This window comes from Protomyctophum parallelum, assembly GCF_964188405.1.
Source record: "Protomyctophum parallelum genome assembly, chromosome: 1".
NCBI lineage: Eukaryota > Metazoa > Chordata > Actinopteri > Myctophiformes > Myctophidae > Protomyctophum > Protomyctophum parallelum.
In genome coordinates this window covers 5,048,547-5,174,757 of record NC_139697.1, presented here as the reverse complement: position 1 = coordinate 5,174,757, position 126,211 = coordinate 5,048,547, and the positions used below count along the sequence as shown (strand labels likewise).

The following is a 126,211-nucleotide window of genomic DNA, read 5'->3' as shown; positions in this document are numbered from 1 at the left end:
GAAGGGGGAGACCTGGATGGAGAAACATTAGGGGGCCATTTTCACTCCACACACAAAACCATCAGACTTGATTGACAGTCTTTCACACATAAGAAATGTTTTTGCCCTTGCCTCAATAGCAGCCAAATGGTGCAGACCCACCCAGACAGGGGACAGCAGAACAATGCAGGAAACTTGGGGGAGAAGTGGTGGAAAGTAACCAAGTACATTTACTCAAGTATTGTCAAGTACTCAAGTACAATCACCCACACACTTTTGGATCTGATGCGTATAAGTAAGCTAATGTACCTGTCTGAGACAATAATGTGTATTATTATTATTACCCTTACTGAAAACGCACTTTTATTCTTTGGCTTTTAACACAGCATGAGACCTCTGTTCCTGAACTTGCTTCCCCCCCCTCCTTTTCTTGTTTTGTGTTGTCTTTGTATTCTGTGTTTTTAGTCTATGTGTTTACTTACTGTTTTACCTATGTACTGTACAGCACTTTGTGGCAGCTATGGTTGTTTTAAATGTGCTATATAAATAAAGTTGAGTTGAGTTGAGTTGAGTTATTATTATTATTATTATTATTATTACCCTTATTATTATTATGTATTCGCTTACTTGCATGTCAAACATGAGATACTTTTACTTTACTGTCCTTTTAATTTTATTTTTGAACTACTTTATTACATCTCATATAGGCAAATATTGTACTTTTCACTGCACTATAATTATTTATAAACTGCAGGGAAAAGTTACTTTGTAGATTTTTATTATTATTACAAATACATACCGGAACCAATTAAGCCCTATTTTATACCTTTGTCCATTCAGAAATAGCAGATCTACGAGCTTATAGATCTGCAATTTTTCTAAAGAGTTTGACACGTTTCGAAAACTTTAGGAAGAAAGAATTGTGAAATTAGATATTCTGCTGCATAATGAGCGCTCTTATTTCTGATACTTTAAGTATTATGTTTCGATACCAATTAACTCTTAAGTTACAGGACTTTCACTTCCACAGCAGTTACTCTGTATCGTGGCATTGCTACAGCATTTTAGATATACAAGCTCATAGTCACTCCGTGCCATGCTATGAGCTTGTAGATATGCTATTTTAAGTATGTAAATCTCTGAATATATATAAGCAAACATTTCTAAGTCAAATCTTTGCTTCTGGGGCGTCCCTGGAAGATCCATGGGGGGAGGGGGGTTGTCCGCGGCCAAACAACATATCATATCCACATAACATCAACGTATCCAATAAAAAAAAATTCAGAACCGCTAACATATAGCAACATACGTTTTTTCTGTTGGGATTTAGAAGACATTTTAATTTAAAGAATTCCGTCCTCCACTGGTGAGAACAATGCAGGACCTGGGGGTGGATGGGTGGTCATGCAGGGTTTTTCCTCACCGGGGTCAAGTGAGGAGAGCCTGCTATTGAACCAGCTGCAAATAACGCACAACAATAGCTTTGCGATGATGCTTAATTCTAACCCCCACAAACCTCTATAAAAAAAAAACTCCCATCAGCCATCGTGCAGCCGCCCGCTAATACCGCCATCTGCCCCTTGTTATGCATCCCCTCCGACCCCTCCCGCTCCCCTGTCCCCTTTCACCCATCCTCCTGAGGTGACTTTCCCATGACACCCAGTCGCTCGGTCCCCTTCTCTCGCCTTGACCTTGGGGGACAATCGCCTTCTCCTCGTTTTCTTTGGTTGTGTTTTATATTTTGGGGGTTGTTGACCGTGAGCAATGCATGTTCCCCAAATTCGAAGCGCCCCCGCACAGAGTGACCCGGCCATGGTACGTAAGTCGCCGCTGTCTCCCTCCCAGCTGTTGTTGAAAGGTGATGATGATGATGATGATATAGGGACTATAGCGGGCTGGTCTTGAACTTGTGTGACGTGAGATCAAGTTCAAACGAGGAGCTTTTGCAGCAGCATCTGCTGTTTAGCAGCAGCGCCACCTCTGTTCTCTGTCACTTTGTGCGACGCAAACCCACAGCTTCGATATAGTTTTGGCCACTAGTGGGGTTCTGGTTCCAGAGGTTCCAGAGGGTCCAAAGGAGAATCAGTTGATATACTTATCAGTTTAACCAGTTTGACCACATTTTTGGATATTCAACATATAGCAGATCCACAAGCTCACAAGGTGCCGCAACGATACACCCTGTGAGCTATATTTTTAAAAACTTTTTGACAATTCTTGAAAACATATATTTGGGGATTATTTCAAACTCTTTAAACACAAATCTTCTATTCTGGGGGCTGGCTGGCACAACATACAGTATTTTCAAATGGGGGTCCGTGGAGCAGCCAAATACATAATACATAATTTGGCGGTCCTGTAGTTTCTATTAGCTTGGAATCCCCTTCGACAATGTAAATGCAGGTTTCTGGACTGTCCATAGCCCCCCAATGAGACACAGAGTGAGTAGACAGAAATGGTGCCATCTTACAATGAGCGGGTGTTTGTGTGTGTGTGTGTGTGTGTGTGTGTGTGTGGGGGGGGGGGAACTTAAAAGAGTTAAAAAACCTTTTTGTTCCAATACCAATACCTGCGTGGTAAAAACCTAAAATCGGTATCACCGAGTATGCCAGTGAGTCAGCGCTATATGCCATTCCAATACCATGTAATTTCATCCTCATGATGATGTATGATGATAAGACTGCCCCTCACTTCACACAGGTGTGATGTTTAAATTACACATCGGATCAGTATCGGGAAGGAAAATGGTATTGGTCATCTCTATTTTTGAGGTCCAGCTTTTGGTGTGTGTAACCCAAATCTTGTCCTAACACAAACATTAAATGCCATTGACAATGAATGGACAATTGTGAGTGTTTGTGCAGGGATGTTGCTGACCCTACTCGTAATATATTTCTGCTTCCCCCCCCTCCCGACGAGAGCGCTGCATGGGTTTCCTCATGCAGATCGGATTAAAACGAGAAAATTGTTGTTATGAGGGTCGGCTTGGCACTTTTTGGCACATTTAGTTTCCCCCCTCGGCGTGTTGCCTTACGTGCAGTGCGTATAGAGCACCGAAGTCTGACGTCACTTTCAGTAGAGGGCGTCAGTCCCCAGGTTCATGTATTTGTTTAGTTGCATTGAAATCCCCATTGAGGCGATTTGAGATCGCCTCATATAAGAACTGTGTTTGAAAAATAAACATGTCACCCCGGCCGCTTCACTCATATGGATATGAAGAATCAACTGACTGAGAGAAAACGCTAATGTTACTGCTGCTGAATTAGTTAGATTTTCGCTAGAAGCAGACTGTATCATATATGAGTGACTGACTGTTGCAAACGATACAGAGACACCTCCCTGACAATAACGCCGAGACAGCTTGTTTATTTTTGGACCACAACGCTTATAGTAGACGATATTAAGATCACCCCATGTTATTCTCTATAGAGACATTACTTCCGCGAACCAGGGGAATCGTCGGGATGAGCGAGTTACGTCAGGACTTCGGTGCTCTATTGTGCGCATACAAGCGACATCGCTGTGTTTGTGTAAACACAAACATTGCGTAACACGAACATTGAAGACGAAGGTGAGGATGCAAATTCTGATTGGCCGGAATGAGATGATGTATGATGATGTACGATGATAAGAGCGCCCCTCACTTCACACAGGTGTGTTTTTATTTGTTCTATACTGCCCTCCTCCATGTAGGCCATATCCATAGCAAGCAGGTAAATCAATGCACGCATGCATAAAACATATAGCCCTCAACAGCATAGCAGCTGTTTCTATATGCTGTCAGAATCATGCTATATTATGCACCTTCCATGATAGAACACTTTCAAGGTATTACACAACTGAATTGTTCGTGGTTTTAAAGCGATAGTTCACCCAAAAAAAACAATTATTTTTCCTATTGATTACTCACACATGGAGACTTGAATTTGTGGATATTCTTTCGGTTTTCGTCGCATGCTAATAATTTGATGACCAGTAGTGGTTCCCTATGGAGACACAAGGAGTCTCTTTTGTGTCTCCATAAAGGTAGCTGCGTCCTTTAACTTCCGCCAATAGAGGCTATGCGTGTGTCATCATCTTAAACCGGAAGTTGTGCGGGAACACATGTATGGGCTCGATAGCCCATACATCCAAACACAAAAGTCTAATTGTATTAAACAACGTTAACTCACCACAACACAGCATGGAAAGCTTGAATTATCATTATCCTCTTTCTATAGGCAAAGCTTTTTCCATCTCACAATGCATTGTGAGAGTGTAGGTCTGAGTTAGATGTGAGTGAGCTTGTAGAACATGTAATTTGCTCGTAGATCAGCCATTATACAACAGGTAATTTCGAGGAAGCAATCTGATTAGTTGAAACGGCCTTCTATAGCCGTGCTTAAACGAGCATGATCGAACGAGAGTGCAGCCGACTGGGTTTAGGCTAGCGATTCTCTTGAGACATTTGTGGGACAAGGGTGTGCTTTAACTTTCATTAATGCACTTCTGCGCTGCCTGTATATGGAACTCGCCCTGAGAGCTGATCGTTCCTGCAACAACGCAGGCGTGTATTAATGATGATAAAGCACACCCTCTCGTGTAATATTGCTTAATTGTAACATAAACACACACACACACACACACACACACACACACAATGACAGCAATACCCTAGATTGAGGCAATTTTCACTCTGATGGCGGACATTGGCGGTTATTTGCAGTTATTTGCATGCAGAACATAAAAAAGGTGAAATATGGAGATTACAAGGTTTCTGCCCAACCACAATGACATCGTCCATTTTTAGGGGTGGGGATCCCACAAATGACTCAGCACCAGGGAGGGAGCCCCCTCAAAACCACCATATCCCCCCCTCCCCTATATGGGACCCTGGGTCCTGGATGAACTGATATAACCCCCCCCCCCCCCCCCCCCCCCCTCCTCACCACCACTCTGACCAGCCTGCTGTCCCTTGTCTCTGCTGGCTGCATGGCCAGTGATGAGATCCAGAGACCCCTGGGGGGAGGGAGATGGGGGGACATGGAATGGGGATGGGGATGGGGGGGCTTGCATCCCAGGTTAGAGCAATGCTTATCGAACGCCTGGCACCAAGACCTTCAGGGACCCAACAGTGTCAATCTCCTATGAAGCAGGCAGGCAGGCGTATGTGCGCGTGTGTGTGTGTGTGTGTGTGTGTGTGTGTGTGTGTGTGTGTGTGTGTGTGTGTGTGTGTGTGTGTTTTCTAATATGCGGCGTGGACATAAGCAGGGTTATGTCACACAAGGACACTTTATGGTTTGGTTTATGCAATGATTCTCAACCTTATTTTGTTGATATGCATTAACACCACGGACCCCCATTTGATACAGGATCCGCCGAGCCACACTGTAAATGTAAAAGCCTCAGCGTTCATTTAACTCTGAAATTTAACCAAATGGACCCATGAAGCTGCTTGATAAAGGACATAACGGGAGCTACAATCATTACATTGGAGAGGCTAACTCCATGGTATCATTTGTACACTCTTTGGAGTTAGGAACTATAGGAGTGAGATGTTTACGGTGTAGTAATAAGCTGATGTTTAAATATGTTTTTCACAGGTTTCAGAGGAATTAGGAGGACCCTCAATGCTTACGAAGTTGCTTTTCAATTTTCCCCAAAAAATCTCAAAGCCAAAGCCCGTTTTTGCATTTCAATCAGTTATTATCATATTCATAGCATGACTTCCGTCCGTTTGAGTTCCCTTTTTTGGGCTGGTGTTAAGATTTTTTTAAAGAAAGCCTCTCTGAATGGCGATACCGAAATATACATCTCAATAGCGCACTCTGAATTCGCTTGCTGAAATGTGCACCGGCCTTGACACACTATGGCATTGACAAAGAGATCGATGGAGGGCTCCCTCCTTTTGTGGTTGGACTGCGTTCAGACCTTAAGACTCCTAATCAGTCCGTATGCACGCCTCCGAGGCAGCGGCAACACGCATGACGGATGAAAAGCCAGGGCCAAGCGGCAGGAAAGAACCTCCATAGAAGGGATATAGTTCACCCACAAATTCCTCACCCGCATGAAGCCTCGAATTCATGCAGATGTTCTTGTTTATTGTTTTTGTTTTGTCGCTTTCTTGTTCCAATATTCCAATGTTTGATTAATTTAAGTAAATCAAGTTTTGCAAATGCAAAGTTATACTGTATATAAAAATAATCATAATAACTCCAAAATAACTCTCACAGTGTAATCACTGGGAGGACTAGACTACTACTGTCCATGTTTATAAGATAAATGCTTTAAATTTAGTACTGCTCTTGTTAAGCTTAGCCAACATTGCACAAATGTACTGTTGAACATTACCACTGCTGCTGTAATACAAAGAATACAACTGTTGTTATAAGACATGTATAGTATCTTGCACATTTGTCATGTTGATGTGAATACTCCAGTGCTATTACGATTGCTGCTATAGTACAGTGATTCTCAACCTGTCCCCACATGACAACAGTGAAGTGACAATTTTAGTGACTTTTAAGACCTTTGTAATGCCTAAAAAAAGGGGGGGGGGCATCACTGCATTAAAAGTAATCAACAAACTATACTATAAAAACTGGTCAAACAAAGCCAAATTGTCAAATAAGAAGAAAAGATAGCAGATCTACAAGCTCACAACACCTTGTGTTGTGAAATTGCATTTTACTTCTCATACTCGCATGAGCCATCTTGCTTCTTACTACGTCTATACACCGATGACAACTCACCCTATACAACAACACTGGGTCTGTGCAGCATTGGGGATGAACAAAATGTTGATGAGGGTGGCGGAGGGTGCGATAAATTTAGATTTAGTTTAGGAGAGGAAGGGAGGGGGGCTGGCTGTCCAGCGAGCGACCCGACCGACCCCCACTAGTACCGCAGGGCTGCATGGTGGTAACCCCTAGCCCCTTGAGGGTCATGAGAGAGGTGGCGGAGGCAGAATGGATGCATGGGGGGGGGGGGAGGACAGAGGGAGATGGATGGAAGGACAGCTTGTGTGTCCCACCCCTCCCCAATCCCTTTCGTTGGCCTGCTCAGCCCATTGTTTACTAGAGAGCTGCATGTGAACTTCACACATTGTGCACCATGGCCTTGACACCCAGGAGCCAGAGAGAGAGAGAGAGATGGGGAGGAGAGTGTTTCTGAGGGATAGGGACAGCATGCATGTATGATGTGGTCACTGACTGGGCTATTGGCATGTACTTAACTCTGAGTGTTCAAATGCAACCAAATGGACCCATCTATCTGTCTATCTATCTATCTATCTATCTATAAATGGTAAATGGTGCATTTATATAGCGCCTTTATCCAAAGCGCTTTACATGGATTGTGCATTACATTCACCCATTCACACACACATTCATACACCGATTGCGGCGGAAGCCATGCAAGGTACCAACCAGCACATCGGGAGCAATTTGGGGTTCAGTGTCTTGCCCAAGGACACTTCGACATGTAGACAGGAGGAGCCGGGATTCGAACCGCCGACCCATGGATCATTGGACGACCTGCTCTACCTCTTGAGCCACAGTCGCCACTATCTATCTATCTATCTATCTGTCTGTGATCAGACGGATGGAGACTCTTAACTGTGCTGTCTGATGGTTAACAGAAATCACCAGGTTGTGACCATTATCAAGTCATTACTGTTTTGCATGAAGAAAGACTGGAAGTAAAGTCAAGGTCAGATATTATTTTGTAACAGAGGTTTGAACGCTGTTCCGAATGTCGAATTAACATCCGTGGCTAAGTGACTATAGGGAGGTATATACCAAGACTATCATAGATACGAAAGCAAATGTCAGACTCGATACAATCTATGATAGTCTTGATCCAAAGGCTGCCGTAAGCCCCATCATACTTTGATTATTATTATTATTATTATTTTACATTTAATTTGAGGCTCTACTTTTACTTTGCTACACTAAAGTAGCCTATATTTAGATGCCAATACTTTTGTAGCCTACTTTTATTCGAGTAACTCGAGTATCTATCTAAATGGTTGGCATTGCTACTCCTTCCTACTACTTAACCCATTCTGAACGGGCACCCATTTTGGTGTTGGCATCATGTTATGCTTTAGCTATTGAAAAATAGCAGATCTACAAGCTCATATCGAGTGGCGCGATACGAGCTTGTAGGTCTGCTATTTTTTGAAAAATCGAAGAGCGACTGACATTTTTAGAATCTGATCTCAGGTCAGAATGGGTTCATCAGACCAGTGTGTGTCCGGCGGAAACCTCGTATGAATCTGATCTCATAAGTACGTCAAATCAGTGTTTCCTCCGTGGAGTATTCCTTCCACCACTGTGCACACACACACTTCCAGAAAAGCCACTTGGTAGCGCATGAGCAGCTAGCGGGTCCCTCCTCCTCCTGCCATGTATCCATTACGCAGGGAGGGGGCGAGTTTAAACAAAGCTGTGAATACACGGACCAGGAGGAGAGGCTAGTGGCATGGAACATGGCTGTGTGGAGGGTGTGTGTGTAGCCCCCCAAAAACTCTGCCTGGGGGTTGACTCCTTTGTCCGGCTAATAGGAGTTAAACTCAAACCAAGTTCCTTTCGCCACGCTACGCAAACATACTATTGTATCCTGGCTGCTAGGTGCACTGCCCGGGCCCTTTTGTTTAAAGCCATTGATTGCTATTGTCAGTCATATGGCAAGTTCAAAGTCAAGCTAAACAGCCTCTGCACTCCAAGAGAGAGGAGAGCGGAGGTGAAACAGGCCCACCTCAATGTTGGCATGGTGGGATATACTGGTATGTTTTCCTTCTTCTAATCACTGTAAAATCTGTGATGTTAATTTGAGATTGTACAGACCCATTCGGTTCCACCTGCACTCTGAGGGTCCATTTAGTGTACACACTCAGAGTTGCAGACCTGTAAGGGTCCATGCAGGGGTCCATTTGGTTAATTTCAATCAATCATTTATAGCTGGGGACCCCCTGGAGCCCTGTCGAAGACTCCTGAAGGGGTTTCCTGTTGCCACAGCATCTGGATACTGACCACAACATCTCTATTCTGGGCCTGTCGCCATAACAGGTGAAAATACAATAACATTAATGTCATGCATTCAGCAAAGAAATAGATTGCACCGTGGAAATAAACTTCTGCTAAAACAGCAGATCTACAACCTTACAACGCAAGCTTTTCTGTTGATGGCTCTGTGGAAACCACGGCTTCGTGGGGCTAACAATCGACACAAATTGCAAATCTACAAGCTTGGCTATTTTCACGGAAGTGATTTAGCGTATATACGGTGTAGGTCAAAAGTAGGACGAGGCCTTATATTGAGTCCTTGAGAATCTGATCAACTAAGTATGGGGTTTAAGTGGTTAAATGCGAGCTTATTGTTTGGGGAGAAAAAAATAATCACTTTTTCAGAAGCCAATCCTCAATTTTTTAACCTATCGACAGCAGGGCTGTGGCCATTGATTGATGGTGGGTGGCATGCAGCCATGCACCCATGGGACTGCCTGCTAAGATGTTCCCCATCTGCATTGGGAGATTGGCTGCTCTCTGATTTGTGTTAGCGCCCCCCCACCACCATGGATGTAGAGTACATTTACTGTACTTAAGTAGACTTTTTTACTTACACTTTACATGATTATTTAAATTGTGTATATATAGGCCTACTTTGTACTTGTACTCCACTATCTCAGAGGAAAATATATTGTACTTTTTACGATACAGGTATACAACTTTAGTTACAAGTTACTTTGGATTTTGATCATTTATACAGAAACATGCACTAACCACTTAAACCCTACTTTATAATTTTCGAAGAAGATCGAGAAATATTGAAAAATGCAGCACTTTTATATACTTTCGCTCAAGTCAAATACGGAATGCAGGCCATTTACTTAATGTAACAGAGTCTTTCTGTATTGTGGTAATGATACTTTTACTCAAGTAACAAAAGAGAAATAGTATTTCTCTTCCACCACCGCCCAACCTACCCCCCCCCACCCCCCACCCCAGTCCCTCTGCCGATCGATAAGCAATAATGTCCAATGTGATGGGAAAAGCCCACCTCCCTGTGTGTGTGTGTGTGTGTGTGTGTGTGTGTGTGTGTGTGTCCAGCTTCCAAGTTCCAATCACAGAGGCACAGGGGCCAAACAGAAGGGGCCCACACTGACTTTGTATTAGGGAAATGTCATTAAAATCAGAAAGCCTTGTGGGGGCCACTGGGGCCCCTGGAAGACTTAACCCAGTTAAAACCGGGAAAGCAATTTTACTGTTATAGTATACTATAGGAGAAAACTTTCGCACACCTAGAAATTAGGCGTATGCACAGGTGCGTAGGCCGGTGGACATCAATGAAAGCAATAAGGTACACCCGCACACTGTGTATTTGCTCGGTACATGAGTGTTGTCTTATTTAATGAAGCAACGTTTGGGTCCCTCCGGACCTTCCTCAGGCTGTTATAGTATACACATACAGTATACATATTACAGGGTTGTTGTTGGTGTATACTATCATCGCTCACACAGACACCTTCCAGTTCAAATCTGCTGCTGAGCTAATCAAATTAAACTACATGGGAAAATGAACTGGAACAGGAAATAGGTATACTTTCTGAAAACCATGGACTATAGTTATTCACAGACAGAGCTATACTAGGACAACTTCAGCCATTTTCAACTTATCTTTGTATAATGCTCATGATAATATTGTACCATTTCTGTCTACTCTCAGAGGAGGCCCAGGAAGCCGCCTATACCGGGCAGTGACATCATCAACATTAGGCTAATTGAAACAGCAGGCTTTCTATTTCTGGAAAGTTAGCATGCTATAAGGGAAGCCATATTGTTCTGGCATGAATAAAAATAAAAATCTAACAATTTGTTTGGGGGGGGGAAAAAAGAAGAAAAAACAGAGAAGAAAAACTTCCAAATGATGCCACTGGTAGGCGGGTTTCTGAACTGTCCACAGCTGCAGCTAATCAAATTAATAATGGGTGTGTTCGATTTAGATTCTGTTCAGAGCCATGCACATGCAAGCATACAGTAGTCAGTATATTGTCAATGCACACATTGACACCATCTTCATATAACTGGTCCTCACTCATGATGCTCATTTGGAGATGGCAGCATTTCTGTCTACAAAATGTCTGCGTCTCTCCCTGGAAAGTTTGCGTTTGACTGAGTGAACCAACTGTACCTGTAAGTGAACTAAACCCTATAGCCTATACTGAGATCAGAAGAAACTAGAAAAAGTGCCCTTCCGGGCACAGGTCTCCACCAGGTTATCCACAGATCCGTGCAGTTAGAGGTAAAAACACTTTTCGGCCAGTTATAGCGCCACCTTGAGGCTGAGTTGAAATTGTTCATGTGGCATTTCGTCCTCGGCCTAGTGGGAATGTGGGTGCACAATTTCAGGGAAATCACGCGATGTGTTCATGATTTGCAGCATTTTGTTTGAAACTGAGCACTCCTGTGAACTTTGGAAGCCAATCTTAACCAATCAGGATGGAGTCTGATAAATCTGAAAGACCCGTTTCGTTGAATGGCTCTAGAGAGACTGTGTACCAATTTGCGTGATGTTTGGACAAAATCTGTAGGTGTACTGTGCAAAAACTTGTTTTGCACAAAGCGGCCTCCTGGTGGCGCTATAACAGGCCGTTCTGGAAAGTTTGGGGCAGAGGTTCATGGTTGGCATCCAGGGAGTGTGTGTGCAAAATATGGCATCGACCGGGTTAACGGTGGCCGAGATTAGCTGTTCACGGACACACGGACGGACGGACGGACGGACGGACGGACACGCGGACGGACGGAGTGCAAAACATACTCTCCCCACATGCCTTCGGCCTGGTGGAGACAATTAAACATCATGAGTCATGACTCGTTTCAGGCAGAAACCTCATATCTCTATGTTTCAGCTTTCTGAGGGAGTTGGGGGTTTAATGTCCTATTTCGTTCTACAACAGTGTTGCTCAAGAGCAGCAAAGAACAACAGATCTGCTATATGTCCTTTGTGGTCAGGTCAGTGTTGTGGACAAACAGCAGCAAACCCCATTAGGTCAGACGGATTTGGATTGGAACCGTCAGACTGTGACATGGGCTGTCACAAAGTCCCCTCGTCATTAGCATATTAAAGCCACCTCTGTCTCCGCGAATAGAGAATAGAGATGTTAGCCATGAGCTCTAGTCCCGCCAGTGTGTGTGTGTGTGTGTGTGTGTGTGTGTGTGTGTGTGTGTGTGTGTATGTGCGTGCGCATGTGTCCAGGGTAATCCCCCCCTACAGCTGCCCGTGACCGTGTCCACTCCACACACCCACCCACACACACACACACGTACGTCTTTAATAAGGTCTCAATCCGGGGGTGTCGGCCAGTGTTATGGAGATGAGGGGGTGCAGGGGTCAGGTCAGGGAAGGGGTCGGGTTGGGTTGGGTTGGGGGGGGGGGGTCACCCTATTGTCTCTCTGACTTTTTTCTGGTCCCTTCTGCTCAGACCCCAAAGGTTACCCCCCCACCCACCGATCCCCACCACACCTCCTTAATAGTCACAGCCAAAAAACCCCGGAAGGTCATAGGTCACTGGTCCTAACCCCCCCCCCCCCCCCCCCCCCCGGCTGGGTGATGGTGGGAACACAAATAAACAAAAGGCTGCTGCTCTGCTATACCGGTGAATCTCTTATTGATATTATTTATTCATTTTTATAAATAAATGGACCGCTTGCATGGTTTGATCATGCATTATTAGACCACAGGACAGGACCCCCATTTGATACCATTTTATTCATCAATGGGACCCCCAATATATACACTGTAAAATGCATTGTGTTTATTTATTTATGTCTGACTGTGTGCAAATGGCACCAATTCCATTTGTGCACTGAGTTACAGACCTCTAAGGGACCATTTGGTTCCATTTGTGCACAGCAGAGTTACAGACCTGCAGTGTAAAGGTTTATCCATTTGATTACAGGTACACTGTCAGAGTTACAGACCCATATGGGTCCATTTGGTTCCATTTGTGCACTGTCAGAGTTAAGGACCCATAATGGTTCATCATTGGTCCCCTTGGAGGTCCCCAGACCCCATGTTGGGAAACAGTGATCTATACCCCCTATAAATAACACACAAAGGAAACCACACAAGCCTAAATAATAAAACAAATGCAACATTCTGAACAGAACAATCTTAGTCCTTTTTAAAAGCCTGCATGCATGGTCACATTTCCTAAAATCAATCAATATAAAGATTGAAGTCCTGTGCCATGTCCAAATTGTCACATGCATGCAATACTTGACCTTGAAACTTTTCAAACTTGATCTTTTCCTAAATCATGTCGATTGTCATGAGAAAATATGTTGCTTTTGTGAGTGGTTTAGTTGTAGGACTCTGAACTGACATATAGAGCCTGCCTGCACAAATCTGAAATGATTCAAAATGAGATAAAACAGCAGGCCTATATGTATATACTTTAGTTGAATGTGTCTCCTCAAATGAATCCACTGTTCAAGTATAGCCTGTCCTTTAGAATGAAAACCGCTCTGAGGCTACCTGTCCTTATAGCCCTATAGCTGTGCAGACTGAGAAAGCATCACAGAACAGAAGCAGGTGGATTTGCATGCATAAGGATCACTTATGCAAGGGGCCAAGGGCAGCTGATATAACAACACAAAGCAACTGCAGCTTTTAAAAATTGAACAATTGTATCATGACTGCCTGGCTTTATGAATATCCTAATAGAATATCTTTCCAAAAACTGTTCCAATTACTGGACTTTACTCTTATGGGGGTCTCTATATGGCTCAAAATCATTTCAGATGGGGGTCCTCACCCAGACAAATACATCCTTGATCCTTAATTGACATTCTTGAAAACCAATGGTCTGTAATCTACAACTCAATCGAAACACGTGACTTTAAATAACACATTTCCACAATATATAATAAATAAATAATGCCCCAAATCCTCCTTTAATACCATCAGATAAAGGAACGCACGGCACACAATGATCTCTTTCGGTAATTAGCTCAATCACAGCTCATTACATTGTCAGATATGCATTTAAGTGCCAATTCACAATTTACAGCCTATAATATGCCAAAGAAAGGTTTCCTTTACAACCCAATAAATAGCAACAGGGACAGTCGAACGCAGGTGCGATCCGTGTCATCACATATAGGCTAACATCAGCAGCGACACTTGTCTCTGGCTTGAAGCCAAGAAAAGAACTTTAAACGTATACTCACTCAAACAGACACACGTCGCCAAACAAGCGAGTAAAAACCTCGGTATCATTTTTTGTTTTTTTTTGGATCTGGCTTTCTTTGGTGTCAAGCGTCGTCTTGTCTCCCCCTCGAACCTCCCAAGATCAAAAAGCTTTGAAAAAAGTATTCCAGCGAAATATTGTGTTTGTCTTTGGTAATAAAAAGCTGTAATGAGAGATTCTAGTTAATCAAATCATGATGTCTATTGTTTTGTTTTTTGGTTTTGTTTTTTAATCCCGGCTGGCTGGTCCCCTAGTGTGCTGGTCATCACGTCCAAAGCTACTTTGACCATACTATCTGTACGCGCACCTCACGGTCAACCAGGCTCATTAGCTATGCAGCGTTATTGCGGGGTGGGAGTGTCGCGGCTCATTAGTTATGCAGCGTTGTCGCGGGAGCGTGAATGGACACGATATACACTGCTTCCTGGTAGGTTGGGCCCCGTTCAACCAATCACAGAGTCCGAGCTGTGACTGTGAGAGAGGGGGGTCCGCCGGTGGTAGGGTCATTCATTTGAACGGAGTGGTCTCTAGGGACAGCCGTGTGGTCAAACATGGACACGCGCGCGCACACTTACACCCTGGCCTGACTCTCTCTCTCTCTCTCTCTCTCTCTCTCTCTCATTGATTGATTGAGGTAACAGTTTGCAGAATTACAGTACATTTCAAGAATAACTCAATACAAAAACTGTTAACAATGAGTGGACGACCGCCGGCCCAATTAACTACACTTGTTTACAAGAGGGTCCACCTTGTTCAATTCATCATAACATAGAGACGTATACAAACATACACTTCTATAGCCAAAGAACAGGAAATCATCATAAAGGAGGTAAAAGGGGGAAATAATTAAAACATATACAGTGATGGGAAAAAGGGGTGGATGGGGGATTCAGTTATGGGGGCAAGCTTTGAATTGCAGCCGTCAGATAGGGCTCTCTCTGATCTCTCTCTCTCTCTCTCTCTCTCTTGCGCACGCGCGCACACACACACACACACACACACACACACACACACACACACACACACACACACACACACACACACACAGAGTGTTACATGTGATGTTTTCATGAGGCTGCTCCTGATCCACCATATGACAGTTTAAATATAGTCTATGGTGGTATATGGTGGTCTATGCCCTACCACTGGGTGGGATATGATTTATGATATGATATGACATGGATATGGTATGATATATAGGCTATGATATGAATATGTGATATATGATATGGATATGATATGATATATGATATCACCTAATTTTTCAGTTTTTGTATTTTTTATTTCATAAATAAATGCTATTTACGTTTGTGTGTAGGTTAAAAAAAAATCAAAATTGAACCAATGAAAAGTAGGCTATTTAAAAGCACTTCGGACAAAACATCTTAACTCAAACTGTCTGCTAAAGCAGCTAACTCCATGCACCACCTCTCCCCCTCTCAAACTGTCTGCTAAAGCAGCTAACTCCATGCACCACCTCTCCCCCTCTCAAACTGTCTGCTAAAGCAGCTAACTCCATGCACCACCTCTCCCCCTCTCAAACTGTCTGCTAAAGCAGCTAACTCCATGCACCACCTCTCCCCCTCTCATGCAAGATAAGTCACAATACCAAGTTTGATGAGGCAGTATTGCATTGTTAAAAAATATATATATCCTGAAAGATGAAAATGTTGGAGTTCTCCATGACAGCAGCTATACAAGCTGGAACATCTTGAAAGTGTGTGCATGCATATAAAGTGAGTAGTGGCAAAGTAACTTCGGGGTACGTTATTGATTACTTGGATTCAGACATCAGGGAAAGGGGTAAGTTTGATGAGGTCAACATATGGAATGTCAGAACAGGTCAGCTCCATATATAGAGATCTAAGGGTGGCAGCGAGGCAGCTAGGGTTTGATGAGGTCAGATGAACATAATTAATTCTGTATTGGCCATATATGGAGCGCTTCACGAGGCGTGACGTTCTGACTGACAGGTTTGGCGTGATGGACTGATTGACAGGTTTCGCAGGTTTATCCCATTCTGACACACTGGTCTGATTGACCCATTCTGACCTGAGATCAGATTCTAAAAAATGTCAGTCGTTCTTCGATTTTTCAAAAATAGCAGACCTACAAGCTCGTATCGCGCCACTCGGTGGCGCGATATGAGCTTGTAGATCTGCTATTTAGATCTGCTATTTAGATCTGCTATATTAACATGATGCTGACACCAAAATGGGTGCCCGGTCAGAATGGGTTATATCATCATTATTATCACAAGCCCAGTTAGAGCCCAGGTAGGGCCGGGCCTACATTTTTGGGCAGCCTGTGCTAATAACTTTGGGGCGTGCCTGTATCAGTCAAAAGGGAGACATCGAAGACGAAGGACGTGTGGGGGAGGATGTGTGGGGATGGATCAATATTCGGAATGTCAGCTCCATATATGGAGATCTAAGGGTTTGAGGTTTGAGGTCCGATGTAGAGTTTCTGGCCGGCTCCACATATGGAGATCTAGGTGATGATGATCCAGTCTTCTCCATGTATGGATATCCAGAGTTTGATGAGGTCAATGTCGCGATCTTCATATAGGTGTGACAGACCGACGGCCATATATGGCGGCGTGACGGACGGACTGACAGGTTTTGCAGGATTTCAGAGTAATCTGCGACCTATGGTCGCAATGACTGCCCCACTGTTCTGAGCAGCCAATCAAATGCACTGCAGGAAGCTGGTGAGCCAATCAGATGCATGTTAGAGCTGATATGAATTCAGAATGGCAATGCCTTTGCCATACCTGCAGTCAAATTAAAGTGCACACAAGCACAAAATAAATACTCAACCTCTGAACAGGACAAGGATGGAATACTTTGTACTTTTCCTCCTAATTAACACATGTGAGTATATAGCACATTTACAGTATTAACAGATTTAATACCGTATAGCGTATATATATAAAAGTAGAAAATTATAATAAGGATTATCATAATTAATGTTGAAGCTCATACATACTGTTTGGAAATGTAATGATTACATCTGATGATCTTCATCAGATCAAATGCTATGTTTATAATCAAACTGTGTTTAGGTTAAACATGCATAGGCTACATGTTTTTAAATAAATTCCATTGTATTATTTATATTCTTTATGTTCCAGGTGTGGCCCAACTGAACATCTCTCAGCCGATTCCATTTCAAGCAGTGCAGCTGGGTGACGATGTTACACTTGAGTGTTACACATCCTACAGTGTACAAAGGGTTGTATGGTACAAATTGACAGCAGTGAAGGGTTTCCACTGTGTGATAAGAAACCTTTATGGAGACATGTACTATTGTGACAGATACAATGACAGTCATGTTTCTCTAGAGAAAGACACAGTTAGACACCACCTTAACATAAGAAATGCAAGATCAGAGGACACTGGAACATACTTTTGTGGAGTAAGTCATTCAGACATTACTGAATTTGGACCAGGAACCTTCCTAATGATACACGGTATGTATTTCACCTATATGTTGAATTTCCAGGGCTAATAGGTACCAGTAAATTCATTGCCGTTAATTCATCAGATTAGAGCAGTCGGTAATCATGATGTATAATATGATATATAACTTTCAAAGGTGTGGAGCTGGGCAACAAGAATTCTGTCGTCCAACTGCGGGTGTCTGAGTCAGCGCAGCCTGGAGACTCTGTGGCTCTGACCTGTACCGTCTACACCCAGACCTGTGGTGGACAACACCGCGTCTACTGGTTCAGATTCAGAAGCTCTGGAGAGTCTCAGCCTGGTCTTATTTACACACAGGGGAGTATGCCTGAAGCCTGCCAGAAAGCTCCTAGAACTGGACAGTATAGTTGCGCCTACAAACTCACTGTGAGGAACGTGACTGTTGCCGATGCTGGACATTATGTGTGTGGTTTGACCCTCTGTGGGGAGGTGTTCTTTGGAAATGGAAGCAGGCTGGATGTTGGGGACTATCGTAACCAGGTGGAGACCCTGGTGCTTCTCTCCATCAGCAGAACAGGAGTTCTGCTCGTATGTCTCCTCATTTTAACCGTCGTGTATGTGACCAGAAAATTGGCATAACTTAACCATGATCCACAGCAGTGGTTTCTCAAACTTGTTTGTGCCCAAGGCACGCCAATGGGCAAGTCGAAATGTCAACACGCACCATGCAGTATTCACGCCGAAAATAGCCGATCTACAACACGTTTTACATAGTGATGTGTTCGGCTGGTAGATTACAAAATAATAAATAATAAAACATTTAAAATGTTCGCCTATAATGGTAGGATACCCAAAATAGTGACATCAGGTTCAAAGTGCATGGTTCAAATACATTATTTTAGGTTATATATAATTTGCTTCTGCACTGGTAAAATGAGTGTGCACAAAATGAATGACTGATACAGTAAATAAAATAATCATTTGTGTAGGCCTATAGTTATAGGCCTACACAATACAGTACTGCAATAATAATGTGTGGTTGTAACAAAACTCCCTCCTGGGGGTCCCGACCAGGACTACATGACCAGAAAATACAGCCACACTTAACATCATAAAGACTTACCGGTAATTTCCACTGTTTCATCATGCTTTATAATGCCAGTATTATAACAATAGCATAAACAAAGATTACTGTTGTACTCTATATTATCTTTCTTTGCCATCTTTATTATTATGATGATATTTCTTATATTATTGTCAAGTTGCAATTAAATGACACATTACATGAGGTTAAATTCATTGTTCAAAATGTACTTATGTTTCTTTAGTTTGAAGTACACTGTGTGCAGCATTGCATGAGAAGGGAAACGTGAGGTGTGATAGCAGACCACATTTCCTGTGTAACAACTAACAAGCCTATTCTCGGTATTAAGGCAGTGTGGTAAACTTATAAAGTATCACAAAGGAAATGAGGCCCTGAGCTCAAAAACATATTTACCCAAATGTTCATGTGTATGCATTTTAATGAATAAAAAAGTGTCCGCTTCATCTGTGAGGGTCATTCCGGCTAGTTCTTCTCACACTCACACTCACACTCACACACATTGATTGATTGATTGATTGATTGAAATATTTATTAACAGTTTGTAGAATTGACAGTACATTTTAAGCACAAACTCAATACAAAGACTGTTAACTGTGAGTGGACGACCCAATTAAGCATTACACTTGTTTACAACAGGGTCCACATTGTTCAATTCATCAAAACATTTAGAGACATACAAATAGACACTTCTATGTAGTTAAAGAACAGAACATGAATTAATCACACACACACACACACACACACACACACACACACACACACACACACACACACACACACACACACACACACACACACACACACACGTACAAAATAATAAAATGAATAAATCATTTCACGTGTTCACATAGGCCTACAAAAGATGTGTTCTGTGTGTAAAAGAAAAAGAGAATATCATTGTTATTGCACAAGTCTAATAGTCTATAGATACTTTCTTCCGATCTGCACCTTTCAAGCTCAACTGATGCGGCTCAGCTGAAAGTTTCAGCTCGCCTCTCACTCCTGTGTTTAGTTTCCTTTGGTGCACAGACTAACATGCAGTGAGGACAGGAAGACCGCAGCCACAAACTCAGAGACTCAGCCAGCTTCAATCATCACCCACATAATAAAACCTTTCCATCAACAGGGAGGGACACATCCCTCAAGATTTCAAACTTGCCAGTTGCCAAAGTAAACCCCTGCACAAGGAAGGGAGCAAATTAGACCCCGGCAACCTCCGCCCTATTTCTATTCTTAGCTCCATCTCGATAGTATGATGGAAAAGATAGTCTATGAACAGGTTGAAAAGTATCTTGCCACTAAAAAACTAATGTCGAATTCCAATCTGGCTTCCGAACATCCTCCTCATCATCATCATTATTCGACCGTGGTCGAGATCGTGGATTTCACAATATCACGCCAGACTTCCCGGTCCATTCAACCGTTTCTCTAGTTTCTTTGAAAGTGTCCATGTCTCGGAGCCATAGGGCTGTATTTTGCGTGTCTTAAGTAACAGGTCTTATTCCCTAACTTGAGTAAACTAAAGACCTGGAGGCGTGATCAATGCTCTTTGGCCACTCAGAATAGCCAAATGGCATTGATCACGCCTCCAGGTCTTTAGTTTACTCAAGTTAGGGAATAAGACCTGGTACTTAAGACACGCAAAATACAGCCCATAGAGTAGAATCGGCTCAACGGTCGTCCTAAATATTTTTACTATTAACATCTTACTAAGCTGGGATGACCAGATCTTATGCATGTCATTGCAGGCTGACCAGGCAATACCCTTCCTAGTTTGAAAGTCCTTTGGGAAGAAGATATATATGAACCCAAATACTTGTAGTCATCAACCTGTTTCAGAGGAGTGTTAAGTGTTTTTATAATGTGGTTATTGTTGGATTTGCATATATTTACGTATTCAGTTTTTGTCTCGTTGAGATAAAGACCAACACAGTTGGAGGCCTGCTCAAGAGACTGAAGGAGAGCCTGAGTGTATTCCAATGATTGACTGATAAGCGCGATGTCATCAGCGAAGTCAGTGTCGGTTAGGTATTTAGGGCCGATTCATACTCCTATTTTAGAGCCGAATAAAAGTCCGTCGGCTCTGTAGTGCCTACAATGTGACATCATTTGAGGTTCGGGGGGGGGGGGGGGGGTACCATCCTAAAGTCAGCTCTTCGGTGCTACTGAAATTTTCTGACGAGCCGAAAACATTTTGGCACTACAGCGCCGAAACAGCGGTAAAATAGGAGTATGAATCGGCCCTTAGCAGGATGACGAGAGCTTCTCCTAGGGTTCAGTTGGTAGCCCTTATCATTGATAGTATCAACTGAACATAATCAGAACATCCTACTCCACTGACACATGCCTCCTCTATCTGAGTGACCACATCAAACACAAGGTGGATGCTGGCAAATATACTGCAGCATGGTCATGGTCATGCTGCACCTTCCAAAGGATTTCAGGCTGGAATGGCTTAGGGTTGACAACAGAGAACAGCATCTTGCAATGAGTCTGGTCCACAAGATTCGCTACACCACCAAGATACCCATGTACCTAAATACTTCTTTAATGTCATTGAAGTCCACACCCACAACACCAGAGGGAGTTCAAGAAAGCATGTGCAACCCAGAAAAACAAGGAACTAAATTAATTTCGCTCCTATGCCACCAAAATGTGGAACGCCCTACCAACAGCCTTTAAGACATGTGAATCCCTTGACTCGTTCCAAACCGCTTTCAAAGGACACCTACGGATGGCTGCAATTCAAAACTGGCCCCAGTAAAGTCTGAGTCCCCCCACCGCCTTCTCCCCTTACCTTACTGTACTTATTTTCCCTTTTTACCTCCTTACATGATTTCCTGTTTTTTATATAAGTCTATATTTATACATCTCTAAATGTTATGATGAATTGAAAATGGTGGACCCTTTATCTTGGTGTCGTCCACAGTAACAGTTTGTGTATTGAGTTGTGCTTTTGTTTGAAATGTACCCATGGTCTTGGTGGCACTGGTTTCTGGTTATACAGAACATCCAAAGCACTTTCATAGGCAAAATACATTTCTAAACATTACAGAAACATCCATAACAATTGTCTGTCTAAACATCCATATAGTGTCACAAAGTTATCAAACAAACAATAGTAACAGCAAACTTAGGTTGACCATCAAACTGTTACATGTAAGCCTATATGTACTGTGATAACATGGACAAAATACACTTACATATCGTCATTGACGCACAGTCAAAAGGAGGTGTTGCTCTGTCAAACACAAACTGAAACTGAACTCTCTCTGCAGAGCAAGGTGAACCTACTAAATTATAAATTAACAGCACAGGTGCCTGTAATGCAGTCTCAATCAGTCCAATCAAAGGCCCTCTGCACATGCCTGCATGTTGGCAAGGCAGCCTAATAATATATGGTTTGGCCTTTCCAACACACAGTATCTTACAGCTTCTAGCTTGCCTCAGGATGGTTTACATTGTCTGTCCTTGCTTGAGTAAAAGCAAAGCACTGAAAGCAGTAGCCTACTTTATTGTTGCAGCTCGTAAATGTGAGGCAGATTTTAATGACTGTATGTGCTGTCGGGTAGATTAGCCTATAATACATCATTAATTTATTTATCACTTAATGTTATGAATAATCTGCTATTTCACAATTTAAAAAAGAGTGTTTGATTGATTCATTCATAATGCATTTTTCTCGTGGGGAGACACTACATTCCTGTTTTGGGTGTGGAGCTGAAGAGATTAATTAATAAAGTAAATAAACCCTGATGCAGTGTTATGACAACTTCACGAATGAACTATGAAAACTAAATATAGCATTCAATACGGAGACAACACCTCCCTCTGCTGGTGATGGTGATAATGAATAATAAAGCTGTGGTACCATGTCCATGAGGTGCATGAATCGAAGAAACCTTGTATGAGGGGCGGCCGGGCGGGCTCCTGTTATGGTCTTGAGTCTTCAAGGTGTTTTTCTTGACCAGTGAGGAAATCCTGTATACACAGGAATCTTGTTCTTTGGTTGACTTTTTTGATTACATTGGTGGCCATTTTATCACAGGAAATATTTGCCTCCAGGATGGAACCTAGGTAATCTCATTTTTCCAAGTGATAGCCTAATATTGTCACCCACTTTAACTGAGAAACCGTCATGCAGCCTTGCTGAGATTACTATTTAATCCTTGGTGTAAACAAGTTTTATAGTGCCTTTTCTGGTTTTATCAATCAGCAAGGCAGATGGCTTCTTGGTTAGTGGGTGACAATATTATCACACGAAAAGATGAAATTACCTACCTAGGTTCCATCCTGGAGGCCAATCTTTCCAGTGATAAAATGGCCACCAACGTAATCAAAAAAGTCAATCAAAGAACAAGGTTCCTTTACAGGATCTCCTCACTGGTCAACAAAAACACCTTGAAGACCTTAACAGGAGCCCTCGTACAAGGTTTCTTTGACTAGTATGCATGCACCTCTTGGTACCACAGCACCTCAAAGGCCCTTAAAAAAGGCTCCAGACCTCCCAAAACAAACTGGTCAGGCTCCTACTTGGCCTCACCCCCCGAACCCACCTCATCCCTGCCCACTTTGACAGGCTGGGATGGCTAGGGTCGACGACAGAGTACAGCATCTTGCAATGGGTCTGGTCCACAAGATTCGATACACCACCAAGATACCCATGTACCTGTCTAAATACTTCCTTAATGTAAACGAAGTCCACACCCACAACACCAGAGGGAGTACAACAAACCATGTACAACCCAGATTCGGCACAAACAAGGGACTAAATTATTTTCGCTCCTATGCCACCAAAATGTGGAACGCCCTACCAACAGTCATTAAGACATGTGAATCCCTTGACTCCTTCAAAACCGCTCTCAAAGGGCATCTACGGATGGCTGCAATTCGAAACTGGCCCCCGTAAAATCTGAACCCCCGCCCCCCCCCCCCCCCCCCCCCCCCATAAGTCTCTAAATGTTTTGATGAATTGAACTCAGGTGGACCCTGTTGTAAACAAGTGTAATGCTTAATCGTCCACTCAGAGTTAACAGTCTTTGTATTGAGTTTGTGCTTGAAATGTACTGTAATTCTGCAAACTGTTAATAAATATTTCAATCAATCAATCAACCAACCAACCAACCAACCAACCAACCAACCAACCAACCAACCAATCAATCAACCAACCAACCAACCAACCAACCAACCAACCAACCAACCAACCAATCAATCAATCAATCAGTCAATCAAATAGCTTGTAGATCAGCTCTTTTCAAATACCCTACATTAAAACGCTTGTCCGGTTTTAGAGCCCGCCCACTGTATCCGGTCCTTTAAATAGCCGGTTCCGTATCCGCTCTAGACCGGTTGTGAAACCCCGGGTGAAGCGGAAGCGATCCCAGTCTACTCGTCATCAAAGCACGAACTCACGCCTTGTGCGCTTGCGCAGCCTCGCTTCAGTCCTTCTACATTTGGAGTAAGAGAGCAGCAGAGCAGCGGTGAGAACCTTCTCCTCCCTTTTCCCTTTATTTCACCTCAAATAGACATTAAATACACACGTTTCAACGCTCTGCCTACATTCCTAAACACGTTTAATAGATTTATGGATAGGCGGCGGATAATGTTTGAATGTAGAAAAACTATGGACGATTTTATAGCGTAGTAGTAGTAGCCCTACCGTTAGTTTGAATGGTCGAGTCAAGTACACGTAAGCGTCCGAGTCTTTGTTTACGCTTTATTTACCATAAGATAAACATTACGTGTCCACGTTTTAACGCTCTGCCTGGATCCATACACGTTTAATGACATATTTATCGGTGTGGATGTTGTTGTAATGTATAAAATGTTACAATTTGTAGCACTGTAGCAGTTTGAATGGTCGAGTCAAGTACACGTAAGCGTAAAGGGCAAGGCGTATCATGATTATCCGCCCATTCACTGTAGCGCGTTCAAATTTAACTCATGACATTGTTTACTAATGTGGATTTATTTAGTACGTTTCACGCTTTATTTGATTTTTTCTTAGTTTTTTTCCCTAGCCGATGTACACATTTCAGTGTACTAGTACAAGTCCAGTGATTTATAAGCGCAGTGAGCTTGCAGATCAGCGTCCCGAAATGTTATTTCTTTTTTTATGTCTTTAATATTTTTTTCTACTCTAATTAATATGTGAGTGCATTGAGATAAGGCTTATTATCAATGTATGCGATGTAGACATGCTCGTGTTAGCTAGGCTGCTTAATTGTAGACGTAGGCTAGGTAGATTAGCTACCTCTACTACTGTAACGTAAAAAAAGCACTTTATTTTGGCCAAACCCTTTAAACTGGAGCATTCTTTTTTGCAACCACTGCAAATGTGATCTATACTGTAGAATCCTCAGTCTTAACCCATTCTGACCTGAGATCAGATTCATACGAGGTTTCCACTGGACAACACACTGGTCTGATTAACCCATTCTGACCTGAGATCAGATTCTAAAAATGTCAGTCGTTCTTTGATTTTTCAAAAAATAGCAGACCTACAAGCTCGTAGCGCGCCACTCGGTGGCGCGCTATGAGCTTGTAGATCTGCTATTTTTCAATAGCTAAAGCATAACATGATAACTACAGAGTTACAGACCTGTAAGGGTCCATTTGGTTCCATTTTTGTATTTTGTACAGAGTTACAGACCTGTAAGGGTCCATTTGGTTCCATTTGTTACAGAGGAACCATAAAGGTACATCTAAGTTAACTAATCAATAATGTAGCTGAAACCCAGACCCCACATGAGACCCACTTTGTCTTAGATAAACCTAATCTATGCATGTCTCGTCTCTTAGGCCTGTCTCAATTATTACATCATCTCCATTATTTGAGATAATCACAATTATCTTTGCTCAATCATTTCCATGTTGGAAAAACGTCCATACATTTTCAAACATTTGTCAAAAATAGCATTTACATATAGCTTACATTTAACAACTTAAGCGTTATATTTCGCTGCACAGCGGTGAAATAGGAGTACAAACTCACAGCACGATGCATAGCGACACGGTGTGAGCTTGTAGATTTTCATCATTGTCGCCTATAATGATATGCCCTAAAATAGGGTTTTCTACTCTATAATTAACCCATTCTGAACGGGCACCCATTTTGGTGTCAGCATCATGTTATGCTTTAGCTATTGAAAAATAGCAGATCTACAAGCTCATATCGCGCCACCGAGTGGCGCGATACGAGCTTGTAGGTCTATTTTTGAAAAATCGAAGAGCGACTGACATTTTTTAAATCTGATCTCAGGTCAGAATGGGTTCATCAGGACCAGTGTGTGTCCGGCGGAAACCTCGTATGAATCTGATCTCAGGTCAGAATGGGTTAAATGATTGATTATGGATATTTCTTCAGCCCTAACTCAACTGTGTGCGGTTGTGTGTGTGTGTGTTTTCAGATGAGGACTGTGCTTGTGATCGTGCTGTTGGCGGTGCTGGGAGTGGGAACGGGAGAGGAGGGGGCTCGCCTGCTGGCTTCTAAGGCCTTGTTGAACCGCTACGCTGTGGAGGGCAGAGACCTCACCCTGCAGTACAACATCTACAACGTTGGCACCAGGTACAGAGTGTGTCCATTTACTATGATGTGCCCAAAGCATTGTGGCTCAGGGGAGGGGTAGAGCAGCCGGATGGGTTCCCAGTTCGATCCCTGGCTCCCCCACAGTTGGACCCCTTTTCCACCGGTTGGTTCCCAATGGGAACCGGTTCAGTTCTTTTTGGTTTTTAGTCCATGAGCCAGAGCTCCATAATTGGTGGGCAAACTATACCCTATATTAAATTGTTTATAGGATCAATACAAGTAAATTAATACATGATAACCCTTCCACAGTAGTAGCTTTTTCATATTTTTGAGTATTGCATATTTTTCCTACATAATGCCTCATTTGCCTATTTAAAAATGTAAAATCTGTAATACAATAAATCATTGTCTTCGTGTAAGTACTCAATTGGTGAAGTTTAATGGTGATAACAATCTAATATAGGTATGGTTTTGCCCACTCAATTCATAATTAATGTTTCAATTTTGGAGCTCTGGCTCATGGACTAAGAACCAAAAAGAACTGAACCGGTTCACATTGGGAACCAACCGGTGGAAAAGGGGCCTTGGTGTCGAAGTGTCCTTGAGCAAGACGCTGAACACCTTTTTGCTCCCGATGAGCAGGTTGGTGCCTTTGCGCTATATACATTTACCATAAAGCAGGGGTCCTGATTCCAACATTTTTCAGCCCAAGTACCCCTTATCTGAGAGATAAGCCGAGACCCCCTACTGTATATTGTATAATACAATATTAAACTGTTTTCATAGATGGTTTAATAGACTTGTTTGACAGCGCTATTTCATCTAGTGCTTTAATCGAAAAAAGATCGAGATTCAGATCTATGCAATCTAATTTTGTGAAGAATTGTGCAGCAAAAAGTGAGAACCGTGATCTAAATTCTTGTGGAGGAAAATCGAGCAGGATTGAGTAAGAATCGTGCAGTGTATGTTGGCTTGATGTTAATGTGTATATTCCTGATGAAGGTCTGATGTTAATGTGTATATTCCTGATGAAGGTCTGAACGACCGAAACATTGCTCAATAAATCTAACTCAAGTGAAGTGCGGGATCCTTTTTTCTCTACTTCTCAGTTCCAGTTATCCGACGCACCTGTCCACCGTAGGTGTGCAGACGGACTTCTTTCTTATAATGTGTATCTTCAGACATTTAACCACTTGTCTTAACCCATTCTGACCTGAGATCAGATTCATATGAGGTGTCCGCTGGACACACACTGGTCTGATCAACCCATTCTGACCTGAGATCAGATTCTAGAAATGTCAGTCGCTCTTCGATTTTTCAAAAATAGCAGACCTACAAGCTCGTATCGCGCCACTCGGTGGCGCGATATGAGCTTGTAGATCTGCTATTTTTAAATAGCTAAAGCATAACATGATGCTGACACCAAAATGGGTGCCCGGTCAGAATGGGTTAAACCGTCAATACTTGGTAAACCCCAGATCGATCTGGGAACTTTGCCTTTCCCATCCAGCTGCTCTACTGGCTACTCTACCCCTGAGACACTAGTGACTAGTGTGTAGCCTACTTGGTTGACATGGATAAAATGGAATTTTATGTTAAAATGGGTTTGCCTAGGAAGAGGGGTCGTGTGATGACCGTAGACATAGAAAGGTAGACTCCTCCTTCAGCTCTGGGGCATCTGTACTCAAGTGAGGGCAAGCATCCGCGTTGGTGCCTCACCAGTCTCGTAGCCAGACAACTAACAGTCTGGCAACGCAAGACTAGTGAGACACTAGTGAGACTAGAGCAGATAGTCGGGTCTGACAATTCCTGGAAAAGACTCTCTATGATTGTGATTGGCCAGTAGTCACTTGAGTGGCAGCGTGGCGCAGTGTGCCTTCCGCACGCCCGGCGCACTTCTGCCCTCGTGTCAATAGAGGTCGCTCCAATGAACGGAAATTATTTTACATTTTTACATACATCTATGACTATACTCAGTGGCATACTCACTGCTCCTGGTAGTTGGGTGGGTAGGATGCGTTAACCCATTCTGACCTGAGATCAGATTCATACGAGGTTTCCGCCGGACACACACTGGTCTGATGAACCCATTCTGACCTGAGATCAGATTCTAAAAATGTCAGTCGTTCTTCGTTTTTTTCAAAAATAGCAGACCTACAAGCTCGTATCGCGCCACTCGGTGGCGCGATATGAGCTTGTAGATCTGCTATTTTTCAATAGCTAAAGCATAACATGATGCCGACACCAAAATGGGTGCCCGTTCAGAATGGGTTAAAAAATATATGTACAGTAGGCCTATATATACACAGTACACACGCACACAAATCAATCTTATTGTTATTATTATTTTCCTCCACAGCGCTGCCCTGGAGGTGGAGCTGTCCGATGACTCTTTCCCCCCGGAGGACTTTGGGATCGTCTCAGGAATGCTGAACGTCAAATGGGACAGAATCGCACCGTATCCTTTTAATGACCAACAGACTCTTAACACAACTCAGTATGTCTCCCTCTTGTGGGTGTCATTACGTAGTAGATCTGCAAGCTCACAATGTGCCACGATGGTGAGTTTGCAGATCGTCTTTTAAGTAGTATACAACTATACATTATTAAATACGTGGCCTGGCCTTGTGCATTTAGTTTAGAAAAGGCTAAAAACTCAAACATCAATATATATATGAGACAAAAAAGGGACTCCTGACATCCAAAAAGACCCGTAGGAGGTGCAAGTTTAGTTAGCAGGCATAGACATCAAAAAAGAGAAAAACCTTCCAAGGAAGGGACTGCACATTTATTAGCACGGCGCGTTTCGCCGTGAGCTTCGTCAGGTGCACCTGACGAAGCTCATGTGTTTCGCCGTGAGCTTCGTCAGGTGCACCTGACGAAGCTCATGTGTTTCGCCGTGAGCTTCGTCAGGTGCACCTGACGAAGCTCATGTGTTTCGCCGTGAGCTTCGTCAGGTGCACCTGACGAAGCTCATGTGTTTCGCCGTGAGCTTCGTCAGGTGCACCTGACGAAGCTCATGTGTTTCGCCGTGAGCTTCGTCAGGTGCACCTGACGAAGCTCATGGGCGAAACGCGTCGTGCTAATAAATAAGTTTGATGCAGTAAGTTGTCCGTCTCTGTTCCCTGGAGTGTGCAGTCCCTTCCTTGGAAGGTTTTCTCTTTTTTGATATCAATATATCTATCTTTGTATTGCTCTATTACCGTGTTCACTGCCAAAAACACTGAATTAATTAATTTGTATGACAATCGTCATAAACTAAAATGTATTGACATATCGTGTGTGTGTGTATTGTGCTCCAGGGGGGCAGTCAGCCAGATATTTCGTGAAGCCTCATTTGAAATCGGTAGTTCATATAATGGCCTGTTGTGGCGCTGGACTGGACCCAAAAAGCCCCATAGCTCCATAGAGGCCCATGTATTTTGGCCCAACTTCACCTAGACTGTATTACCTTAATAAACATGGTCATGAATACTTTCTTCTTCCAGTCACTAGTTTAAAGTCTCATTTCTAATGTCATAATATTCTTTTTGGAAAATTATGGTCCCATTAATTAAAAAAATGACCATAAAGAAAAAAAAACATTGCGTATGTTCTGAGGGGCCTGGCTACCGTTACAGTCTATGATCGGGATTCCCCTCCCACTCGAGTCAAAATAAAAACCAACGGAGAAGAAGGGGGGAAGTCCCGCCTCGTTGTCTGGGCAGCCAATGGCCAGCTGGTCCAAAACGGAGCCAGCCAATGGCCAGCTGGTACCATAGGATCTAGAAAGATGGCGACTTACATCAGGAATTACCATATTATTACAGGCTTCATTTTACGTTCATGTTAGACCCGGCGAACGCTTTGTCCATATTTTTTACAGTCTATGATGTGAACCTTAACCCTCACCCTCCCAGTGCCAGCAATGTGTCTCACACTGTGGTGTTGCGCCCCCTCAAGGCCGGATACTTCAACTTCACCTCAGCCTCTGTCAGTTACCTGGCCCAGGAGGGAGGTAAAGTGGTGGTGAGTATTCTAACCCATTCTGACCTGAGATCAGATTCATACGAGGTTTCCGCCGGACACACACTGGTCTGATGAACCCATTCTGACCTGAGATCAGATTCTAAAAATGTCAGTCGCTCTTCGATTTTTCAAAAATAGCAGACCTACAAGCTCGTATCGCGCCACTCGGTGGCGCGATATGAGCTTGTAGATCTGCTATTTTTCAATAGCTAAAGCATAACACCAAAATGGGTGCCCAGTCAGAATGGGCTAATGCAGTGGTTTTCAACTTTTCTCATATTAAGATCCATTATTTATTTGGACCACCATTTGATGAGATTTAGCCCCGCAGACCCAAATTATATAATACTATTTTGTTGTTGTTGGATAAGATTTTGTCCGCAATTCCATGCTGTGTTGATGTGGTACCATAGGAGAGACAACAGGCAAATGTTGATCAAAATAACAATTATTTTACATTCTCTAATATTGTGTAGACTTAATGCTGATATTAACAATAATTTAACTCTTGAGAGCAGCACGAAGTGCTATGAGCTTGCATATCTGCTATCTTTTGAATAGCAGATAGTATAAAAAAATGACAGAGGTCAGTTTTAATGGTTTAATAAAAACACATGTAAAGCGCAAACTACACCGGTAGGGACCCCTTGGGACAAACCGTTATAACCCATTCCGACCTGAGATCAGATTCATGCGAGGTTTCCACTGGACACACACTGGTCTGTTGAACCCATTCTGACCTGAGATCAGATTCTAAAAATGTCAGTCGTTCATTATTTTCAAAAAATAGCAGACCTACAAGCTCGTATCGCGCCACTCGGTGGCGCGATATGAGCTTGTAGGTCTGCTATTTTTCAATAGCTAAAGCACGACATGATGCCGACACCAAAATGGGTGCCCGGTCAGACTGGGTTAAGGTCAACCACACCAATGCATTAAAAACCGTCTCGTCCTGACCCGACCATTTTGGTGTCGTTTGGGCTTTAGGGCTGCATCTATTGATTATTTTATTACGTATATGATTAATCGAATAACCAAGAACACAAGTTTGTTTTATATATCGGCTAATCAATGTGAGAAATGTCAAATACATTTCTTAAAATCGATTCAAATCAATTTTCCTGATCAAATGAAAGGCCTAGTTTATACTTTGCCGTACAATTGATGGATTGAATACTTTATTAGGCAGAAATGTCAACAGTACAGAGTACAGTCAAACACTAAGTCCAAAAGGATATCACCGAAACAAAGTCTTTGACGTCTCGTTTCAATTCAGTTCCTGGGTATTCATGGAACATGAAAAATTGTGTCACAACTCACAGTGTGAAAATAGATCGCCTCGCATCCCGAGCTTGCAAGTCGGCTATTTTCACTACTTTAACCCATTAAGACCTGAGATCAGATTGTACAAATGTCTTCTAAATGGTGGTGCTCAAACCTTTTCATGTCAAGGACATCATCTGTAAAAGCAAAGATTTGAGTTAAATTTAAAAAGGTTTCGGGCCACATTTTCACAATGTTTCTAAATGAGATCTACAAGGTCATAGCGCGTTGCTATTTTTCAACAGCTAATGTGATGGGTATGTTGTTGTCATACAGGTTGGCTACACCAGCGCTCCAGGACAGGGTGGGATCTTGGCTCAGAGAGAGTTTGACAGACGCTTCTCTCCTCACTATGTAAGTCTTCTGCAAACTGTGCCTCTCACACTTTCAGGGAGACAAACGTCAGTTTTACATTTTTACTCGGGTCGTGACCTACAAAGATTGTTCCGTGACCCACGAATGGGTCCCGAGTCTCGCGACCCACTGTTTGGGACCAGTGCTTTAGGAGAACTGCTGACTACATTCCCTGTCACAAATAGTCCATGGTTTGACTTCAAATGTGTGTTCATTTGACTAATCTAACTTCTCCTGTGTGTGTGTTTGTGTGTGCGTGCTCGTGTTCTACAGCTGGACTGGGCAGCGTTCGGCGTGATGACCCTTCCGTCCATCGGGATCCCCCTGCTCCTGTGGTACTCCAGCAAGAGAAAGTACGACTCGCCCAAGGCCAAGAAGAACTAGAAAACAAAAACGTTGTTGTAATTGAAAATTATCAGCCGAAATAGCCGACCTACAGTATATGCTCACAACGTGCTGTGAAACTTGTAGATCGGCTATTTCGGCCATTCAATACCGTCGTAGGACAGGAGTATAAAATAGGGCGTATGTGGATAACAGTTGGGGTGTGTTTGGGTCTTGGGGAGGGGAGGGGAGGAGGGCTCGGGGATATTTGAGTATCTTATTTACCCATATTGGGGGTAAAAGACTCGACGAACACGGCAGCGATCAAGGGCCTTCCTTGACAGTGATTTTCGTTCTTTGTTTTTGTTTTGTTGTGTTTTTTGGATGCGGATGGTAGCCCTACAATGCCGGGCACATTTATTTAGTGGGTATTTCACCCCAAAAAAAGGCTTCATTTCTATCCTCCTATCACCCCGTGATCATGGCTTGAATACAAATTGAATTTTAATTTGTGTTAACGATCCTTTGCGGCAACCGAAGAATCCAACAAAATAAGAAAACCACGTCATGAATTGAAGTAAAACAGAGGCAGAGATTTAACAGCAAAACTATCAACAGTATATTTTTAATAAGCTTTGTATGAACTCCAGAACAACGCTCCCAGTGAATGGTTTTGAGGAATTGATGCATTTTTGGAGAGTGAACTACTTACACACCAGGAGCACAATGAATAAACCATTTGAAAACATTTCACATCAAACTATCCATGCAGTTCATGTCTTTCATACAGGTTGATGCTTTGATTTGAAACATTAACCTCAATTTGCAAAAAAGAGCATTGCTTTATCGCCACATGATATTTGTGTTCCGTGTGGATGAATTCATGACAGTTTAAATTGATGGGAACACCAAAATAAACTTCCAGTGTGTAAGGACCAGTCTAGAATGAACAGGTGTTTATTTTTTTTCATTTATTTTATACAAACTGCGGCCTGGACGCACCAGCTATGCTGTTTGGATAGTTTCTTATGTTGTAATTAATTTGTTATTTCTTAATGAAATTGTGGAATTTGAAGTCTTGTCTGGAATGGAAATGTCTGTCTTTTGTTAGACAATAAAACAAGACAAACTTTACGTAGCTGTTATTCTTTATTTTGTGGAACAATGTGAGGCAGTTTGTTTCAGCATCAAGTGCGATTTTAGTAAAGTTTTAGTTAAAGACAATTTCTATTGTTCTCTCACCCCATGATGGCTTGAATACAGAATTCTTATACTACAAATTATATAATAGCTTATGTAATAATACGAGAAATACATATCCAGTCTTTCTATAATCTAGACCTAAGTAATAGGCAATAATATACCAGTGGTTATCAAACTTGTTTTTAATTCAACTGTCCCCATGAGTTAGTATATAGGGTTAAAGTGGTTATTGAATTCTTATGCTATACATCAGTGGTTCCCAAACTTTTTAGTTTGGGACCCAAAAGAGAGATTAAGGGCTACTAAATTTAAGATGGCTCAGGGGCCACTGGCTCCACGGGCTGCAAGCTAAAAATGTCAGTATTATTTTGAAATGTAATACAAATGTACTTTGTAACCGACTACACGACTAGTCTAAAAACACTAAAAAGCCACATTTCCATCTACCAGTAAGTCTTACTAGTTAAAATCAAGTCCAAGCTGACTTGATTTTAACTTGTTACATGTACTGTTTTATTGGTTTGAATAATAATATCTTTTACTTGTTTTTTTTAATGTAAAGCATGTCAAGCTTATTTGAGTACCTATGAAAAGCGCTATAAGTCCCAGATATTATTATTATCATCATTATTACCAGTAAGACGCCTGAGGGCGAGAAGCGAGGTCGCATGCACGCATCCACCTGGGTGACAGCAGACTGCTGGGCGAGCGCTGGCGCTTTGGAATGGGGCGTCAGTTCAATATATCCGCCTGGATGACAGCAGACTGCTGGGCGAGTGCTGGCGCTTTGGAATGGGGCGTCAGTTCAATATATCCGCCTGGATGACAGCAGACTGCTGGGCGAGTGCTGGTGCTTTGGCATGGGGGGTAAGATATACATTTTCGGGCCTGTTGAGAACTAGTTTTTGCCAGCTGCCGGGCACTAATAACTTTGGGGCGGGCCCGTCTAGAGTTTCAAAAGGGAGACATCGAAAACGATGGATGGGGAAGGATCAACATATGGAATGTCAGAACAGGTCAGCTCCATATAGGGTTTGAGGTCAGATGTAGAGTTGTTGGCCAATATTGATGGCACAAAGTCGTCCTTTAAAGATGGAGTGCCACAATTTTTGTATTTTTCCAGTTTTCCCTCGTTTTTCATGTGTCTATGAGGTGACAGTACTTCATTAGACACTGGAGTCGTTTTTATGTGAAATGGTGTATTAACTTTGTATTTAGGGTTTCTTCCTGGAGGCTGAACCCTTGACAGTCAAACGGGCCAATGAAATAAACAGTAAGAGAGATTAGACGTTTGCCCAGGAGCCAGGACCCAAACTAGAGAAAATAGCAGATGTGCACAATGCGTCACCTATATCCAGCTTTTGGTGGGTGCACAAACTTTGTCCTACACAAACATTAAATTCCCATTGACAATGAATGGACAGTTTTACATTATAGTGTCTGAGCAAATAGATATACAGCAATAGTGTCTATTTCACGTCATGATGCTGTACGATAATAAGAGCGCCCCTCACTTCACACAGGTTGTGATTTCTTTCTAAGTTATGGAATTTTGTTTTTCTTTCATTTCTTCATGAAATTACTGAAAAAGAAATCATCATGAAAAGGTTTTGAAATTAAAAACAAAATAATAAAAAAATTCGCAACCCACTGTTTAGGAACCACTGCTTCTAGACGATGCGTCTGGGGTTGGGGGGGGGCAGGGGGGGTCCAGACAGCCTCCGTGGAATGCTTTCGTAGATGCTGCTTCCTGGGTCCGAGGTCAAAGGTCGATGTGGCAGCACAGGATGCAGACCTTGGTGCTGCTGCTGCTGGGATGGTGATGAAGATATATCATCTGATGCCTAAAAAAAATAAAACATATAGTTAGGGGATATTAACACCCATGTGTTTGTAAAGGTGCCAATAACACATCTCAGTTTCATTAGGTCTATAGGTCGGAGAATATGTGACAGCTGCTGAAAGTTGGGGTACCATTAACAACCTGTATAAAGGCAAACATTTCAAATTGTCATTTAGCTTTAAGTAGCATGTGACGGGTCAAACTAGGGGTTTCTAGATGTGCGTGTCCTTTTTGACTGTTTGTTCAGCCTCATCTCTAGGGGTTTCTCTTGATTCTGAATCCATTCCAAGCATTTGTTTTCCACGTAGAAAACACTCCATGGGCTAAAAACAGCCATAGCCACTTGCCCTCATCACATTTGTGATGACCTAATCACATTTGTGAACACAAACATTGAAGAGAAAAGCATGTATTGAAGACAAATGTGAGGACACAAATTGTGATTGGCTGGAATGAGAAGATGTGACGTATGATGATAAGATTGAGCACTTTACACGGGTGTGATTTTTAGTTGATAGTTATTACTCATCAGATATGCCCCCCTTCCTTTATAAGTCTGTTATAAACTCCATTTTAGCCACTAAAATCAATTAAAAACACACATTCCTGCTTCTGGTGACTGACTTAGAGGACAATGTCTCAAGTGAAAACTTGGCAACAAAAGTCATCAGAAAAGTCAACCAAAGAACAGGTTTTCTATTCAGGATCTCATCAGTGGTCAGTATGAACACACTGAGGACACTAGCAGAAGCCCTTATTATCCAATGTCATTTAGACCAGGGCCACTAAGGGGGCAGGTGCCCAAACCCCAGAAAAGGGCACATGTGCACAGCGCGTTTTTGTGGGGGTCCCTCGTGCGGTCGTGCCATTTCACACCAAAATTGTCTTCTGCTAATGGAGCAAGATGTTCCACAATAACTTGGCCAATGTCATCGGACAGAACAATAAGCAATACATTTCATTAGCATACACGTAAACATTCAAATATATATTATTGATAAGGGCCAAAGATGTTGGGCAGGCCATCATTTTTCTTTTTGGGGGCCAAAGCGCCAAAAGCCCAAATTCGTTCTACTGCTATGCCACCAGAATGTGCATAATGGGCGAGCTGTTTATAAAGTTGTATAAACCACTTTTTCTAAAGAGTGGTATAGCTAATACCACATAACACTTTTGGAGCTCGCCCTCCCTCAGAATGCGGAATGCCCTACCAACAGTAATGAAAGTATGACTTGAGTCCTTGCCCTCCTTCAAACCCGCTCTAAGAGAGACTATTGCAATTTGTAACTGGCTCAATACCCAGTGGAAAAGTGACGTGTGATGCTGATGCATATACTCTATAGTCGCCTTTATTGTTTTCATTAGCCTGAAAGTACCCAAGCTTGTCTTGGCATTGGCGGATCAAACTAGCACTGGAAACGGACGCAGGCTCACTTAGGGCCGATTCATACTCCTATTTTACCGCTGTTTCAGCGCTGTAGTGCCGAAATGATTTTGGTTCGTCAGAAATTTGCAGTAGCACTGAAGAGCTGACTTTATGGCGGTACCCGCCCCCCCCCGAACCTCAAATGATGTCACATTGTAGGCTCTACAGAGCCGAACCGACTTTTATTCGGTGAATCGGCCCTAACACTGACGTCACAAAATTTGGAGCGACGCCCCCCTCTGCACTTATTGGTTTAGTGCTCCTATTCCACATTTCCTGGTGCGTTCACCCAGGCTATTTGTTTTTACAAAACGCCTGCGGTCTCCGAGGCTAGTTTTCATAGACCTGGTTGCTTATTTGTTTCTCTTGCAACAGTGTACCTCAGCAGCGCTTGCATGCGGTGCAGGAGGACAGTTGCTGCCTCTGGCAGATGGAGGTCTGGAGGGCAGAGTGGCTGGAGGTCTGGAGGGCAGACTGGGCCGAGGAGCCACTCTGCCTGGTGAGGGCAGAATGGAAGGAGCCACTCTGCCTGGTGAGGGCATAATGGAAGGAGCCACTCGGCCTGGTGATGATGTAAGCACTGGAAGGCCTCTGATGTTCACCTCTGAGTACACGTGATGCTGGAGGGAGGCTGCTGGAGGAGAGAGAAACAGAGATATATTGGTCAGGTGAGGGAACTCTCTGGATTGCAGCATGGCAGGGGGTCGTCAATGTTTTTTGTCCTTAGATGAGAGAGAGAGAGAGAGAGAGAGAGAGATGGAGCAGGGATCCCCATATTCATTGTATGCAATTGTGTTGCAGATTAAACCCGTTCATAGATTTCATAGATAGTTTATAATGCTGCGTTCACACTGGCAGATGCAAAAGATTCAAAGATGCATTCTCCAGATGACAGTAAAGTAACAATGTAAGGACTTTAACCCATTCTGACCTGAGATCAGATTCATACGAGGTTTCCACTAGACACACACTGGTCTGATGAACCCATTCTGACCTGAGATCAGATTCTAAAAAAATGTCAGTCGTTCTTCGATTTTTCAAAAATAGCAGACCTACAAGCTCGTATCGCGCCACTCGGTGGCGCGATATGAGCTTGTAGATCTGCTATTTTTCAATAGCTAAAGCATAACATGATGCCAACACCAAAATGGGTGCCCGGTCAGAATGGGTTTTTAATACCTAATCCTAATACCTAACAAAAATACGAAAATAAATGAAGGGTATTACTGCATCAAAAGTAATCAACACACAAAATAAATAAATAAAACGGGTCAAAATTGCCAAATTGTCAACACCTTGCGTTGCTTGTAGATCGTAGCCCGTAGCACTTGCCCTAGCCTAATTGACGACCTTACAGGCGTACGCAAATGCTCAATTTATGTAACCTAGATAGCATTTTGTGTGGCCATATACTGTAGCACTCTAGTGTACATGCATTGTTTCATTATATATAGATATTCCACTTAGTCTTGATGACTATTGTTATGTATTTGATGTATTAAAATATCATTCTGGGGGGTTGCGCCCTGAAAAGGTTGAGAACCACTGCTCTACATCAAAACACTTTTATCAAATCTGTCTTTGTTTTTGTTTTATTGTTATGTTTGTTTGTTTTCTTGTTTTTTTCTCCTTTCCGTTTGCTTTGTTGTATTATCTTACCTATGCAAGCCATTTATTTTTTAGAAGGGGTAGATTGATTGATTGATTTGTTATAATGACCAAAATAAATAAACTCTACTAACTCTACTAAATATAGCCCATACAAGCTCACAATGGCTCAGAGTGAGCTTGTAGATCTGCTATTTTTGGCTAAAGTATTCCTCAGAATAGTTATTACACACACACGCACGCACACGCACGCACGCATATTGATGTGCAGGAATATTTTGTTACAATATATATCCCTATCAATGTTTTCTTTAGTTTTTAAATGTATTTCTATTTAAAATTGCATGACATGACATCCTGTTATGAAAAGGATTTAGAACGACGTGTTATTAATATTATGGCATATCATTTCTGAACTAAGTTTGTCAACATCTGGTTCAGAGCCAAAAGGGGGCAAATGGACCCTTACAGGTCTGTAGTACATTTGGACCCATAAGGTTCCATTTGGTTCCATCTGTAGGCCTATATACACTATATCACGAGTTATGGTCATGCTGGACCTCCAAAAGGCTTTTGACACCGTGAACCACTCCATACTGGTTAACAAGCTTAAAGCTATTGGTTTTGATAGCACATCAGTGAGCTGGATGCAATCCTACCTGGAGGGGAGAGAACAGATGGTGGAGGTGAACGGAACACTGTCCCCTCCCCTCCCAGTGAGCTGTGGCGTCCCACAAGGAAGCATACTAGGGCCTTTACTGTTCCTAATATATGTTAACGACATGACTTCAGCTTGTGACTGCAACTTGTTCCTGTTCGCAGATGACTCAGCACTGCTGGTCTCGGACAGGAACAAACTGCAGGTTGAAAAGACCCTCAGCTCTGAACTCGGTAGAATCTGCACCTGGCTCGCTGATAACAAACTATCCTTACACCTGGGAAAAACTGAATCCATCCTCTTCGGATCAAATAGTAATCTCAGCAAGGCAGATGGCTTCTTGGTTAGAGTGGGTGACAATATTATCACACGTAAAGATCAAATTACCTACCTAGGTTCCATCCTGGAGGCCAATCTTTCCGGTGATAAGATGGCCACCAACGTAATCAAAAAAGTCAATCAAAGAACAAGATTCCTTTACAGGATCTCCTCACTGGTCAGCAAAAACACCTTGAAGACCTTAACAGGAGCCCTCGTACAAGGTTTCTTTGACTATGCATCCACCTCTTGGTACCACAGCACCTCAAAGGCCCTTAAAACAAGGCTCCAGACCTCCCAAAACAAACTGGTCAGGCTCCTACTTGGCCTCACCCCCCGAACCCACCTCACCCCTGCCCACTTTGACAGGCTGGGATGGCTTAGGGTCGACGACAGAGTACAGCATCTTGCAATGGGTCTGGTCCACAAGATTCGATACACCACCAAGATACCCATGTACCTGTCTAAATACTTCCTTAGTGTAAACGAAGTCCACACCCACAACACCAGAGGGAGTACAACAAACCATGTACAACCCAGATTCGGCACAAACAAGGGACTAAATTCTTTTCGCTCCTATGCCACCAAAATGTGGAACGCCCTACCAACAGTCATTAAGACATGTGAATCCCTTGACTCCTTCAAAACCGCTCTCAAAGGGCACCTACGGATGGCTGCAATTCGAAACTGGCCTCTGTAAAATCTGAATCCCCCCCCACCCCCCCCACCCCATTTTCCCTCACTGTATATTGTATCTTTTCCCTTTTTTGCTTCCCATATGATGAATTTAGCTACATAGAAATGTCTATTTGTATGTCTCTAAATGTTTGTATGTCTTTAAATGTTTTGATGAATTGAACAATGTGGACCCTGTTGTAAACAAGTGTAATGCTTAATTGGGTCGTCCACTCACAGTTGACAGTCTTTGTATTGAGTTTGTGCTTAAAATGTACTGTAAATTCTACAAACTGTTAATAAATATTTCAATCAATCAATCAATCAATGGGGGACCCAGAAATCACAATGTTTGAGAATCACTCTATTATGGTAGCAGATTGTATTTATTTAGCTATGGACCAAATGGGGAGAAAATGCCTTTGTTATTATCCATTTAATTGGCTTTACTCTGTACTTTTTAAACTGTCAATAGAATATAATAGAATAATTAATAATAGAGTAGAAAGGAGAGCTAATGCGCCTCCCGGCCTCGGGGTGTCACTGCTGCATCGGAAAACTGCGCCTGATATTTTCTTTTTTCCTCCAACCCCGTTGTTTACCTTTGACCCTGTCGCTGACGCTTCGTGTCGTGTCGCTATCGTCACATTAACGTGTCGCCACTCGCCAGCCCACTCAGCGTACATAGAGAAGATCGGCGATACACACAACGACAACATGAACATGGAGGAGAAGCTGATCTCCACGGTGTGCGACTTCCCGGAGCTGTACAACATCAACCTCAAGTCCTACAACGACCTCCGAGCCAAGAGCAACGCGTGGTGCAGCGTGGCCAAGGCGACGGGCATGCCGGGTACGGTAGGGCTACCACAGCGTTCACACGCAAGCGACGCCCTGGTGGTGTCGCTTGCCGAAAACAGGGGGAAGAAAAACAAATAGAAAGAAGCGATCGTCTTCAAAGCGACGCGTCGTCGCATCGCGGCCCGTTCCGTCCATTCGCCCCGCTCCATTTGAATCGCTATGCTTCTTCGTCCGTGACTAGTCCGTGCGACGTGCTCGCTCGCAGGGGGGAAACAAAATTGACGATCTTCAAGCTCACAACGTGTAGATCGGCTTCACCCCCCCCCCCCCCCATCTTCTTTCGGCGAGCGACACACCGTTGATCCTTTTTTTTTTCTTTTTTTTTAAGAAAACCTATAGTTTGAGTGATTATATTAGCCTACCGGTACTACTACCATCTTAAATTAAGTGATTGTTTTCACTGTGTGTAAAACTAATTATAGGTTATTACACGTTCACAGCAATGATGCAGTGATTGTGATTTTCGGCGAGCGATACAACAACGTTAAAGACAAGTGAACCCAGCTATGTAGCCTTATTTTGTATAGGCCTGTTTTTTATGCTCCAGTGTGAATGATTGTTATTATTTTAAAGAGATTGCAGATTTTTGATGAATTGAACAATGTGGACCCTGTTGTAAACAAGTGTAATGCTTAATTGGGTCGTCCACTCACAGTTAACAGTCTTTGTATTGAGTTTGTGCTTAAAATGTACTGTCAATTCTACAAACTGTTAATAAATATTTCAATCAATCAATCAAAGATCAGTTGTACAACTAGGCCTATATACTGTAGGATACCTGAAATATGGCAAAGTGGGGAACGGGGACCACCCTGTAACTTTGCTTCCAGCTAAATCAGTTATTAGACAGACTATAATCAAAATCAGCTGTTTGAAAAAGATGTTCTGAGCTTGCAGACCTGCTATTTAAAATGGAAGAATTTAAAGACACAAATCTTGTATGGGGGTCCCTGGTCACAAAAAACAAACAAAAAAAACACTAGTCTCATTCCTGTTCATTTGCACAATTTTTCAAAAATAGCTCATCGCGTGATGAGCTTGTATATATGCTATTTTTGAATAGCCAAATTTAAGTAATAGTTACAGTGGTTACAATCCTGGTCCTGGTCTTAATGGGGTGTTTGTCTTTGCAGAAGACAAGTGCAAGAAAAAGTGGAAGAACTTGCGGGACACATACAGGAGAGAGGTCAAGCGCACCGGGGCCAACGGAGGCCCCAACAAATGGAAACACAGCTCCTTGCTGAGCTTCCTGGACCCTTTCATGAAGGCAAGCATTAATAGACCAATTATTTGTTTACAAACGTTGAGGCTGGACACTCATGTAATCAATTCCCAACAGATCCCCAAATCTGTTGTTTTGGGGAGCACTTGTTTCAGTCCATTAAACCCTTCTCTTCAGTGTTGTCTGAGGACTATATTGGCACCTCTGCGTCTTTCTTGACTATACCTCCACATATATTAATGTGGGACGTCCTCGTGACCGATGTCTGGGTGTTGTTTGGTTCCCACAGCACTAGTTTGCTGGCACCCAGGATGCTGCTATTTTCTGGCTCACCCGTGGCATTCCATCATACAGATTATTGTTGGTAACATGTGTACTCTTGCTGATGTCAAGTACTGCACGCAGCATTCTGGTGTAGCACCCATCTAGAGACTTCTGCAGGGTTGGCTTCAGGGTCCAGCATTCACCATATACTGTATACTTCATCGCATAACTGTATTGCGTCACGGCAGAGCACAGCTGATATACAAGCTCACGTTGCATTGCGGATGAGACCGTTGTGATCTCAGAGGTCTGCACTGATCTCGGCTGTACTCTGTGCACAAGACACCTTCGCGGGATGTTGCACAAAAGGCTTGATGGGCTGCAGCTGCGTGTAAATAGACTTACACGCAAAGCTACACGTTAAAGATGTTAAAGATGGAGTGCTGTGATCTTATCTTTGAACTTTGACACCAGGTGTGGTTAGAATATTGAAATATGTCTTCCCCGTGTATTTTTTTGGCTTCTTCCTGAAAGCTGAAAGCCTCGTCAGCGTTGTGTATCATATACAACGCTGATGAAGGCGCTCCTTCCTCAAGGCCCTGAGAACCACCATCCTAGTATCGGATCGTCAAGGCCTATTCATAGTCTGGATTTTCGGTGATGAGGTGACCACCGCTCCGGTGATGAGCTGACCACCGGAGCTGAAATAACGTTGAGCGGTGGTGAGTAAAAACAGAGAGAAGGGCTGGAGCGGTGGCGGTGGTTTGCTCTTCACCGCGGCTCGTGACGTCATGTTGTAGTTCGGTGGTCACCCCACCACCGTAAATCCAGACTATGTATGAGCCTTACCTCGGTATCGACCTATACACAAGTTATGGGTATCAGAATCGGGTATCGGGAAGGGAAAACTGTCATCAGTACATCTCTATACTTTAGGATAATATATACTTTATGCACCACTGGTGGTGAGATGTGTGTTTGCTGTTCCTCCCTGTGAAGGAGCTGGCCGCCGGGGGAACCATGGAGGACGGCTTCCCCCCCCACTGCTCCCCCGTCTCCCCGCAGTCAGGCTCCGACCAGGAGCAGACCCCACCACTGCTGCAGGCCGCTCCCAATGCCGCCCCCCGCAGGACACTCAGGAAGTACGTCCCATTTAACCCATTCTGACCTGAGATCAGATTCATACGAGGTTTCCGCCGGACACACACTGGTCTGATCATGAACCCATTCTGACCTGAGATCAGATTCTAGAAATGTCAGTCGCTCTTCGATTTTTCAAAAAATAGCAGACCTACAAGCTCGTATCGCGCCACTCGGTGGCGCGATATGAGCTTGTAGATCTGCTATTTTTCAATAGCTAAAGCATAACATGATGCCAACACCAAAATGGGTGCCCGGTCAGAATGGGTTTTAAATGGGCAATCTACAACAAATGGCTGATCTACAAGATCACCACTACATGTTGCAGTGCAACGCGTTGTGAGCTTAAAGGACAACTTTAGTTTTTTTCAACCAAGGTTCATGTTTTAGGTTGTTATTAGAGAAACTAAAAGGTGAGTGTTCATTTTCTTTCATTTGCTGCTTTCTTTCGTTTTAGGGATTTTAGCTCTTTTTGACAGGGGGGCGGGGGCATTCGAGCATGGGGCTAAATATGTATTCTTTTACCAAATTTGATGGTGATTTATTTATTTATTATTTACTATAGTCCTAATAAACCCCAGGAAATTACATCTGGCCACAGAAGATCACAGGATCTACTGAATGTGAAGGTAGCCTACTGGGGGAAGGCTTATACTGTGTGTATAGGCTCAATATGTCAGTTTGTCACATTCAATAGATCCTGTGATCTTTTCTGGCCAGATGTAATTTCTTGGGGTTTATTAGGACTATAGTAAATAATAAAATAATAAATCGCCATAATATTTTGTAAAAAAAATACACATTTAGCCCCATGCTCGAATGCCCCCGCCCCCCTGTCAAAAACCGCTAAAATCCCCAAAACGAAAGAAAGCAGCAAATGAAAGAAAATTAACACTCACCTTTTAGTTTCTCTAATAACCTAAAACATGAACCTTGGTTGAAAAAAACTAAAGTTGTCCTTTAATGATCTGCTATTTCTGCAAATAATTTGTTTTTGAAAGTATAAAATTATTAAATATATTGGTAATACTACATTATTAAAAAAAAAAGTCAATCATTAATGTTTAAGGGTGGTAAAAGTGTGTTTGAAAATGTATTTTCTGTTTACTATATAGCTGGAGAAACAGGGAGACCCAGGGCCCATTTAGACTGCAGTCACATCCAGTCAAATCGGATTTATATCTCAAATCTGATATTTTGATAGACCACCCCCCTTTCCCCTCTTTCCTTTTTCTTTCATGTCCGTTGACTGAACTACTCGATCAGATGTTGTCTTTCATGTTTACATTTCTTCACTTTATTATTATTGTTATTATTTATGATTACTATTTTTTTCTCTCCAAATGTGTAACCTCGCATCACCAGGCTTTCCACCGCCTCGGAGGAAAGCCTGGTCTCTGTTTCAAAAGTCTGTATGATCCGGGCTGGGGCCGGATGATGTGGTTACGTCATTTTGTAGTCGCCAGACAGGATGAACAGGCGGCGGAAACTTCCTTTTCCCTCTCAATAAAAGCTCTCTTAAGCGAGAGCTTTTATTGAGAGGGAAAAGGAAGTTGTCGCCGCCTGTTCATCCTGTTTGTTGTAGGCAAACCATTGCCTACAACATGACGTAAGCATATCATCCGGCTCCAGCCCGGATCATATACCGAAATGAAATGGTGCCCAGGCTACCAAATGTGTTACCTTTAATGTCGTTGCTGTCTCTTTGGGGAGACAATGTGAATTTTGTACTGAGAACCTAATGATGCTATGCTGTGTTTGTGTATCAAATGTATTGTTTACCCCGACAATGTTTGGCCCGACCGTTCACACTGCATTTGCAAGTGACCAGATCGGATCTGTCACAGATCTGTGTTCAGACTGGCAGCCAAATGCAACCTGAATCAGATCTGTGCCACATCCAGATTGGAATCCGATGTGTTTAAATAAGTCTAAACAGTTAGTTAATTTAAGCTAGTGTGTACTATTTGTCATATTCAACCAGGAATATAATTACATTTGATATAAAAAAAAAACACTTTAATCGTTATTTGTATGACAATTAATCGTCAACTACAATGTCCAAATGGCTCCACCCACCCAGGAAGGCGGAGCGAGGAGGAGGAGGCGGGTCCAACTCGGACGAGTGGTTTGAGGAGTACGCCATGTCGGTGTTGAACAAGCAGCCGGACGCTGAGGAGTCCTTCCTGCTCAGCCTGGCGCCCATGCTGAAGGCGCTGCCCCCCGAAAAGAGAAGCCTGGCCAAGATAGAACTATTGACCGTGCTGCACAAGCTACAGTTCACCCCTGAACCCACCACTTGAGGGCTACAGTTCACCCTTGAACCCACTGCTTGAGGGCTACAGTTCACCCCTGAACACACAGCTTTACACCTCATCTACACTGCCAGCGATGCCAGCGAGCGAACGATGAAATCTCAATAGAGATACACGTTTTTCAATAAGATTGTCCAGATGTACTGCGAGCGACAACGTGCCGTGCAGCGTCGTCGTCCACCCCTCCTATATTCGCTCGCAGAGACGAGGTTTCACGGCCCCCAAACACTGGTTGAGATCTATACGCTACTATTTATTGGTTATTTGATTGGTTCAGGCTATGTCTCAACGCAATGACCGACGCTCCATATCCGGACCTTCGCGTGATATTGCCGTCGGAATGCTCGCTCCTTGCCTGTATAGATGAGTTGTGAGGGCTACAGTTCACCCCTGAACCCAGCGCTTGAGGGCATTAGATCACCCCTGAACCCAGCGCTTGAGGGCATTAGATCACCCCTGAACCCAGCGCTTGAGGGCATTAGATCACCCCTGAACCCAGCGCTCGAGGGCATTAGATCACCCCTGAACCCAGCGCTCGAGGAGCTGTTGAGGGCGTGGTCACACCACACTGTAAGGGGCGGATGCTGCCAATGCATTTAGATGAGAATGGATAGGGTTGGCACAATTATTACGTAGTCGTCTAATCGCAATTATTTGAGATAAAAAATAAGTAAAAGACGCTCCTTTCTAATTGAGAAGCCTTGGCAGAATAAAAGTTGAGTGTGACTAAAAGGAGTATTTTACCCCTAAAAAGAATCTGTGAATTCATGGGGAATTGTGATTGTCGTATGCCTTTACGGCGATGGTTTTCCACCTATTTTAATTTCAACGATCCCCTATAACTCTGAGAGAGTACAAATGGAACCAAATTAACCCTCACAGGTTAATTTGGTTCCATTTGTACACTTTCAGAGTTACAGCAGACCTGTAAAGGTTTAAGATGTTGCACCAGTTTGTTGTGAAGCCAGATATATCGGTTGGATTGTTACATCTGGGCGATTATTTTACTGTATTTTTTACGACATCGGTATCGTTAATTTGGCAGTTGATGTGTCCTGATTTTCAGCCACTTTAAACCTGACATTCCAGTTTTGATCAACTGGATATATGTGAAAATCTTCACAAAAAAAAAGAGGAAAAAGGAAAATGCTAATTGTTGTGACGCTAGCTATTTTGGAATTTTCTAGCTTTAATCAAATGCAAGTTAAAGGAGAATTGCACCCCTAAAATCACTTTTAGGGGTGCAAGCTTTGAAGTGAAGCTTTGAATTCACAGGGTTATTTTTGTTGCATTCTCTTATGGCAGTGGTTCTCAGGGACTCCCCATAACTCTGGAGAGTGTACCGTTCCTTTACGGTGAATGAACAATCCACAAAGAAAATACCTGAGATCAGATTCATACGAGGTTTCCGCCGGACACACACTGGTCTGATTAACCCATTCTGACCTGAGATCAGATTCTAAAAATGTCAGTCGTTCTTCGATTTTTCAAAAAATAGCAGACCTACAAGCTCGTATCGCGCCACTCGGTGGCGCGATATGAGCTTGTAGATCTGCTATTTTTCAATAGCTAAAGCATAACATGATGCTGACACCAAAATGGGTGCCCGTTCAGAATGGGTTAATTGAAGTCAATTAAGCCAGGATTACACAAAAGCTAAACTATCAAAAATAAGTTTTAAGCTCCAGAGTGTAATCAAAGTGTCTGTCTGGTATCCAGTCGTTATCCCCAAATGTTGCATTTTCACAGATTTCTTTATTGTATAGAACTGAGCTCGTGTTCATGCAGGTTTTGGTGCGAAGTGAATAAAAAAGTTACTTTTGCATATCATTTTATTTTATTCTTTAAGAAATTAGGATACGACTCCATAGAAGTCACTTGGATTATACTCTGAGAGCTGTGTTTGGGTTTATAAAGTGATTTGTAAATGGATTTGCTGTTATTGTTTTGCACAACGAGATCTTCATGTCAGGGTTTCACAGGATGATGTGGACCTCTGACCCCAGAGTTTGACCTCTGACCCCAGAGTTTGACCTCTGACCCCAGAGTTTGAGGTGTCACACATATTTCCTGTGTCTGTAATTTACAGAGTCCGGCTCCGATGACGATTTTATTTATTTATTTGAGATTTTTATTTATTTTTATTCTTCTCTGGGGCTGTAAACTAAACCTAGACCAGTGGTTCTCAACCTTTTCAGGCTTATTGAACCCCCAAAATAATCATATTTGAACTGGGGAACCTCAACCCGACAAGTATTGTAGGAGTTGAGCCATTACATTTAGTTTCAGTTCCAAATATGGTGAAAATATAGCCAAGCTGGTAGAGAGGCTATTTGCTAAATGTTTATATTATTTGACAATTCAGACCTTTTTCATTTAGTATTAAAAAACGTTCTTAAATATTCACTTTACTGTTATCTGGGAACCCCGCAAAATATTGTCCCGGGTTTAGAACCACTGTCTGTCCTAGACCATCGATTATTAATGTTTTGTCACGTAATTATAAAAGAAATGGCACCATTTTGAATTCAATTTGAACAATAATTGATATCAAAGGTTAAAAATGAGAACACATCAGCTGCATAATTGCAGATACAGAAGAAAAATGTAACAATGACTGATATAATTCATATCGGTCGGCTACAGCTGAATTACAAGTCAGATGTTTAGTGTTTACGATACCAGTGAGCTGTGTTATGGACAATGAACACAGGAATGGACTCATACCAAAGCTCACTGCAAACAGAAAAGAAGACAGTTCTTTCCAATTTGTACATTTGAGTTGTTTTCTGTCTTTATGTGGATTATTTTCTTGTGTATATTTTCAATTTGTACAAGGTGCAGACTAACTTCCTTCCAGGTTCATACAATGACAATGGGAAGTGAAATAGCTAGTGTAATGGTTTAAAGTGTGTTTACATTTTTTGGGGGGGAAAGAAATACTAAACCGGTATCTTTCCAAATAAAAACTTTGACTGCCATGTTTGAAACAATGCTCACACAACTCTTCTACTTTACTTGAGTTAAGTACCCCGATTTGTATTAGTTGTATTAGCATTAATTTGACTCTTTTGGGGCAGCGTTGGACTAAACTAAGGTTAGAGGACATTGTGCACATTGTTGTGCTTGTACATCAGTTATTTATATTATAATATAACCCCTAAAATGACTTTTCCCTGTCTATGAAGCTTTGAATTCACAGGGAGTGTACAAATAGAACCAAATGGACACTTAAAATGAATAAAAAGCCTGCAGTTTCTATTAGATGGATGATGTCACTGGTAGACAGGTTTCTGAAATGTCCAACAGCCATCCTCTGAGATACGGACCAAGTAGACAAAAATGGTACCATATTATTATAATGAGCATAAGTGAGGACCAATTATATGAAGATACATTGAAAAATAAATCTTCAAAGTACTGGAAAATGTTGCTATTGGTTTGGGGTATCTAGTACGACAGTACGATGCATCCCGAGCGCCTCCCTACGAACTACGGTCCTCGCTGCACGTCCAACTGGGAGGACACCCTGTGGCAGACCAGATGGGAGGATTACATCTCCACACTGGCCTGGGAACGCCTCGGGATGCCCCAGGAGGAAGGGTGCCGTGTCATTAGTCAGAAGGTTCATTGTTCCGAAATTACTATCCCTATCTCTAACCCTAACCTAAACCTAACCGCAAGCACGGGAGCAAACCTAAACCTAACCGCAAGCACGGGAGCAGTGCATGTTCGGACTAACGGGACTTCGGATCTATGGGTAGTTCCCGGAGGAAGTTGCTAATGTTACTCTGGGAAAGGGATGTCTGGAAATCTCTGTTGGAACTGTTACCCACCCCGACCCGACTCTGGATAAGCGGTTATGGATGGATGGATGGATGGATGGATGGATGGATCAGTACTTACAGGTTTTTGCGTGTATGTCCGTCCACCTGCCCATAGCGTAGAAGTCAATCTGCTCAGTGCTGCTCTGGTCTCTGACCGCCAGAAGAGGGGTTTCCTCATAGGTATGATCTCTGACAGCCAGACGAGGGGTTTCCTCATAGGTATGCTCCATGGGGGGCTCCACGCTCCAGTAGGAGCCGGGCTCTCCCCTGGCTCCCTGGCCTCCTGGTCTCTGCAGGAGCTCTGACAACACGTCCTGTCGGCAGTGAAGGGAAAAAAGGTACAAAATACTCAACTATATTGATCTAAGGATCATTTTTAGGTACTTTTTCTTTACTTGTGCATGTCCATTTTTCAATGCCACGGCATCTCATTACAATTATTTAAAAAACACACGTTATGGTTATACTAAATAGCAGATCTACAATCAACATCTCGCATCCAACGCATTGTGAAGCTTGTAGAATGTAGATTTTATTTTGTGAAATGGTCTGGAACATTCTGCACAAGTACATTTACTTTAGCTAATTTAAGTATATTTGATGCAATGACAGTATACGCTTGTACTGTCTTTGACTCAAATAAAATGATTCAGTGTATCTCTACATGGTGGTATTGCGACTATTTATTTAATTATTATAAGTAAAAACAAATGTCAGTACGTGTTGGGGTGCTGGCTGGCGGGCCAGTGCTGTTGGCACGTTGACATAGGGGGAGGAGTCAACGTGAGCCCGGGTGCGAGGACGTTTGTTGACCCGGGCATATTCAGCACCTGCTGGCCCATGGTGGACTGGAAACACCTCCTGGGAACAACAACAACAACAACAATAATAAGAAAGAAAAGAAAATGTAATAGGACAATTAACAATATCAGTCACCAGAAGCAGGGACGTGTGTTTTCAATTAGACTAACTTAGGAGCTTGAAGTTAAATCATGTCTGATAATTCATATCGAACATCTTGTCACGTACAGTGCGCTCCGATCGCTCCGTCCTTATTTACGTTTTGGACTATAATGGCCGCCCCAATGCATTTTCCAAGTCACATGGTTTGACACAACATTTTTGTTGTACGGCTTTCGGCTGTGTTCCGACTGCCCCCACCCTTAGAGTATATATTTATAGAGAAGGCACCCAGAGGAAATCTTGAGGCGAAATGGACATAGTGGCCGAATGAAGGTATTGCAGCCTGGCCCCAAACACATGAACGCGCTGTCCGTTGACTATCATTGTACACGTTCACGACGGACGACGCTCGTGCGCGTTCAACGGCAGCGCGTTCATGTGTTTGGGGCCACTCACCATTGCAATCCGTCCCAGAATGCACTCTGTTCCTACCAGGAAGGAGGAGTGAAATCGCCTCATGCGCTTTTGAGCAACTCAATGCAAGTGGATGGAAGGAGAACTCGGGTGTCTTCTCTATAGATATATATACTCTATGCCCCCACCCCCTCATACAACACAAATGTTGTGTCAAACCATGTGACTCCCATTGGAAATGCATTGTGAGCTTGCATCAGTCAATAAGTCTCATGCATCAGCTATACATCAATCTGTTGCGAAGGTGTGAGTCAGGCCTTAAGGGCAGTCCATACTGTCTCCAACCACTGAACTTTTCGTCGGAAAGACCAGACTTAAATTAAGTGAAGTAGAGTTTGGCGAGTCACAACATCTGGGAGTGCAGCTTTCAGAACAGAAATTCGGAGGAATGCGTTTCAGAAGTTGCGAGTGACGTCATGTTGTAGTTGTACCGGAGCTTTCCGACGAAAAGGTCGGAGACAGTATGAACTGCCCTTTAGGCTTCACTCACACCTTTTTACCATTTATTTATTTGTCTTTTGAAAATGGTATGTTGTTTTTTTTGTTTTTAAGGAATTGTTCTGAAAAGTTTGTAGGAATGTGTCATTTGTTTATTTATTTATTTGTGGGTTTTCTTTTTTTTCTATTTCAGTCTTGCCTCTGGATTGTCCGGCGGTGCTGTAGCATCTCCCACATGGTTTTCAGGTAGTGAGCAGGATTTCCTCAGCAGCTTCTTGACCACAGCATACTCTGGGACTGGGTTGGAGTCTGGGAGGACGGACTGGGCAAGGTTACTATCATAGTGAACTAAAACAATGGTTCCCAATAACTCTCAAGCCCCCTTTTCCACCGGGGTTGAACCAGTTCGGTTCAAGTTGAGTGTTACTTTCCCCTTAAAATAAATCGGTCCAGAACCCTAAAAGTTAAAGGACCACTTCACCACTTTTCAACCTATCTTCATATAATAGGTCCTCACTAATAATCATGATAAAATGGTACGATTTTTTTCTACTCAGCCTGTCTCATAAGAGGGCAGTTTAGAAACCGTCTTCCAGTGACATCATCATTTGGCAGATTTTTTTTTAAACAAGATTTTTTTTACAAACATTTTTAGATTTTCATTATCGTGAGAACGATGGCTTCCATTTTCGCATTGCAACTTTTCAGGACTAGAAAGCCTGCAGTTTTTATTAGCTTGTATTCCCCATCGATGATGTCACTGGAAGACGGTTTCTGAACTGCCCACAGCCCTCCTATGAGACACAGACAGAGTAGAAAAAAATCGCGCCATTTTTTCATGATTATTAGTGAGGACCTATTATATGAAGATAGGTTGAAAAGTGGTGAAGTGGTCCTTTAATTTAGGAACTGGAACCAAACTGGAACAAAAAAAATGGACGCCGGTTCCGTGAAGCATGAAAGCACCAAGGTTCCAAGAATCTAGAACGGAACCAGTTCTAGAACCAAAGTTATTTTGGTGGAAAAGGGGCCTCAGAGTATACAAATGGAACCACCTGAAACCCGCCTCCCCCCCCCCCATAAGCTAAGACCTATACTGACCGTGGACTGCAGTGGCAGGGGGCGGGGCTTCAAGTTCCAGCACTGTATCGGGAACGACATGTGTGTCACTGTCTGGCGACGCCGACGGCGTCCGTTGGTTCTGTTCACACGGATGTGTCACGCTGACACTAAGCGCGTCGTCTAGTTCCTCGTCGACAATACCTCCAGACTGAGGGAGAGATTGCAAAGACGTGTGTTGTTGGTAAAACATATTAACCCATGCATTCTGACCTGAGATCAGATTCATACGAGGTTTCCACTGGACACACACTGGTCTGATTAAACCCATTCTGACCTGAGATCAGATTCTAAAAAAATGTCAGTCGTTCTTCGAATTTTCAAAAATAGCAGACCTACAAGCTCGTATCGCGCCACTCGGTGGCGCGATATGAGCTTGTAGATCTGCTATTTTTCAATAGATAAAGCATAACATGATGCTAACACCAAAATGGGTGCCCGGTCAGAATGGGTTAATGAATGTTCAATCAAATTAAATTATCATTGATTCTTGGTAAACACATGGTAAATTCACCCATTTGCACACACGCGTGCATGCACCCACCCACGAACGCACACACACACGCACACATTCCCTCAGTAAGGTCAATGCACATGCACTTTCAAGGTGAGAGTTTATGACATAGTAATCTCCAGAAAAGAGATTACATATTTGGGCTGTATTCTTGACAAACCACCTCCTGGTCCAACATCCCAATGTAATTATTTTAGACTATAAAGCTTCATTCAAACCTGCCTAAACAAATACATTTGACTACTTCTCAGCCTGGGGCCCATAACCCACCTTTTGTCAACCCATTTTGCTAGCCCTGACTCCTTCCCTCAAAAAATTGCACATCACTGGCATCCTTTAAAACAGGCCTGAGAATCCACCTGTCAACAGGCCTAAGGGAAAGGAAAATTAATCACTTCTCCCTTAGACGGAGATCTCCATCAACAGCGATAAAGTGCTGGATTAGACTTGACAGAGATCTCCGTCATGGGCAGGGACTGTTTGATCTGAGACAGATTCAAAAAATGTCACCTGGTGAGAGTAGGGCTCAGTGAGCATCTCGTCGAACGGACCCACAGGATGTTGGCGATAGTGAGTGATGAGCGCCTCCAGGTCGCTGTGGCGACTGTCCTCCCCAGCGATGAGATAGTTTCCCGTGGCGACCTCCTCCTCGATGATGAAATGACGACACCTGTCCCTCCCTCTGTGGTGAAAATAATAGCCAGAAGTATTACTTGTTCAATCAATACATCATATCTCTGCTGTCTGGCAGAAACCACCTACTGTAACTGTGAAGTTGGCCGACCGACCAAGGCTCCAAAAGGACAGCAGAGTCCTTTTAGGGTTTTTTATTCACCTTTCCAGTCCCGTGCAGATTATGGTACAGTGCGGCCTCGGCAAAGACAATGATGAAAAACAAGATTTGGCCAAAATAACAGATGTACAAACATAAACACACTTGAAGACAACACTGAACAACACCTAAAACAAGGAGAAGCTGTAACAGGCCATAATACCCTTACTTTCCAAAGGGCCCTGGCAGCTCTCACTTAGGCTGTTACCTGTGTGTCAACCAAGGTCTAACTAACACACATCAGCTGCGGTCTCCCCTTTATAGGAGAGAGACATACCAAACTGTATCACAGCAAATTGGCAATTCAATTAACTCACCATAAGCATACAAAGGCCAATGAGTTAACACACCATTACTGAAGGTTTTAACCTGAACTTAAACATGACATTCCGGACGTCCATTCATACACAAACTATAGTTTGGTTTTAAATGAGATTGCTCTCGAATCAAACACCCCTCCTCCTCTGCAGCACTTGGCACCTTCCCAGTCAACAGGAATGCCACTGCAGAGGGAGAGGTGACCCACAATCAATTCAACTTCACATCAATAAATACATTTAAAACAATTAGTATCCTTCAGCAATGCATTTCAGTTACAGTATCAATAAATAGAACATACACTCTACAACTTGAACCGCCACTTCCAAGCCGGCTAATTGATGATAATGAATTGGAAGCAGGTGTAGTAAAGTTTATGCCATGTCCCCAATCATTGTCTGTGTATAGGGCACGGGCTGCCCCGTGACAGTAAAGACAGTAAAACGTTTTCAGGAAATACAAGTAAAAACATCATGTGGAGTTCTAACCAACTGTGTTCAGTGAAGGGTGTTCAATAGCACTAATGTATGAAGAAAACAAAATCAAAAACCTGAAAAATGGAGTTAGCTTGTTTCTGCCGGCCGCGACAATAATGCAGTTTTGTAGGCTATACCGGTATGTATTTGTTTATCAGGGACAATGGACAGGTAAATGACAAGCAGTCTTATTGGAAATAAATTGGGCCTCTTCTTTACTTCCTTCACATGTGTTACCATTACCAATGATACCTAATAGAGCCCCGAAGTCTGACGTCACTTTCAGTAGAGGGCGTCAGTCCCCAGGTTCATGTATTTGTTTATTTGCATTGAAATCGCCATAGGAGGATTTTTAGATCGCTTCATATAAGAACTGTGTTTGAAAAATGAACATGTCACCCCGGCCGCTTCACTCATATGGATATGAAGAATCAACTGACTGAGAGAAAACGCTAATGTTACTGCTGCTGAATTAGTTAGATTTTCGCTAGAAGCAGACTGTATCATATATGAGTGACTGACTGTTGCAAACGATACAGAGACCCCTCCCTGACAATAACGCCGAGACAGCTTGTTTATTTTTGGACCACAACGCTTATAGTAGACGATATTAAGATCATGTTATTCTCCATAGAGAAATTATTTCCGCGAACCAGGGGAATCGAAGGGATGAGCGAGTTACATCAGGACTTCGGTGCTCTATGATGGCTGTGTTCAGTGTGGTCGGCCCAGGGTGGTCCAGTGTGGTCCACATGGTTCCTTAGGGGGTTCCAAATGGCCCCTTACGGGTGTGTAACTCTGAGAGTGTACAAATGGAACCAAATGGCGCCTGATTAACAGAGCCAGATGCAGCCCCTGCTGCCAACTATTGCCCGTTAATTGCTCCAGCAGCCAAGCTGTGTTGTACAGCATAGACAGGTACTGTATATCTATGGTCTACAGTATACCTGCTATGATTTCTGAAATTATTTAAATTCATGATGTGAGTACAGTAGCCTATCAATGCTTGTAAGGCACGCAACATGATGTGGGCATGTTAATTATGTTTAAGTGAACTGTACATTTTAGCTCCCAAATGCACACAAATATAATGTAAAGAGTGCTTAAAACCCATTCTGACCGGGCACCCATTTTGGTGTCGGCATCATGTTATGCTTTAGCTATTGAAAAATAGCAGATCTACAAGCTCATATCGCGCCACCGAGTGGCGCGATACGAGCTTGTAGGTCTGCTATTTTTGAAAAATCGAAGAACGACTGACATTTTTAGAATCTGATCTCAGGTCAGAATGGGTTAATCAGACCAGTGTGTTGTCCAGTGGAACCCTCGTATGAATCTGATCTCAGGTCAGAATGGGTTTAAAGAATGTGTGCGCGTCACTGCGTGTATACCTGTATGACAGAACAAAGCCGATCTTGGATTCGCTGAGTCTGAGCAGGAAGCAGCCTTGTGGTTTCCCCTTTAGCATGTCCTCCGCCTCCCTGTGAGAGGAACACAACACGCGTGACCTTCAATCTACAATGTGTCACAATGTGTCACAATGTTGAAATACAGAGATATGAGGTTGTTTATTTTTGGTGGTTATTTAGGAACACACACACACACGCACACACACACACACACACGCACACGCACACGCACACGCACACGCACACACACACACACACACACACACACACACACACACACACACACACACACACACACACACACACACACACTATAGCAGTTCCCTGATTTATTTGTGAGAGGTGGTTGTGTGTGGTGACGAGTTAGTTCCTCTGTGGTTATGACTCATGAGTCATGTATGAGCCTCATTTATTTTCAAGAACCCCCAGCTTGACAGGCATTATAGCTCACAGACCCATTTATTAATGTATTAATTTATCTCTGGACAGATATGACAGATATGACCCTGCAAATAATCGGAGATCGGATATCGGTCAGAATTTCATAATCGTGCACCCTTAGTACAAGTTCTCAAAAATCTTCGTGTTTGGTTACAGACCCCCCCCATCCGATATTGATAACACAAAAATAATGTGACCGTCAATGGCTTTGTACTCGCAGAAAAAAACCCCCAAAACAAAACATTCAGTAGATTTTCTGTGGTCTGAACGTTCAAAGTTCAGGTTGTTTGGGTTTAATTTAAGTCATAAAACCTAAAAGAAAAAGAAAAAATGAATGAAAATGGGATAATAACGGCGCTATATAGTGACCTGCGTGTAGCGAAGCCGTGCAGCCAGCAGGGCAGGGGCTGTCCGGGCTGACGCAGGCGGGGCAGCTGACTCCTCTGGAACCACAGCAGAGTCTGGGCCCTCAGCACGGCAGAGCCCGGCTCCAGGGGCCTCGGGGGCCCCAGGATGAGAGACAGACACATCCTCTTTATTATCACACTCTTTGAGACACAGAGAGAGAGGGAGGGAGGCGGGGGGGGGGGTAGAGAGAGAGAGAGAGAGAGAGAGAGAGGGAGGGAGGGAGGAAGGGAGGAAGGAAGGAGAGAGGGAGACAAAGATAATTAATGTAAATTCTTGACACAAGAAAAGTAGCCTCGTGATCAGGGGGGGGGGTTGGGAGGCGCCCACCTAAGTTGCTGAACCAATAGGAAGTTGGCATCGGTTTCCAGCGCTAGTTTGATCCTCCCTTCGCTAAGTCCCTCCCCAAACCGTCCTTGTCCAATTGTCACGTTAGCAGCGAGGAGACAGGGCAAGCTGTCCTTCTGCCCCATAGACATGCATGCTTTGATTGATTGATTGAAATATTTATTAACAGTTTGTAGAATTTACAGTACATTTTAAGCACAAACTCAATACAAAGACTGTTAACTGTGAGTGGACGACCCAATTAAGCATTACACTTGTTTACAACAGGGTCCACATTGTTCAATTCATCAAAACATTTAGAGACATACAAATAGACATTTCTATGTAGCTAAAGAACAGAACAGGAATTCATCATATAGGAAGCAAAAAGGGAAAAGATACATATACAGTGAGGGGAAAAGGGGGTGGGGGGATTCAGATTTTACGGGGGCCAGTTTCGAATTGCAGCCGTCCGTAGGTGCCCTTTGAGAGCGGTTTTGAAGGAGTCAAGGGATTCACATGTCTTAATGACTGTTGGTAGGGCGTTCCACATTTTGGTGGCATAGGAGCGAAAATAATTGCTAAATGATGGGATTCCAAACTGGTCAGGCTCCTACTTGGCCTCACCCCCCGAACCCACCTCACCCCTGCCCACTTTGACAGGCTGGGATGGCTTAGGGTCGTCGACAGAGTACAGCATCTTGCAATGGGTCTGGTCCACAAGATTCGATACACCACCAAGATACCCATGTACCTGTCTAAATACTTCCTTAATGTAAACGAAGTCCACACCCACAACACCAGAGGGAGTGCAACAAACCATGTACAACCCAGATTCGGCACAAACAAGGGACTAAATTCTTTTCGCTCCTATGCCACCAAAATGTGGAACGCCCTACCAACAGTCATTAAGACATGTGAATCCCTTGACTCCTTCAAAACCGCTCTCAAAGTGCACCTACGGACGGCTGCAATTCGAAACTGGCCTCTGTAAAATCTGAATCCCCCCCACCCCCCCACCCCATTCCCTCACTGTATATTGTATATTGTATATTTTCCCAGTGCTTGTATATTTTCCCTTTTTTGCTTCCCATATGATGAATTCCTGTTCTGTTCTTTAGCTACATAGAAATGTCTATTTGTATGTCTCTAAATGGGTGTATGTCTTTAAATGTTTTGATGAATTGAACAATGTGGACCCTGTTGTAAACAAGTGTAATGCTTAATTGGGTCGTCCACTCACAGTTGACAGTCTTTGTATTGAGTTTGTGCTTGAAATGTACTGTAAATTCTACAAACTGTTAATAAATATTTCAATCAATCAATCAATCAATTTCACCATATAAATTTCAGTAGCAAGAGCATCAAAATGTCTTCTAAATCTAGTCTACCAGGCCTGCAGTATAGGCCATGCACTGGACAAATTTGCATGACATAAACTAGAAATATGAGGAAATGACAGAGGGAGAAATCACACTTTTAACGACTACCCGAGTTTTAACAATAATAGGCACACTTTCAGCAATAATAGCCGATCTACAAGCTCGTATATCGTCTGTTTTTGTTATTCTGCTATTTTACATGGAGTGCTTGTATAGTGTTTTAGTGGTTAGGGTTTTAGATATCTGTGTCCTTGTAGCTCAGTAGAGATCTCGCCTTTGGACCACAAGTGCATGGGTTCGATCCCGGGCACCGCAAACTCAGTGTATGGGTTTGATCCCGGGCACCGCAAACTCAGTGTATGGGTTCGATCCCGGGCACCGCAAACTCAGTGTATGGGTTTGATCCCGGGCACCGCAAACTCAGTGTATGGGTTCGATCCCGGGCACCGCAAACTCAGTGTATGGGTAGCACGGCTTGGAGCAGCAAGCTCTTGTGGTAAGTATTGGGAACTGATGGTAGGTGTGGAGGTCCACCTCAGCAATCCATTGTGACAGTGACAGACTCCTGCGTTTTGGCTGATACCGACAATAAGCCGGCCTCTCCCGACCTACTTTACTTAGATATCAGAAGATTTTGACCAAAAGCAAGTTAATTCAGATTTTTGGACTTATTGCTGTAGGAAATACATTAATATAGTGGTTGCAAAAAATTGACTACCGGGAGTTTTGTGGTGGGAGTTCTGGTCTGGTTTTGGTGAATATTACCACCGGTATAGTTCCAATCAGTTGGTGGGGGTCTGGGTGCCACTCATTGGATTAGGTTATCAGTCACAATATTAAGTTATCACAATAGTGTAAAGGTGAGTCATGGTTGTGACATTGATAAAGTCACCTCATGTGCATGGTGATGCAGGGACACGTGCATGACCATGCTCAGGCACGCACGTCGCACGCATGCACGCATGCACACACACACACACACACACACACACACACACACACACACACACACACACACACACACACACACACACACACACACACACACACACACACACACACACACACACACACACACACAGACACAGTATATAGTAGAGTGCTTACAGTATGAGGTCAGTGATCAGGCAGCTGTCTTACATAACACAACTGAGAGGAGAGGAGAGGAGAGGAGAGGAGAGGAGAGGAGAGGGGAGGGGAGGGGAGAGGAGAGGAGAGGAGAGGAGAGGAGAGGAGAGGAGAGGAGAGGAGAGGAGAGGAGAGGAGAGGAGAGGAGAGGAGAGGAGCTTTATTCAATGAATACCTAGCTAATAACACAACACAGCACCTGTCGATCAGATCTGCTAGTGACAAACTACAGCTATTACAGCTAACAACAACACAGGCTAACAACAGATACATACAATAGCCGTAACAGCATGAGTCATTATTTTGATCTCAGCTTTGGGGAAGTTCCACTGTTGTCAGCACTTTGCCAGAACATTTCACAACATCTCTGACAGTTCACTAAACTGTGTTTTAGGATTCTGACATCATGCCAGAAAAAAACCTTCATGGCGTTTATGGATTTTTGCAATGCAACTTTTCAGGAATATAAAGCCTGCTAATTCTATTAGCTTGGATTCCCCATCGATGATGTCACTGGTGGATGGGTTTCTGAACTGCCCACAGCCCTCCCATGAGACACAGACTGAGTAGGATAACAAAGTGCTATTTTATCACCATCATTAGTGAGGACCAATTGTTTGAAGAGTGGTGAAGTGGTGAAGTGGTCCTTTAAGTCTCTTCATCAAAAATAACACGGTCACAAAATCTACAAGGTTACATCGTGTTGCGTTGCGACACGTTGTGAGCTTATAGATCGTCTGGTTAAACTCCAGGTACAAAAGTTATTTTCGATCTGTCCGAATGGAAACAGATATTCTTTTGTGTTTTCCTCGTGCCATTGTATATCTAAGGGGGGAAAGAGTTATATATTTGACACCAAATGAAGGTGGTGCAAAACAATGTAATTCAGGATGAAAAGGTTATTTACAGGCCCTGAGCCAAAAAAAAGGTTTGAGAACCACTGATCTAAAGAATGAACCGTTGATACATCAGCCCCGGGCTACACATTCCTCCTTCCCACTTTCAACCCCCCCCGTTACGGTAAGCGTTTACGCAACGCAGCACGTACTGTACTGTACGCACCCCAAGCGGGGGAAATGACGAACAGCCTCACTCACACACGCAGACGAACGTTGTGATCCCTGGTTATATAAGGAGGTGTGTCAGAGGGTTTGGGAGTTGTCAGACCCTCTTCTCTGTGGATAGGAGAAGGTTGTATAGCTATAGAATTGGAAAGTACGTGTACTCTGACAAGTAACTGTACTTAAGCAACTTTATTTTTTGCTTGAGTATTTTCCTACTATTGATACTTTTGCTTCTACTCCACTACGCTTCACAGAGGTAAATATTGTCCTTTTTGTTATTTGATAGTTAGTATAGGTTTTTTAGATAGGCCTATATATTATTTTTTTATTTATTTATTATTATTATTATTATTATTATTATTATTATACATTAACCATCCATATTTTATACAGTAGTTCGGGTATTTGAAAATAGCCCCCGTCACATTGCGATGCATACTACATTGTGAGCTTTTATATCAGCTATTTTCTGCAAATTCCCAAGCTTGTAGATCAGTTATTTTACTACACATGTTAGTCATTTTACTTTGATACTGGTATATTTTGATGCCAATACTTCCATTTGTACTCTCAGGGTTAACCCATTCTGAACGGGCACCCATTTTGGTGTCAGCATCATGTTATGCTTTAGCTATTGAAAAAATAGCAGATCTACAAGCTCATATCGCGCCACCGAGTGGCGCGATACGAGCTTGTAGGTCTGCTATTTTTGAAAAAATCGAAGAGCGACTGACATTTTTAGAATCTGATCTCAGGTCAGAATGGGTTCATCAGACCAGTGTGTGTCCGGCGGAAACCTCGTATGAATCTGATCTCAGGTCAGAATGGGCTAGTACTAGTTGGACTCCTAATGTGCCATATGTGTCGTAGTAAATGTGTGTCCTACATATTCTGAAGGAAACCTGGAGACTTGACATTCAGTAATTACTAATTAGCTCTTATAAATATCTTGTAAAAAAAGAAAATCAAGACCAAGTAAAGCCACATTTGTCCGTGTGTACACTGGACATGTAGGTGACCCCTGACCCTGACCTCTTCCCCCTCAGGTGTGAGCTACAGTAGCAGCATGGATCACGGAGCGGTCGCTACCGTCCTGATCATGATGGCGTCTTCCTGGCTTTGCGACGGCGCTCCGACGGAACCGCCGACTGTGAATCAAGGTTATTACAGTTTAGCATTTTGTTTTTGTATTTTGTTTTGACCTTTTTAGTTCTCCATTTCAGCTTAGTTTTGATGAGCTTTTAAAGCGTATTTGCTACCTTAGTTTTTCATGTTTTTGAAAGGGCTTAATTAAGTTTCAGTTTTAGCATTTTCTTTTCTTATGCATGCGTCAGGGGTTTGAGATTGACTTAGTTTTTTTATGTTTTTGAAAGGGCTTAAGTTTCAGTTTAGCATCTTTTTTCTTATGCATGCATCAGGGGTTCGAGATTGAACGACGCCCGACAAGTAGCAAGAATAGCATAATGAAGATCAGATTTTGTCACCGTCTTTCTTTTCAACATTTTCAACAAAGACTAAAAGGACAACAAAACAAAAAAACCCACAATATAGTTTCAGTTAGTTATAGTTTCCTGCAAAGCCCTTGTTTTTATTGTTTATTTCAGTGTACTATGTTTGTTGTTGTTTACATTGTAGTGTCCAGCGACAGAGAGCGGGCGGAGGACTACCTCTCACAGTTTTACTACAACGCTCAGCCACCCAGTTTCAACTCCAGCACCAGGCAAGTAGAGCTGCAACTCACTTATTCTTTAAGGGTAATTCGCAGCTTAATTGGCCGAATCCGCCATTTCTTCGCCGGGTAAACACAACACAGCTTTCACTATTGGAATTGCATTAGAGAACAATAACATACACATTGTTACATTTCATGGGTTTGTTGTTTCCCTCATTTCACACCGTGGTGGGTCAGTGGTTCGAATCCCGGCTCCTCCTAGTGTCCACATGTCGAAGTGTCCCTGGGCAAGGCACTGAACACATTGCCTCCAATGAGTCGGTCGGTGCATGTTAGCTTGCCACCATTGCTGTGTGAATGTGGGAAGTGAGGACGCTGGCTTCGCCTGTTCGCCGCTTCACCTCCCAATGTATGAATGAATTGTAAAGCACTTAATTTGAGCACTTGGAAAAGCACTATACAAATTATATATATATTATATATATGGTATGTGTGTGTGTGTGTGTGTGTGTGTGTGTGTGTGCGTGCGTGCGTGTGTGTTCATAATCGATCGTAATCGATTAAGTAGATTAACCATTGCACCCCCGCACGCAGGCAGGCCACCATGCATTCCTTCGAGGAGACGCTGGAGAGCATGCAGCGCTTCTTCGGGCTGGAGGTGACGGGCAGGCCGGACGCCAGGACTCTGGAGGTCATGTCGCAGCCCCGCTGCGGCGTGCCCGACGTGGACGACTACCAGCACTTCCCCGGGCGCCCCCGCTGGCGGCAGAGCGTGGTGACCTACAGGATCACCCTGTACACCAACCAGCTGAGCAGGAGGGAGGTGGACGCCACCATCGCCCACGCCTTCAAACTCTACAGCGACGTCATCCCGCTGGACTTCAAGCAGGTACAGTATACGTCATGGACACAGTGTTCAATTTGAGGGCACGTTTAGATTTGGGGTTTTTTTCTACTCATAGTTTTTTGAAAAGTTTTAAATAAATCAATTTATTATTAATATTCTATCTATCTATCTATCTATCTATCTATCTATCTATCTATCTATCTATCTATCTATCTATCTATCTATCTATCTATCTATCTATCTATCTATCTATCTATCTATCTATCTATCTATCTATCTATCTATCTATCTATGTATGTATGTATGTAGATCTCCAGTGGTACAGCAGACATCATGCTGCTGTTCAAAGCCAGGCACCATGGGGACTTCTACCCATTCGACGGGCCGGGCGGGGTGCTGGCCCACGCCAACGCGCCGGGCCCGGGCGAAGGAGGCGACACCCACTTCGACGACGACGAGAAGTGGGTGCTGGGCCAGAGGGGCATCAACCTGCTCCTGGTGGCCGCCCACGAGCTAGGCCACGCCCTAGGTGAGGTTATTGATTGATTGATTGATTGATTGATTGATTGATTGATTGAATACTTTATTAGTCAGATTTGTGTCCGGTTTTGCTCAGTCGGTAGAGCACTCTCCTTTCCATGGGTTTGATCCATAGAGTATAAATAACTATAGAGAAGACACCCGAGTTCTCCTCCCATCCACTTGCATTGAGTTGCTCAAAAGCGCATGAGGCGGATTCACTCCTCCTTCCTGGTAGGAACAGAGTGCATTCTGGGACGGATTGCAATGGTGAGTGGCCCCAAACACATGAACGCGCTGCCGTTGAACGCGCACGAGCGTCGTCCGTCGTGAACGTGTACAATGATAGTCAACGGACAGCGCGTTCATGTGTTTGGGGCCAGGCTGCAATACCTTCATTCGGCCACTATGTCCATTTCGCCTCAATATTTCCTCTGGGTGCCTTCTCTATAAATATATATACTCTAAGGTTTGATCCCAGGCACTGCCAACTCAGCGTATATGAGTAGCGCGGCTTGATGTTGTGTGGTCAGTACTGGGAGCTGATGGTAGGTGTGGCGCTCCACCTCAGCATTCCATCTCCCAGAGGTCTAGCGCATTGAAACGGAGATAGACTCCCACACCCTGGCGGATACTGACAATAAGCCTCTCTGACTTACTTAATAGTCTAAAAGGATATCACCGAAAAAAGTCCTTGCTCCTCCTTGTTTCCATTCAGGTCCAGGATATTCAATTCATAATCATAACATGAAAAATAACAACAACAACATTCAAATCATGGAAAAAGGAAGGGGGTTTACTGTAAGACAAGATAATTGTCTTCCGATATATTTTGGCTGCATGTCAGTTCTAAGACCCCAGGAATTGTCAAAAATCTTCGACAATAGGGAGAATAGACAATCTACAAACTCACAACATGCATACATCATTTAGCAAGGTTAGTCAGTTCTCGCCCCTGACTACCCTATAGTGCAATGATATACTGTACACTTACACTGTATGGGGCGGCGGTGGCTCAGGGGTAGAGTGCCTGGATGGCAACTGTAAGGTTGCCAGTTCGAACCCGGGCTCCCCCAGAGTTACTGTCGAAGTGTCCTTGAGCAAGACACTGAACCCCTAATTGCTCCCGATGTGCTAGTTGGTGCCTTGCATGGTTTCCGCTGCCATCGGTGTATGAATGTGTGTGTGAATGGGTGAATGTAATGCACAATCTCTGTAAAGCGCCTTGGATAAAGGCGCTATATAAATGCACCATTTACCATTTACTGTATGTTGGTTTGTTTAGTGTTGAGCGAGAAAACAATGTTGCACACCCTCCTCCCCCCAATACAAATGAACTAAAAGTAACAGTAAAATGAAACTAAAACAGACCCTTTACTACTAAACTAGTAAATGATGACTCTAACCCATTCTGACCGGGCACCCATTTTGGTGTCAGCATCATGTTATGCTTTAGCTATTTAAAAATAGCAGATCTACAAGCTCATATCGCGCCACCGAGTGGCGCGATACGAGCTTGTAGGTCTGCTATTTTTGAAAAATCGAAGAGTGACTGTGACATTTTTAGAATCTGATCTCAGGTCAGAATGGGTTAATCAAACCAGTGTGTGTCCGGCGGAAACCTCGTATGAATCTGATCTCAGGTCAGAATGGGCTAATAACCTTTGACCCCTACAGGCCTGGGTCACTCTGAGGACCGCTCAGCGCTGATGTTCCCCACCTACCGCTACGTTGACACACGTGGCTACGTGCTGCCCGCCGACGACCGCAGAGGAGTGCAGGCTCTGTACGGCACCCGGACCGCCCGGCCCGACCCCAGGCCCGAGCCTAAACCCCAACCAGAACCACCCCGGCCCAAGCCTAAACCCGAACCACCCCGGCCCAAGCCTAAACCCGACCCCAAACCCAAACCCGCGCCACGTCCTCCTCCGACCAGATGCGACCGGGACCTGGAGTTCGACGCGGCCACCACCATCCGCAACGAGCTGTACTTCTTCAAAAATGGCCACTACTGGAAGAAGAACGGCAACGGTTTGACGATGAAGAGAATCAGCTTGACGTGGCCTCGGATCAGCCGCGTCAGTGCCGCGTACGAACACAAAGGTAAACAAAGAGTGTGGGAAAAGTAACTATGTACATTGACTCAAATACTATATGATTTTTAGGTCATTTTTACTTTACTTGAGTATGTTTATTCTTCTGTGCTTGTTTGAAAGTGAAAACGATTCGAAAAGTATTCGAAAATGTACAAGCTTTGTAGATCCAATTGCACACGTTTGTAGATCATGGAGCCTTGAATTCATTCAATTTAAAATAATAATAATAATAATAATAATAATTGTCCTCCTAAGCCAAAAATGTAATGTCTCAAATCTCCATTGAGTCTCAGCCGGTCATCACATTTTTGGCGTATATAGGAATGCGACAAAAACAATCTCCAAAGGCTTCATGGGGTGAGTAATTAATAGAAAATAAGCATTTTTTGGGGGGGGTGAACTACCCCTTTAACTTCCCTTTATTACTACTTTCTGCCTATATAGGCAAGGACACCGTCTTTTTCTTCCACGGTCGTCAGTACTGGGGAACCCGAGGTACCACGGTCCTGCGGGGTTTCCCCAAGCCCCTGTCCACCCTGGGCTTCCCCTCCTACGTCTCGGACGTCGACGCCGCCGTCCACGTACCGTCCGCGGGAAAGACCCTCTTCTTCTCCAAGAACCTGTACTGGAGCTTCGACGAGGGCTCGTTCACAATGGACCGAGGGTACCCCAGGTCCGTGTACAAGGACTTCCCGGGCATCGGGTACAGTGTGGACGCCGCGTTCCAGAACCACGGCTACTTGTACTTCTCGAATGGCGCCAGACAAAGCGAGTATCACTATCAGTCCTGACGCGTGAACAGAGTGCTGCTGAACTACGCATGGCTGGACTGTTACTAAAGGACTTTATGCCCTGTTTTTTGGGGCTACCAAAACAAACTGCATGTGATGGATGAAGTACTCACATGTTTAACCCATTCTGACCTGAGATCAGATTCATACGAGGTTTCCGCCGGACACACACTGGTCTGATTAAACCCATTCTGACCTGAGATCAGATTCTAAAAATGTCAGTCGTTCTTCGATTTTTTTCAAAAATAGCAGACCTACAAGCTCGTATCGCGCCACTCGGTGGCGCGATATGAGCTTGTAGATCTGCTATTTTTCAATAGCTAAAGCATAACATGATGCCGACACCAAAATGGGTGCCCGGTCATAATGGGTTAAAGCCTAAAAGTATCAATACCACAATGTAGAAATACTCCACTACACTCAAAGTGAAGTTCCAGTATCCGGAATTTACTTTTATTATCACAATTTTATATTGCCATCACAATTAGAAACTTGTTCAGTTATATGAACCTTTTTTTTTTTATCATGAATTGTACATTTCAATATTTTACATAATATCAATATTATTTTATATTGATTGATTTTATACAAAGTTCCAATGTTCATTAAATGATTTGTCTCTTGCTGTTTGGTATCTATTAAAACGGCGTTATGTTTCTTAAAAATGTTTGTGTTTTTTAATGTTATTTACTGTTTAGATTGCTTTTGAGTGCTTTTGTGTTCACCTTTGACGTGATTAATTGGTTATGGCAATGGAAGCAATGTTTTCTCTGAGCCCAGTGAAGCGAAACAGATGTTCCAAAACCAATGTTTCCGGGACAATTCTGTAGGCGAGGTGCTACCACTCAGTCTGTGTCTTGGGGATGGCCATTTATGTCCATGGAAGTTACAGGCTGCCCATATACTATAATGAGTAGGCTACCACCTCAACAAGTTGGACACTGTGTTAATAATTTTGACAGCAATTTAGTCATTTTTGTCTTTTGAATACAATGTAATTTATTGTAGTCATATTTTAGTCAACTGAAAAGTTTCCATTTTAGTCGACCAAATTGATTTTGTCGACAGAAATGTATTTTGGCAAGCCTTGATGGTGTGATGCCTGATTTTACACTGAAAATACCGCAAAACAAATAATATATATTTTTTTATAATAAATACAATAAAATACGACAGATTTAGGACAGCTGTTCAAACATCTGAGCAGAGTCCATAATGAGCATCTGTATTCACAGTGGGACCAGTATGCTTCTTGTTTTGTTTGTTTTCTCCCAATTGGTCATTTGGGCCTTTGCCTTACTTCCTTCTCCTTTGTTACCAATGATGCTAATTTAATGAATTAAGGCTCTGCCTCGATCTGCTCTATTCTGAGTCAGGGTGCTGATATTGAACTCCACTGAAAATGAATTGGTTAGAACCCTAGTTGGTTCGGAACTGGCCGTGCATGCATGGGTTCCTCCGTGAAAGCACCAAGGTTGCAAGAATCTAGAATGGAACCAGTTCTGGAAGCAACGTTATTTTGGTGGAATAAGGGCCTGAGTTATTAGCCTGGTTAATAAACCAGACTAATATCGCACGGATCCGCGGGATATTAGTCTGGGGAGGCTCAGCTTGGATTTCATTTCCAGGGAAACATTTTCTCTTTGACGCAATTGGTCAGAGCTACTGTCAGTCAAAGGTCTCAAGCATTGAACGTCACTGTACCAAAGCCCGCCCATATTGCATACCGTGTCCCTATTGGGCGCACACGTTCTCGTGTGTAGAAAATGGGCGTACAATTGAGCCTCTCCAGACCGAAATCCGCCGGTAGGCAATTTTGTTTTGCCAACGGCTGATTCGGTCTGGTTTATTAACCAGGCTACTGAGTTATAGGAGTCCTTTTAGAACCAACTGTTGTGAATGATCTCATGCTGTCTGAATGGCAGCCTCTGGTGGACATTTCCCATTCCCTGCATCCACAATGACACAGGTGTTTGCCATCACACCACTCAGTCAACCCAATGACCAATCACAGTTTAGGTGTGCCCTATATAAGCCATTACTCAATTCAAAGGGCTTTATTGGCATGAGAAAACATACTCACTCCACAGCCCTTATATACTCAGTCTCCAGCCTTCACACAGGCAACATGCAATGCAGAACCTGCAGCTCTCATTGAGTACCCAACAAACACCACTCACTTCTCTGCAGCCGTGCGTCCTTGACCAATGTAAGCCGTAATGTTCTGTATTGACCTGACGTATTCTATGTTGATCACTTTGCCAAACTATGATTGTTTACATGTGTTCTAGTGTATAAATGCCCAGTGTTTGTACACATCCATTCTGTTGCCATTATGTTCTGAGCTATATTTGATTTACTTGTCATTCATATGGTCCTTTATTGTCGCGCTATAGCTAATATGTACTCCATGGCTCACTGAAGACAATAAACTACTATTCTGTTGAAATATACCTTGGTGTCACATACACTCTCTCTGACCGGAGAAACTTGGGGATCAGTTCACATCCAACAAACTAACCAGCAGAGAATATTTATTAGTATAACTACACTACACTAAGGCCCCGTTTCCACCAAAATAACTTTGGTTCGAGAACTGGTTCTGAACCAATTTATTTTCAATAGAAACACTCTGCACTGGTTCAATCTTAAGCGGGGGAAAAGTAAGGAAGAGGCCCAATTTCATTCCAATATGGCTGCTGTTCATAGAGCCAGTTGAAAGTAACCAAGCCCCCAGTAAGGCTATCCAACGTTGAAGCTGCCACTACTACCTAGCGGGCGGGGCTAGCGGCTAGCGCTCCGGTTCGGTCTCTATCCTTTATAGCTCTATGGAAGTAAAACAGTTATAGCCTACCTGATCCTTGTGGTCATTGGCTGGCTGCTGTGGTTGTCCCGCCCCATGCAGCTCATTGGCTGGCTGCTGTGGTTGTCCCGCCCCATGCAGGTCATTGGCTGGCTGCTGCGTTGGCCCCGCTCCACGCAGCTTGATGCTACGTCTGGGTTTGGTGGGTGGAGTCTTGCGGCTGGGGGCCTGTTCAGGTGGAAGGGGCCTCTTCTCTGTGTCATTTGACAACCAGCACACACACACACACACATCTTGTGACTAAACTACTCATTTTGTATTGGAAGCTCTTAGAAGGAAGTGAAGTGGTCACGTGACTGGGCTGCGCCATGACACTTTCATGGACACTTTCACGGGAGCCAAACTACATCCGGAAGTTCGGCAGAATGCACTGGAGCCAATGAGAGCTCAGTGACCAGCTCATGAACAAACATTATTTATGAATGACTGAGACCTTTTGTAAAGTGATCGCTTCTGGAAAATAAAATAATATATATAACGTTATTTTAGGCTGTCTTATTTTTTGATGTGCATACTACTTAATGTGATTTATTTTTTCAAAGAGCAGAGAGCAGCCCAGGCAGAAAACTTACTATGTGCTCTTCTATAAATACCTCAATTAAAATAAATAGTTATTAAGTCGAAAAACAACCACTCGGAAAAAACGTGTGATATCACTTATGTCTTCTTTCATATTCCTGAACCAATTATATGACAAAGCTCGCAATCGTTCATGTATAATGTTTGTTATGAGCTGGTCCAGCCGGCTCCATTCACTGCCATGTATTCATTGCACTACTGGTGTGAGTTTGGCTCCCATGAAAGTGTCCATGAAAGTGTCATGGCGCAGCCCAGTCACGTGACCACTTCACTTCCTTCTAAGAGCTTCCTTGGCTAAGCAGGACCTGTATTCACACTTTTCCTGGGCTGTGTGTGCTCCACTTCCTGTCGATTTGATCCAATGAAACTGGTCAGATGACCAATGAAATCGACAGGAACTGGAGCGCACACACAGCCCAGGAAAAGTGTGAAATATTCATTGGGATGCCAGCAAAACAGGAAGAAAAAAAGAGGTAACTGACAAGGGCTTTGGACCCAAAATAAATGATGTCGGCTAAATGCCTTTTTTTTTTCAGTTCAGACTTTACAGCTAAGTGAGCTATACTGTTTAGCTAGTTTCTCTCGCAGAATCCGGTTCAAGTTACAAGAGAAAACATGCATTCATTATATGCAGAAAAGTACAATGCTCTGTAGATGCATTGTGCAGCATTAATGACTGTATAACGCACACCCTCTTGTGTAATATATATATTGCTTTATCCAAAAACAACAACAACAACATGATTAAAAGTTTTGGGCTTAGGCCCAAATGGTGGTCTGTGGCTCAAATGCCCAATAATGAATGGACCTTGATATGAAAAGAGTTGAAAACCACTGCAGCAGCACATTGATATTAATGATAAGTATTAAGTAAGCAGTTGTTGGAAAACAATATTCACATTTAGCACTTTTGAGTAAAGGCGTCAATACCACAATATAGATATACTCTGTTACAAGTGATAGTCTGGTGTTCAAAATGTACTTGAATAAAGAATCATAGTGTACTCAAAGTACCAAAGTAAAAGTGCTCATACAGAATGTCCCATTTCACAAGATTCACACTGTGACACATTGTGAGCTTGTAGATCGGCTATTAGACCAAAGTATATGCTTAATGTATGTTTTGTAATACAAAAATATAAATCTACAAAGTAACTGGTAATTAAAGTTTTCAAATTATATTTGCCTCTTTGTCGTGGAGCTACAAGTAAGAGTTTTCTACACCAAACACCTGCCTATGTTGACATCCCTCCATAGTAAAAAATAAATAACAAAAGCTTTCTTTTACACATCCAGCATTAACATAACACACAACGACACAAGTGTGCTGTTTTAATACACAATAATAATGCTATTTAAGAGATATGATTCTGACCTGTTAGGCTCTGATCGTCGTGTGAGTCCTCCATGTTCGCTGTGAACTCTGAACAATGACAGCACACACGTTTCCTCTTTGTCTGTGGTGTAGTTTTTTTTCTTTTTTTCTACATTTATTGACTATAGCAAAATGCATTGTTCTGAAGAGTGGGACACCTTGTGTATTTCCATGCTATTTTCGTAGGGTTTAGTAGAGGGCATTCATTTACGAAAGATGTTAAAATAAAGAACAAATTACATAGGTAGGCTGAGTTATATATGTAGGCTACGATTTAATGCACTATAGCTTCATTTTCACGGTATTGGATAAAGAAAGAAGACCATTATTGCATCAAAAGTAATCAACAAACTAATACCTTGTCAATATGAGGCAAACATTTTGAACAGCAGATCTAGATGCGTTGTGATCTGCCATTTTCACCATAATTTATGGAACACGAGTCAAACTAAATGTATAATTCCTCAAACTAATTGCTCAACAATACCAAGTGCTTAAGGTGGGGGATTATTTTAGGGGGCTGTGACCTAAAAAGGTTGTGAACCACTGTATAAAGTATAAATAACTACAAGGCCTGTGTGTGTGTGTGTGTGTGTGTGTGTGTGTGTGTGTGTGTGTGTGTGTGTGTGTGTGTGTGTGTGTGTGTGTGTGTGTGTGTGTGTGTGTGTGTGTGTGTGTGTGTGTGTGTGTGTGTGTGTGTGTGTGTGTGTGTGTGTGTGTGTGTGTGTGTGTGTGTGTGTGCGTGTGCGAGAGTGTGTTCAACTGAAGCAGATAATGAGCTTGTGGTTTCGCTTCTGGAGGAAGCAACATATGACAGACAGGAAGTGGTCATTGTGACTAAAGAGCAGCAGCCAGCAGCAGCTGAGCCACATGCAGACACCTGCTCCCAAGCAGCTTTCTGGCTTTTCCTAATTGGCATTTTAAAATATTAAATTAATCTTACCTGGACTTGTGTGTGCTCCAGCTGGGTGATCTGATCGGACAACCCGATCCCAGATCCTACCTCCTGCTCTACTATAATTATTTCTAACCTGGCTAAGGTTTGTCTTTAGCCTCGTGGCTAGACTATAAAGGCCCCCTGCACCCAGTCGTGGTTTCCACTTGAGAGACTGAGTTTTACCCCAAACGGCCACAGAACTGCTGAAAGTGGTATAAACCATTTATGGTATACCGTTTTGTAAAAATCGTACAAAACATTTTTGTTACGGCATACCACTCCCAGGAATGGCACATATCGGTTTGGAAAGGCACATACTGTACCATTTTGAAAAATGGTATATAGTACCATTTTGGTAGAGTGGCATGCCAAATAGCACTTTTGGAGCTTGCGCTTTCTCTCGTACTACAGAAGACTTGGATGACTCTTTTTGAATGCATTTGTTTGTTTGTTAGGTCGCAGATTACTATGAAAACCTGTAAAACCCACCCATCGCTCCATCAGTCACGCCTCCATATATGGCCGTCAGTCCATTACACCTTGTGACACGCTTGTGACACGTCACGCCACCATATATGGCCGTCAGTCCCACACGCCTCATAATACGCTACATATATGGCTGTCTCCATATATGAAGACCACGACTCTGACCTCAACAAACCCTGGATAGCCATACATAGAGAAGACAAGACACTACCCCCGCTGCCATCCTTAGATCTCCATATATGGAGCTGACCTGTTCTGACATTCCATATGTTGATCTGACCTCATCAAACCCTGTACACTCAAGACATGCTGGTCCGTTGGTCAAGCTCGCAACCACCCAAAGACTTTGGCGGAGCATGACTATTGACTCACGCACCCTTGGCCACGTGTAAGATGTTGGCAATGCCCCCGGCATCATCTGGCTTGACTGACTCTGCCTCAGGACCATAGACTGTAAAGAAATATGGACAAAGCGTTCCCCGGGTCTAACATGGACGTAAAATGAAGCCTGTTATTCCTGCACTGTAAGTCGCCATCTTTCTAGATCCGTTTGGGCCCAGCTGGCCATTGGCTGGCCCAGACACGAGGCGGGACTTCCCCTCTTCTTCTCCGTTGGTTTTTATTTTGACTCGAGTGGGAGGGGAATCCCGATCATAGACTGTAACGGTAGCCACGCCCCTCAGAACATGCGCAACTTTATGGTCATTTTTTTAATAAATGGGACCATAATTTTCCAAAAAGAATATTATGACATTAGAAATGAAACTTTAAACTAGTGACTGGAAGCAGAAAGTATTCATGACCATGTTTATTAAGGTAATACAGTCTAGGTGAAGTTGGGCCCAAATACATGGACTTCTATGGGGCTATGGGTTTTTCTGGGTCCAGTGACAGCGCCACAACAGGCCATTATATGAACTTTCAGGAGTTTCAGGCTTCACAAAATATCTGTCTGACTGCCCCCCTGCTCAGGACCCGTGTTGACTGCCTGTAGCCTGGCCTACATGGAGAAGATCAACGAGATCTGCAGATATGGAACCAGCCAGCAACTCTACACCTGACCTCACAGACACCAGATTAATAGTTTAAGTCCTGTAAACGAGTTCACAATAATGTTTACGAAGCAGAAATACATTACGTTCAGTTCACATTCACCCAAAATATGAACGTGTTCATGAACAATCGTTCATTGAACACTTCAGGGACAATACTGTATCTCAATATTGATCGAAAATAAGCGTGATAATCATTCTAGGCCATAATCGCGCAGCCCTAGTCTTGGGGTGTCACAGCGTCAATGCATGCATTCCACAAAGGTAGAACTTAGAACCTCAGCCAATACATAGCACTGCGCATTCTGTTGTAGTCGGGTAGCTGCTCGATGGGGCCGATAGCCGCTACAGCTGGACACTTATCATAGATGTATTCAGAGCAGATGTCACGCACCATCTTGGGTGTCACAGCGTCAATGCGTGCATCCCACTCGGCAAGAGGAATGCGCCGGCCATAGTTCAAGATGTGTCTGCCAATATCGTCACAAATCGGCGTCGTCCCATTTTGCTGACCCACCAGGCTGGCTTTAAGAGCATTTTTGCCTCTGGCGACGTCACTCTCTGTCACCGCGGTGCAAAGGTTCATCCACGCATTCTGAGACAAGTGCATCATGTCGTCGATGTGCAGTCCATCTGTCACAAAGTAAATGCCCAGCAGGCCGGTGTCGCTGTAGGATAAGTGGAAGCTCTGGAAGCTGTGACACAGGTCGTGTTTCGCTGCCTGGCGAGCCAAACGGTTGCTCATATGCTTCCCGCCGAGACATGTAACGTCATAACTGCCAATGATAGAGTTTGCCACCATGAGGGGCACAATGTCTGGGCTGGTGGCGCTGGCTCCTTCCACGGCGATGGCGATGTGTGCCAGGGGCATCGCATCATCACGAACACGGACCTCGCTGCCCGTGAAACGGCAGGGGGGCAGAACGGGGGCGGCGGCGTCATCCCAATACTCTAATCCAGGCAATCCACTGAAGTGAGTCTTGGCCGAGCTGACCAACTCCTTGTGGTTCACATCTCCGGCAGCAGCCAACACCATGCGAGGGGCCTTGTAGTGGCTGTCGATATACTCCACAAGATCCTGACGTGCAAGAACCCTGGCATTGCTGGAGGGTCCCAGGACGCTGCGTCCCAGAGGGGTGCCTTGGAAGGCTGTGGCATGCAACAGGTCCAAGCACACCTCCTGCAGGTCGCCTTCCACCTCCTCTAGCTCCCGTAAGACCACGGCCCTCTGCTGCTCGAGGTCCGCCTCGTCCAGCAGGCTGCTCTGCACCACCTCTGACAGCAGCTCCACAGCTTTGGGCAGGTCTTTGGCCAGGGTCTTCATGTAGTATGCAGTGTGCTCCCGGGAGGTGTAGGCACTCAAGTGAGCACCCATGGACTCCACCTCCTGCTCCAGGGCGGACTGGGGGTAGTTCTTGGTCCCCTTAAAAGCCATGTGCTCCAGAAAGAACCCTACTCCGTTGTTCCTCTCACTCTCGTAGCCACTACCGGCACGGATCCACAGTCCAACTGTGCAGGAGGCTGTGTCTCCAGCCTTCTCTGAGGCAATCCTCAAGCCATTCTCCAGGGCTGTGAAGCGGGTTTCTGGTGCTCCAACCAGGCTCTGGGCATAGCTGACTGAGGCCTGTCCATGTTTCAAAGACACAAGGACGTGACTGTGGGATTCTGAGAAGGCTCGACGCAGAGTGCTGAAGACTCGGTATGTGAATACCATCATTTCTGCAGGAAAAACTGGAAGTGTAAAAACTACTTAAAACAGAGGTTCTCGTTGGTTCTAAAACAAGTGCAAAGTAGTCAACTGATAATGCAGATGAAATGTTTCAGTTCTGAAATTCTTCGATGACGAAATAGAGTAGGTTTCTGTGGTATTTCAAGCTCTCTGATCCAATTTGAAGAATGTGCTGGTATGACGAATGACTCAAACGATTCAGTTGGCTCCATATATGGAGCTCCAAGTCAAACATCATACATAATAGACCAAGACCACATCCTGGAAGCTCCATATATGGGCCGATAGCTGGAACACCAAAGCCTGACATCATATAGGCCCTATCGGGAGCTCCAAATAAGGAGATGAATGACATCACCGCAATGACAGAAGCACCTAAAGCACTAAGACATACAAGTAAGACGCGCAAACGCGGGAAGCGAACGCAGCTCGTAAATTGCTTTTTTTAAAGTTTTCCACTGTGTGTGTGTGTGTGTGTGTGTGTGTGTGTGTGTGTGTGTGTGTGTGTGTGTGTGTGTGTGTGTGTGTGTGTGTGTGTGTGTGTGTGCTGCGCCGCTGCGCCCTCTGGTGGCGGGCGGGTGGTGTCACAGCGGGACAGACACACACACACACAGACAGACATGAGCTCACTGCGTTCGCAAAAAGGCAAGTGAAGCTCCGGATTCCTTCACTTGGATCATCGATGTGTCAAGGCACAGAGCATCAACACATATTCACAGCTTTACCCAGCTCTCCCCAACCTTGAAGAGTCAGGATGCCTCACGCATACCCTTTCCTCCCTCCTGAGCAGAAGAAGGATCTCAGGGACATATATTGCTCACAAGATTGTCACTCCCGGCATATATATTATATATTATTATTATTATTATTATTATTATTATACAAAAGTATATACACTGGAAACAATGAGGCAGTGTCTGATGAGGCAGTAGCATGCCTTAACCCATTTTGGGCGGAACCCATTTTGGTGTTGGCATTATGTTATGCTTTAGCTATTTAAAAATAGCAGATCTACAAGCTCATAGCGCGCCACCGAGTGGCGCCCTACGAGCTTGTAGGTCTGCTATTTTTGAAAAATCGAAGAACGACTGACATAGAAACATAGCTTTTTCAGAAAACTGTCAGGATGCAGAAGACGTTTATAGAATCTGATCTCAGGTCAGAATGGGTTCATCAGACCAGTGTGTGTCCAGTGGAAACCTCGTATGAATCTGATCTCAGGTCAGAATGGGTTAAGGGTGAGCACTGAGCAGCAATAAAAAAAAGCTTTGTGAGTTGTATACTGTGCCACAGATTAGAAAGAAACAAACAATGAAACACAAACTGTAAAAACACCAAACACTATAGTTAAAGACAGCTTGATAGTCAAAAAGAAAGAGGTTGTCTTCCCTTACACCACATATTGTGTATGAAATAACATTTGACCAAATTTAAAACACCGCACAGTATATTGTGTATGAAATAACATTTGTAATGTGTGGAAACGTGAATTCTCCATCAGGCTTTACGGAATTCTATGATCAATACCTTGCTTTCTGGCATGTAATATACTGTAGGCCTAACTAAGATCAAGATAGTTTGATGCACAAGATCAGCTTACAGGATGTGGCATTTTATTGTTTTATCTATGCACATGGCTTTTGGGCCCTGTACTGTAAATATATCCTATTGAATGGGGAACGATGACGGGTGATTACAGACCCATTCGATGGGGATGATTCCTATTTAGTTCAAGGTATCGGAACACGAGAAAGTGGTAGAGATTGAACTATTTTATTTTGTTTGAGGAGCTGGTCTTGCTTGTTGCTCGTTCATTTTGAGTCCCGTTCCGTGAGAACTGACAATAAGCCTACTGTCGCTTATAGGTTGTGGAACTGGTTTCAGGAACTGTTCTGTTGTGTGTGTGTGTGTGTGTGTGTGCGTGTGTGCGTGCGTGTGTGCGTGTGTGTGCGTGTGTGTGCGTGCGTGTGTGCGTGTGTGCGTGTGTGCGTGCGTGCGTGCGTGCGTGCGTGCGTGCGTGTCATCAGTTTGGGTTCTTAGCCCGCTTGATTTAGAGATTATAGGCCATTGGTCTAAGAAGGCAACAAATTGTATTCACTCTTTATCACAACGTTTATATAAGTGGAGATGCTAATGTCATATGTCATACACATACATCATAATAATGGAATAGTCCCATAGACCCATATATTATTATGACAGCCAGCATGATTGACATCATAATGGAAAACCCAATGACCACGTAATGTCAGAAGTTAGGAAACATACAGTAAACTGACAATAACAGGGTCTGTCTGGATCATCGAAAGCCAAGTAATAGAGCACAAGTGATCGAGTTGTCCAACGTGATTTAAACACAGGCAAGGTTTGACACGCTGGTGGAAGATCCTTCCACAGTTTGGGCGCTACAGCGGAAAATGATCTATCCCGTTTGTCTTCAGCCTTGTTTGTGGGACCAGAAGAACATTATGTTATATTGATGACATCAGCCATGCCTATATGGAGGGATGGTGTATCTAAGATATTGAATTCAGACAATTTGAGAAACATTCTAACACAAAAATATATATTGGGGCTCTGCGGTGTTGCTGCCGATCTAAAGACTATAGTTTGCGACCATAGCCACGTAAATGACGAAAAAAGAAAACATAAAGGTTGAACCATGGAGATTCAAGGTTTCTGCCTGACAGTACAATATGACAGAACAGTACAAAACAATTCAGCAATAAAATAATTACGGCATCAATGAGAACAATGACAGTCAACACGCACTCAGCGTGTTCAGCTGAGCCTGTTCTTTAAGTGGGCTATGGTTGTGGGCATCAGGCTTTGCAGCAAGCGAACCTCACGCTCTGAGAGGCCGAGGAATAACTTGTTTAAAACGTCTCGGTTACATGAGAGCCTGCGTCCAAAGTGCTCGCTGTCGTGAAAGCGGCCTCCGCCTCTGCTGGAGAGGCCTTCAGTGTCATATGCATGTCTGTTGTTGTGAAAATGGCTTCCGCTTCTGTTTGAGAGGCCCCTGCTCGTGAGGCCTTCTGTACGGTTGTGAACATCGGTACTCTTGTCTGAACGGCTTCCGCCCCTGTTCGTGATGTCTTCATTACAGTCGTAAACATCCTTACTATTGTGAACACGGTCACTGCCTGAGAGGCCTTCTTTGTGGTCGTAAACGTCCCTCATATTATCATCCGACAGCACCTCATACGCCACCAGGAGTTCTTTGAACTTACTTTCTGCGTCCTTGTCGTCTGGGTTCTTGTCCGGGTGCCACTTCAACGCCAGCTTCCTGTACGCTTTTCTGATGTCGTCCTGTGGCGCGTTGTTCCGGACGCCTAAGACGTGGTAGTAGTTCTTCATGTCTCCTTCTGTGCTGCGTGGGGGACAGAAACGACTGCAGTAATGTTCCGGAATCTTCCGTCATGTTTATTTATAGCCCTAAACTCTCCCAAGTTGGTGCACCAGCTGCACGCTAATCTGACTTATTCGTCATCATCAAATCACATCAAATGGCCCCTTCTAGTAATAATTACTCCTAGAAGAGGGGAGTTTTATTTTATGTGGTTGCTGTAGGCAACAAACACACTATTGTTCTCCCTCCAATGCATGTATTTCAGAAAGGACGTCACGTGTCAGTCGATTATGTGGGGTTTGTTTAGGGCAGTTATGATGTTGTAATGTGTTTGCCAGCCAAGTCTATGGACTTTAAAGGTATATTCAGTGATTTCACTCAAAAAACCATAGGTTTCGTTTTTGGCTGTGGGACCCAGCCTTTCGTCCAATCAGGATAGAGAGTCAAAAACGAAACCTAAGGTTTTTTGACCCCCAGGGGTTAACTGGGGACAGGGAGGAACTCTTTATATGGTCAGCACACTCTATAGTAGAGAGGATTATCACAACAAAACAAAAAAATAAGTGATATTTTAATTAAGTGAAATCACTGAATATACCTTTAATGTTTGTTTAGGGCAGTAAATGACAACGTAGGACGTCATCTGGCTGATATAAATACATCTTGTAATCATTTTGTTTCATACAAGAAAGAAGCCAGGATGGACAAAGGAAAGAAACTATACAACTGTTGTGTGGAAAAGCTTCACAACAAACAATAAATTGAAACAGAACCAGAGAATTCATAGAAGAAAGAAACAATCCAGGACGGAATAAGGAAAGAAGCATTGTAGAAAACGGTTTAGAAAAATCTCTAATTTTAGAGATGTGGGCTACCCTCACTTCACACAAGTGTGATTTTTTTGTAACCCTTTTCTGATTGGACAATATAATGTCCAATCAGGCAGGAGTGACATCACAATATTAATATAAATGGCAAGATGTAATTCATCCACAACACACCTTTCTTGTATAAAGGCATCACAATCAACAGTCGTCCTTGACAGTTCTTCTAACCAGGAATGGCCGCATACTCTGAACTCAGTAGAACAACTTCATTGCAAAACTTCATCCCGAAATCACAGCTGCCCCGGACTCCATGAAGTCCACCTCACTGCACAGTGTTATGCCACCGTTAACATATCGAGAGACAACAGGCCAATCGCAAACGCTAACGATTGTACATTACAACATGCATGTGTCAGTGCAACCTGCACACTTGCAATTTCCCGGAATTCCACCTTTCTAGTCTACTTAGTATTACAATATCCATTCTTATCAGTTCAGGGAGAAGACCATTAGATCTCATTATTCCATCATACATAGAGAGACACATGCCACAGTGTAACTGACCCCTAAAGAGTGGGGCAGCAACTGATTGACCTACCAAACAACCGACAGACTGATTGACACGTCCATTGGCGTCTGCCAATGGCTGACAAGCAGATTAGTCTTCCTGCCAAATTGATCAATGGGGGGATCGCTGGCCTGATTGGAGTGACCTGTGTGTTTCCCATTGACCTGGCCAAAACCCGCCTGCAAAACCAACAAAATGGATCTCGCCTTTACACTAGCATGTCTGACTGCCTTATCAAGACCATCCGTTCGGAGGGATACTTCGGGATGTACAGAGGAGCGGCAGTGAACCTTGCGCTGGTCACTCCAGAGAAAGCCATCAAGCTGGCTGCAAATGACTTCTTCAGGCAACACCTCACGAAGGACGGGAAGCTCACATTGGTCAAGGAAATCCTGGCCGCATGCGGGGCGGGTACATGCCCGGTTATTGTCACAACTCCTATGGAGATGTTGAAAATTCAGCTCCAAGATGCCGGACGAATTGCGGCTCAGAAAAAGCTGGTGGCGGGCACTGTGGAGACCAGATCTCTCACTGCCATACAGCTGACCCGAGAGCTGCTGAGGGAAAAGGGCATTGCTGGTTTATATAAAGGCTTAGGAGCCACGCTACTCAGAGATGTTCCTTTTTCCATGATCTACTTTCCCCTCTTTGCCAATCTAAATATCCTGGGTAAACGAGGCGCAGACGGGCCCGCGCCTTGTTACGTATCATTTGTGGCCGGGTGTCTTGCCGGGGGTACGGCTGCTGTTGCTGTCACCCCTGTAGATGTGATGAAGACGAGACTGCAGTCCCTGAACCGAGGGAGTGCAGCAGAAGACACATATAATGGAGTGGCAGACTGCGTCAGAAAGATCATGCGTAACGAGGGTCCGTCAGCCTTCATGAAGGGGGCGTACTGCAGAGCCCTGGTCATAGCGCCTCTCTTTGGCATCGCCCAAGCGGTGTACTTCCTGGGGGTGGGGGAATTGATTCTCAGCTACTTGCTCAAAAAGGACCACTAAGACTAAGAATGCCCACTCCACCCCACCTGCAGCCTTTCCCTCCATCACACAATACACAAAGAGTGTGGGAAATTGGGTCAAAGCATTATCATTTAGCATTTTGTTGTTTTTCACAGTTGTTTGTTTCAAAGGATATTTCTTTATTACTTCGACATTTTCAGGGCATGATCGTTGAAGTGCATCATAGATCTAACTGCCCTGAGTTGTGTTATTCATGTCCTCACTGTATTGCCTTCACTATTCACGTATTGCGCCCCTCACTTCACACGGGTGTGATTTTTTTTCTTTATTGCTCTGTAAAGCACTTTGAGCTGCATTACATGTCATGTCTCTAAAAGTTTTTGCGATTTTTGACTATTTTGAAAAACATTTTTAAATAGTTCGAATAGCCGATCTACAAGCTCTCAATGCGTCAATGTAGATCGGCTAGTTGAACTATTTTAAAATGTTTTTCAAAATATAGTAAAATACCGGTATGGCTAATAAGGTTAGGCATAAGGGTAAGGCGAGATAGAGCATGTGTGACGGGGGTCAAGTGTTCTTTTTCCTTTTTTTGTGTTTCCTAATGGCCTTATTATTTACCTGTTAATCAGTAATATTGTTTTCCCTTGTGTCCTTTATATTGCTGTCTTAATGTAGTGTTGTGTTGTGTAATATCATATAAGGGTTGTGCAACTAACCAAGGATCTGGACCGGCAGACGAGACAGTGACAGAGGGGAAGCCAAATCACCGCAGCAGAGGGGCTAAGTTGCGACTTGCCCCTCTCCAAGCTAAGTACCCCCTCTGTGTCCTTCAAGTTGACCTTGACAACATATACTGTCTGTAGCTGTCATTGTGGAGTGAGGTTATGGATGAACTGGCGGTGTGTCCATTGTGTGTTCACAGTGATGCTGAGAAGAACAGAAGACTAGATGTTCCCTCGACCCCACCTGGCTGCCAATAGACTAATTGCACAAAAGTTGCACATTTTGAACATTAATGTTTTAAGAGTTGTTGATTATTGTTTTGGTTGTTTGGTTAGTTTGTTTATAGGATACAGGTAGGTTAGGCTTTTAGATTTTTCTATTGTATTTTTAATCGGCCATCTTAGAGTGCCCCTATGTATAGGACTAATAAAATCCATATTGTTTTGTACCTACAGTACCTTAGAACTGTTTCTGTTTCAGTTTTTCCTGGGTTTCATATGTTTAAATGCTCTTTTACCTGGTATAAGACTAGAACCTGTGTGCATCTTTATATCGACGTTAAGAGTGTTATGCAGAGGACCATCCTCGTTAACCCATTCTGAACGGGCACCCATTTTGGTGTTAGCATCATGTTATGCTTTAGCTATTTAAAAATAGCAGATCTACAAGCTCATATCGCGCCACCGAGTGGCGCGATACGAGCTTGTAGGTCTGCTATTTTTGAAAAATCGAAGAGCGACTGACATTTCTAGAATCTGATCTCAGGTCAGAATGGGTTCATCAGACCAGTGTGTGTCCGGCGGAAACCTCGTATGAATCTGATCTCAGGTCAGAATGGGTTAAAAAAGGTGGCGTAATGGCAAACAACCAGCTTTATTGGGTTTCACAATTATGCACAGTGCACTTCAAATATATATATATTGTGTTTCTCATGAAGTAATTCCATTCAAGTGCTATGTGACTCTAATCGGCCCGGGTCACACATGCCTCAGCATCACACAACGTGTCCCTTATGTTTCAACTTAACCAATTCTGACCTGAGATCAGATTCATACGAGGTTTCCGCCGGACACACACTGGTCTGATGAACCCATTCTGACCTGAGATCAGATTTAAAAAAAGTCAGTCGCTCTTCGATTTTTCAAAAATAGCAGACCTACAAGCTCGTATCGCGCCACTCGGTGGCGCGATATGAGCTTGTAGATCTGCTATTTTTAAATAGCTAAAGCATAACATGATGCTGACACCAAAATGGGTGCCCGGTCAGAATGGGTTAAGGCTTGCAGCCATCATTGTCATCACCAATTTGCTTACTGTCCCAAATCCTGACAAAGCTCTAAAATGTCCCGGTTGTCAACAACATTCACTACCAATGTTTTTCATGTTCTATTCTGTTGAAAGGCTATCCACTAAGTGTGCTATTAAGTGCTAAAATAACTGTCCCACACCCATGTCCCACAACACCATGTATTAAAAAAAAAAAAGTCAAAGCGATTAGCATTGTAGTGAAAACCGCCAATCTGCAAGCACACGGGTCACGAGTCGACTCACATCAAGATGCATTGTAAACTTACAGATAGATCACAATTTATTCATTATATTTACATCAACAGCATTGCGGTGATGTAATGATACAAATATTTTCATATTGTAAAAAAGTATATAGTAGTAGTACTAAACTATGGGCTATATAGGCCTATGTGTTGTTGTTACGACCCACTGGGTCTAGGGAGTTTATGGGACGCAACAAAAGCAATATGTTTAATGCCAAAAAACTATGTTTTATTCCAGTATGGAGTGGCATACAAGTTAGTGAAGACAATAAGAATAAGTGCTACAACGTGCGGCTAGTGAGCAGGGCTGAGTAGTAATCAAGGAATGAAACAATCAAACTTCACCTACCTCTTTATCCTAACCAAAACCCTCCCGAATCCTATAACTGATACCTTAATTAGCAATAAAATAACCTAACTGTTTGACTACTCTATTCTTTATCTAATTCCAATACAGTGAAGGGGGAGTCATCCCTATGTTCCCCAGGTTCTATGTTCCTCAGGTTCTATGTTCTCCACTTACCTTAGGGTTTAGGGTTAGCGTTATAGGTTTCTGGTTTAAGGACTTCAGTGTTTTGTACTATACAATTGTATGTATAAGTACAGAACAAAGAATGTTTGTTTTTGCCGAACTTTGTTGAAGAGTCTGAGCAATTGTGAAGGAACCTGCGTAACTACCTGGTGAAATGCTATAACAGTGAAATATACTAATATAGAAAATACTTACCTAAATAATACTATCTTGCCCTGGATCACGATACAATATGCACTTTAAAAGGAAGTAGGCCTAGCAACTTTTTCAATAAGAGTTTAATCAATGAATGGATTGAGGCACTATTATTCCCTACACGGTGGGCATGCTGTCTCTACTTTAGCCAGAATTGACTGAATAATGACAGCGGCCATGAATGAAGCTCTCAGGGTGGCTTGGATGCCGCAGGATGAAGAGCAGTAGCCAATGAGAAGACGGGCGCATGCACATACAAAACACAGACACAATACCCGTATATATATATATATTCCTACATCTACAAAATATAGCTGCCATGGCTACTAAGGAGCGTTTTTGCGATGGCTCCATATCTGAAATTGTCCAGGGCCCTAAACTGGGCAGTTCACACTATGAGTATGGTCCCGGGTGTTGTCGTAGTGTGAATGCTGTATACCGTTCCCAGGAGCGGATCACTGCATGCATGCAGTCTCGGGAAGTGTACTCAGATACGGATCGCTGCAATGTGAATAGTTGTATAGTATGTTTGTATTATTATTATTATTTTTTTTTTTCTGGCACATTGTCTGGCATTTTATTTCTTCCATGTGGAAGGTTTAAAGATTTTGAATGAATATTAATTCATTGAATGAATTAATGAAATGATGAGGAGAGTGGGGGGAGCGGGGCATGGGTTCCGGGGGGGTCGCCGACCGTGAAGTCTTTGGGGAGGGGGTCGTGTGGCGGTCAGCCCGTGGTACACGTAAAGGCGTGATCGTGTGGCGGTCAGCCCGCGGTACACGTGGAGGCGTGATCCCCCCGTGGGAACTGTGAGGAAGGGAGGAGGTGAGGAGAGAGGATGGAGGAGATGGAGCAGTGGAGATGCTGCTGGTCCTGTGGTGGTGATGGGGATGGTGGCGGGATACGAAAAGCATAGAGGATGCTGGGTTGTCTGGGGCAGGTATAAGTAGGCTCAGGTAGATTGGCATGGAGGGCGGAGGATGGCGTGAAGGTGTGTTCCTCCGCCTCCTGAACATCTGTTGTTCCAACTCCATTTAATGATTGATACTTAATGTATATCATTATTATAAAATATGTTCGCTTCCGGCCGAGTCTGCGGCAAGCTGCATCCGGTTTGTCACTATGCAACTACATACATGGGCACCCTTGGGCTGTTTCCGTATCCTGTCTAACGGGGATCTCGACCATATATCTATGATCTCGAACACTATAATAATTGTAATAATTGTTATTGTATCATTACTGTTGCCGAAAACTAATACAGATTCCGCAACTTCATGACTACAGTACTCTTAAGTACATTTAACTGATCATTATACAGCTTTGCTGCATCCTGTTTTTATGCTACTGCATTACCATTTGAGGCTTTCTTGGCAATATTTTTCATTGTTTTGTGTTATTAAACAGACATTTGCATAATGCAAACATGTTTTTCCAATCAGAATATAGAATATAAAATATAGAGTATAAAAGACTGTTTTAAGAAACGAGTATAGGTTGCTAATCTGATAACACAAAACCCCCAGGGGCTTGTTTTCCTATTACAGTAGGTCTTCATCTCTGTATTGCTCTATTCTCTTGTGTATCTGTCATATTGTAACTTCTGCCTGAGCTACCTCTGGGTGACTGATGTTTCCTTCCATGATTAATAAAGCCATATAACCTGCAATGTGCCAAAAACAGTGATTGTGATTAAAAATTAGTTAAAGCTACTTGCTTTCCATGGAATTCGTTTTTCATTAAAATGTGTTATACGAATGTTCTTATGAAATATGTGAACAATTTTGTTCATACAAAACCGCAAAACATATACTTGCAGTTGCATTCCCACTTTTTTGATGACAAAATGTGTGGGGAGTAGAGGGGGGTTGTGGACCAGACTTTTCTTTGAGCAACGCGCATGCGTGAGAGACACATAGTAACATGACCCGCCAGAACAAGCAGTATGGGCCGTGTTTTATCCATGGTGGAACAAAGCATACAGACGGGATAACCGGGATTCAAACAGCTCTGAGCTCTTCATTGAATAACACAAACTATCCGTGGCTTGAAGGTAAAAACTTAACAATTAATTATCTGACATAATTATATGTTCACTGTTCATGGAGAAAAAACAACAACAACATGAAACACGGAGCTTCCAGTGAGTGGATACAGAATGCTACTAGTCAGAGCTCCGTATAATCAGCGAATATTATAAGGAATGTTTCACTTCCGGTTTGTAAAGGCCACGCACTCCAGTGAACAGCATTTATCCATTTAGATATATTTTTGAAGTTATTATTGATTTCATTTTTTACAAAGAAACAATGTGTGTTGTAGAGCATCCTCTGAATGCGTTTTAATCGTTTAGATGTGTTTTTGTGTGCAAATAAACCGTTTTTCAATGGATTCAGTTTACTCTCAAGGGTACTCTTATTTTTTAAGAGATCGTCCACCGGAAGTCTTATATTCGCTAGCTTAGATTCGCTTAAAAAAACCACTGGTGCTAGTAGCGTCATGTTGCGTTGTAAGTTGTAAACGTGTTGTTAAAACATGTTACACCATTACAACACATTAAGACCTACATTTAACATGAATGTATTCACATGCTTAGGCTACTATACATCATATCAATGTTAACAGTACATTGGAACTATAGGCTTGGCTAATGGCTAATAGCCTACTAGCCCTGGTCCAGTGCTTACAGCGAGGCACTGGACCAGGGCTAGGCTAATACCAATCTGAAAACCCATCGTCAAAAAAGAAAGGAAAAACAGTGCCCTCTTTTCCTTTGAAAAGTCAACAGTTTGTCTCGAGAGACTACAAACATTAAATACCATTGACAATGAATGGACAATTTTGACTGTTCGTGCAAAGCAAACACAAACATTAATTGCGTAACACAAACATTGAAGACGAAGGTAAGGATGCAAATTCTGATTGGCCGGAATGAAATGATGTATGATGATGTGCGATGATAAGAGCGCCCCTCACTCGTGTGTGGTGTGATTCTTTTAAAACATATCTTGGGTTGAATCTAGAGTTGCAATACCCTCCATTGACGGCCCATTGATCAAATTGAAATTTCTGATCTGCTTGTATAACGTTAAACTCACCAACATTGCAGCTGTAGGGCAAGCTTGAATGATCCTCAGACTTTCATAAAAAGAGATTTAATGAAAATACACCGTAAACATATGAGCTTTGGAGTGTGGAAGTGCTCGTCGGAGTCACTGAATGGCCATGCGTATCACCTGTTTAAATTTGCACATAATGCAGGAGGCAGAAGGCTGTTAATGAAAACAAACTCCAACACAAAAAATGCACACAAGTAGGCCATTGTGCACAAGCAGAGTGCACAAGTTGAAATGAAATACTAAAACAAAAATCTTTAAAGAAATCTGACATTAATTTAAAATACAATTGTTTTCTTTAAAACAGTTTTTTTTTAACTTTAGAGAGAAAAAAGTATATATACAGTGTGTGTGTATATATATATATCAAAAAAGAGAAAAACCTTCCAAGGAAGGGACTGCACACTCCAGGGAACAGAGACGGACAACTTACTGCATCAAACTTATTTATTAGCACGACGCGTTTCGCCGTGAGCTTCGTCAGGTGCTATACAGAGGTGTGAATGTGTCAAGTATATATAGAGACAGTCATTAGACAAAACCACCCCCCCGGGTGTGGCATCAATGATTCAATAAATATTCATATATGGGAGGGGCAGACTAGACACATGAACAAACAGATAAAACATAAATACATCTCTTTCCATATATAACAATGACAATAAATATATATAGCAGATGTATAGAAAACAAAAACAAAAAACCCCCACCACAACAGTGCCTCATCCTATAGGGGAAATATGGAGTAGTTCAGGTCAAATAATCAAAATTAGGGCAACCACATCAGTGGTTGCCCTAATTTTGTCTCTATATATACTTGACACATTCACACCTCTGTATAGCACCTGACGAAGCTCACGGCGAAACGCGTCGTGCTAATAAATAAGTTTGATGCAGTAAGTTGTCCGTCTCTGTTCCCTGGAGTGTGCAGTCCCTTCCTTGGAAGGTTTTTCTCTTTTTTGATGTCTATGCCTGCTAACTAGACTTGCACCTCCTACGGGTCTTTTTGGATGTGCAGGAGTCCCCTTTTTGTCTCATATATATATATATATATATATATATATATATATATATTTTTAAATGATATAATCTCTCCTCTTCAAAATCATTAAAACAACAGTAAATATATCAATATTTAAAGTATCTTTTACTTATTTGTCTCTTGAAGTAACTTCTGAAAACCTGAACAATACAAAATCATTAAATATGTTCTTTTAAACGTTTGTAATTCATTATAAACAATTCTGAAACATTGATTGATTACGTACGTCATTGTCCTATTTAATACTTAATTGGCTGTTGATGGTAACGTAACCAAACTATCTTTCAAAATAATTTGATGGGTAAAAGGAATCTTTTTAGTTGTTGTTGTTGACGTTGTTGACGTAATTAAGATAACTTTCAAGTTGGAAGGGTACTAGTACACAAGTAGGCTAATTAGAATATGTTTCAATGCATAACTGGCTGTCGATGGTGACGTAATTACAATATGTTTCAATATTGGTTGGGTAACAGGTAGCGTATGTAAGTTGAAAGTACTATACTGTGGTTGTCTGGACTTATGTATGTATGGTATTTCGTGGTAGGTATATGTTGATGGTGACGTAATTACATCATGTTTTACATAGACATTACCTTTTATCTACCCGACATTGAAACATATTTTAATTACGTCACCATCAACATCCAGTATATATACCTACCATGCATACCGTACATGCATACCGTACATACATACGTACCAGCACGACCACAATGCTTGCGCGCTCTGCTTGTGCAAGTAATAACACAAATTGAAACTACAGAAACAAGCCCCCAAAAAATCCCAACCAACAATATTTACAAGCAACTTTGCATAAAAAGAAGCCCAAAGTTACATGTCAACACTGGTTGTTGCCCCTCTCTTGTTACAGAAGAGCAAAGTTCCGGAGCAGAAGCACCTTTAAAAAGGAGCCTACCAACACCTGGCAGGCAGGCCTGTTCGTTATGGGGATGCCAGGAATCCGGGCCGGGTATTACCCCCGCTCCGAGCGACAGCAGGTGAACTTTCTCATGAAAATGACAGCTGAAGAGTGCGTCGACAGTCCAGGTTCGTGCTTGTAATGGAGGCCACATCTCCATGTTAGCTACACTGTCTTGTAGTTTTAATTATAAATATTACATTGTATAGCTGCCATATTATATTTGATTCTAATCAAAAAAAAAATGGCAGCTAGTTTTTTGATTTGATTTGTAATGGTATATCGGAAATCGGCACACAAATCGGCTTTGCCTTATGGTCCAGGGAAAAAAGGGAAAGTGTTTTTCCTCCTTTGTTTAAAGGACAACTTTAGTTTTTTTCAACCAAGGTTCATGTTTTAGGTTGTTATTAGAGAAAGTAAAAGATGAGTGTTAATTTATTTTAATTTGCTACTTTCTTTCGTTTTAGGGATTTTAGCTGTTTTTGACAGGGGGCATTCGAGCATGGGGCTAAATATGTATTTATTTACCAAATTTTATAGCGATTTATTTTTTTATTATTTACTCTAGTGACTAGTCCTACTAGACCCCAAGAAATTATATTTGACCACAAAAGATCACAAGATCTACTGAATGTGTCAAACTGACATATTGAGCCTATGACACACAGTGTGGCTTCCCCCCAGTAGGCTACCTTCACATTCAGTAGATCATGTGATCTTCCGTGACCATATGTAATTTCCTGGGGTCTAGTAGGACTATAGTAAATAATAAAAAAATAAATCGCCATAATATTTTGTAAATAAATACATATTTAGCCCCATGCTCGAATGCCCCCGCCCCCCTGTAAAATCCCTAAAACGAAAGAAAGCAGCAAATGAAGAAAAATTAACACTCATCGTTTACTTTCTCTAATAACAACCTAAAACATGAACCTTGGTTGAAAAAAACTAAAGTTGTCCTTTAAAATCTTGTGTATCCATTAAACAAAACAAAAAAGTTGTATTTGATTAAAATGTGATATTTTTAGTATATAATATAATATATCTAATCTATATATCTTCTCTGTGGTATGCTGAAAGATAAATAAAAAGTAATTTCTACTGTTGATTGCCACAGACCACCACAGGGAGACGTCTACACCATCAGGAGAGATGGCCTCCAAAACATATTCAACATTGTCAGAGGAACAGCGAGAGGTGGACCAGGGGCGTGGACTGCTTGATGCAAGGATGCAACCTGTCGTAAAGTTGTACAGTATAGGTATGTACTGTTTAATGTAGAGCCCGACCGATGCCATATTTTTGGGTCCGATTGCCGATTTTGGAGAGACCTACACCACCGATGCCGATGTTTTGGACAGATGTTTAGTAATCAACTAAAATAATAAAAAATACATTTAAAAAACTTCTAAACTTTAAAATAAGTTTAAGTTAACAATAGAATACATTGAATACTAATATGTGTTTTGGCACATAAGGCATTTTTTTCAAAATGAAATGCACCCCTATATATGCCCTCCTATATTCAGCATTGGTGTAGATTTCCGTCCTACTCATTGACAATTTTATGTCATTTTCTTTAGTTGTATGTAGGATAGGCTTCAAATAATAGAGCAGTCATACTATTACAATTTACAATTTAGGCATTTAGCAGACGCTCTTAATCCAGAGCGACTTACAATAATCAAGAACAAAAGCATGGGAATACATCACAAAAGCATTTATCATAAAACATGCGTAAGCTAAGAAAGTAACAGTGGAATATCTATATTATGAGACTATACATATAAACTATATATATATATATATATATATATACTACTATGCTATACATATGTACTATGGCGTGCTATGACTATATACAATGCAATTATAGTGCCGTCTACATAACATGCTATAAGTCTGTATCAGATGCTATCTAAGTCTACAGAAATGCTATCTAAGGGGTAGGGTAAGTGCTATGGGCCATGATGGAGTCTAAAAAGGTGGGTTTTCAGACTACGGCGGAAGATTGGGAGTGATGCTGCAGTTCTGACTGCAATGGGAAGTGCATTCCACAGTTTTGGAGCCAGGAGGGAGAAGAGTTTGGGACGTGTGGAGCGTTGTCCCGGCGTTTTTAGTGAGGGTACTTCCAGCTTCCCTGCGTCCCTATTAATATTGTTTGTTGTGGCTGAAATACACAAGGCTGAAATACACAGCATATCTCTAAATCAAGATTCAAGACTTTATTGCCATGTCAACAGAGTTCAGTGCACTAAAAACATACTAAATAGCAAATAATGTAAAGATGCCTTTTATACATTTAAATTCAATGAGGGGATTTTTGTGGTTTAACCTGTAAACCTTATAGAAATGGTAACCTGTTAATACTATGGTAAAGTCAGTGATGTAAATAGGTTTTCAATGTTAAAAATAAACAATAAATAATAATTATATATATATATAATATATATATATATATATAAAATAACAGCGGTGCAGGACCGAGAGAGTCAATATGTGCAGGATGGACTGTAGTAAACATTAATACTTTTCCCCCTCCTGTATAAACATCAGGACATCGGATTAAATAAACACCGATGTCGGCCATCGGTGCCCAAAATGACCGATACATCGGTGCGACCGACGGATCGATCGGGCTCTAGTTTAATGTACGGGTGGTTTAAACCTTGTCCTAGTAGGAAGATATTTGGAAAACCTACCAATGAAGAGTTCTTTTTAACCCATTTAGAGCTGAAAACACGATTCTACAAAATGTCTTCTAAATCAGGCTATTGCCGAAACGTTGCTGTTTCCCTATTAACGTTTTTTCGCTGCAATTGAAGACAGTGTGCGGGTGTTATATTCAAATATATATTCAAAGATTTGCGCCACATGTTCAGGTCAGATCTACAAGCTCGTAGCGCATCACTCGGTGCCGCGCTATGAGCTTGTAGATCTGCTATTTTTCAATAGCTAAAGTATAACATGATGCTTAAAACACCAAAAGGGGTTCCCGTCCAGAATTTGTTAACGATAGAGTTGTGTTGTTAAAACAGAGCGGTTTGTTGCCATTCGTGAATTTCCGAAAAAGAAAACTGTTCCCATTCAAAAGCATTGGCAGAACATGCCGCATAGGAAGAATACAATTTTGATGTGACGGTACTAGATGTCTTTACGGGTCCAAGTTGACCTAACCGTACCCAAAAAATACAGAGATGTTGGAACCAGAGCCGAAAGAAATATGAGTTCCGGCCCCGAGCAGTACTGAGAGATTATTCTTTGTGTAATCTGCCCTGTTTTCAAGAGCTTGTTGCTCTTCCTCTGATTTCTGGGTCAGTACATCCATGAGGAGAATGGGATTGGTCAACCAACAGTGCATGCCAGTGCCATTGTTGAGGTATAAAGAGTGTGAGATGCTGCTGGCATGGTAGAGGAGGATCAACACCTTACTCGGCTTACTGTCACATTTGTTGAAGTTGTTGCTTTCTTGCAATTCTCGAGACTTAGGCCCTTTCCCAATTCCTTTTTTAAACCTATCCCTCAGCCCTTGCCCCTTGCCCCTACATAATGAGTGTCAAGGGCTAGGGGGATAAATCATCCCCCTAGGAATTGGAACGTCCCTAAATATTGAACGTCCCTCCCTTGTAGATATTGATATGTGATTGAATATATTGATACACAACCTGAAAATAGCTGATCTGCAAGCTCACTATAGGCCAGTGGTTCCCAAACCTTTTCATGTCAAGGACCCCCAAATTGACACTAATTAGCCTGCAGACCCCCATTTGAAGAGATGTGCCAGGGACTGGGACCCCATAGATTTTTACGGCTCTAGCAGTGTCAAGGACCGCCAGTGTGACATGCATTAGTCCATGGATCCCCATTTGATGGCATTTCTGTCTCTGGGACCCCCAATTTATATTGTAAAATCAATGTCTCTGAGAGTGTACAAATGGACCCTTATAGGTCCATTTGGTTACAAACTATCATTTAGCTGGGGACCCCCTGGAAGTCTCTCAAGGACCCCTGGGGGTCCCCGTAACCCACTTTGGAAACCACTGCTATAAGCTGTAGATCGGCTATTTTGGGAGAAGAGATGGAACGTAAATATAACATTGCTGTGGTTATGATGAAATAAATATATTGTATATTTGTCTCATTTTAGCCCACCAGAATGTAATTCAGCTAGATATAGCTCATTCTGACACCTGCTCAACAGTTGTACCTGATTCATTGATTATTGTATTAACCGTTTGTATAGAATGGGTACAGTTATATATCATAATGGGTTTGTTTTTAATAAAACAACACCATTGCTAATTAGTTATGTAACTTTTGCAACTTGTGGGGATTAGCACAACATTGGTCATGATAAAACCACACCAGCTATCACTGCACCGAGTAGCCATTATGCAGCGACAGCGTTGTAGGTACAGTAGGCTATTTCACGGCTTTTAAGAGCTCCAAAACTGCAGAATGTTGACATCTCGTGGTCTGGGGGGTCGGACTGATGCCTGCTAGTTAAGATAGCTTGCATCAGAGTTGTTCCACCGGGGCACCTGCGGTAAATAAAAAATACTAAAGCGCTGATGCCAAATGAACGGGGTAACGTTGTATGAATGCAACGCCGTAGCATATCGTTAGTTCACGTGAGGTAACGTTAACCAGGCTTTGCTAGAGATTGCGATATTTTTGGCGAGATTGTTAATACATTCAAATAATATTGGTTATTATCATATTCTTCCATAATAAAGGACGAAAAAGGCGTCTTACCTCGTCCGCCTTCTGGCCTCTGTGATGTCCTTCCGTTTTAAGTCGGGTCGCGATTCTAGCCCTCGCCCCTACCCCTCGCTCCAAAGAGAATTGAGAAAACCCTTCCTCCTCACATGAACGCGCATCAGCAAGGGGAAGGGCTAAGGGCCAGAGAGAAGGGGGGAATTGGGAAAGGGCCTTAATGCTGCCTCATTGCTCCTCCAGACCTTCCTGTCACACAGCTGCTTCTTGTTTAACTCATTGCCTATTAACACTTGAGTGCCTGGGCTTGACAGTGCGACTATGTACTCGCAAGACAAGGCTCTGATACAGCAGGTGCACATTCTATAGTCGCAGTTCTATACCTAAATTTATATTCTGTAGTACAGCGATCACTTCATAAATGCCGCGCCAAAACCCATGCTCGAATTTAAGGCAGAATTTACACTCAATTGATAAATGAGGGCCACAATGTGTTACTAATAGTAATAGGAAATTGTATCCGCTCCATAGAGTTCTATCATAGCCGTGATCTTTGGCCGCGTTATTCTCGGAATTGAGGTTCAGATTGATGTGTTTGAACATAACATCGATATTAGGGGCTGATTAACAGCATTGCTGTGAGGTAAAGATTATTCCAACTTCTATCACAGCACAATGAGCACAAATCCCGAAAAAGCGATGGTAACATGGGTAAAACTCCCTCCATGTCACATTTCTCTGTCTGCACCCAGCCTACCTTAATTATATTTAAACCAAAGACAAATAAATTGTTCTCCAGAAAAGTCTGGGCTTGTATCTAATCAATTTCAGCTTCATTAAAATGAGCAAGGCAAATCTCCCAAGAAAGCATATTTCTCAGCACCAGCGGAGACCGGCGCTGCAGTGCATAATTTTAGAGAAAGGAAGAGGCTTCTGCTGTGCATACAATATTTTATATTTAAAATAATATACATTTGAAATTTGATACGTTTGAAAGGATCAAATCCATGTGGTGTTTAGAAAGGAATATTCTAAAGTCATTTTTGCCAATGTCATTTTAGACTTTTGCGTTGGCTATTCAAAAAGAGCAGATGTACAAGCTGCTGCTCACAGGAGCAGATGTATGAGCTCACAGCGTATCACTTTGTGCCGTGCTGCGAGCTTGTACATCTGCTATTTAAAAAAAAACATTTATAAACAATCTTGAACGTGTGAGAACTACTGATTTTAAAAGGCATTTGTAGAATTGGCCAGAGGTCTTGGGAAGGTACAGCTGAAGTTCTTGAAACTACCACAGCTTTAAGACTGAGGGAGCACCGTGGAAGGAATGACAATGAAATAATGAATACTTTTGACATTTTTCCTAGATTTCCAGAGGAGGAACTCCAATCTGGTCATGGAGGAACCGGAGCCTCCACAGATTAAAGAGGAACAAGAGGAGCTACTTCTTACACCAGGGGAGGGGCTGAAGTTACTAGGAGTGATAAAAGAAGAAGATGGTGGTGAAAACAGGCAGGCAAAGCCTGTAGCCAGCAGCTCAACTCAACACATGAAAACCCAAGCTATTGTAGAGGACTGTGAAACATCACAAACAACTAGTGATAAGAAACGCCTCCACACAGGGAAGAAAGGATTTAGTTGTAAAGTGTGTGGGAAAAGGTTTAATCGTAAGAAGAGTCTGATGGAGCACAAAGTGATCCATAGAGGAGAAGGGCCCTTTACGTGTAAAGATTGTGGCAAAAGCTTTTGTCGAAGGGACGTTCTAAAATTACATATGAGGATTCATAACGGGAAAAAGACCTATACTTGTACAGTTTGCAGCAAAAGCTATTTTCATATAGGCCAATTAAAATCACATATGATCAGTCACTCAGAAAAGAGACCCGTTAGTTGTAAAGAATGTGGCAAAATGTTTAAAAGGCAGCAAAGCCTGAGGTTGCACACAAGAATTCATACAGGAGAAAGGCCCTATAGTTGCACAGTATGTTTTAAGAACTTTCCTCATCCGGAGGTTCTACAAATACACATGAGGACTCATACAGGGGAAAAGCCCTTTACTTGTAAAGTTTGCAACAGAGGATTTGGTCAAGGTGCTCATCTAAAATCACACATGAAGACTCATACAGGGGAAAAGCCTTATATTTGTCACATTTGTGACAAAGCTTGTAGTCACAAGCATGAATTACAATTGCACATAAGGTATCATACAGGGGAGAGGCCCTTCATCTGTATAATTTGTAGTAAAGGGTTTCATGAAACTGGTCATCTGGTCACACACATGAGAACTCATACAGGGGAAAAACCCTTTAGTTGCACAGTTTGTGGCAAAACCTTTGCTCAAAAACCTTCTGGCGCACACATGAGAACCCATACAGGGGAAAAGCCCTTTATTTGCACAGTTTGTGGTAAAGGTTTTAATCAAAGGTCTTCACTGAAATTACACATGAGGATGCATTCAGGGGAAAGGCCCTTTGTTTGCACAGTTTGTGGTAAAGGCTGTCGTGAAATGCCTCATCTAAGAACACACATGAGGAGTCATACAGGAGAAAAGCCGTTTACTTGTACGGTCTGTGGCCAATGCTTTAGGCAGTCAGCTCATCGAAACACGCACATGAAGACTCATAGAGCGGCAAAAAACATTTAGTTTTTGCCGGGGGCACGGTGGCACAGTTGGTAGTGCAGTCACCTCACAGCTAGAAGGTCCTGGGTTCGATTCCCGCTGGGGATGCTGTGGGTGCTGGCGGCGTGTTCTCTCCTCCGCGTCATCAGTGCCCATACCTGAGGCGGGGTTGACGAAAGGGCCTTTCTGTGTGGAGTTTGCATGTTCTCCCCGTGTCCCCTAGGGTACCCTCACAAAAAAACATGCAGTAATCCTGGTCTCTAAACTGCCTCCCCCTGGTCAGCCGGGGCGTCTGATGGAGGGGAAATTAACTGGTTGGAATAACGTGTTCCTTCCACGCGCTACTTCCAACCAGGGAAACTTCCCCCCTGTCAAGGAGCAACTTGGACACTCATGCATGAAGGAAGCATGAGTTCAAGTCCGTTGCTCTCCCCTTGTCCCCCATATATGGGGACTAGGTTGGTGGAGGGTGTGTAGAGCCCAGGATCACATTAGATAATTGACACGGGTGAAAAATCGGTTACAAAATTGTGGGATAAAAATGTATAAATAAATAAACATTTAGTTGAGGAGAGGAGGGGAGGCGTGGGGGGGGGGGGGGGGGGACAACTGACCCCGTTTCTGTTTTCCTCCCAGAATTCTCCCCAGTGAGGGGTGGGAGAGGCTGGACAGCAGACGGCTGGACTTTGAATTTCTCTAACTATATCCTTTCATGACAGCCCAGTACAATTAAGTACAATTATAATTCATGAAAAGCTACTACAGTGAAGTCTTTTCACAGAAGTTGTTGTGGGATATGTGGGGATTATCTCACAAGGTACTATTTGAGTGGGCAAAACCTTACATATACTAAATAATACTAAATTGTTTATAGGGTCAATATAAGTAAAATAATATAGCCTTTCCCACAGGAGTATCTTTTTATATTTTTCCAAAAAGAATACAAACAGCCAATAGCATATTACAAAGTTATCCCCCTCACTGGGGAAAATTCCGGGAGGAAAAACGGGCAAGCACCGGGGTGAGTTGTCCAGTATTTGGCAGAGCAGTTTGCAATTCATTTTCACATGGTTTTGACGAGACAAGCTTGCTCCGTGGCTGTGTAGTAAATGGTAAATGGTGCATTTATATAGCGCCTTTATCCAAGGCGCTTTACAGAGATTGTGCATTACATTCACCCATTCACACACACATTCATACACCGATGGCAGCGGAAACCATGCAAGGCACCAACTAGCACATCAGGAGCAATTAGGGGTTCAGTGTCTTGCTCAAGGACACTTCGACAGTAACTCTGGGGGAGCCCGGGTTCGAACTGGCAACCTTACGGTTACCATCCAGGCACTCTACCCCTGAGCCACCGCCGCCGACTAGCAACGGGACCGACTGCGATGGGCCGTCAAAAACATAATCTTTGATTAGAATTGGACGGATTGATTTAGATCAAGAGTCATCCACTAAAATGAGCGGGAACATTTTGGATGACGTCATATTCTCCCTAAAAACCATGGACTATTTCAGAAACTTTATTCATGATTCCTTTCAGACTTTTATACCTATGGATTAATGTAGATTAAATTACCCTATACTTTATATTTGTTGTAGTCGATGTTTCGTCTATTTACTATTTGGGTTTTTCAAAGTGTTTCTTTGCCTGGAATTAGCTAAAGCTTTTAAAGGCTTTTAAAGGGTATTTCACCTGTAACTACTGAGGTAATATATTGATTCATTTGATCATTTGGTTCCCTTCTAAGGTTCTTACTGACAGACTCCTATATTTCTGTAATACCATACTATTAAGATAATTTATTTGGGTTAGGATAAATAGTATACATTTTTCTGATTGTCTGGATATATTATAGTTTTAAGGGTTTTGGTCCTGAGTCCTGACTTACATTATTTAGTTATTGATCAAAAGTATTCCCGTTAAGTAGACCATTTCTACTTATCAGTTATGTGCATGTGAATCACATGGGGGGCCTTTAATTGATTTGGTTTAGCGCCAGGGCCCTTGGGAGGGGTTCATTCAGCACTGCCTGGCGGAGACCTGTTCTCTGAGGAGCACTTTATATGGACACACTATTATGCAACTTGGACACATTTGCCAACTATTACTGACCATGCCGCTAAATGCAATTATGCAGATGCCACTTAAATGCTCCAGCCCTGAATCTCTACCTGTGAATAATGAAGTGAAACTAAATGAAAATTCAGAGGATGTGTCGCCCTGAATCTCTACCCTTAAATAAAGTGAAACAAAATGAAAATTCAGAGGCTGTGTCAGTGTCAGGTCTGTCTGTCTGTCTCTGTGTGTGTGTGCGCGCACATTATGGCAAATGCAATAGCCTACAGATCCATTCATCCAATCTTTCTTCAGTGACAGTTACACTCCACCTCCAACAGGGGGCAAAAGGTGTGTGTGGTTTTAAACCCGTGCCCTCCTTTGCGCAATGCGCATGCCTGAGAGACCTATGTTTTTTTCCCTTATTTTTTGTCATAAGTGGCTGCCTTGCTGGTGGGACAAAGAAGCATAGGCCTACAGTCAGTCAAACGCAGACGGGATTCAAACAGGACAGCCTCTCATTGAACAACAGAAACGGTCCGCTTCGACGGGCTATCCGTGGCTTGAAGGTATTAAAAAACGTTACTAACTGACATGATGTACAGTGTTCATGTATGGAGAAAAAAACAACATGAAACACGGAGCTTCCAGTGAGTGGATACAGAATGCTAGCAGTCGATCGTTGTGTGATGTAGCCTACAGAGCCATCTAATATGGCTCTGGTGATGTACGATGTATGTAGGTGTTGTTTATTAGATGTTACAACTTACACTGCCATTACCGGATCGACTCATTAGGACAAATTAGATGTAGGCCTACCGGGGCCTTCACATAGGCTAGGCTACCTATAGCCTACTAAACATCCCATCAATAACAGTACATCGGGAATAACAGGCTTTTTTGTTTCTTACTCGTTTACAGCCATGATGCTTTTTTTTATCGTACATTTTTGTCCATCAGTCAGTCACTCAAAATCCCCATAGCCTACATGGGAAAGTCCCCATATATGGGCAGCCCAGGTCTCATGGAGATCCCTGATGTCATAGTAAATGCGACTTGCTGTCGCAATTAAGCCCATATATGGAGATCCCTGATGCCATCAATATTGGCCAGCAACTCTACATCTGACCGTAGCTCTGGTCCATAGCCTTCTACACTTCTGCCCTGCAGTGGGAGTTTCAAATCGAAACTAGATAAAGTGCCCATCGGCACAGGTCTCCACCAGGGCAGGGCAGGTTAGGTTGTGGCTAGCCATGGTTCATGACTCGTATTCAGTCATGAAGAAACTTCACAATGTTTTTGGCGAACGCTGCATTTACAAGATTTCCGTATATATAAACATTCAGATTTCAAATATAAAGTACTCACAATTTGTCCCACGGGTGTTAGTTAGTAGCAGCTCCAGCAATTAGAATTTCTGCATCCCGCGTTGTTTAATAAAAAGCATTTTTATCCGGCCTGGTGGAGACAATCAGACCAGCCTCTCCTCTTTAGTGGAAATCTCTTTAGTGGAAATCTCACGAACGTTTGACCTACTCACCAATACAAAGACGGGTTGTGTCATTAGAAAGCCTACTTTCCTTAGTGGAAGCACTCTGAGCCCCCCACCACACGTATAAACGGTACTTTTTGGCCAAAAAGGGATTTTGTTTCCACCGGGAAAAAAATACTTTGTTACTCCAATGCACCCTCTACCGATATTGCCCAGAGAACTTCCTCATAGAGAATATTTTTCCTCCAGTGGAAAAAAAAATCCCTTTCTGGCCAAAAAGTACCGTTTATACGTGTGGTGGGAGGCTCAGAGTGCGTCCACTAAGGAAAGTAGGCTTTCTATTGACACAACCCATCTTTGTATTGGTGAGTAGGTGCAACGTTCGTGAGATTTCCACTAAAGAGGAGAGGCTGGTCTGATTTCGATTTGAGATTTAAAACCGAAGTCCCATAGCCTTATACTGCAGGGCAGAATCATAGAAGCAGTAGAAGGATATGGACCAGAGCTAATCTGACCTCAAACCCTCCATATATGGAATATATGTCAGAACCTGTTATGACATTCCATATGTTGATCCTTCCCCATCCATCCTTCGATGTCTCCCTTTTGACTGATACCTGTCCATTCAAACTCTAGACAAACCTGCCCCAAAGTTATTAGTGCAGCCACGCCCAGCAGCCAGCAAAAACTAGAGTTCTCAACAGGCCCGAAAATTAAGGCCCTGCCCTCATCAAACCCTGTACACTCAAGAGAATGTCTCCGCTACCACTCTTAGATCTTTATATATGGAGCTGACCGGTTCTGACATTCCATATGTTGATCTGACCTCATCAAACCACATAAAGACCCTCATGAAGTGCTGTGCTATCCAACCCTCTGCACTGGAAGACCTGGCTGCTGATCGCCACACCTGGCGCACCATCAGCCATGAGGGCATCGCACACCTCCAGGAGAAAACAGCAACAGCGACACCAGCGTTGGCCTGCATAGCCACAGTGTGTGTGTGTGGCACGCGTGTGTGTGCGTACTCAGACGTTATTGGCGGGTTTATACTGGTATTGGTATCGCCTTAATCCTAGTTTGATTTAGTCCCTCTCTGTCTTTACAGAAAAGCAAGGTTCCGGAGCATAAGCGCTTTAAAAAGGAGCCCATACCAACACCTGGCAGGCAGGCCTGCTGTTCCTTATGGTGATGCCAGGAATCCGGGCCAGGTATTACCCCCTCTCCGAGCGACAGCAGGTGACCATGCTCATGAAAATCACAGCTGAGGAGTGTGTCGACAGTCCAGGTGCGTGCTTGTAATGGAGGCCACACAGATGCCATTTGATTATTGTTTTATTTATATTTAATTTATGTTTTGTTTTATTTCTCTTTTACTGCACGTTCTTACACATAATGTACATGAATAAGGGCCTCAATGGAAATATGCAATTAGCTTATGTGCCTATGTTTTATTTTCAAAAACATGTACTCTCGATCAGTTCAGTTGATGGCACTCACTGTCAACGGAAGTTAGTACTACTTTAGACATGACCAACATTGTTAACTTTTCAGGATTAAAATTCAAATGCTGCTAAAATAGCAGATCTATAACAGCATTGATTGATTGATTGAAATATTTATTAACAGTTTGTAGAATTTACAGTACATTTTAAGCACAAACTCAATACAAAGACTGTCAACTGTGAGTGGACGACCCAATTAAGCATTACACTTGTTTACAACAGGGTCCACATTGTTCAATTCATCAAAACATTTAAAGACATACAAACATTTAGAGACATACAAATAGACATTTCTATGTAGCTAAAGAACAGAACAGGAATTCATCATATAGGAAGCAAAAAAGGGAAAAGATACAATATACAGTGAGGGAAAATGGGGGGGGGGGGGGGGGGTTGGGGGGGATTCAGATTTTACAGAGGCCAGTTTTGAATTGCAGCCATCCGTAGGTGCCCTTTGAGAGCGGTTTTGAAGGAGTCAAGGGATTCACATGTCTTAATGACTGTTGGTAGGGCGTTCCACATTTTGGTGGCATAGGAGCGAAAATAATTTAGTCCCTTGTTTGTGCCGAATGTGTCACTGTGTCACAGCATGTGTCACTTTGTGCCACATTTCGAGCTTGCTGATCTCTGAGCCAGTTGCACCACCTCACACTAAGTTCAAACTTAGCCTAGTCATAGCTTAAAAAATGTATTTGACTTAAAAGCTAATCTATGACTACTAGGCTAAGTTTGAACTTAGTGTGAGGTGGGAGTATACACCACTTTGAATTATAACAATTGGTTAATTATCCCATTCTGACCGGGCACCCATTTTGGTGTTAGCATCATGTTATGCTTTAGCTATTGAAAAATAGCAGATCTACAAGCTCATATCGCGCCACCGAGTGGCGCGATACGAGCTTGTAGGTCTGCTATTTTTGAAAAATCGAAGAACGACTGACAGTTTTAGAATCTGATCTCAGGTCAGAATGGGTTCATCAGACCAGTGTGTGTGTCCAGTGGAAAACCTCGTATGAATCTGATCTCAGGTCAGAATGGGTTATGGAACTGGCTCCTGCTACCTTTGATGCTTTTGAGTGACACTGTAGTATGCTCAAGGCAGAGCATGTGAGCGGAGCGGACGATAATTCCGCTCTTCGCTCTCGGCGGCTTTTGTTTCCGCCGCTCGTCATTCGCTCGTGTTCATCCCCAACCACGCCGCTCTACGCTCGCTCAGCGCTCACCTTCATTTGCGCATCGGGCGCTCCACTCAGATACACCCGCTCAGCAGCAAAAAATGATGGGTGGGAAAAATGAATAAAATGCTGTTTTCCTGATATTGTCTAATTAAACACATCGTCATTATTGCCTGGAGCATAAACATTTATTAATGAATTTTAATGTATTTATTTTATATTAATATACAGGTACAAACAAAAAACAAGTTAAAACATGGAGTTAGACTGTTTTGCCTGACATCAACGTTATAATGAATGTATACAATGTATCCGATATTATCTTTATAGGGATTAAAGCTTTTATACTTTTTACACTTTGATCTTCTGTGATCTTCTCTCATATTATGTAAGGTTGCTGAATAACTAAATGCTATTTGTTTCTACTGTTGATTTCCACAGACCACCACAGGGAGACGTCTTCTACAGCATCAGGAGAGATGGCCTCCAAAACATATTCAATGTTGTCAGAGGAACAGCGAGAGGTGGACCAGGGGCGTGGACTGCTTGATGCAAGGATGCAGCCGATAGTAAAGTTGTACAGAATAGGTATATATGCTGTTTTATGTAGGGGGGGGGTTTAACCCATTCTGACCTGAGATCAGATTCATACGAGGTTTCCGCCGGACACACACTGGTCTGATGAACCCATTCTGACCTGAGATCAGATTCTAGAAATGTCAGTCGCTCTTCGATTTTTCAAAAATAGCAGACCTACAAGCTCATATCGCGCCACTCGGTGGCGCGATACGAGCTTGTAGATCTGCTATTTTTAAATAGCTAAAGCATAACATGATGCCAACACCAAAATGGGTGCCCGGTCAGAATGGGTTAAACATGGGAAAATATTTGGAAAGCCTACCAACAATGAAGAGTTAATTGTGTTCAATGATAGGCCATAAGATATTATCTCAAGATAGTATTTTGTCCATACGAGATAATATCTTGTACGGACGAGATATTATCTTGTACGGATGAGATATTATCTTGTACAGACGAGATAATAATTATCTTGTACGGACAAGATAGTATTTTGTACGGACAAGATAAAATATATTTTGAATGCATGGCCATTCAGGGGCTCCGTACTTTTCAAAACAATGTTACAAAGTTCTTTCCAATACAGAATAAAATGTAGTGCAGTAGAATAAAACGACAATAAACAAATTTAAAACAAGTAAACAGGTGAACTCAAAATAAAACAATCAATAAATCAAGTGAAAGCCATCATGGGTTTTTAGCTGTGATTTAAAATAACTCTGTAAGCTAATGTGTCTTAAAGGACAACTTTAGTTTTTTTCAACCAAGGTTCATGTTTTAGGTTATTATTAGAGAAACTAAAAGGTGAGTGTTAATTTTCTTTCATTTGCTGCTTTCTTTTGTTTTAGGGATTTTAGCTCTTTTTGACAGGGGGGCGGGGGCATTCGAGCATGGGGCTAAATATGTATTTCTTTACCAAATTTGATGGTGATTTATTTATTTATTATTTACTATAGTCCTAATAAACCCCAGGAAATTACATCTGGCCACAGAAGATCACATGATCTACTGAATGTGAAGGTATAGCCTACTGGGGGAAGGCTTATACTGTGTGTATAGGCTCAATATGTCAGTTTGTCACATTCAATAGATCCTGTGATCTTTTGTGGCCAGATGTAATTTCTTGGGGTTTATTAGGACTATAGTAAATAATAAAAAAAAAAATCGCCATAATATTTTGTAAAATAATATATTTAGCCCCATGCTCGAATGCCCCCGCCCCCCTGTCAAAAACTGCTAAAATCCCCAAAACGAAAGAAAGCAGTAAATGAAAGAAAATTTACACTCACCTTTTAGTTTCTCTAATAACAACCTAAAACATGAACCTTGGTTGAAAAAAACTAAAGTTGTCCTTTAAGCCCGGTCTCCCATGGTGACAATTTTTGGGTAGCCGGAACTTCCAAGAGAGCCTTGGTTGCCAATAAGCAAAGAATTAAAAATTGATTATGAAATTAAATACAAATCCCCATCCACAATAAGACATACTGTGTGTGTGTGTGTGTGTGTGTGTGTGTGTGTGTGTGTGTGTGTGTGTGTGTGTGTGTGTGTGTGTGTGTGTGTGTGTGTGTGTGTGTGTGTGTGTGTGTGTGTGTGTGTGTGTGTGTGTGTGTGTGTGTGTGTGTCTCTCTCTCACAGTTCTGGCTTTTTACTAAACTTTGCAATATGGCAAACGGCGAAGACACAATGTAAAGTTGGCCGAGTGGCCAAGGCTCCAAAAGGTGACAGATTCCAGCAATACCTTTTAGGGTGTTTTATTTCCCCCCCGATGCAGGTTATTCACAGTGGAAACACAGGCCTGACAAACAAAAGAAACACTGAAGACTAAACTTACAAAAGACAGAAAATTACTTAAAAGCAAATAGGAAACCAAACCCAGAACTTGAGAAACTATATTAGGCTATAAACCCTTCCAAAAAGGGGTGCCGTGTCATTAGTCAGAAGGTTCATTGTTCCGAAATTACTATCCCTATCTCTAACCCTAACCTAAACCTAACCGCAAGCACGGGAGCAAACCTAAACCTAACCGCAAGCACGGGAGCAAACCTAAACCTAACCGCAAGCACGGGAGCAAACCTAAACCTAACCGCAAGCACGGGAGCAAACCTAAACCTAACCGCAAGCACGGGAGCAGTGCATGTTCGGACTAACGGGACTTCGGATCTATGGGTAGTTCCCCCAAAAAGGGACCCCTAGCAGCTCTCCCTGGATGTTACCTGCTTGTTGCCCAAGCCACTACTCAACCTCGGCATCCTGCAGCCTCCCTTTTATACTGGGTGAGACCATACCAAGACACAGAACTAATTGGTAACCACTTATCTCAAATAAGGCCCATGAGTTAACTTACAAAATTATAGTTGAACCCATTCTGACCGGGCACCCATTTTCGTGTCAGCATCATGTCATGCTTTAGCTATTGAAAAATAGCAGATCTACAAGCTCATATCGCGCCACCGAGTGGCGCGATACGAGCTTGTAGGTCTGCTATTTTTGAAAAATCGAAGAACGACTGACATTTCTAGAATCTGATCTCAAGTCAGAATGGGTTCATCAGACCAGTGTGTGTCCAGTGGAAACCTCGTATGAATCTGATCTCAGGTCAGAATGGGTTAACTAAACCAATTCAAATACCTAGATAAATAGAAAACATAACACAAGAGCTCTTGTAACACAGACAGACACCCCTCCTGCTCTATAGCACTTGGTACCTTCCTCTACTCAGTCAAGAGGATCACCAGTACTGCCGGAGAGCCAGGTGCCAAACAATCACAATCAAACCCCGATTACAAAAAAAAACATATATGCTGTGACAATACCTGCAAAGTACTTGTTCTTTTACAATTCACTGTGACCCCTTTTCCACCGGTTGGTTCCCAATGGGAACCGGTTCAGTTCTTTTTGGTTTTTAGTCCATGAGGCAGAGCTCCAAAATTGGTGGGCAAACTATACCCTATATTAAATTGTTTATAGGATCAATACAAGTAAATTAATACATGATAACCCTTCCACAGTAGTAGCTTTTTCATATTTTCGATTATTTTGCAAATTTTCCTACATAATGCCTCATTTGCATATTTAAAAATGTAAAATTTTTAATACAATAGATCATTGTCTTCATGTAAGTACTCAATTGGGGAAGTTTCACGGTGATAACAATCTAATATAGGTATGGTTTTGCCTACTCAATTCATAATTAACGTTTCAATTTTGGAGCTCTGGCTCATGGACTAAAAACCAAAAAGAACTGAACCGGTTCCCATTGGGAACCAACCGGTGGAAAAGGGGCCTGTGAGTTACAACAATAAAAATATGCACTCATGTCTATTTCAACAGTTTTCCAAGTCGGCCAGCAAAGTTAGTTAAATGGGTGAAACTGTCGTTTATGTGTGTGCATTGTTCTCCATCAGTGTATGTGTGTATAGGGCACGGCTGCCCTGTGACACACAAGCCTCACAAACATTGGCCAAAGGGTGGCGCTATAGCAATCAATTGAAAAAATGCTAACTTTGAACAGGCATATGTCATGAACTGTTTGACCTACAGCCATGAAATGTCATTACACATATGCGTTTCAAACTAATTTGAAACGCTGACTCTTAGATTTTCTGCCATTTTGAATATATATATTCAAAATACATATGCATATACATATATATATATATTCAAAATGCCGAATGTAAGATGACTCTGATTATAAGATGACCCCCATTTTTCAAGACTCATTTGTGGATCTATTTCTTATAGGAGTGCTGTGGGCAGTTCAGAAACCCACCCACCAGTCGTTCTGCATCGTTATGCAGATTTATTTTAAACAAGAAATTTTTAAGATGTTGCTAACTTTTCGGAATAGAAAGCCTGCAGTTCCTATTAGCTTGGATTCCCCTTCAATGATGTAACTGGTGGACTGGTTTCGGAACTGTCCACAGCACTCTTATGAGACACATACTGAGTAGAAAACAATTTGTGCTATTTTATCATGATCATCAGTTAGGACCAATTATGAGGATAGGTTGAAAAGTGGTGAAGTGGTCTTTTAAGGAGAGAGAGGTTCCATACTTGCATGTTGTGCCTCTGGGACCGTTACAGCATCTAGACACAAGCATTGTGGAAAGTGTTGAGTCATTATGAACAAAATAAATTGAGCAATAAAAATAAGCGGTTTACCGCAAAACCCGACCGCTCATGTTCTGAGCAACATCTGGACAACATTGCCAGTTATGGAAATGTTCACCTGTACCACTCGTTCTGGGATATAATAACATTATTATGTTTTTATTTTTTAAATCCAGTCCGGAATTCTCCTTTAATGGGTTGGGACTTGAAACTACCAAAGCTGTAAGACTGAGAGCCACTATGGAATGAATGAAATGCATTTGAATAAATATATTCTTTTTTATTTTTCCTAGATTTCCAGAGAGGGAAAGAGGAGCTACTTCTTACACCAGAGGAGGGGTTGAAGTTACTAGGAGTGAAAAAAGATGGTGAAAATAGAGTGGCAAAGCTAACTGAACACGTGAAAACACATGTCATTGTAGAGGACTGTGAAACATCACAAGCAGCTAGTGATAAGACACGCCTCCGCACAGGGAATAAAAGTTGTAAAGTGTGTGGGAAAAGGGTTAAAGGCAATCTAAAAATACATATGAGAACTCATACCGGGGAAAAACCCTTTACTTGTGCAGTTTGCAGTAAAGGCTTTAGTCAACGGGGACATTTAAAAACACATATGAATAGCCACTCAGATAAGAGATGTGTTACTTGTACAGAATGTGGCAAAATGTTTAAATCAAAGCAATACCTGAAGTCACACACATTGATTCATACAGGAGAAAGACCCTTTAGTTGTACGGTATGTTGTAAGGACTTTAGTCAAAAGGATATTCTAAAAATACACATGAGGACTCATACAGGGGAAAAGCCCTTTACTTGTAAAGTTTGCAAAAGAGGCTTTGGTCAAAGTGCTCATCTAAGATCACACATGAAGACTCATACAGGGGAAAGGCCTTTTATTTGTAGCATTTGTGGCAAAGCTTGTAGTCACAAGCATGAATTACAAATGCACATAAGGTATCATACAGGGGAAAGGCCCTTCATCTGTGTAATTTGTAGTAAAGGGTTTCATGAAACTGGTCATCTAAATACACACATGAGAACTCATACAGGTGAAAAACCATTTAGTTGTACAGTTTGTGGCAAGAGGTTCAGTCAAATAGCTAATCAAAAAAAACACTTGAGAACCCATACAGGAGAAAAGCCCTTTTTCTGTACAGTTTGTGGTAGAGGCTTTGGTGAAATGAGTACACTAAGAACACACATGAAGAGTCATACAGGAGAAAGGCCCTTTACTTGTACAGTTTGTGGTCAAGGCTGTTGTGAAATGAGTACACTAAGAACACACATGATGAGTCATACAGGAGAAAAGCCCTATACTTGTACAGTCTGTGGCCAATGCTTTAGGCAATCATCTCATCGAATCAGACATATGAGGACTAAACACATTTAGTTGAGGCAAATGTTTTGATCAAATTGCCCACCTGAATATATGAGGTGTGCACATTGTTACTGAAACAAAAATTAATTTCATCAAAATTGCATTCTGTTATTTGTTGTGTAGTCTTGTCCTGCTTTAATACCTTTTTGTTTTTAATGTGAAAATGAACGTTGATATGACAGTTTTAACCTGGCTATTTAAATTAGTGCTATATTTTGCAACTATTTTGTGACTTGTCTTAATTACTCATTGTATGAGGATGGTTTAATTTACAATTTAGGCATTTAGCAGACGCTCTTAATCCAGAGCGATTTACAGTAAGCAAGAATAAAAGCATACATAATGAATGATACGTAAGCTAAGAACAGGTCTAACATTGGAATATCTACATAATTAAACTGTACACTATAGAGTGCTATGTCTACATAAAATGCTATCTAAGTTACATAAGTTGAGCCTTTGCATACGCCTGTAAGGTCGTCGAGGCTATGGCAAGTGCTACAGGCTTAGATGGAGTCTGAAGAGTCAGCCTACGGCGGAAGATTTGGAGTGAGTCTGCAGTTCTGATTGCAGTGGGAAGTGCATTCCATAGTTTTGGAGCCAGAAGGGAGAAGCGTTTGAGACGTGTGGAGCATTGTCCCAGCGTGTTTGGGTTAATGTGTTCTCTATTACACTATTGTCATATCTAATATGTTGATTTGAACAAAAAGGATTACTTACACACAACGGTGCACAGCTAATACAGGTATAAATCCAGCTTTCAGATCATTGCACCATCCCAGTCCAAAAAGTGCAGATCTACAAGCTCTGCGAGGAGAAAAGAACAGTCCCAGTACAGAGCCAAAGGTCGAGTTGACTAAATAGTGACAGTTAAGTGGTCAAATGTCTGAAAATGCACATTATCATGAATCCAACATACTGTGTGCATTGATGATAGTGCTGTCAAACAAGTCTAAAAGTTTAATCTGCAACACAAACAGTAGGCTTATGTAGTGGGCAGTCCCTGACTCCCTGCCTCATTTCGATCTCATCGAAATTAATTGAATATCCCTGCATTAATGTTGGCATGGGTCGTCCTTGAAGATTGTTCAAAATATGCTAGTGACCTTAAAATAAAGAAGACATTTTGAAATAGATCTTATCTATGTATCTATCTATCTATCACACGCACACACACACACACACACACACACACTATAGTATACTGTGACAGTTACACTTACACACCTCCTCCAGCAGGGAGCGAAACTAGCTTTTATTGCATGCGAATACGTTCACCCGGAAGTAATGTCTGTAGGTTTTTTTTTTTTTAAATCAATTCTTATGGTGGAACAACAAAGCGAAGCCTCCAGACAGCTCATGAGATGAGTCTTCATTGAACAACACAAACGGTCCGCTTCGACGGCTAACATCTGTGGCTTGAAGGTAAACACTTGACAATGTGACGTGTTAATTTATGGATTAAAAACAAGACATGACACACGGAGCTTCCAGTGGCTAGCATAGCTGCTGATTCTATAAGTCCCATATCAGACTAAGATTTACTCTCATAGATGCATTTAATCGATTCTGACATTTTCAATCTACGAGAGTCTCGGGTCTTAACCCCATGGTGGGTAGAACGGCAGCCACTGCCTCCGTAGAGCTCTGAACATGTACAAATGCAAGGCAGGCTGGCTAGTCTTGTTTAACGTATACCGAGTACGATCGGCGAGTAGGCTTACAAAGGCAAACATGGCCCATAATGGTGTATCCGATTATAAGGAGACCAGATCAAGTTCAGAGACCGCGTCAACCGTCGTCGTAGAAACGGAAGATTTTATCATGTTGCGCAGCCGTCTTCGTTAATGCATCATTTATTTTTTCCTCTCTTTCTCGATCACAATGCCTAAACCGATCTGATTGTTGTTGGATGAAGAAACGTCGGGCACTCACTAGCTGGTTCTCGGTTGTTTTTGTTGTTGCTGAGAAACGGGGATTGATTGAAAATGTTATTGACAGATTGTACGGTTTTGATGAATTGAACAATGTGGACCCTGTTGTAAACAAGTGTAATGCTTAATTGGGTCGTCCACTCACAGTTAACAGTCTTTGTATTGAGTTTGTGCTTAAAATGTACTGTAAATTCTACAAACTGTTAATAAATATTTCAATCAATCAATCAATGGGTAAATGTACAGGTCAATATAGCCCCAATATGTTCCCTCGAATACCAACTCGCCCCGGGCGTACAGCCGGCGGAACAGCGCGGCCTGGTATTCCTAAATAAGTAATCTAAGTAAATTATGCTTAAACGGTTAACTCTAACCTTATTCTTAACCTTAACTTCCCTCAGTCTCTACACTCTTTCTACAGAATGAGCGTAGGGACTGAGGGAACATATCGGGGCTACGGTCAATACAAAAAACTGCTAAGAGGAGAAAACCAGAAAAAGCATTAAGACTTGTTTACATTTAGGGTCCTCCATTTTCAATTCATTTAAAGACCTAATATACACAACTATGACTATGAGGGGAAAATCATCAACTACACGGTTAGAAAGAATAAGGTCGCGAATACAAGCGTCTCCCTTAGAGATAGGGTGAGAAGTTCGGTCACACAAGAGAGACTCGGAGTAGAACCGCTGCTCCTTTGCCTGGAAAGGAGCCAGCTGAGGTGGTTCGGGCATAATTCTGTTTAGGATGCCTCTCGGGCGCCTCCCTAGGGAGGTCCTCGACACACGTCCAACTGGGAGGAGACCCCGGGGCAGACCAAAGCGCAGTTGGAGGAAACGCATCTACTCACTGGCCTTGGAACGTCTCTGAATCCCCCAGGAGGAAGTCACTAATGTTGCTCTGGAGAGGGAAGTCTGGAGCTCTCTGGTGGAGCTGTTGCCCGCGACCCGACTACGGATAAGCGGTTGAAGATGGATGGATGGATATATATATATATATATCGAAAATAGCCAATCTACAAGCTTGTTCACGCTGAGTTGTGCGCTTGTAGAGCTGCTTTTTCACTACTTTGGGTCCCGAGCAAACGTCTAATCTCTCTTTTTGGGAACCACTAATAAACTGTTTAAAAGGCCATGCAGTGCAAGCTGGTTGTCAAAGTGGGGTCCACCGGTCCAAGGGTCATTGAGGGGGTTTCAGGGGGCCCCTAGAAAAATAAGGTACAGTTTAAAACATTTAAGTATTGTTGTTGTTATTGCTTTTAGAAAATAGACAATGTACAAGCTCACATTGCTGCACTTTGTGAGCTTGTAGATCAGCTATTTTCAAAACATTTAGAAAAATCCTTTATCTTTTTTTTCTTTTCTTTTTCATGGGGGTAAATGGTGAATTTATATAGCGCCTTTATCCAAGGCGCTTTACATAGATTGTGCATTACATTCACCCATTCACACACACACACATTCATACACCGATGGTGGAGGAAACCATGCATGGCACCAACCTGCACATCGGGAGCAATTAGGGCCGACCCAGTTAGGGCCCTAAGATTAAATGTTAATACAAATAATCATTATGTTTGTCTGTCTGTATCTATCTATCTATTGTGAAGATGGAGCTGACTGGTATTTCACTTTTATTCTGTCATTTTAGTCTGCACTGGGAGTTGAACGGTGGATCATAGCTTAGCCAAGAGTGTCATCTAGTATAAAAAGCTAAAAGTCGTCCATGGCAGTGTATGAGATGTGATTTTGTTATTGAACATACAACTACCAATGCATTGTAGAAGTTTGTCGAATGATAACTAAAAGTTATTTATAATGTTGATTTCCACAGACCACCACAAGGGAGATGTCTACAGCATCAGGAGAGATGGCCTCCAAAACATATTCAACGCTGTCGGAGGAACAGCGGGAGATGGACCAGGGGCGAGGACTGCTTGATGCCAGGATGCAGCCTGTAGTAAAGTTGTACAAGATAGGTATGACATGTTTCAGAAAATCTTAATGTATTGTTTTCACTAGTTCCAGCGAGCAAGTGCTGTGTGCGTTCTGTTGGCCTGGGCGGCAGGGCTATTAGACAAGACCAGAGGTTCTCAGCCTTTTTAGACCCCCTCAAAATAATCATTATTTGAAACTTTCTCCCACGGGCAGAAGGTCTTCACACCTGGAGACGTGTCATTGTTCCAGTTAATGGCATCTTATAAAACACCGCAATCGCTGCTTGAATTAGGCACACGAACAGGGTTTAGTTAATGTGCCAGCTGAGGAAATGCATGACAGCATTTGAAGCCGCTATGCACTGTAATGAGAGCTACATTTCCTCATAATCAGTAACATGTTGTACAGTTACTTATGTTTATCAAATATGTTTTTGTTGCATTTCAGCTCGGAACCTGACAAAGTGATTTCAACCCTCTAAATAAAAATGACAACCGTTTATAATAGCGACAACCTGAACCTATAATTCTAAACATTATATTTCATCTGAGCAATGTGCCTGTGACTGAGTGTGGCTCAAAACAAAGCACTGTGCTTAACGGCATATCTAGGCTAATGTCGGACATTACCTGACGCTTGAAACATGGGCTGTAATCATTGATTGCCTTTCAACAAAAACATATTTGATAAAGAAGTATCACCAACATGTTAATGGCCCATAGCACTTACCCTACCCCCTTAGATAGCATTTCTGTAGACTTAGATAGCATCTGACACAGGCATGTTATGTAGACGGCACTATAATTGCATTGTATATAGTCATGGCACGCCATAGTACATATGTATAGCATAGTAGTATATATATATATATATATAGTTTATATGTATAGTCTCATAATATAGATATTCCACTGTTACTTTCTTAGCTTACGCATGTTTAGTTTTATGATAAATGCTTTTTGTGATGTATTCCCATGCTTTTTGTTCTTGCTTAATGTAAGTCGCTCTGGATTAAGAGCGTCTGCTAAATGCCTAAATTGTAAATTGTTAAGAGTAAGTGTCGAAGTGTCCTTGAGCAAGACTCTGAATCCCTAATTGCTCCATTTGCTGATTAAGGAAATTTGAATCACAGATTTGTTGAGAATTAGGAGTGGTGGGAACCTTTGAATGTTGTTGCACTGTCGACAATGTCCTTGGAGTGAGAATGAGATACCGTTGCATTGCCATCTAAAAATCAGTGTTTGAAATAACTCTAATCTGAACGCATAAATTTAACCTCTAGTCTAAATGTTGTCAGTCAAAACATATAAACATTGCTGTTAGGTCCATGGTAGCCTCGATACCCAGGCTTTCATTTCGTCTGCGCGAAAGATGAAAGCCTGGAAAAAGCTGTGGGCTGAACCAGTCTAAAAGTGGGAGTCAACCCTTCCGGGTGGGCGTCGCTCTAAATGATGTGACGTAGCGCTGCACTAGGGGGGAGAGGAGGGGCCGGGGGTGACGGACAGATCGATGAGATCCAATCAGGGTGCGCGCATTTCTGAGGCGCGACCCGCCCCTCTAGACCAGAAATGTCTCTGCTTAGGTCAGGCTAGGTCCATGGTAAACTTTGAACGGAAAACGCGCTTTCAACATCTACACCTCTTTCAGAGGAGGAGGAGGAATTTACTGTGTGTGTGTGTGTGTTCACTGTTCATGACTCGAAGTAATAGTCTGTGATGTATGTGGAAGTGCCTTTTAGATCAGTCTATAGGTCCTTTTGTGGCAGTGATGCGTCACAGACTTGACCTAATATGAGTTGAAGAACTGTGTAGCTATCGTTACAGTGATCAGCTGTTTCATGCACATTTCTTAAACCCGTGTGCATTTAACTCTTGTCATATCATATGGTTATTATCCCATTCAGAACGGGCACCCATTTTGGTGTTGGCATCATGTTATGCTTTATCTATTTAAAAATAGCAGATCTACAAGCTCATATCGCGCCACCGAGTGGCGCGATACGAGCTTGTAGGTCTGCTATTTTTGAAAAATCGAAGAACGACTTTTTTAGAATCTGATCTCAGGTCAGAATGGGTTAATCAGGCCCAGGCCGTAGCGTAACGGTCTGGGCACCGGACTGGTGATCCAGTCGCAGTGTGCCGCGGGTTCGACTCCCGGACCCGACACGGCCTTTACTGCATGTCTTCCCCCATCTCTCTCCCGTTTCCTGTCAGCCTACTGTCTGTCCCTTCAAAAAAACAATAAAAGGCGTAAGCCGCAAAAAAATATCTTAAAAAAAAAAAAGAATGGGTTAATCAGATCAGTGTGTGTCCAGTGGAAACCTCGTATGAATCTGATCTCAGGTCAGAATGGGTTATTCTTATTATTGACTTTATTCTATTCCTTCATTCCAGACCAGTGTGTGGACTCCATGATCCTGCAGGTGAAGATGAGTTCTCCAGAACCACCCACAAGTGTTTCTATTAAACAGGAACCTGAAGACCACTTGGACACCAGTTCTGTTTCTATTAAACAGGAACCTGAAGACCACCTGGAGCTCGGTAAATTGAGTGCTCTCTCTTTCTTAACCTTGTTTTGTCTCAGGGCCGTAATGTTGGTGCATGATTGCCGGGATTGTGACTAATTAGATTCCACACACATTTGCAGCAATGTTGTTAAAACTCAATGTCTGCCAAGGACTTAATTAACTGCTTTTTTTATCAACTCCCACAGCGCCAACAACGCCTTTAACCCATTCTGACCTGAGATCAGATTCATACGAGGTTTCCGCCGGACAAACACTGGTCTGATGAACCCATTCTGACCTGAGATCAGATTCTAAAAATGTCAGTCGCTCTTCGATTTTTCAAAAATAGCAGACCTGCAAGCTCGTATCGCGCCACTCGGTGGCGCGATATGAGCTTGTAGATCTGCTATTTTTAAACAGCTAAAGCATAACATGATGCCGACACCAAAATGGGTGCCCGGTCAGAATGGGTTAATGCCTTTTTAAAACGTGTATAACGTTGGGCAAATTTTTTTTTTATTGAAACTGGCAGTCAGGGACTTTTTGCGCCCCCCTAGTGGCGATTGAAGAGTTTTTAATTGATTAATCGGCCGATTAACAATTAATCTGATTATGACACGTATTTAGCCATCACCTTATGAATTTGCTTTTAGGTTCTAACTAACAAAAAAGACATTACAGATGTATAATTCATTCAAAAATAATTATTTATTACATTTTTCTCAGCCGCTGATTAGGCTGCCATTCAAATAAAAGACAAGGCACCCATGGTACCTTTACTCTTGTTCTGACTGCATACATTTGATTAAAGAATAGCTACACAAAAGGTAACAGTACTCTTTCAAACTCCAATAGGTAATTTAAAAATAAATATTCAAGACAAGTTTTTTTGTTCAGCCTATATCATAGTTACTTCTATGATATATCGACCAATAAGAAGAGGGGCGAAGCTAAGTTACACCAATGAAGGACAAAGACTCTGAACCAAGTTGAATAACACCACCCGCAAGTCTGTACGACAATCGGTTCATCAATACTTAACATAAAAAAATAAAGACTTGATCTTGTAGATCTGCTATTTTCAGTTCCTGTTTGACGCTTCGCCACAGTCACGCCATTTTACGAAAACTCACGCTTACATGTAGGTGAAACCGTATTGTGGGGCTTCAAGCACAAACCTTTGTAGGGGGCGCTATTGAGCCATTAGGCCACGCCTAATTTGAGACGATTAAAATACATAATGTTTTGCCACTTGTGATGGGGATGAGATTATTAGATGTCAAATCAATATAAAGTGATGATTGGGTACATTATTGTGATAAACTGTTGTGCAAAACATTTAGTCTCAACACTGTTTAATTTAGTTACCAACAGTAGTTACCAAAGCTACAAAACAGAGGAAACACTGCAACAAAAAAGTTTGAATATTTAACAGAGTTCTCATTTTTATATTTTCTTTAGATTCCCCTGAACAGCAGTTTAGGGGCTACAGTCTGGTACAAGAGGAACCTGGGGATCCACAGGTTAAAAACGAAGAAGAGGAGCTACTTCTAAGACAAGGGGAGGGGTTGAAAAGTGAAGACGAGGGTGTAAAAACAGAGACAGCCAGCACCTCGACTGAACACATGGACACAAAAACTGATGTAGAGGGCTGTGGAACATCACAAAAAGACATTGATGGCCAGCTCCTCTCTTTGCACCGTTCTGAATCTGACACTGACGACAGTGCTGACTGGGAGGACACTAGGGAAGATCAGTCCGCTTTAGACACACTTTCTTTGAGCAAGACGCTGTCACGGGGCCTGAAATCATCTAAACAAGCTCACACTATGAGGAGTCGCACAAAGAAGAAAACGTTTAGTTGTAAAGAGTGTGGCAAAGTGTGTCATTTAAAGGCAGATATGAGGACACATGCAATGATTCACACAGGAGAAAAGCCCTTTACGTGTACTGTTTGTGGCAAAGCCTGTAGACAAAAAGGGCATCTTAAAACCCACATGCTGACTCATACAGGGGAGAAGCCCTTTACCTGTACTGTTTGCAGCAAAGTCTTTCCTCACATAGCTTCTCTAAAATACCATTTGATGACCCATACAGGGGAAAAGCCATTTTCTTGTGCAGTTTGTGGTAAAGGCTGTCGTGAAAAGGGTAGTCTAAAAATACACATGAGGACTCATACAGGAGAAAGGCCCTTTACATGTACAGTATGCAACAAAGGCTTTAGTCAAATACCTCACCTAAAGTCACACATGAGGACTCATACAGGGGAAAAGCCCATTAGTTGTACCATTTGTGGCAAAGGCTGCACTCACACAAGTGAACTAAAAATACACATGAGATATCATACTGGGGAAAGGCCCTGTATTTGTAAGGTTTGTAATAAAGGGTTTCATGAACTTGGTCATCTAAAATCACACATGAGGACTCACACAGGGGAAAGGCCTTTTACTTGTATAGTTTGTGGTAAAGGATGTCGTGAAATGGGCAGTTTAAAGATACACATGAGGACTCATTCAGAGGAAAAGAATTACACTTGTACAGTTTGTGGTAAAGGATGTCGTGAAAAGAGTAGTTTAAAGACACACATGATGACCCATTCAGGAGAAAAGCCCTTTACTTGTGCACTTTGTAACACATGCTTTAGACATAACAGTACTCTAAAAATACACATGAGGACCCATACGGGGGAGAAGCCCTTTACTTGTAAAGTTTGTGGAAAGTGCTTTGGTCAAGCATGTCATGTAAAATCACACATGAGGACTCATAAAGGCAAAACACATTGACACATGACATCACAGACAAAATGTGGTCATTAACCCATTCTGACCTGAGATCAGATTCTAAAAATGTCTATTACATCCTGACAGTTTCATTATGAACCCATTCTGACCTGAGATCAGATTCTAAAAATGTCTATTACATCCTGACAGTTTCATTATTAACCCATTCTGACCTGAGATCAGATTCTAAAAATAGCAGACCTACAAGCTCGTATCGCGCCACTCGGTGGCGCGATATGAGCTTGTAGATCTGCTATTTTTCAATAGCTAAAGCATAACATGATGCCAACACCAAAATGGGTGCCCGGTCAGAATGGGTTAATTCTAATCCAGGATGGCAATGACAACTTGACAAGTCATGGATACTAAATCAGATGCATCACAATATGACAATATCAACATGGAGGGATGGATTTTATTTTGTCATTGAATTTTGCAACAAAAGTTAACTTGATGCAAAATGTGACATAATAATGCAATTGTGTTAGTAGTAGCATCCAATAGGTGCCAATAATACAAACAGTAAGAAGCATTTTGTAAATTTTCTCAGACAAAAGCTCAGACAGTCACCGTCCTTCGAGTGAGACGACGGGGAGTGTAGTGTAAACACAGCAGCATTAGCCTTGTTCCCAACCTTGTAGCATCGATCGAACACAAACAGACAAAAATTTTGGTTGGACCTTACGAGAGTGGAAAAGCGCATGCAAAGTGCATGGAATGGAGTGCAAAGGTGGACGCATGTTGATTTTAAGGAAAACTCTCCAACAGAAACACATGGTTAATCTGATAGGCAATCCATTGAGTCTGCAGCCGGTCCCTGGTTCACTTTCTTCAGGCTAGCCTACTAACATTAGAAAATATACTAACTATACTAACAACTAGTAACTGCAGCTTCAAATGTCCTTTTCACTATAGGCTAAAGTACAACTTTATGGTGTTCGTTCCTGTTATTAGAACGACAATGACTCAACTAATGTTGTATGAGTAACTACTAACTAGAGCCATACATTAAACAAAATCAATCTGTCGCTTGGTTCTAAGAGCAAATCTTTTCACATTGACAGGTGCTGTGGGACAGTGGGAGGATGGACAGTACCGTTACCAGGTATATTGTTAAGGATCCCCATGCATTCTCCAAAGTTGAACGTCCAAGCCTTTATTAGGTGCATTATGCATATCTGTACGTATATAATTGTCTCCACCAGGCCGAAGGCATGGGGAGAGAGTATGTTTTGCACTCCGTCCGTCCGTCCGTGTGTGTGTGTGTGTGTGTGTGTGTGTGTGTGTCCGACCGTGAACAGCTAATCTCGGCCACCGTTAACCCGCTCGATGCCAAATTTTGCACACACACTCCCTGGATGCCAACGATGAACCTCTGCCCCAAACATTCCAGAACGGCCTGTTATAGCGCCACCAGGAGGCCGCTTTGTGCAAAACAGGTTTTTGCACAGCACACCTACAGATTTTGTCCAAACATCACGCAAATTGGTACACAGTCTCTCTAGAGCCATTCAACCAAACCGGTCTTTCAGATTTCTCACACTCCATCCTGATTGGTTAAGATTGGCTTCCAAAGTTCACAGGAGTGCTCAGTTTCAAACAAAATGCTGCAAATCATGAACACATCGCGTGATTTCCGTGAAATTGTGCACCCACATTCCCACTAGGCAGAGGACAAAATGCCACACGAACAATTTCAACTCAGCCTCAAGGTGGCGCTATAACTGGCCGAAAAGTGTTTTTACCTCTAACTGCACGGATCTGTGGATAACCTGGTGGAGACCTGTGCCCAGAAGGGCACTTTTTTTAGTTTTCGTTTTGTTGTACAGGTCCATTCATGGAAATGCATTTCAACGGTAAAGTAATTTCACAATTTAAATTGTAGGCCTACTCAAAAATTCATAACGGTATATAAAGAAGAAAAACACAGAAGCACAAAACTAACATTTTTGAATTATTGTCTCCACCAGGCCAAAGGTCATGGACTTTCGCTTTTCGCTTTTCGAAACCTCCAAAATCAGGAGAAAATGGTGCAACGTACCGTGGACAGCCTATTCATCCAAACAGAACAGTCCCATCAAATTGTATTAAATAACGTCAAACTCACCAACATTGCAGCTGTACAGAAAGCTTGAATGATCCTCTATATCTACAATGTATTTGTTTAATAAGAATCCACTGTATAGACATGTTATGAGCTACTCTCTGACAAGAAACTCCTTGCAGATGATTTTTTTCCTAAGTGTTGGAGTTCGGAAGTGCTCGTTGACTAGGTAGCACCTTGCTGGCAAGACGGCAGCCGTGTGCATCTCATCAATTGGTTCTAGTTCTAGTGAACAGAAATAATAAATAAATAGACTTGGTAACCTAACTGTAGGGAGTACAAACACAGTAAAGAACCTGGGGGTTATCATCTATGAAAAGGCAACACAATGAGCAGAAAATAAAACAATGAACCATGTAAATACAACACATTGAGCAGAGCACTGCAGGGAGTCGAACCCCATTCCGGTAAACCAGAAGTACCACAACCAGTGCCTTGGATTTTGTTTTGTTTTACGAGGTCCATTCGTTGAAATGTAAATTTTGCATTTCAACGGTAAAGTAATTTCACAATTTACATTGTAGGCAATAATTAATAACGGTATGGCACCAGGCCAAAGCCATGGGGAGAGAGTATGTTTTGCACTCTGAGTGTGTGTGTGTGTGTGTGTGTGTGTGTGTGTGTGTGTGTGTGTGTGTGTGTGTGTGTGTGTGTGTGTGTGTGTCCGTCAGTTTGTTAACAGCTAGTCTCCGGCACCATTAACCCGGTCGATGCAAAATTTTGCACACACACTCTCTGGATGCCAACGATGAACCTCTGCCCCAAATGTTCCAGGACGGCCTGTATAGCACCACACATTTTTGTAAGCCCTCTGTGACTATGGATTATAGCCTTATGCTTTTCCGCGATTTCACCTTTATTCAAATCCTAAACAATGATGAGGAATTGCGCACTATAGCATGCCACTTAATGACCTTGACCAATATCAATGACCTTGAGCAGTATAAATGACCTTCAATAAGACTAGTAAATGACCTTGACCAGTATAAATGACCTTGACAAGTACAAATGACCTTGACCAGTATAAATGACCTTCACCAGTATAAATGGCCGTGACCAGTATATGACCTTGACCAGTATAAATGACCTTCATAAGACTAGTAAATGACCTTGACCAGTATAAATGACCTTTACCAGTATAAATGACCTTTATAAGACTAGTAAATGATCTTTACCAGTATAAATGACCGTGACCAGTATGCAGTCCGTGACCATGGACTATAGCCTTTTGCTTTTCCTTGATTTTCACCTTTTTTTAAATCCTCAACTGATGAAGAATCGCGCACTATAGCGCACCGCTCAATGACCTGAGACCATGGACCAATGAATGAAATACAACACATTGAGCAGGGCACTGCAGGGAGTTGAACCCCGTTCCGGTAAACCAGAAGTCCGACACCAGTGCCTTAGTTTTTGTGTTGTTGTTCATTTACAGGTCCAGGTGTGCATACACATGTGCGCCTGTGCGTGTGTAGGTGCATGTGTGCATGTGTGTGTGCACGCTTCAATGACCACTGTTGGACCCCATGGGGATCAAGGACCTCTGGGAGCCACCCATAATTCACAACGGTCACAGCGAACTCTGTTGCATCACAACTGGTGGCCAAAAGTCGTAACCAACACCGCCACCGACCCACATAGAATACCATCGCACAGTGGTATCAGACCAACCACAATCAGCCAGCCCTCAAAACAAACCCTTCGACCTAGAAGAACTCGAAACTGCAATGGGAAAGTTGAAACCCGGAAAAAGCAGCAGGGATTGATGACATACTGGCAGAAATTATACAGCACCTGGAACCTAACGCAAAGACCGGGCTCGTGGGGATGCTGAACACATGCATGGCACAGAAAACCATCCCTTCTGTCTGGAGAAAGGCCAAAGTGGTTGCAATCCCCAAACCTGGCAAAGACCCATCATCCCCAAAGAGCTACCGACCCATTTCCCTCCTCTGCATCACCTACAAGAGAGGCTGCTACTCCAACGCCTCATACCACTCATAGACACCAAGCTGACTAAAGACCAAGCTGGTTTCCGTCCTGGCCGCTCCTGTGCCTGACAGAGCTCAACCTCACCCAACACATTGAGGATGGGTTTGAGGGAAAACATAACTGGAGCAGCAACTGGAGGACGAAGCAAGCACGCAGGCAGCTTGTGCCTGCCTGCGTGCCTGCCTGCCTGCCTTCCTCATGTGGAAGCTGCGTAGTTGAGTTTGTGTGTGTCTTTCTTTTTCTGTCTTTCTTTCTTAGGACGAAGATCAAGGTAGACGCCGTTGGAAGGCTCAACACAAGCCGATGCCCCTAGAGATCCATCCCAATGCTTCCCTCAGGGAGCCCAGGAAGCCAGCTAGCCAGCAAGCCTGCCCAGTCAGCCAACGCAGCCAGCCAGCTCCGCCAGTCAACCAGTGTAGAAAGTCAGGCTGACAAGCCAGAGCATATCAGCCCTTGCAGTCAGCCATTGCAGCCATACCAGCCTTGCTCAGTCAGCTCAGACAGGCCTCTCTCGAGGCCTGGCTCTCTGTCTGCCTGGCCCGGTCTGCCCTGCCCTGCCTTGCAGCAACAGAACCAGCCTTGCTAGCAAGCCAGCCAGCTCAGAATACGAGCTCAGCAAGCCAGCGCAGCTGGCAAGCACGCAGTTAGTCTAAACCAGTTTCAGACCGGCAGGCCAAGGCAGACAGACAGGAAGACCGAGGCGCCTAGGCAGGCAGACAGGCCAGGAAGGCAACAAAGTGCAGGCAGGGGGACTATCCGGCCTAAGGCTGCGCTGCAAGGGTTGGAGCCTGGCTTGCTCCTGCTGGTCTGGGCTGAGTGGCTGTGGCTGCACAGTAAGGCTGCAGTAACCTAGTCTGGGCTTGTTGCTGCACTGGCTTGCTCAGCTCGCATTCTGAGCTGGCTGGCTTGCCAGAAAGGCTGGTTCTGTTGCTGCAAGGCAGGGCAGGGCAGACCGGGCCAGGCAGACAGAGAGCCAGGCCTCGAGAGAGGCCTGGCTGAGCTGACTGAGCAAGGCTGGTATGGCTGCAGTGGCTGACTGCAACGGCTGATATGCTCTGGCTTGGCAGCCTGACTTTCTACACTGGCTGACTGGCGGAGCCGACTGGCTGCGTTCGCTGACTGGGCAGGCTTGCTGGCTAGCTGGCTTGCTGAACTCCCTGAGGGAAGCTTTGGGATGGATCTCTAGGGGCATCGGCTTGTGTTGAGCCTTCCAACGGCGTCTACCTTGATCTCCGTCCTAAGAAAGAAAGACAGAAAAAGAAAGACACACACAAACCCAACTATGCAGCTTGCACCTGAGGAACCGAGACGCGAAAAACCGCCACCGACCCACAGGAGAATACCATCGCACAGTGGTATCAGACCAACCTCAATCAGCCAGCCCTCAAACCAAACCCTTCGACCTAGAAGAACTCGAAACTGCAATGGGAAAGTTGAAACCCGGAAAAGCAGCAGGGATTGATGACATACTGGCAGAAATGATACAGCACCTGGGACCTAACGCAAAGACCTGGCTCGTGGGGATACTGAATACATGCATGGCACAGAAAACCATCCCTTCTGTCTGGAGAAAGGCCAAAGTGGTTGCAATCCCCAAACCTGGCAAAGACCCATCATCCCCAAAGAGCTACCGACCCATTTCCCTCCTCTGCATCACCTACAAGAGAGGCTGCTACTCCTGTTTACATTCGAGGGTTGCCGGTCCTCTCGAACGGAACAGTTTAACGTCATGCCCAGGACGAAAAGATATAGAGAACACCAACATGACAAATAACAGCAGGAAGGCATGAGCCACAATCCACCGTCTTGGCAAAGACCACACCACCCATAATTCACAACGGTCACAGCAAACTCTGTTGCATCACAACTGGTGTAGGCATTGGATGGAGCCCGCACACCACAGGTATAAGAAAAACGTTGTGTATTGAAATACTGACAACGTTTCGATCTATTTGATCTTCATCAGGTCATGTGTACACAAAACATACACTTTTATACTAAGGGAGTGCCCCCATCAACCAATCAAAACACCACATTTTGGTGCCCCTCCCATCACTGCAGGTGTGACACGTCAACCCTGAGTGAGTATGTGGGGACCCAGACATATTGATGTAAATATAGTCTGTTCAGAAATGTTAGTGCCTCTCATAGAGCTTGTAGGTGATGCAGAGGAAGGAAATGGGTCGGTAGCTCTTCGGGGATAATGGGTCTTTGCCAGGTTTAGGGATTGCAACCACTTTGGCCTTTCTCCAGACAGAAGGGATGGTTTTCTGTGCCATGCACGTGTTCAGCATCCCCACAAGCCAGGTCTTTGCGCTAGGTCCCAGGTGCTGTATCATTTCTTCCAGCATGTCATCAATCCCTGCTGCTTTACCGGGTTTCAACTTTCCCATTGCAGTTTCAAGTTCTTCTAGGTCGAAGGGTTTGGTTTGAGGACTGGCTGATTGTGGTTGGTCTGATACCACTGTGCGATGGTATTCTATGTGGGTCGGTGGCGGTGTTGGTTACGACTGTTGGCCACCAGTTGTGACCAACACCGCCACCGACCCACAGGAGAATACCATCACACAGTGGTATCAGACCAACCTCAATCAGCCAGCCCTCAAACCAAACCCTTCGACCTAGAAGAACTCGAAACTGCAATGGGAAAGTTGAAACCCGGAAAAGCAGCAGGGATTGATGACATACTGGCAGAAATGATACAGCACCTGGGACCTAACGCAAAGACCTGGCTCGTGGGGATACTGAATAAATGCATGGCACAGAAAACCATCCCTTCTGTCTGGAGAAAGGCCAAAGTGGTTGCAATCCCCAAACCTGGCAAAGACCCATCACCCCCAAAGAGCTACCGACCCATTTCCCTCCTCTGCATCACCTACAAGAGAGGCTGCTACTCCAACGCCTCATACCACTCATAGACACCAAGCTGACTAAAGACCAAGCTGGTTTCCGTCCCGTCCTGTGCTGGACAGAGCTCAACCTCACCCAACACATTGAGGATGGGTTTGAGGGAAAACAAATAACTGGAGCAGCATTCAGAGATCTCTCTGCTGCCTACGACACTGTCCAACACCGCACAATGGTCAGGAAAAGCCTCCTCAACAACAGGCGCTTCTATGTCCAGTTAAATGACCAGAGGAGTAAATGGAAAGCCCAAAAGAACGGCCTACCACAAGGTAGCCTGCTCGCCCCCTCCTTTTCAATATCTACACAAACGTCCAGCCACTACCCAAAGTAGTAGTACTGGAATGAAATGATAGAACACCTCACACACACATAGTTTCCTTTCGTGGCTGTTTACATTCGAGGGTCGCCGGTCCTCTCGAACGGAACAGTTTAACGTCATGCCCAGGACGAAAAGATATAGAGAACACCAACATGACAAATAACAGCAGGAAGGCATGGGCCACAATCCACCGTCTTGGCAAAGACCACACCACCCATAATTCACAACGGTCACAGCAAACTCTATTGCATCACAACTGGTGTAGTTATTGGATGGAGCCCGCACACCACCAAAAATAGAAAAACAACATACTATAGTATGCCCTCCGTGACAATGGACTTTAGCCTTTCGCTTTTCTGCGATTTAACCTTTTTTCAAATCCTCAACAATGATGAAGAATCGTGCACTATAGCGTGCCACTTAATGACCTTGACCAATATCAATGACCTTGAGCAGTATAAATTACCTTCAATAAGACTAGTAAATGACCT

The 126,211-nt window shown here is 42.9% G+C and overlaps 6 protein-coding genes and 3 long non-coding RNA genes across 9 annotated transcripts; 7 read left to right on the top strand and 2 right to left on the bottom strand.

The window, feature by feature from the left end:
* Positions 1-24,190: 24,190 nt before the first annotated feature.
* Positions 24,191-33,410, top strand: ssr2 (signal sequence receptor, beta). The gene is made up of 6 exons (XM_083770459.1): positions 24,191-24,219; positions 26,149-26,306; positions 28,627-28,725; positions 30,167-30,275; positions 31,875-31,952; positions 32,226-33,410. Exons 2-6 carry the CDS (start codon positions 26,149-26,151, stop codon positions 32,334-32,336), a joined length of 555 nt encoding a protein of 184 aa, XP_083626585.1. The 5' UTR covers positions 24,191-24,219; the 3' UTR covers positions 32,337-33,410.
* Positions 33,411-33,643: 233 nt separating this feature from the next.
* On the bottom strand, positions 33,644-71,643 carry LOC310874484 (uncharacterized protein). The gene is made up of 11 exons (XM_083787300.1): positions 71,609-71,643; positions 69,646-69,848; positions 56,930-57,108; positions 56,102-56,191; positions 53,595-53,766; positions 52,553-52,721; positions 51,651-51,760; positions 50,357-50,497; positions 49,716-49,950; positions 37,129-37,382; positions 33,644-35,323 (listed from the first exon to the last, which is right to left on the bottom strand). The coding sequence occupies exons 1-11, from the start codon at positions 71,640-71,642 to the stop codon at positions 35,150-35,152; spliced, it is 1,761 nt and encodes a 586-aa protein (XP_083643426.1). The 5' UTR covers position 71,643; the 3' UTR covers positions 33,644-35,149.
* LOC310864953 (uncharacterized protein) lies at positions 40,727-46,237 on the top strand. The gene is made up of 4 exons (XM_083773834.1): positions 40,727-40,860; positions 42,002-42,135; positions 43,354-43,496; positions 45,578-46,237. Exons 1-4 carry the CDS (start codon positions 40,731-40,733, stop codon positions 45,795-45,797), a joined length of 627 nt encoding a protein of 208 aa, XP_083629960.1. The 5' UTR covers positions 40,727-40,730; the 3' UTR covers positions 45,798-46,237.
* On the top strand, positions 60,973-66,906 carry LOC310864934 (collagenase 3-like). Its single transcript, XM_083773784.1, has 7 exons — positions 60,973-61,122; positions 61,913-62,026; positions 62,502-62,590; positions 63,137-63,427; positions 63,695-63,914; positions 65,582-66,007; positions 66,445-66,906. Exons 2-7 carry the CDS (start codon positions 61,933-61,935, stop codon positions 66,789-66,791), a joined length of 1,467 nt encoding a protein of 488 aa, XP_083629910.1. The 5' UTR covers positions 60,973-61,122; positions 61,913-61,932; the 3' UTR covers positions 66,792-66,906.
* A 2,711-nt stretch (positions 71,644-74,354) lies between the features above and the next one.
* LOC310874477 (cytochrome b-c1 complex subunit 1, mitochondrial-like) lies at positions 74,355-75,797 on the bottom strand (the record flags this gene model as incomplete). The annotated part of the gene is made up of 1 exon (XM_083787288.1): positions 74,355-75,797. One exon carries the CDS (start codon positions 75,795-75,797, stop codon positions 74,355-74,357), a length of 1,443 nt encoding a protein of 480 aa, XP_083643414.1.
* A 4,833-nt stretch (positions 75,798-80,630) lies between these two features.
* Positions 80,631-81,557, top strand: LOC310857105 (mitochondrial glutamate carrier 1-like; the record flags this gene model as incomplete). Its single annotated transcript, XM_083762718.1, has 1 exon — positions 80,631-81,557. The coding sequence occupies one exon, from the start codon at positions 80,631-80,633 to the stop codon at positions 81,555-81,557; it is 927 nt and encodes a 308-aa protein (XP_083618844.1).
* A 4,912-nt stretch (positions 81,558-86,469) lies between these two features.
* LOC310862754 lies at positions 86,470-96,588 on the top strand. The gene is made up of 4 exons (XR_014569614.1): positions 86,470-86,580; positions 89,557-89,732; positions 90,722-90,865; positions 95,688-96,588. It is a non-coding gene; the product is annotated as an uncharacterized lncRNA (long non-coding RNA).
* Positions 96,589-99,451: 2,863 nt separating this feature from the next.
* LOC310857626 lies at positions 99,452-103,712 on the top strand. The gene is made up of 3 exons (XR_014569159.1): positions 99,452-99,571; positions 101,603-101,782; positions 103,616-103,712. It is a non-coding gene; the product is annotated as an uncharacterized lncRNA (long non-coding RNA).
* A 6,849-nt stretch (positions 103,713-110,561) lies between these two features.
* On the top strand, positions 110,562-115,646 carry LOC310856944. The gene is made up of 3 exons (XR_014569113.1): positions 110,562-110,666; positions 113,009-113,153; positions 115,506-115,646. It is a non-coding gene; the product is annotated as an uncharacterized lncRNA (long non-coding RNA).
* The last annotated feature ends 10,565 nt before the right edge of the window (positions 115,647-126,211 follow it).

What these genes read in the sequence shown, in the direction of transcription:
- ssr2 (XM_083770459.1), top strand. Translation starts at nt 26,149, where the DNA reads ATGAGGACTGTGCTTGTGATCGTGCTGTTGGCGGTGCTGGGAGTGGGA. An exon ending in ATCTACAACGTTGGCACCAG is followed by an intron (nt 26,307 to 28,626) that starts GTACAGAGTGTG and finishes TTTCCTCCACAG; the next exon opens with CGCTGCCCTGGAGGTGGAGC. An exon ending in GACGCTTCTCTCCTCACTAT is followed by an intron (nt 31,953 to 32,225) that starts GTAAGTCTTCTG and finishes CGTGTTCTACAG; the next exon opens with CTGGACTGGGCAGCGTTCGG.
- LOC310864953 (XM_083773834.1), top strand. Translation starts at nt 40,731, where the DNA reads ATGGAGGAGAAGCTGATCTCCACGGTGTGCGACTTCCCGGAGCTGTAC. An exon ending in CAAGGCGACGGGCATGCCGG is followed by an intron (nt 40,861 to 42,001) that starts GTACGGTAGGGC and finishes TTGTCTTTGCAG; the next exon opens with AAGACAAGTGCAAGAAAAAG. An exon ending in TCCTGGACCCTTTCATGAAG is followed by an intron (nt 42,136 to 43,353) that starts GCAAGCATTAAT and finishes CTCCCTGTGAAG; the next exon opens with GAGCTGGCCGCCGGGGGAAC.
- LOC310864934 (XM_083773784.1), top strand. Translation starts at nt 61,933, where the DNA reads ATGGATCACGGAGCGGTCGCTACCGTCCTGATCATGATGGCGTCTTCC. An exon ending in CGAGCTAGGCCACGCCCTAG is followed by an intron (nt 63,915 to 65,581) that starts GTGAGGTTATTG and finishes TGACCCCTACAG; the next exon opens with GCCTGGGTCACTCTGAGGAC. An exon ending in TGCCGCGTACGAACACAAAG is followed by an intron (nt 66,008 to 66,444) that starts GTAAACAAAGAG and finishes CTGCCTATATAG; the next exon opens with GCAAGGACACCGTCTTTTTC.
- LOC310874484 (XM_083787300.1), bottom strand. Translation starts at nt 71,642, where the DNA reads ATGGAGGACTCACACGACGATCAGAGCCTAACAG. An exon ending in CACGGCTTCGCTACACGCAG is followed by an intron (nt 56,192 to 56,929) that starts GTCACTATATAG and finishes TTCCTCTCACAG; the next exon opens with GGAGGCGGAGGACATGCTAA. An exon ending in CCCTGCCACTGCAGTCCACG is followed by an intron (nt 51,761 to 52,552) that starts GTCAGTATAGGT and finishes CCGTCCTCCCAG; the next exon opens with ACTCCAACCCAGTCCCAGAG.